The sequence below is a fragment of the Colius striatus genome, chromosome 4 (assembly GCF_028858725.1).
Source record: "Colius striatus isolate bColStr4 chromosome 4, bColStr4.1.hap1, whole genome shotgun sequence".
NCBI lineage: Eukaryota > Metazoa > Chordata > Aves > Coliiformes > Coliidae > Colius > Colius striatus.
In genome coordinates, this window is record NC_084762.1 from 69,297,841 (window position 1) to 69,441,627 (window position 143,787).

Here is a 143,787-nt window from a genome sequence, read left to right on the forward strand (position 1 = left end):
TTCCCAGGACTCCCCTTCCTTCCCCCGCAGTGGTGCAGGGGATGGGGGATGAGGGTTGTGGTCAGTTCATTATAGATGGACTTTGCCACTGTTTCTTCTCAGGGGAAGGCATCCTCACACTTCCCACTGCTACACTGTGGGGTGACTCGCCACGGGAGATAGTCCTCCATTAACTTCTCTATGAAGGTACTTCACATGGGCTACAGTTCTTCACAAACTGCTCCAGCATGGGGCCTCTCACAGGAGTAGCTCTTCACACCCTGCCCCAACGTGGGTCATCCACCAGGAGAACAGTCCTTCAGGTACCGACTGCTCCAGCCCGAGTCCCTCACAGGATCACAAGTCCTGACAGCAAACCTGCTCTAGTGTGGGCTCCTCTCTCCCCATAAACTCCCAGGTCCTGTCAGGAACTTCCTCCAATGTGGACTTCTCATGGAGTCACAGCCTCTTTCAAGCATCCACCCGCTCTGGTGTGGGGTACTCCATGGGCTGTGAGTGAATCTCCGCTCCCTGGTGGCCTCCATGGACTGCAGGGGCACAGCTGCCTCACCATGGGCTGCACCACAGGTCACAGGGGAGTCTTTCTTTCAAGGCCTAAGCACTCTCCTCCTCGTCCTGCTTGACTAACCTTGGTGTCTGTAGAGATGTTTTCACATTCTCACTCTCTATTGCTGCTGCAGTTTAGCAACTGCACAGCAACTTCTTCACTTTCACAAATATGTTCTTCACAGAGGTATTACCTCAGCCACTAATTGGCCAGGCCTGGGTCATTGACAGGTCCATCTTAGAGCTGACTGGCATTAGCCCTATCAGCTACAGGGGAAGCTTTTGGCAGATCTTCCTTTAAAGAAGCCACTGCTGTAGCACCCCTACATTACCAGAAACTTGGCCCAAGCAAAACAACTGCAACTGTTTGTAGAATTTTTTTAAAAAAGCCACAACAAACTAACAAACAAACAAAAATCCTATTAGGATATGTTGGATATGTTGGATATGTTAGCAGGGGAAACTTGACATACACTCAGCATAATAAATTCCAGAAAGAAAAGGGATGGAAAATACTAGATGCTTATCTCAAATAGGTGGTAAAATTTATGAAATTATTTTAATAGGAAAGCTATTTCTGTCATCTTTGCTACGACATAAATTATATAAAAAAGAATACAAATAACCAGCCAGTACTGCATAGCTGTTACATTAGCAGAGCAGCTGGATGCAACATTAAAGTCCTCATAAATGAGAAGGATTATTGTTGTTATGCTACACTATGAGACTTGAATAAGAGTTTAAAAGTAGCATTCATTTTCTTGATTAAAGACTAACAAGGTTAAGTATTTAATTGGTATTTTAATTGGATAGCAAGGAGAGAAATTCTGCAGTTGGGAACTGAATGAATTTTGTGGAACATGAGAACACAGTTCTTCATCTAACTTAAAATTAAATAGCTAACTCAAATTGCATTTGTTTAGGAATAGATTGCTCTAGATTTAGCAAAATGAAGGAATCTGATAAAAGTGTGCTTTGATTCTTGTGCTTTGTTTCTGTGCCAATTTTTTTCTGCTTCATAGACAGTAAATCTTGTGTCATTAATCTTAGAAGTTTAATGACCTTTCACAGCTGGCTCAAAAACATAATGATGCCAATATGGCATTACTTCATCAATTGAATGGTATCCTCTTAAGAACCTTAAAATATCTCTTCATCTGCCAACACAAGACCATCTCTCAATGTAGTAATATGTTTTTGGACTTACATTCTTCATATAATTTCAAGAATTTCCTTCTTGTCTCTATGATACAGGTTTTATTCCTTTCTGCAGAAGTCTGCTGCTTCATCTGTATTTTTTTAACTGTTTTTTCTTGTCTTAGTTTCCTTTTAATTACTCTGTTTCATCTTGCCATTATATCATTAAAAGAAAAACAAACAAACAAACAAAACAAAAAAAAAGAAAAAAGAAAAAAAAGAAAAGCAAACAAAAACCCCAAGCTAGCAAAACCTTGTCCATCTCTGAGCTGGATGCCTCTCTTCATCTGGCTTCATTGTTCCATCTCTGCTGCTAAATTTGCCCAGTCCTGTATTTCAGCTTTATCCAGAGAGTAGCTAACAGACTTGTCCGCTGTCCTAAGCTGATTTTGGCACCACCTTTGTTCCTTATATTAGAAAGAGACATGAAATAATTTCTGGCTACATGTATGTAAGAGAAAGTTATTCTCAAGAAGCACTTTTTATAACAGCAAGAGAAGTATTCCCCTAATTTCAATAATAACTCATACTTGTATGAATTTATGCATTGTATGAGTTATTTCAGATAATTGTCCAGATTGACATTCCTGTTGTCCAAGTAAGATTAGATGAACACAGTTGTGTTTTTCTGATTCACTGTTTTGTGATTATTTAAATCTGTGAAACATGCTAATACTTAGTATTTGTCAAGAGAGTGTTTCATGAAATATCTACTGGTTGATAGTATCACTATATTTAGAGAAGTTGTATTAATGTCAAATTTTACTGCATAGTAAGACTGACTTGAAAGATGAAGCAATGCAATACATGTCAGCATATAGGGACTGGTTAAAATTCAGCTGTTGGATTAAAGACAAGCCAAACAAAATTCATAAGCAACAGTAAGAACCTTTTGCTTTTGGCATTAGCATCTACAACAGCAGATGTTGATCAAATACCATCTTAATAACTTGAACATGAAATGTTGGATACAGACCGTATAGCTTTCACAAATCTATTTAAGGTCAATCTTGCATGGTGAGCTCAGAGCTCACTTTCAATAAGTGAAACAAAGAGGGTACTTTCCTTGGTAGAGGTGAATCTAGATTACATTCCAACACTATTTTTGTATATTCAGAGATACCTAGCAGAATTCAGACTTTTTCCAGACAATTCAGGAAAAGAGAATCAAGAGACTTTTGGTGTTGAATCTATGTATCTCCTTCTGAAGGCCATTTCGAAGTAGTGCCATCAGCTCTCCTTTAAACTAAATAAAACTACAAGAAGCCAAAAGGAGTACAATTGTTTGACTTGATTTTTGACATTGCAGTAGTGTTTGTATCAACAAGCCTTAAAAAAATCATCTTTAGCAATAGAGAGTGATGATATAAAGAGCAGTGAGAGTTGTGGTGGCATGCAAACTAAATCTAAAATCACTGTGGCTCACCTGAGTTTTGAACTGGTGCACCAGAGAAACAGAGATGTCCTTCTACAAAGGTTAACCTATTACTCCACTTTATGTGTATGAGGCACTTCTCACATGTGCATAATTGTCACACCTATGCAGACGATATGCAGGGAGACCAACAGATACAATCTGTAATAGTTAACTTTTGTTCAACTTCAATAAAATTGACTGACAACAACTATGACCATAAAGAGTAAGTAACCAGTGGCTTCAAGTGAAAAGCTCTTCCAGCTACAAGAAGCTATAGGCACCATACAAACTTCTTCACACACAATGACTCAGTTAATATTATGTGTTACAAAGTAATTTTTTTATAGCTTACTGAGAAACAGCGTGCAGTTGTAATTAATAAACATAAGCACAATATATAAAAATCACGACACTTAGCAAAGATTCTAAAATCATGACAGTCTGAATTTTGTTTCTGTAAAATGTGTTCTGTAGAGATCCAGGAAAAAACCCACAAGTTGCCCTAATTATTAAGGGAAATTTAAAAAAAAAAGATCAGAAGAGAACAAGAGCACTGATTTGTACCTGCCTTAATATACTTCTCTTGAAATCTCAGTTATTTTGTGTTGTTGACAGTGTTTGCAGAATCTTCATGTAATACAAGAAAAATTTCTGGTTTGTTGTTTCAAATGGAAAAGGACTGCTGCTAAAAACAACCAAAAAAAAAGTTATCCTCTTTAAAAACGTCATAAACTTCACCCAGAACCTCCTGCTAGTATTTTAATTTTCCCTTTCTAATATACTAAGACATACCTTTGTCTTTTGTATTAAAACTTAGTTGACTGTTTACACTTGGTGTTGGATATGCACTCATATCTAGCTACAAATGCAAAGTTCAACATAGTCAAAATTGTGACAATGGTTGTGATATTAGGGCCTAATCTTTTCTGTCACTTTGATATATTCAAAATCAAGAAATTGTCTCCAGGTAATTTTAGGAAAAAAAAAAATCTGCCCTTTCCAAAAGACTTAAAACTGACAAATATTATTTTATAGGAATATACTTTTCAGTGGAATTTTTTTTCATGCAAGAGAGAACTCTATCAAACTGATTGACTAATTCATTCTCCACAATCCTCCAAAATACACTGACAAAAGGCCAGCTGCAAAAGCAACTACACTAAAGTGCTTCTTCTCCAACAATACAATAGACAAACCAGATATTTATTATTTAGATTTGATTGTTCACAGCTGGTGCTTTCATCAGCCAAGCATAAATATTGAGTATTGGATCCATGCCACAAAATTCATCTTCAAATTGTAAGGCCCCAAAACAAAACTTTGTGAGGTTCAGATTTTTTTTTCTTAATATAACAAAAAAGGAATATTTGTAAATCAGATTCTGGGGTCAAACTCTAGCCTCTTGCAGATCTGTAAGTAACTGGTTTAGTGACTTAATTTTAGCACTTACAGACTAACGATGCAAGAAAGGTTAACCTCATAGGCTTAGAACCACAGAATAGTTTGGGTTGGAAGTTACTTGAAGCACATAGTTTTTAAACATAAATCTGGAAATACTGAGTGAAATGTTTACATAGTCACCTGTGTTTGTCTCTGAAGGAAGCAATTCTAAATCTAATCTCCAGCCTGAACGTTTGAATGTACAGCACAAAAAACAGAGGCAGACACAAGGATTTTAAGAAGAAATTAGTATTTCACTTGGAAACCTATAAAAATCTGGTTCTTCATTTAAGTCACACTACATCGAGGTTAATTATCTCTATTTCTGTTTTTTTATGTATGTGAAAGTGCATTGATGTAAAAGACAATATAGGTTAGAACTCGTTTAATCAGCACTTTGGCAAAAGAAAAGGCCATTCCATATTGCAATGTAGCACTGGCTGTTTGCCTTATGTTGTCAATCTTTTCAAGCATGGGGATTCAAGCTAGAGCAATAAAATATGAACTTACAATCTTTTTATTTTTTTCCAAAAGAATACTGAAAAGGCCACATTAGTCAAAAGAAACATTGAATAAACTAAATAGTAGGATGAATATGAGTTTTTACATGTGTATCCACACAGAAATTTTAAGTATTCTACTTCCTTTTTTAAATTCAGGTGATAAAAAGATTCAAATTAAAGTATCTGATCTCATATCAATTTTGATAATCTCCAGACGTGTATTCTATCACGTACAAGCTTGAGTCAGTTTAGCTGTACCCTTGAGCTGGTCAAATCAAAAAGTAGTGTTCATATAGGTCAGCAAATATATTGCTTACAGCATAGCACTTTCATCATGAAAGATACTCAGCTGCTTTTACAAACTCCATGTTTGCTCATGTTTAGTCATATTATTTTCTAGTGAAATATATCCTCTTGTTTGATGGATGTGATGGGTTTGTCTGGCCTGTGCTTAGTAACAGGGAGGAGGCAGCAGTGTTGACCCCGTAAACAGTTCTCAAAACACCCCTCAGTTCTGAGTTTTGGATCCACCTCCAGCCCAACTGGGCCAATCTGAAGCCTCTGCCATCACTACAAAAGAATGGAAATTTGTAGTGTGTAGGAGGAGGTGGAGGAGTGGTATAAGATGGAGGCGACCACATATTCTCCACAGTCAAAGAAGGAAGGAAGGAGGAGTGCTGGCCCACAGACCTCCCTGCAGCCCACAACAAACAAGTAGGCTGTTCCCCTGCAACACATGGAGGGCAATGGCAAGACTAATGATTGCCAACAGCTCCGAGAGGACCCCGTGCCAGAGGCAGTGAGTTTTGGAGACCCTGTACCAGAGAGGGCAAGTGCTCTGGACTCTGACCCAGAAGAAGTGGAAAACCCTTGGAAGCCCTTGGGATGAACAGAGATGTCTGTGCAGGACTGCCTGGCGTATGAGGGACCCTATACTGGAGCTGGGGAGGATTGGTGAGGAGTCCTTTGTTTTCCAAGTGAGATGAGCAGCAGGAGCAATCCGGAAAGGACCGACTGAAACCCCCGTTCCCTTCCCCACTGTGCCATTCAAGGGGAAAGGAGGTAAAAATACTGGGATCAGGTGCCTGAGTCCAAGAAGAGGGGAGTGGGGGGAAGGTGGGATGGTTGTACTTTTAATCATTCACCTTACTTTGTATTGTTTTCATTTGGAAATTTCTGTTTGTTACATTTTGGTTGGTGGCAGAACTTTCTTCCCAAGTTGAGTAGCCTTGTCTGTTTTTCCATAAGTGGCAATTGAGCCTTCTCTGTCCTTAGGGGGCTCCAAAGGCCCTTGGTACTTATGGCTCATCGTGGTCCTTTGTTCCTGGATGGGCCTAAACCACAAAAATGGATCATAGCATCAATTTATGAGCACAGTGGCAACACAGCAGTAGTCTGGGAACAGAAGTATTCTGTATTTACATGAAATGATAGAAAGATTGAAGTAGATTTGCTACATATCCAGAAAGTAGACATGAGGCAAAAAAACAGATTTCTCAAACACCCAAACAAAATTACTCTGATTAAAGAAGCTGACATGTTGAGACAATTTCATTCAAATTTTAATACTTAATCATGTTTCTAATGACAGTACTTTATGGATGGTTTTGGAACTCAGCATTGATCTGGATGACGTGAAGCTTTGTGTAAAGTCTCTAAAATACTAAAGGTAACCTACACCATTGTGCAAACCAAGGACTAGTTTTTGTATCTGAGACAATTATTGTTTCTCTTGGAGATCCGAGTCAGACAAGAACAAGCTGGCAGCTTTCTAGACATAGCAAACTGGGATCTATAACACACCAGCAAGTATCTTCACAAAACATATGGGATTTTTTTTCACTGCAGCATAAGACTTGAAATAAAGACTGAAGATAGGATTTTGTCTGAGATATGTCAGGAGCTTCCTCCAGAGGATCTGAGTGATGTTCACCTGTGCTATATGTTTCACATGAATTTCATGCTGACACCTGCCCCATACTTTGATCAAATCACTGATTTTCAGAATGGAATATGTGTAATTGCTATGTAAACTTTTTCTTCAGATGTATCTACAACTATAGCTTTAAAATATGTACGTTAGTTTTAAACTGATATTACCATCAGATATTTTGAATGAGTTATCTAGAAAAAAGAAGTTAGATATGTGATGAAAAACTGAATTTAGTTGTCATGAATAATGAAGTGTAAATCTATGTTGGGTTTTTGAATTATGACCATAGTTTTACCATCTTTCAACTTTAATGTGGGAGAGATTTAGCCCTTACTTGAACAGGCATAGACTTCAAAGATATCTATATATAGATAAGCAAATCCTAGGAAAAACTTCCTTGACTTAAAAACAAGAAATATCTGAAGTCCAGGATTCAGCACCTGAATCACAAGTTAAATAAGAATCTGACTAAACTCATGAACAGAAAATCAAATAATCTGCTGGTGCTGTCATATTTGCATTTTCACATGAATTAAAACCCAAGCCCATGATCTTTTTCAATGTTTATGTTTGCCGAATCCAGCCTTTTGCTCTGCACAATGACATTCCACAAGTCCATAAAAAATTCCATAAATCCACAAAGAGCACTGCAATTATAATTATTCTTGCAAAGAAGATTAGAACCACTTAGGTATGAAATAGACAATTACAGAGCAGAAATTCTTTACAATTCCAAATAGAAGTAGATGGAGTAGGTGTCTGCCAAGGAACTTCAAAAGCCTAAAGAGTGCAGGGTCTCTGCTGCCTGCATAACCTTTCCTACTGCCCAGTCTGTGGTAGGATCTAGTTTGAGAGAGGATGAAAGGTCTCAGGGTCTGAGGCTTTCATAGAACACCATTCAGTATTCTGTACTTAACATAGAAATTCTATGAATAAAAAAGACTTGCCACTGAATGATGTGCTGTGAAACCTCTTCAGAAGCAACTTCAAATAGGGCCATATTGGCCATCTTTTCCTCGTGTTTAAACTTACTCTGAATTTAAATTATTCCTGCTTCAATTGCAGTGTCACAAGTGAATGATTCTGAAAACTTAATTGATCCCTATTGCCCCTGTGAGGGCCTGAGTCCCTCACAGGATTACAAGTCCTGACAGCAAACCTGCTCTGGTATGGGCTCCTCTCTCCCCATAAACTCCCAGGTCCTGTCAGGAACTTCCTCCAATATGGGCTTGTCATGGAATCACACCCTCCTTCAGGCATCTACCTGCTCCAACGTGGGGTTCCTCCATGGGCTGCAAGTGGATCTCTGCTCCCTGGTGGCCTCTTTGGACTGCAGGGGCACAGCTGCCTCACCATGGGCTGCATCACAGGTCACAGGAGAGTCTTTCTTTCAAGGTCTAAGCACTCTCCTTCCCCTCCTTCTCCACTGACCTTGCTGTCTGTGATGTTGTTCTCACATTCTCACTCCCTGTTGCTGCTGCAGTTTAGCATCTGTACAGCGACTTCTTCCCCTTCTCAAATACTTTATCCACAGAGACGTTACCTCCATCACTAATTGGATCAGCCTTGGATCTATCTTAGAGCTGACTGGCAACAGCCCTATCACAGCTACCGGGGAAGCTTCTACCAGCTCTTTCTTTAAAGAAGCCATTCCTGCTGCCTCCCACTACCTGGCCTAGACTAAAACACCAGAGCATGGCATACTGAGCATCTTTGTGCTTACTTTGAAATCAAGTATGAACCTATTACTCCTCAGATCCTTCAACAAATACCTAGATTTGGAAACTTTCTCTTCTTTCACTTGTTTCCTGAAGTAGACATCTTAGACTGAAGTAAGGTATGAATTTCCATCACAAAACCTGACTATGACTTTTCCATCTGTATAGTACAGAAATATGTTTTCTCCTTAGGAAGTCAGCAGTTCGTAGGAAATGCACAGGACTCCAAATATATTAATTCTACATCCTACTAATTTATCTCTGAAAACATTCAAAGCAGTTTTCTCTTGTGCCTAGTAATAGAAATTCATTGCCTCGCTGAGAATTCTGCCTTTCTTCAGATACTCCTATCAAGAGGCAACAGGTTCACAGTTTTATGAAAGAAATTGCTTTTGGTTGTTCTGTCTTCTTATTAAGGTCAGAGATTATATAGGAGATTACCTATTTGTCCCTAAAGACAAAGTGATTTATAGTCTTTGCCAGAGATGTGTAAAAAGCTGGAATACATTTTCTTTCTTCTTTCTAATCCAAAGTATAAGAGGAGAGTTTTAAAAAGTGATCTTGACTGTGTGGACGTAAACAATGTTTAAGCACTAACAGCAATAAAATGTGATTATACTGCAGAACTTCTGTATGACAGCTGAAATGCAAAGCTTAATAGTGTCTTTTTGTTCTTCCTTGGGTTTTGTCTTTTTGTTTTTAAATGGTAGTTATAAGAGCTTCAGACTGGATTTCAAAACCAAGAAGTCTATTCTTGAAATACTTATAGATATGCTGTTATTTATTTATTTATTTAAATTCTTGCACTGTTCTGAAGCCTGTATTGCATGGTAACAGCATTGAATAATTACAGGTGCAGGCATATTTGGTGGAGTGGGCATGATCTAGAAACGGACTGTTTGCTGATAAGTGAGTGAAAGCTGTTGAAAGATAACTGACCCATCCATACAAATAACCTTTGAAGACCTAAGAGATGGCTATAGCTACAGTCTGTCAGAGGAGGGACATAAGCACAAGTGGACCCGCCTGACTTTCTGTGAACAGATAGCTCTGCACAGCAGGACTGTCAGCCATGACTTGATGCTCCATGCCAGAACCAGGGCCACAGCAGGCTGGATTTCACCCCATGGCCCAGGCAGCCTGGGGTCTGGAAAGGCTCAGCCATGATGCTCAGTACAAGTTGTTCTAGGCACATTAACTTCTGCATTTAGATGGGTCCAAGTAGCCCAAAAAGACAACCTCGTGGTAGTTGTCTTCAACTTACCATTTGAAATTGGCTTTGTTTCTTTTATGTAGCAGTTTCCACTGAAAAGCAAGGAGAAAACTCTCTCACTGTTATATTGATAGTACAAAAGAAAGAATTCATAGTATTGAAGAGGGCCATAGCTGATGTAAAAATTGTACTGATCTTAAGAACAACACTGTCATTTTCAGTATCAAAAACACAGTGGCTCCAAAATATATTTTCCAGCCCCAGAAAAAGCTGTCACTGGCTATTTCGAAGCCTTGTCTCTAAGTTAATAGAGGTTATAAGATAAAAGTCTATACATGGTAGGGGAAGTTTTTGCTAATTGGTAACTACAGTACTCATAGTAAAAAAGGATAGAGAGCTTTCTGGTTTTTTCATTTTATTTCTCTACAGGAGAGGTTTCAGGGGCAGTAAGATTTGACAGTGAAGTGAATCTCTTTTCTGAATTGCCTGTTTCTCACTTAGCATATCCCCACTGGACTTTATAATAAAGTCAGCTCATGTCTTTCAGTTCACACCACTGGACTCATGAAGTGGACTGGTGTTTATAAGATAGAAGTTGAGTTTTTTTCGTGGACAATTTAGAAATCTATGTATCGTGATCTTTTTGGTTTCATTTAAATTCAGGAGGGAAAAAATGTAAATGATTTTCATAAGAACACAAAACATACATATCAAATAGCTTTACTGGATCATCAAATGATATTCTAGTTCCTAGTATCCAAACTCCAACAGTGACCAGTGGCAAATGTTAAATACAGAAAGCAGATCAAGCATGTTGTCAATATTTTTCAAGGGTATTTGCTCAGCCTCTACCAATCTATGGCACTAGAACTTCACTAAGGTAGAGATATGACTTCTTACTATCCATAATGGATCTTCCTCTGTTGATATGTCTGGTGGGGTGTTTTTGAATCATGGTAAAATTCCAGCATTCACAACAGCCGGTGGTACAAAATTTCACAGATTAACAAATCACTGCATGAAAAACATCTTCATTTTTGTATTTGCTGCCAACTGTTACTATAATTTATTATCTACTAGTCACTGTCTTGAAAAATACAGAAAAATAAAATCCCTATCCATTTTGTCTGTTCCATTCACAATTTTACAAGCCTCTGCTTGCATTTTCACTCATCTTATTTCCAGATTGGTGAATTCTAAACTAAATCTATGACTAAGGAGTCAGTCTTTGTTTACCTTTGCAGCCCTTGTATCTTTTCTACTTTTAGTATGTCCTTCTGAAATAGGACTGAAAATGCACATACTGGTTTTAACTTACAAAAGAGCATGGTGCTGTGCTCTGTTTTATTCTGTACTCCTTTTCTGATCATTCCTCTGTCATGGTGTTCACTTCATTCTGTTATTGCTACTGGGCTCAGAGATGATATATTTATCAAAAGGACCCCCAAGGTCACTTTCTGAAGCCTGCACATATTGCTCAGTTTCCCAACATTTTAAATAAGGATCTTTCTTTTTCTTTTTCCACTGTGCACCATTTTATTATTCTAATTGTACATGAGGCAAACTGCATACTGGATTCCTTTATGGAGACCATGGCCAGGAGCCAAGGAAAGTTGCCTCCTCATCAATGGGGTCTCGTTTGGGGCTCTCCAGTTTAAGACTTCTGAGAAAGGGGTAAGGCAATGGAGGTCTACCAAGGGGCTGAGAGCACCATGAAAGGGGACTGCAGGAGCTGGGCAAAGAGGAGACACTGCAAGAGAAATCAGCAGTTACTTCAAGGATAGTTGCAAAGGTAACAAAGCCAACAGCTCGTTCATAATGGCAAATCATGTAACAAGGGGCCACACATGGCAGCAAGGGAGATTGAGGTTGGACATTAAGAAAAACTCTTTCACTGCAAATGTAATGCAGGTTTCTTAAAAAGCTGTGAAATCTCCATCCTTGGAAGCTTTCATGATTTGTGGTAGATATCAGCACAGCTCACTTGGTCTGGCGTTGGTAATTGTCTCACTTTGAGCAGCAGATAGACTTGATGATTGCCAGAAGTTTCCCCAACCAAATTTGCTGTGGGTCTGTGTCTGAATGTCTTTAGAGTTTTTACACTGGGTACAAAATTTGCTGATCTGTTTCTTAATGTTGTAACAAAACTATCTGAATTCAGGTCAATTAGATTTGTCTGTAAAAGGGCAAATCCCTGAGCTTACAGGATGGTAGAAGCAGCAGTAAAAAGTCCCAGTGAAATACGATATTATTTCACAGACCTCACATAGTTGCAGCAAAAAAAATATTTAATTGACAATGATTCATCCCTAAGATTTTACATCTTTTAAAATTATTCTGTCGTGGTTTGGCCCAGCTAGCACAACAGCACCACGACAGTTTCTCGCTCGATGCCCCCATTCACCCCCACCCTCGTTAAGATGGCGGAGGACCCAGTGAAATGGGAGTAAAAAGATAAGCAAGATTGTTGTGGATTGAGACAAGGGCAGGGAGGGCTCACTGCCAATTATGGTTCTGGGCAAAACAGACTCCAGTACTCGACTTAGAGAGGAAAGTAGGAAAGTTTATTCTACAAGAAACAGAATAGAATAAAAGCAAAAAGGGAGTAGGATGATGAGAAAATTACAACCAGCACTTTAAGATCTCCCTCCCCCATCCCTCCTTTCTTCCCGGGCCCAGCTCACTGCTCCCGATATCTCTACCTCCTCCCTCCTCCAACGGCTCAGGGGGGCAGGGAGTGGGGGATGTGGTCAGTCTCTGACAGATGGGCTCTGCCGCTTCTGTCTTCTCAGATGAGGATGACTCCTGGCATTCTTCCCCTGCTCCAACACGGGGTTCCTCCCCCGGAACACAGTCCTTAACAAACTTCTCTGGTGTGAGTTGTTCCCAACAGCTGTGGCTTCTGCCGATACAGGTTCCCTCACACGGGACACAGTCCTTGGTGAATATCTCTGACGTGGATTCTTCACTGCGGTTGCAGTTTCTGCAGTTGCAAGGTCCCTCTCTCGGGACAAGGCCTCTTCTGGGCATAAGTTTAATGAGCTGCTTTGTCGTGGGTTCCTCCCCACAGTTGCAGCTGTGGATATTGGGTCCCTTCCTCGGGACAGGGCCTGCTCCGGCCATAGTGATAAAGGGCCCCTCCTTCGGGACAAGGCCTCCTCCGGCCAAAATCACTGTCCCTGGCTCGGGGCCTTTACTGAAGTGAATCGCTGCCCCTGGTCCGGGGTCAGCTTTAGCAAAATGAGTCTCTGCCCCTGACGCGGGCTCATTATCAAAATGAGTCTCTCCCGCTGATGTGGGGTCTTTAAAGAAATGAAAATAAATCTCAGCTTCACCAGTTCTCTCCATAGAATGCAGGGGAGTCTCTGCTACAGTACACCTCCTCCCTTTCATCACTGACCTTGGAGTCCGCATGGTTGTTCCTCTCACCGTTCCTACTCCTTGCACCACCACCAGCCAGAAGAAGAGAAGAAGAGGCAGAAACAAGAAAGAAGATGGAGGAAAAACACCTCCCCTTCCGGCTTCTTCTTAAAAAATGATCGTGGAGGCGTCTAATTGGCTCAGCCCCAGAAGTGAGCCTTTTCTGAGCTGGGGAGAGTTGTGAGCAACTTCTTGCAGGAGCCATCTTTGCAGCCCCTTCCCCCATACCAGAAAAGGCTGTCATGTCAAACCATGACATTATTCATATAAGAGCATTTTTGCATTTGCATCTTCAAAAAGAAGAGCAGTTAAAAGAAATTATGTCTTTAACACTTAATGACTGGGATTGACCAACATAGCTCATACAGAGTGATTTAGGCAACCAGTCAGGCAGATTAAGGGATCTTAATCCCTTTTGTTGGTGCTAGCGCATCACAAGCATGGGAGATGCTGCAGAAAGATTTTGAAACTTTCAGAGAGCAATGAACTGGGAGTAAGTGAGTCTCAAATGTTTTAAATAATAGAATATTTTTTCCAACAGCTCTTTCCCAAGAGTTTATGTTGCATTTAATAAGGTTCATGAACTCATGATTTTTAAATAGCTGTTTTCTCTCAGTACTAAAGAAAAGAGAAAGTACTTTATCAGTTTTATTTCCAGTAATAAGACTTCACAATCAGTTTTGTCTTATTAACAATACAAAATTTACTTTTCTGTTTTCTCCTTGTTGCTTTAATTCCCATTGCAATGAAGAAGTGACTATGAAAGCATTTCTAGCATAAATTCATGCATGAATGCAAAAAAAACCTTATTCTCATTTACATTTGGGAAAAACAACTTTTCTAAACATTGTTATGAAGAAAGGAAATTTTACAGAAAATACTGCAAAGGGTATGTTTGAGGATGACTTCACTTAAGCTTGTAAGACACCTTTATTATAAATATGCAATCAAAACTGTTTTATTAATAATACAACTTTTTATATTATATTAAGAAAAAAAATAAAGATTATTGTACTGAACAGGACAGGTAAATTTTTTTCAAGAAAGTCAACTACAATATAGAAATATAGAGTTTATCTTTTTTTTTTAAGAAAGAAAACCTTGTGTTCACATTTGGGCCCTCACTACAAAGAAGATACTAAGGTGCTATAAATGGGCAACAAAGCTGGTGAAGGGTCTGGAGAACAAGTCTTATGAGGAGCAGCTGAGGGAACTGGAATTGTTCAGCCTGGAGAAAAAGAGTCTAAGGGGAGATCACACTCTCTGCAACTGCCTGAGGTTGTCCTTAGGTGGGTATCAGACTTCTCCCAAGTAACAAGTGACAAGACAAGAGGAAATGGCCTCAAGTTGCACCAGGAGAGGTTCAGGAAGAACTTCTTCCACAGAAGGATTGTCAAGCATTGGAACAGGATGGCCAGGGAAGTGTTTGAGTTATCATCCCTGCAGGTATTTAAGAGACATGTAGATGTGGTGCTTAGGCATGTGGTTTAGTGGTGGAGAAGCAGTGCTAAGTTAACGGTTGGACTGGATGATCTTAAAAGGTCTTTTCCAACCTAAATTATTCTATGGTCCTATGATTCTAGGAATAGTATTTCACTCTTAGGAACATAATTTGTTGAAAATAATTCAGTAAATAAGTTTTGCGCTCTTACTATCTGATTATTTTCTTCTCCTTCCTTGGTTTCCTTTCCAAACTAATTTCCAAAGCTTTTACAAACCTTACTCTTTAACTTGCTCCTTAGGAAAAGCAATAAGTTTATCATACTAATGTTTTAATTGAGCACAGTATATTTTATCACCTGACTTCATTATGATAATCTTTAAAATTAGGTTCATGGTGTAAACAGTAGCAGATAATTAAAAATCCACTTATCAAATTTATTAACACTGTAATATTTGTTTAAAATTAGCCCTTTACCAGAAAGTTTGCTTGCTAGATATACATTGGAAAAGCAAAAGAGGTGCAGATAGAAACAAGACTAAAAAATGTTACAATGAAAATGAAAACATATGGTGCTATTCTATTGTGAACTTGGGCTCATGGACTTCTTTCAGATAAAGGAAAATACTTCTACAAGTACATGGCACTGGAAAGAAAAACTTCACTGACATATTATGTTTTCATACTTCTGCAATATGGAGGAAATTTATTGCAAAATGGTGCATCTAAATGATAAATTTTACCATTTCTCAGGTCATTGAGGCTGAAACAGCCCTCAACACAATTTTCACTAGTTTAAACTTTATTCTATGTTATCTCATATAACAGTGAGATGATGTGAAAGCCCATGCTGGCATACGTTGGCAGACAATGATTCAATTAAGGAGGTGGAAACACATCTCTGTCTTTACACACACTGAAAGAAAAAAGAGTGACTCCCTGCTTTATCTCTTGTCAAATAGATGTGACAGAAATGTGGAGATGTGACAGAAATGTGGAGAGGCCAGTCAGCTCATCCATAGTCCTTGAAGGGATCCTGAACCCTTAAAAAACCCTTTTTTGTAATAGGCATCAGATGCCAGGTACACAGATGAAACCTGTCCACTTTTATGAGACAGCATCACATCTTCAGGGGTGACACTGGTTATGGAGATGGGAACAAACACTAGGAAAGCCTTAGCAAATGTGCTACAAGTGTTTCTGGAACAGAAATCACAGAATAGAAAAGCAGACACAGGCTGGAGGCCAAGACACCATAAACTCAGAGCTCCAGCATCAGGCATTGCAAGGGAAACAGCCTTAGGACTGACCCAGGACCATGTACAGAGCCATCAGAGCCACAGTGAAGCTTTCTGGTCCATTCTCTCCTTCAAAATACCCTGTATGAAGAGACTGGGAGCGGATGATGCCAAACCAGTGAACTCAGTTTTTTAATCAGAGCTTTCCTATATGCCAGTAGAAGTGGCAGCTCCCTTAGCAGCAGATTTGCCACTGACTGCGGGAACTGGGGCTGTCTAGTCTGGAGAAGGGGAGATTGAAGGGAGATCTTATTAACATTTATAAATATCTAAAAGGTGGGTGTTAGGAGGTTGGGACATCCCTTTTTTTTTTTTTCTATAGTAGATAGTAACAGGACAAGGGGTAATGGGATGAAGCTGGAATATAAAAAGTTCCACTTGAACATAAGAACCATTTCACCATGAGGGTGATGGAGCAGTGGCACAGGCTGCCCAGAGGGATTGTGAAGTCTCCTTCCCTGGATGTGTTCAAGACCCGCCTGGACATGTTCCTGTGCGACCTGATCTAGGTGAACCTGCTTCTGCAGAGGGTTGGACTAGATGATCTCTAAAGGTCCCTTCCAACCCCTACCATCCTATGATTCTATGATTCTGTGACTTCCAGCAATGAAGTGGTGCAATATGCCTGCAATCGGTGCTTCAGGGACTAAAGGGAAACAAAATTCTGAAAGGACAGTTCAGTTAAGGCTGCTGCTCTAACTCAGGCTGTTGAGACAATAAGAGGGGCCATGGGGGGAAAAAAAGGCTCATACCTTCCTTTTAGCTGTGTCAATCAATGTGTTTGTGTCACATGCTTTCAGTTTGTCCTTCTGAGAATCCCACTTAGTCATGCAGTGCTCTTATTTTGGAAACACATGAGAATGGCTGAAAATACCCATTATTCATTGAGAAAAGCACTCATTACAGCAGCTACTGATTGCATGAGGATGTGCAAGAACGGTGGAGTACTAAATACTGAAGCAATTACTGTGGGTTCATAGTGAGAAATGGAATGGGAAAGAAGAGATGTTACATGCAAGTACAGTAAGAGGAAAAAAACTGAAAAGTCTCAAAAAAATAGACTAAGGAAAATTTTCAAGATAAATTCTAGTGTCAAAAGAGACCATTGCAATAGATTAATTTTAAACAATGTCATTTGTATTGCTACAATATAAATAGACAAATTCTCCTTTTTAATACATGAAAATGTTCTAAGAGATGCATTTTAGTAAATGTAATGAAAAGGTTTTAGAAACAAGAAAGACACCCTCAGTGGCTCTTCAGGAATGTAGGCAGGGAGCTCTTTAAATGCATTAACATTTATGTGGAATGAAAGTTCAAACAAGACCCTTCCATCCTATATATGATTCAAGACAAGAATGAAATAAAACCCTGCTGTGTTAGCAGGAGCCTATCCACTGGTTTCACAGGGATTTCACTCCAGATAGCCTCCTACTTTAATTTAAAGTTGGATTCGCAAACTCAAATCAGTACTTTTTATTTGAGTCAGTTTCCTTAAGCTATACTGAAATGCAGCAGAAAAAGATAAATGCTGCTTTCCTGCTCATCTCCCAGTTTCTCATTTTTTACACACTTCAGATCAGCTCACAGCCAGCTGCCCACTGATCAGCATCACTCTTCGGTTATCTGCAGGTTTATTTCTGTCTGTTCCTCTGCCAGATCACCATTCTCTGTTTTGTACTGTTAGTTTACACAAAATTCACCTTATCCTAGCTTGGGTCTGAGGCAGAAAAGCCTTCTGACTCCAAAGAAATTACCCTTTCATTTGTTAACCTGTTTGACAACCTCAGCTGGTATTAGATCACAACCAGGGAAATGATGCTTCTTTCAATAAATGTTCAGAGAATGGGGTCAGACACTGCAGCTGTGGTGGCTGCTAGTTCCTGACACCTCCACCTGTCAATGCAGACATAGGCTGCCTGGCCTTCACACCAAGTCCGAGAAAAGGAAGATGCAAGTACCCACACAACCTTCAAATGAAATGGTGGAAAAGGTATGAAGAGGCTGGAGAAGTAATAAATTTGTCCTTTACACCTATATAAAATAAATTCAGTTGCAAAGGCAATATACATGGGTTTTTTAGATTACTATCTAGACTACTTGGAGATCAAGTCTGATTTAGAATAGTTAAGAACCACAGGTTGCCAAGCATTTCAGGAAATGAGGATTTGTGAGACTAAAAGATCAATTAGAAAGTTGATCTTCAGGTTCTTCTTTTTTTTTTTCTTTCTTAAGGAAAAGACTTGTCTCTATGAGTTAATGTTGATATTGATTATATATAAAATCTCATTGATTAATTATGCTTATAGGGACGGTGTCATAAATATCGATTCTTCCAATTGTGCAGTTTTTAAAAGGCTGTAAGGCTAAAGTTAGTATTAAGCAGGGAATGTGTCAGCAGATTTCAGCTCCAGAAAATATTTAGTGTTTCCTCCAACTGAAAAAATAGGCATTATCTTGATTAAAAAGAAGGTTAAAAATCTCCATATGAAATATCTGGATGACAATAAAAGAACTAAGAAGAGGCAGAGTTTTTGTCTGAAATATACAGTCACATTATTGCAAGCATGTACTTCTCTATTGCACTGGGAAAGTTTTTATGGACTATGTGTAGGATCACCTCAGTTAAATGTACTAAGGACAACACAATAAGGTTATAACTTTTTAAGGTATTTGTCTTGGTCTTACTTTATAATTAAATTCCAAAAATGTAAATTAGACAGAACCACCACTACTAAATGGATTAAAAGACAGTAAGTCTTAATCAACCAGCAAATGTAAGATAGCAGACATTTCTGGTGGCAATTTTTAAACTTCTTATGCTGGAGACAAATCTGAAGACCAGAATTCAGTGTCCTGCATGTTTTCACGTTTGGGTGACTTTTTGAGTATTTCACATGCAGTTGCTGCAGCAGTTCTGCCAAACTAGTCCAACCTCGGTCTGCAATGAGGTTAAACTGCAGATGAGAAAGGCATCTTTTACAAAGGCTGAAATACACATGATCGACCCGAACTGACATGTTTTGGCAGATGTCATGTTTATTCTCAGCAGCTTTTGAAAGTCAATTCAAAATAATGCCATAACCTCTTAGAATGAGCTCAAGACCACAAAGTGAAACACAATTTTTGAAAAAAAAAAGAGCTGTCAAAATGTGCTATATAAGTGAAACTTTTAAACAATGCTAGGAATAGCTTTGACAGAAATTTCTGCTGGAAAGTATGTCAAAGGCTGCAATTTACTTGTTGAAAAATGGGATTAAGAAGAAATGGGAGAAATAAAAGTTATTCTCATGCTTCCTTAAGATATTATTTTGATTTTTAATGAGATCCGAATGACCGTATTGACCTTAGCAAAACAATGTATATATGTACTTCCGATTTAGTCTGAATTGCTTCAACTTTCAGATCCATCACCTTGCAGTATCTTTGTCTGCTAAATTAAAAATTTAGCAGATAGTGATTAGCAATATTTTGCTGTACATCAAAGTAAAAAAGAAAAATCCATTTGGCTAAGCTAAAATATCCAGGTTCCAGCTATCATTCATGGTTGGGTTTGGGTAATTAACTGTCTGTCTTTGGAAAGGATTCAGGGAGAAATTGTGGACAGAGAACTGGAGCCAGTTATTCAGAGGAGGTCTAAGCATCACTAACAACACAACACAGGGAAGAAGGATCTCACTTCTCAGTTGACCTTTCATGAGGACTGTAGAGCAATTCTCATAACTACTGTCACAATATGCTGCCATCAGAAAGGAGACAGTGGTTTTGGCTATTAAACATATGATCATAATTTTTGCAGAGTACATTGTTTCATTGTTGTGATCATACAATCCTGATTTTTATTTTTTTTTTGTCTATGATATGCTTTGTCATCTTGTTTTTTTCACTATTTACCATTTTAGTCATGTATAAACATTTTCAGCATGTTTTCAGACTGCTGACAGCCATGTCGAAGGGGGTAGATTCAAGGTCTGATCTCTGTGGGGCTGCTTTGGAGACTCCTTTCCAGCAGTTAAACTGAGATCTCATTTTCCAGTTTCTAAAGTATTTAATGTTTGTCATTAATTTTTTCATCTTCCAGATAGTTCATAAGACTTTTCTCATCTAGTTTCAAGTAAAAAAGCTTGAGCATTATTATCCTTTAATAAACTAAAATTACAGACAATATAATGTGAAGCTGGTTTGATAGGATTATTTTCCTTAAACACAAATGAATTTGCATTAATTATGTGACAATTCTTTATTAATTCAGTTTTGTATTAGCTGTTCCATTATTTTTCCAGGGATGTATGTCACATTGACAAGCCTATAATTGCTTGGGTCATCTCTCTTATTCTTTTAAAATATTGGCAGGTTCACTTTCTTTTGTTCTCCCGAAACTTCTGTGTTGCAAGAGTTACGGAAAATCCACATTAAGAGTCAAGCTCCTCCACAGTGTCTTGAAACCTGTCAGATACAGGTTATCCCAACCTGGTAATTTAAAAATATTTAATTTCCTGTTCCAAAGTAGAATGGAAACAGCTTCAAGGTTCTTGAAGCACATACAGCTCTTACCCCTTCGAATCAATTCAGTAAGAACTGGGAACGCATAGGATCCCCCATCACTTGGAATGTCATAGAGGGCAATGACAAGAATAATTTCTGACTGCTATCTAGAAGGGAAGGTAACAAGTAACTACCCTTTCACATTTAAAGTTGTTAAAACACAATCGTTTCTGCTTTTTATTGGAATCAAAGTTAATAGTAACTATGAAAAGGGAAGTAAATCAATTGATTGATGATTTTTTTTCCATTTCGTCTGTAAAATTGTTAGGTTTTGCTTTTGTAAAGCAGCACACGTGAAGTTAGCATGACATAATTAGAAATATTTGTAATGTAAGACTGAATAACATTTGGCTTTTTACATTGTCTTTTTTAGGAGACAATGGAAAAAAAGAAAACTAATGCAGACATACATATAAAAATCATGTTAGGAGCCTACAAAAACAGCCTGAGTCATTACATGCCAAACTGGGCCAATACAATATTGAAAAACAAACATCCACATTTCAAGTTTATTTGATGTAAGGTTGAACTTCTGAAACATGCAAGTATGCATGAGCTTTAAAAAAGGAAGTCGAACGTGAAAAAATAAATTAAAAAATTAAATAAATGTCTGATATAGTCTAGTACTAAAACAGTCACACTTATATATAGCATTTTCTGAGATATGTTAAAGGAGGAAAGCAGCTGAGACCAACTAGTTTCACTGAAAATAAGCTATAATGTTAAAATATTCAATTGCTCTTGGCCAGAGTAGCTAATAAGAGTTATAAATTTGAATTCTGTTCCTTTATGTTTGGTGCTTGGAAATATGGTGTGATCGAGCTACAATAAGAAATCTATATAAATTGAATACCTTATTTGCTCCTCTGTGATTTAGCATTCTAAAAGACTCAGGCAGAAGAAAGGCTGCATTAAGAAAACATCAAGTGACTCATATTCAGGAGATAGACAATACCATATATGAGATTGCTTTTATGTTGTTAATTCAGCTCAGCTGTGTGCATCCTGTTCCAAACAGCCAGTCATTTAATGAGAACATTCTTTTTCAGAAGACCTCAGTCTCACTCAGATATGGGAATAAGTCCACAATTTATGTTGAAAAAGACACTGAATGTGAGGTAGCCAATCCCTTATTTGCTGTGGGAATGGAATTCAATGTAATGAATGAAGTGGCACTTGCAAGAAAGTTTGCTGGATGAAGGAATTCTAATATTGTCTTGAAGAATTCAAAATTCTTTTCCCCAGTAACATTTCAAGATCACACTGGAATATTTTAAACTAAGATTTTTTTTAAAATTATCTTTAATCTGTTTTCCTCATTTTCTATACCTCATCTTAAGCCCTCACGGTTTGATTTGATGGAACTGTAAACTCTCATGGTTGTAATTTAACATTCCATAGACTGTATATCTTAAAGGAATTGCAGCTACCCACAGTTAGTCAGAAGTCAAGCTATACAATGCCTGCTATTCATCTAAACCAAAGACTGAGATAATTTTTTCTTCTTTCCTTTTTTACTATTCCTGGAACTTAATTCCAGGAGCCTATAGGAACTCTGAACTTATTCATTACTGAAAAATCAGGTCCAAGATACATCAGCTTAGGCTTCCAAACTTTTGTCTATACTTCCTTTGTTTTAATATAAAAGATGAGGAAGAACTGAAATCTGTATGTAGTGGCTGAATATCCATACAAGGTGTACGTTCAACAATTCCCCAGCTCTTTACCTTGCTTCCTAAGAAAAAGAATCATCCATAGTTGAACCTGAATCTCCATCAGTGTCTCTCCATTGAGCTGAAGGATCTCAACGGAACAGCATCAAATGCATTTATTTTGTAATCTGTTACCTACCACATCTCAAAGATGATGTCACTGATCCAGCTCATGAGAGTAAAGACAAATTAGTACTCAGATACAGTCATGAGGAATCCTATAGAAAAATCTGTAAGAAATTAATATCTATCAAGAACAGCATTTGAGCAGATAGTGATAAAGTCCAAGGTCCCACACTGAAATGGGAAGAAAAAATAGTGAATTATCTGAGCACCACCCCCTCTACACAGTAAATGAGATAACAGTATATTGAAAGAATAGTCTATGATCTAATAATCCAAAGCCATTGAAAGATGCCTTCAAAGAGACAGATTAAGTTTTTAAGGGCAGTTTTAATTCTAATATGTGCTACCTGTTCTGGACTTTGCTGATCCTTTGACAATAACCACTGAAAGTGTGAGGTATATGTCTGTTTATATAGTAAGTTTATATAATATTAATAAATGTTTATTTAGCTTATTGATAATAAGCTAAACATGAGTCAGCAACGTGCTCTCATGGCTAAGAAGGCCAATGGCATCCTGGGATGCATCAAGAAGAGCGTGGCCAGCAGGTCAAGGGAGGTTCTTCTCCCCCTCTACTCTGCCCTGGTGAGGCCTCATTTGGAGTCCTGTGTCAAGTTCTGGGCTCCTCAGCTCAAGAGGGACAGAGAATTTCTGGAGAGAGTCCAGCGCAGGGTCACCAAGATGATCAGGGCTATGGAACATCTTTCTTATGAGGAAAGGCTGCAGGAACTGGGGCTGTTTAGGCTGGAGAAGAGGAAACTGAGGGGAGATCTTATTAACATTTATAAATATCTAAAGGGTGGGTGTCAGGAGGTTGGAACATCACTTTTTTCTACAGTAGCTAGCAACAGGACAAGGGGTAATGGGATGAAGCTGGAACACAAAAAGTTCCACTTCAATATAAGAAAAAACTATTTCACTGTGAGGGTGAGGGGGCAGTGGCACAGGCTGCCCAGAGGGGTTGTGGAGTCTCTTTGCTTGGAGGTCTTCAAGACCCGCCTGGACATGTTCCTATGCGACCTGATCTAGGTGAACCTGCTTCTGCAGAGGGCTGGACTAGATGATCTCTAAAGGTCCCTTCCAACCCCTACCATTCTATGATTCTATGATTCTATGCTTTGGGTAGCTATGTATAAAGTCTTTATCTGTAATTCTAACCATTGAATTTTTAATACATCAGAGAATCGAATCATCTAGTAAGAATTTTTTTCATTCTACTGTGTTATAATAAAAATCTCTGTCAAACTTTATTTCACCAAATCTCTTTGTTCAAGCGAGATATCAGTCTGGAGCCTTCTACTGGTTGCACGGCTGTGCTTTAATAGATTCGAAAAATCACCTGACACCCATTACAATATATGTTCATAAGTCAGTCACATAAGTCTGGTATGTTCCTTGTGTACCGGTTCTTTGTTTTTAAGGTTAAATACCCAGAGAACATAATATGGCACAATTATCAAAATAAAATATAATTTCTTTGTCTTGCCTTTGTAAACAAAATTAAAATGGAGGGAAGGGGACCCAAAAAACCTCCTATTTTTCAATAACACCAAAAAGAAACCAGAAAATGAGGTAACATTAATGCTATATTAAGGTAATACTAATGCTAAGATGATAAAGTTATATTAATGCTAATTTAGCAAAACAATCAACATATCTTTAGCTTTACTGCTGTGACCAAATACCTCTTATTTCTTTATTTGATGCTTTGTAAGATTTCATCCTGAATTTGAATGTGTTAAGCTAAAATAGCTAAGGTGCACAATGCGCCGTTTTCATGGGATCAAAAAATGTCTCAGCCAATTTTATTACATTCTTTGAAGGTTTTTATTAAAAAATAAATTCAGACCAAAAAAAAGTAACAGACAAACAGAAATATAAAGCTTTAAAGCGAGAAGTTCTAATAAATAAGCCACTATGAGGTAAGAATAATCCAGACAATTTAGTTTGGAGACTAAAAGTATATTTATGTACTGTTGCTGTTAAGTATGCATTTACTCATTTATTATATGAAAATATAGGTAATTATTTATGCTGTAGTTTAGTTTTATTTCTATTGTTACAAGAATATATGCAACTTGAACTGTATCTTTAAGAGCAAGAGAAGGCGTTTTACAGATTTTACCACTTTAAGAGATATCCTTAGCACTTATTAAGTTTCTATATATATGTGTACTCACTGACACAGAAAAATATATAAACTCACTACATCTATACATATGCATTCATACCTGCATGTATATCTATATACAAGTGTATATACGTATATACATGTATATATGTATGCAATATGTGTATGTTCAGCTATGTATGGATCTGCATATACACACATGCACGCACAACTATACATCACACCTAACATCTATCTTGTACTGTCTACAATCTCAGTTAAGCAAAATCCTGTTGGCTGTTAGTTGTACTGGGATTAAATATTTGCTGTTATTCACATTTGCCCTCAGCATCACATTTGCCCTCAGCATCACATTTGCCATCAGCAGGACAGACTTCCAACAGAAGCTGTAAGTGGCAAGTAATTTTATCAAGAAATGCAAAACGCAATTTAAAATGTATGAAAGGCAGATAAACAATAAGACTTCCCAGCATAAACAGGAAAGAATAAACATATTGGAGGTTTGGAGACCAGACTATGGGAGCTAAAACTAAGAAGAAACACATTGCCACCATCACAAACGGAACTGGTAGGAACACCTGCAAGAGAAAGACAAAAATAGATTTAGGAAATAAACTGAACATCTATGAATTTATGCCTTATTCATAAGAGTAATAATGTGTTCTTTTCTGGATTAGAGTATCATTTTTCACACTGCTGCAATCTCATCCAGGACAAGATTCATCTAACCTCAAACTGTCTACAAGATAGGTATCTTTTCTAAAATTCTTGTTCAGGCTCCTTCTGTCGTCAACAGGGATAGCTAACCAATGTCTGAAAAGTAGTTGACCACATATGGGCACCTAAAAGAAACTCATGGTTGGGTGCCAAGAAGAAGCCTTTTACAATAAGCATACACTTCTAACCCAGCACTCTTGACAGCTAAATTGGGAAGAAATTAAACCTATCCTTAATGTCCGTGGTTGTCTCAGGAAATATGAGTGAAGATCAATGTTTAATTAACCATGAATGGCCAGCCTGGATCCCACGCTGCCGTGGTTACTGCTCCACGCTAGTATGGTTTCAAGTTGTTTGCACGTCTCCCCCATTCTATATATATCCATCTCTTATTTTCAAGTGCAAGCTCTCTGAGGCATAGACTGTTTCTCTTCCTTCTACAGTGAAACAAAGTTTTTGAATAAGGCTCTAAATATTGTGATTATTTGCCTTTTTATAGTGGCTATCTGCTTTTGACTTGCACTTGTTCCATAACTTTTGCATGCTACCCAGGACTCAATACAATCTGTAAAAAAATATTGTGAATTATTTCCATTTACTTTATATGGTCGATGCAGATGGGGTTCCCGGTATCGAAGTACAATCAGGCTTGCACAAGTCAATCCAATCATAAGCCAGGCAGAAAATCCAAAGTAATTTGTTAACGTAATAAGGTCAGAGGGGATGACAAAAATGGATGCGATGGTGGTTGAAAAAATCATGGCTGGTGCTGGAGTGCAGGAGTGGACGTTAAGCATAGATATTAAAATGGGTAAATGTCCTGACTGACTTCCAGAGTAGCTCAATCGACCTAGTGTGAACATGCTGCTGTTGAGGGCACCAAATATTGAGACAGCAACAGAGAGAGGAATGATCCAGGCAACCGAGGGGATCACTCGATCAGCCCAAGTGACTGCCACAGCAACTGCAAGAGAGCAAAGCATAGGTACCATGTTCTGAATTTCTGACAGACTCAACAGAAACAAAACTTAAAATATGAGAAATACCTATTATTTACCAGCAATGCCTGGGGTTTTGTTTCAGTAGTCAAATGTGACTAATCTAATCCTCAGGGTTTTTAATTCAAAAGCTAAAAATGTCTGGGGAGGACAAGAGATGACAGTAAAAAGGAGTGCAGCCTGCCAGTGGAAGTTGGGTAAGCCTGTGGAGTCCTATATCACAGTAAGGGACTACCCAGGGGGAGCAAGCAGCACCTCACCACCATGAATCACAATCCTACATGCATGGGCACAGCCATGCACGGAAAGAAAATGAACATATTAGGCCCCAGAGCAACCACAGTGGTGACATGATCTACTGTTCTGAGGAGACCACCAACGTGAGCGCATGTACATGCAGAGATGGGTCAGTGAACATGTTATTAATGAGGTTTTGCTTTAAGTGGAACCAGAAAATGTGAAAGCTTATTACTAAACAAGAGCTATTTAATATTCCTTGGAAATTCGCTATAGTCCACACTGTGTGAGGACTGATATTTATTGGGTCTATAGCCAACTGCCATGAGAATATAGGTCTTGCAGACCCGCACAGCATAGGAAATTACCAGAGATGGGAAAAGCAACCCCCTCAAAAAATGTGGTGAATTAACAAAAACTGCAGCAATGCATAGCAATGTTTTAAATAAGAGCTATCATTTTAAGGACATGTCCTCATCTGACACAGATAAGCACAGTTCCCCTGGTATGTTTAGAGCTGGTCATGCCAGCTGAGCAGCTGCTATTCACAGATACTCCGGTATTCACTGCCTCTTTCATTGCAAGATGGATCTGAAAATGTATGCATCTCTCACAGCTGACAGTCTGACAATGGCTGAGTGATAATATGAGGTTGTTGAGTGACAGCTACACCACTCCCATTTATGTTATTGAGCTGCTTTCACAGGAAAAAAAATAATTGATCCATCCAAATGAGGTATATTTTTTGCCACTCCTGGACGAAAGGCCTGACAGCTCAGTCTCGTCAGAGTGGTAATTAAAAGATGGTGTTTTGAAAATCAAGTACAGCTCCTCTTGGACTTTTTCATGGACAATTTATTGCTACAGTATCTAAAAGAGGATTTACATACATTTCGTATAGGCTTTTCCAAGCAATCATAATATTTATCATTAATAATCCACATTCACACACCCAGAAAGGCTAAAGTTTTGCGTCCAGAGTCTTTTCTGTATAACTTATTACAGTAGACTTGTCCACCTCCTACACAGTAATGATTTCAGCTTCAGACACCATGAGGTAGGGAAGGAAGGAGAGAGGATTAAAACTACAGGAAAGCAAAGACTTTCTCTATACTCAACAAAGAACTGATCTTAACTTGATTTTCCAGGTTTTAGCACACTGCTGATGTTTTTTTAGACAGTGCAGGTATAAACTAATATTTTCAACACAGTCCAACTTGTGTCATGAAGTAAAATTAAACAAAAATTCTCTGTTATATCTTCGAATGATACCCAAACTTCTTGACCATGAAGTTAGCTGAGCAGAAGTAACCCTGTTAACTGACATCAGATGCCATGCTAATGTACCGCACCTTTTTAATTAAAAAAATCAAATCCATACCTGAAGAGACAATTTCCTTAGGTGTGAGGACAGTCAGATATGAGATGTTCACCAGTAAATAAAAAACAATTACTGCAGGAACAGCAGTCATCACAGTTAAGGGGATATTTCTGCTAGGGTTTTTCATCTCTTCTGAAAAATACAATTTAAAAAGACTAGTAAAGCAAGCAGCATCGCTTCTGTAAGTGTGTTTCAGTAGTGAATTTGCACAGAGCTTGACAAGACTGATGCCAAAGACTTAGACCCTGATCATGGTTGCTAAGCTACGTTGCTTGTGAGGTTCTACAATAATTTTCAAATAGTTTATTGTCAAAGAAGCCTAAATAACTTTTTTTCTTATTTGTTTATTTTTTCAACTATCTTGGAAGGAGTGATGGTTCGAGGTCTGTGGACTGATAAAAATGACAAATGGATTGATAACTTTGATTTGATTTGGTTTGAGTTGACTTACATTATAAAACTATCTATTGATAACTAGTTCAAAAACTACCTATTTGACTTACATTAGAAAACTGATTTGTTAAGAAATTCCCAAGCAGCCTTACTTTTAAATCACTAGCTTAAATGTGAGACTCTAAAGTCAGTTTATTGATTCTTACATCACCTCATGAGTCCTGATCTGAAACTTTCTGAGTGACCACGTGATACTCCCAGAAAAAGACGGAGCTGGTTTCCAGTATTGTAATAATTCATCCTCATCTTGGGCAAAAAGCATTGCCTTTGTCTCTTTCACTCTGTCATCCCTTCTCTCTTGGTCCCCAGCTTTCCTCAGCATTTACAGAAAACTCCCTCAGTATTCCCAACCAGTAACTCACAAGGTCAGAGAAAAGTCAAATGTGCATCCTACTTAAACTGTTCCTAGGAGACCAAAATTCCTTTCCCAAATAAAATTTATATTTCCTACCCAGAAAAACAGCTTAGAGGCTGCCCCAGCTCCAGCTGTAGTGCAGAGCCAGAGGGACCGAGTGAGCACAACAGCAGAATTCAGAGACAGACTAACAGAGAATTTGGGATTTATTTCAAATGTAAGAAATATACTTGGTGATTTTGAGCCCAGAAGAGGACAATCACCAAAACTGCCAATTTACATTTATCTTTCCATTTGTTTTGTTGCTTGTTACAACCCCATCATCCAGCTGGCACCTGATGCTTTAGCTGAAGCTCACAGGAATGCTGTTGAAGAATGGGAAATTCAGTTCAGAAGGGGGACTACTGCATAGGCTGCATCTGTCCAAACAGCTGCACTACCTAATGTCTGATATTATTACTGAAAACTGATCAGAAAAGAAATTAATATTAATTTTACTGATAATTCAGTATTTTCTCTGCCTTACCAAGCTAAGTGATTGCCCTTACGGAAATCTCAAGATTTCAAAATTATACTCCGCTGATGTATATCACCTTTTTTGTTGCAGCACATTGTTAATGCTGGAATAGATGGATTGTAATAATAACAGTCATGTTTTTAAACTCTTAAACTTTAACACTGTTTCACTGTTTTCACATTGTTCTCACCACTGAACTTTGGGTTATGCATTTCACACATTCAGTTTAACGTTTTACATGTGATGGAGGTCGACGGACAAATAGGGTTCAAGACATAATAACAACACCCACTTGCTTACAACTCAATTTTATAAATCTGATAATATTGTAGAAGGCTATTAATTTAACTTATGATGTGTATAACTAATGTTAGGAATGTTATCTCTGCAGTTTTCATGAAAAACTATTTGTTACTGCCAAGCGTGTCATCAGATACAGAACAGTATAAGTAAATGGATATTCAAAAAGGTTTTGAATGCTTAAAATTGAGCAAAAGTTAGATGAAAAGATTTATACCACTTTCCTCAAACTCTTGTTCATCTTCTGTACAAAACTATTTTCCCAAGCAAGTGACTACTTACCAATCTATATACTCCATAAAATTACTGTATTTTAACACAATTCAAAAGGAATTTGTTCATGTACAAACCAGCTGCATAACCTCAGATAAGGTACTGATATTTAAATACAAATTAATCAATTATCTTTTTTTATTTTGTCCTTACTGTGCACATAGTTTGGCATAAATATCTTAATACTTTTCTAAAAATCCACTGACACTGAGAAAGACAACATTTTAAGGTATGAAAAAAAATCTCTTTATGTATAACATTTTAAAGGAACTATTTTGATTTCTCTTGTACCCTTCTGGAAGTGCCGGTCTGATTCTGGAGACTGCACAAGAAAGTAAGAAACTTCCCTAGAGACGAAGAACGTCTCTTCTGCCAGCCCCAACAAACACAAGACTTGCGTACAGTGTGAGAGGCCCTATGGCCTTGAAAGAGAGACAAGTTCTACCGAGACGAGCTGAGGAATGTAAGAATGGCAATTGCAGAACAAAATCTAAACAAGAGGAGTGAGATACCTGCCATATAATTGAGGGACCACCAGCCACCATATGCGTACAGTCCTTGGAAGAATGCTTCAGCAACCTGTGACGCGTTGGGGATTTCTGAGTTGAACATATCCTCAAACCTGGCCAAATTCTCCTTTCTCCCGCCAACGAGGAGAACTATGCCACCGACAGCAATTACAGACAAGGCCAACATCTTCAGCAGAGTGAAAACTGTCTGCACCCATGCAGCCATCTTGACACTGCGGCCATTCAGAATCCCCAGGGACCAGAGAACAGCCAAGGCCAAGCATTTCTTCATGACTTCTGGTGCAGGGCAAATGCCATAGAAGGGCTGGGTGGCATATTCAGCAAACAGCAAGGCTCGAGCAGCGTTTGATGCTGGCTTGGTAAACGTTGATGTCCAGATGAACATGAAGGCAGGTAAGGATCCAAGGCCTCTTTTAATATGGCTGTATTCTCCTCCAGAGAAGGGTAGAGCAGTTCCCAGCTCCGCATAGCAGAGGGAACCCATCAGAGAAACCAGCCCAGATGCAATCCAGATCATTAATGCAATGCCAATATTGAGTAAGGAATGCTTTAACACTCCCGTGGGAGACACAAAGATCCCTGCCCCGATGATCGTTCCTATGATAAAACTTACTCCGTCAAAATAACCTATATTTCTTTTCAGTTGCGTCTTGGCCTTTTCTTTTCTTTTCACATCTTTATAGTCATTGCTTTTTCCTTTTCCCATTTTTTTCTCTTTTTTCACAGTAGATTAGATGACTTCAGAGGCAGGATTACATGTGTTTCCCTTTCACTTTGTTGTTAGCAGACTGTCAAGCCTTACTTGCTAGTGAAATGTTACAGGAAACCTGGCTTAATCATTCAGAAAAGAGAGCATACTTTGGGTTTTGATGTCTTCTCTGTGAAGATCATTAACCAAATACCTCAAGAAAAACTGGCAAACCATGTACATGTTGGTTTAATATGTACTTCAGATATTATTGTCTGGAGTTATTTTTAAAGAAAACAGCATAACAAAGAATGCACAGTAAGTGCTTGTTTCTTAGCTAATCTTCATCAACAGATTTCATTTTTAATTTCCATATGCCTTCTGAGATAACTGTGAGAGGTGAATAAATATGACTTCTGCATCATAAAATTCATAGATTTTTTTTTTGGTTGGAAGAGACCTTTAAGATCATTGAGTCAAACTGCTAACCACTAGGACCTATGGATCTGCAGGATGGGGCAGGGTATGGCAGCATGAAAAAGGAAAGCCGCTCTCCTTGTGTTATTGACAGTGACATGGGCATTACTTGAACAGCCTGGTACTATTTTTCCATTGCATGCATTTTAAGTTGCATTTATACACTGCATAAATTGCCATACGTATTTAAACTGAAGTATGCATTGACCATGTATTATGAGTAATTGCTAATAATTCAAATGTTTATTCACCGGTAGCCCTCAAATGGAAGTTAAATGTGACAAACATTTTAAATGGTTAAAAATACATAATTTGCTGTTTTTTCCTGTTTCTGACTCCCCTTCTCTGTGAATGCATGTATATTTTTTGACACCCAGCAATCTACCAACTCATTTTGGGTATTCAGCCATGTACAGCTGGATTTGGATCACTGTTTTAAAATAAAGGACTATCACACTAAATGGCAGCTTAAAGTACAGATGCAATTGATTTTATTTCACTGTTCATCTTGAAGCATGTTACTTTCTAGTATAATAAAGGCTTTTCCAAAATTTCCCAAGTAGCAGATTAATAAGCATTTTTTGCTTCTAACAAAGCTGAGTGATTTCAGAAAATCCCACTGAGATTATTACTTTCTTGTGTGTGCTTTCTGCCTACCTCAGATAAATGTTTCTAGACTTTCAGTTTAATGCTTTAGAGATTTATGCAAAGCATATTTTCCATTTTGGTGTGTTGTTGCCAGAGTAGGAGAAGGTAAGAGCAGATAATGACAACATTCCTACAAATCCAACAAAAACTGACATTCTGGAAACAGTACATTAACACAAGCATTACCAGGGCTGAACTCAGTAAAACACAGCTGGTTACACAACAACAGGTAGTTTTCAGCCAAAGTGCTCTCTTTTCAATATGTAATGGCATATTATATGAGTCTTCTGAAGCACATTATAAATATTCACTTCTCAGGTTTTCTGTAAGATATCCAACTTCTCCCTCTGGTTACATGCTTATCTCAAGGTCTCATATGTCCATGGCTTCTGCCTCACATGCAACTCTGTATTCAATGCCTAGTCATATGCACTTTGATGACATTATCCAGACACTCAGACACTGAATACAGGGCACAGATAAATGATTAAAATAACCTAGATGCCTTTGTAAGTCAAGCCCAAGATTCCCCTGATAATGTGGAGTAGAATGAAAGGTTACATCATCATCAAAATAAAATGCCATAGTATTGCTATTTTTATAGTCAACAGGGAACATAATTTATTTTGACTGCCAGCTAGTAAAATAAGGTCAATAGAGTGCTAGAGAACAGCTATGATTGAAGCTAAAACTTCATCTGACCATTTCTAGTTCTCCTGGCATTTAGGATTTTCCCTTTAATTCTTCTTTCAAAATTCTTTTAACACTCAATGTCAAGCTTTTCACTATCCATTACCTAATGGTTATCATGCTTGATACCTTCAGTCACTGTAGTTTCTCTAGATTTAAGAGAGAAACCAATAAAGAAGTGTTGCGTAACATGGATATATATTATCTCCTAATTGTAATTAACCGAATTTCAAAGTACTTGGATAAGCAGTCTCAATTTCAATCTTGTCACAAATTTTACATGTGTATTCACTAGCTTTTTCCTATGATCCATTCACTAATTAGAAGGACTAGAAACACACCCATGTGTTTGAACAATGTCAGATTTTAAAACATGTATTTAATTCCTTTTCAATTAACCACATGGTGTTCCAAGCATGGTACTGACTTATCTCTGCATTATCCCAAATCCTATAAGAGGATAAAATGTAGCAAAAATTAGAACTGAATTTGTCTTGCAAAGTTTCAATAACTACCCTTGTGTGTTGTCTCTGAAGAAACCTCCTGCTGCTGACATTCATCAAGGATAAAGCAGTAGAGGAGCAAAGGAAAAACCTGAGGAGAAGTTCAAGTAAAAAACAGTTACAGTTACTCTTCCTTGGCATATGTCAAGAAACACACTGTACTTAATATGACCAAAAAAAATTATTTATAATCCTCCTCTTCTTTAGCTCATCTTTTTTTGGGAATATGACATCTCAAAATAGTTTTGTCGTGCCTTATGAAAGTAGCTCAACAGCTATTCAGGGATTTCCAGGCCCACTAGATAGTAGCTGGTTTACTGTTTGCCACACCAGATCCCATTATGTGTTCACAAACTTTTATTTACAAAATGAGCCAGCACATAAAAGCACGTTCACAAACTTTTATTTACAAAATGAGGCAGCACATAAAAGCACGTGACTATCTATTGCTTTGGCAATATTTTTTTTTTCCTGGTACTTTGACAAACTTATTATACACCACCTTTTACTAAAAGTCTTAAGGATCTATTTGTTTCCCTGGCAGAAATATCACTCTACCTTTACTACTTATGAAGAAACAGACCCCCACATAATACTCAGTTAATGACAAACCAAAATAGAGGGGGAAAGTTGCTGTTTTGTGACATGCTACAACGTTTGCACTTCTGTCCTATGCAGCTGTTCATACCAGCCATTGAGTTCATTTCTCTGCAGTATTTTTCTTTGCTAAAATAGCAATGTGTGTTTGCGTGAATTGCATTCTTTGTAAAGTGTGATGGATTTTTTGCAGTAACAGGTATTAGCAGCACGTGGTTGGCAAGCACACCCAACAATAACACTCTCCCATACCAATTTAGACATTTAAAAACCAAGTGTCTAGACTCTGTTAGGCTTCCTCTGTTAAGATACCCAGTCTCAGCAATGGTTGTATGAACTGCCCAATCAAAACAAATCCCCTGCTATTTTTTGAGAGTCAGATGACTCTACTCTTCCTCATACTGGGATGGGCTTGCATTTTCTACATCAAATACCCAATGTTGCACTGTAAACTTACAGTGATGCTGCAGTGACCTGAAAAATAGAGCCATTCATGAAGAAATGGCAATATTGTAACAAGATACTGCTGATAGTACATGTACAATGCCCAGTCTAAGAAGGAAGTCGATTAGGACCAATCCTAATATTATTGAAATTAAAACCAAGATTCACCTTTAGCTACGATTTCTCTTCAAATTCCTAGTTGTACTGTAACAGCTAGTGCCTTGTCACTAACTGCAGTCACCCGGAGGCTTGTGGCCAGCAGGAACCTCCAGGAGCTCCACACAACCCTGTGATTTTCCTGCTCTTCAGGATCGGGGCGGGCGGTGTGTCCCACCACGCGCAGATGCCGGGGTGGGAGCCCGGCGGTTCAGCACGCAGACCCTGAGCAGGCGGAGCCACGGGCGAGTACTAAACTAACGATCGAAGTGCTGCCAGCGCTTCGGTGCTTTAGAAAACGCTCCTTCGACAGAGTGGCTCCTCCCCGAAGAGGGCCTCGGGGCCAGATCTGCCTGAGGCCGTGGCAAGCTCGGTGCCACCGACAGAGTCACCTCTTCGTAATATATCAGCCCTAAAAAACCTCAACGCTCCCAAACATGTCCCTGAGGAGCCCAGTTCGCAAACCCGGCCGCCTGGCTGTGCGCTCCCCGACCGCGGGGAGGGTCCGGCCACACTGGCAGCCCAGAGCAGCACCAGCTCCCGGCAGCGGCCGGGTGCCGCCGCTCCTCCCGCCCCGCGCAGGGCAGCAGCCTCGGCCGCGCCTGCGCCTGCCGGCGGCGGGGCGAGCGCCGGGGCTGCCGAGAGGGCGTTGCGTCGCAGCCGTAAAGCGCGGCACGGCGCGGCGCGGCGCCGTTGCGAGGCGAGGGAAGTTTGAAGCGGAGCGGTGCTGAGCGTCGGTGGCTCAGCAGTATGGCGGGGGACAGACGCGTCCCCGGGCAGCTCAGCCTCATGGGCAAGGGCATCGAGAGGTGAGCAGCTTGCCAGAAGGATGGACGGGTGCCCCGTGGCAGCCGGCGCGGGCAAGGGGAGGCCGCGGTCGTGGCGGGGCACCGGGGCGGCGAGGGGGTGAGTGTGTGGCGCCGGCCCAGGAATGAATGGAGCCGCCCGGCTGACGGCAGGTGCCTTTCTTCGGCAGCTTGCTGGACGTCTCCCTGAGCTCGGACCTGCGCACACTCAACGGACACTGTAACCGCATCGCCAGAATCGAAGGGCTCAGCCACCTCCGGAATCTGCAGCATTTGGATCTGTCATCAAACCAAATCCGCCGGATGGAGGGGCTGAGTTCTCTGGCTAATCTGCGCACTCTAAGCTTGTCCTGTAACCTGATAACGAAAGTGGAGGGTCTGCAACATTTAGTTCTGTCCACTTAGCAACTCTGAAAGTTGTGTTAAAGCTTGCTTTGGGAAAGTATGAGTATGGTGATCAGGGGACTGGAACATCTTTGTAAGAAAAGCAGGCTTTGGGACCTTGGGCTGTTTAGCCTAGAAAAGAGAAGATTAAGGGAGGACCTCGTTAAATAAGTACCTAAAGGGTGTACGTCAGGGGGATGGGGCGACACTTTTTTCTGTAGTGTCCAGTGAAAGGACGAGGAGTAATAGGTACAAGCTGGAACACAAGAAGTTACACTTAAATACAAGGAAAAACTTCTTTCCTGTTGAGGGTGAGGAGGCGCTGGCACAGGCTTCCTAGGGAGGTTGTCGAGTCTTCTTTTCTGGAGGCTTTCAAAACCCACCTGGATGTGTTCCTGTGTGACCTGCTTGAGGTGAACCTGCTTTAGCAGGAGGGTTGGACTGGATGATGTCTTGAGGTCCCTTTGAACTGCTACCATTCTTTGGTATAATTAAGGTTACATGAAGTTAGTATGAGCTACTAACTATGTTGTTATGTAGTTTTTAAACAAAGCATACAGTCTCTATAAACACTGTTATAGCAAAATGTCATTTAGAAGGAAATTATTATTATTATATACTTTATTGTAATAATTTATAGTTATGATTTTTAAAGGCTTACTTTACAAATCAAAACAATTTGATAAAAGCAGAACATATTTCTGAAAAATCTTACTGCTGTTTTTTCCTCATTTTGTTTAGGGCTGGAAAAACTTTTTAATTTAACTACACTGAACTTGTCATACAATCATATACATGATCTCTCTGGTAAGTGATTTTGTTATGTGCAGTGCATTTAAAAGCATTTGCCTAACTTTAATTTTGCAAAAATTGACCAAGTGCTTTTTTAGAAGTTTTAATAGTTCAGCCAGTTGCCCGAGTAATGCTACTAAAGGTGGCAATTGCTTCTACTCTCAGGTCTCAAGTTACAGACATCAAGAGTTGTTTTGAAGGTTTGTTCTCCTGTATTTGATGAGGCCAAGCGTATTCATAAAGTAGTACAGTAAACCTTTCCAACTTATTTCCAAAGTGAAAAATGCAATAGTCTTAGAAAATATTTCTGAAAGATTTATATCTGCACTTTTTATAGGACAAAAATTCAACTTTGGATACAATGTGTGTGGTCAATTGTTGCTTCTAAGTAAAACTTTAAGCTAAAGAATCAACAGAGTTTTTAATAGGAAGTTTAAAAGAACATAGGTAATAAGTTTGTTAATGTACTGAGTTATGAAAAGGAGCTTCAAGCAAAATGTTTATTTTTTCATGCTGCTTAACAATTAGAAACCAGTCTATTTCTTTGAAGCTCTCCCAACTAGCTTAAAATGTTGTACTGTGTGGTAGTGTACTATAGCTAATTAATGTATGTAGACAAGAATATGAAGCAAAAGTGGTTTCTCACTTCCAGTTATAATGTACTGTGTACTGAATATTTTCCAACAAGGTGCCATTTATTCTAAACCCTTAGTCTGAGATCATAGCAGAAATCATTATTTTGTGGGTTTTTTTCTCCAATTTTCAGGACTTCAGTGCCTTCATGGAAGCAGTCATAAGATTAGCCATATTGACCTTCACAGCAACTGCATAAACAGTATGAATCACTTACTTCAGTGCACAAAAGGACTGTACTCTTTGACAATTCTGACGCTGGAAAAAAATGGAAAAGCCAATCCAGTTTGTCACACAGCAGGTATGGATCTCATGTTAGGCAGCTGCTTTGTGCTCATTAGGTCAGTGATTTCCTTTAACCTGTCAGCCAGGTTCTGAAGCTTGCAAGTTCTTTCATAAACTGACCAGCCTGCAAAAATATAAATTCTGTCAAAATTAGTTTGTGTTCCATTAAAAATAAATATTTTCCCCGATATTCAATGCTGGATGCTTTCATAAGGCTCAGCATTTCACATATTATTTTAGGTCAAGGTGAGAGATTGACAAAGAGCAATGGGAAGATAAAGTATTGCAGAAATAGGAGGAAGAGGGTATTCATATTATAAGGTGGGTGGGTGGCAAATTTGAAGAATATACTTAGAGATATTTTAACCATAGAGAAATAGGATAGGCGTGGGAAATAGATGGTCTTCTGCTGATAAAGACCACAAGAGGAAGATCGATAATAAGCACTTTTAGCCTTGCCTCCTTTTCCTACAGCTTCACTAAGCAATGGCATACTCTAAGATGCTCTGCAATAATTAGCATTTTCATAAAAATAGGAGGCAGGGGTTTCACTAGGCAACATGGAGATGAGTTGGAGGAATGCATGTGGATACATCACTTCCAATTGCATTGCCTAGATCTTCTGGTTTGAGGGTAGATTTTTCACCCTGGTTGAATGTTACACCCTGTAGAAGTGGAGGATGAATACTTTTAGGACAGCTCAAAGATAATTTCATTACAAAAAGTAGAACAGTAGGAGTCGCAATAATACAAAAATAACAACCATATACTGAGCATGTAACTGATACAGATGTAATATGTGTATAGTTCCTAGAAAGTACCCTCAGAGGTAATTGGGAGGTCAAATAAGGTGTTAGGTAGTGTTTTCCATAAACAAGGTTTACAAATGTATTCAGGCACCACAGAAGCAGTAACAGGACTATTAAAGTTACCTGGATAACTTAGAAAATTCCACTGCTTTTCTTCTGGAAGTGTTTACATGCCTCTTTTGTGGCACTTCTGAAACTGCAGTGTTCAGAAGCCCAAATTCTATTAAAGAAATTTAACTTCAGTGCCTTAGATTTTCATAATGCCTTCTTCCATTCATTGAAAAAATATGATCTCAGCCCTTTCAGAACTTGCCTTTCCGTTACGTTTGTCTATCCTTGTACTGGATGCAACTCTGTTGGTGCAATAGGTCAATAATAAAGGGCTCTCTGTGCAACTGCAGATGGTGGTGGGGAAATCCCTGTGTGGACCAGGACTAGGCAGGCACCTTCCCAGCTAATTTGGTTTGTAATGGCTGTTGAAAGCCTTATGGGTGGGGAAAGGTGAGGTACTTGGTAGACAACTCACTACTGGGGTATTTTTTCCTTCTACTAAAAATGCAATTAATCATGTAAGATGACATGGTACATAAAATACACTAGACATCTCCTTTAGAGATAATTTCAATTTAAAAGTGGCCTTTTCCTCAAGGTTACAGAGAAACTGTTCTTCAGACATTGCCACAATTAACAGCTCTAGATGGAAGAAATACTTCTGGTGAACCAGTGGATCCGGCAGGAGAAAACTCATCAGATATGCAGTGTTTAGAAGACATTTGGGGCTGTTTGGTTCCATCTGAGTGCCCTTCATCCAAAAATCAGGTGCTATAGTTTATGTGTACTGATTTTAGAGTAATACTTCTTTTAAAACTTATTTATTGCATGCAACTCATTGGTGTTTCAAGAATTGTCTTTCCTTTTGATAGAACTATGTTACCTTACCGGTGGCGACACCACATATCGACCAGGCGTTAGCTTATTTTCGTCAGCGTACAAGAATACCGGTACAAAGTGCCATCAGCTCCTCTACAGAGCCTGTCTCTTCTTCAGAACCAGAGAAAGCTGAATTTGATAAAATATTCAACGAGATGAGGATTAAAAAAATAGAAGATCAGATTTCACAGATACTGCAAAAGGTGCGTTGTTTTTCCCCGTTTTCACAAAAAACTGTATTTGTAAAATGAGATGTACCTTTTGATAAGGCAAACATTTGCTGGGACAGACTGGAGCATTTCTGCTGGTATGTGTGTGCTGGCTGTGTGCTAATGTCTTAATAAATTTGAGAAACCAGGAATAAAATAAAAACAAGTCTTTAAAACTCAAGATTGCACTTTGAATCACAAAAACTTTCATGCTGAATAAAAAATACAGATATGGGACTGGGAGAACTATCTGATCATATTATGTAAGTAAATTGTTTTCTGGCATTATTTGTCCTGAAGCTGTCAATATAGTAACTGAGCCAGAGTAAAATATGAAATCCAAAAAACTATCTGGACTATGGAGTTAGTGAAAATTAAATTTGCTGATATGGCCAAGTTGGTATGATGTGTTTGTCAGGGATGTTTCTGTAACAGTTTGTTACATACCCTGCATGTTTGTCGGGTTTTTTTGCATTTCAGTGCTGTGTTTGTTTTACATTTTGCATCAAACTTCTTTGCCTAAAGATTTTACCACATTTCAGGTATTTCAGGAAGATATAACTCAATGTTTTCAAGCGTGCTGTTCTGTTGAGTTTATTTTATCTTTAAAACCATCAAACGTTTTAGCAAGGACAGTAGAGGCTGTATGGAAGCAATTATTTCATTTTCTATAAAACTTACTTTGTGTAAACTTTTTAAAGATAGAAACTGTAAAATCTATAGGTAAAACTTCAATCTGTTCTTAGGTATCTGATACCTCAAGAAGGGAAACTCCTGCAAATGTTCTCAAAGCTAAGAGAGACACAGATCCAACTTCTGAGAGTGAAAATGAGAGTGAGAAAGAGAACAGAAAGGTGGTGAAAAGAAGCAAGATCCCTACTTATCGTAGAACTACTTTATCTACTAAGTGTCCTGCAAGTCATCTTAAGAACAAAATAACTGACAGGTATACCAATGTTTGCTGTGTAAGGCTGAGAGGAATTAAGCTGAATGTTGTCAGATTGAACATAGTTTGACTTGAAACACTTTAATGAAAGTGGTAGGTTGGGTAAATTAGCTCTGTTAGTAACGCTCTTAATTATCTGTTGAGGCTTTCACTCAGTTGTTTTCTTATATGAGCATTTTCTGTCTTTAGGTGAAAAGGAAATGAAAACAAACACTTTCAGAATTTCAACGGCTTATATTTTCATCTTTATTTTAAATTGTGGTGACAGAAGAATTCTTCGCAGACAGAATTGAGTCATTTAAATTAAGAAAGGATTCATGGTGTCAGAATGATGGCCAAGAATATAATTGTCCGTATTTTAGAATAAAACAAAGGATGCCCTAGTAATTATTTTGATTTCTATACTAAATATCAGAAGTGATAAATAGAAGATATAAGTCAGAATCTATTAGTTTAGTCTGCCACTGTAGCTCTACAACTACTCTGCTTCTCTGAAATTGAGATCTATGTGATTGTGTTCTTCAGATAGCATCTACTAGTAGCACAGATGTTTTTTTTGTCAGCTAAAGATCAGAATTTAGCTGTTTCATTTATGATCTGCTTGCAAACTATTTTCTACATGGTTTTGAACTCTCTGCAATTCAGTTTTGTGACAGAACTGTAAAAATTTCTTCTATGTAAGTGTCCAAGTCCCCTGATGCTGTTTAAACTCTGTGTATTCTTAAATATGCATTGATGTCCTGTCCTTACAGGGAGAATAAGCATTCTCTAAAACGTCCATGCTCCAGTCATCTCAATACATCTTTGGATACTCAAGACCTGAAAGTAGTGGGAAGAAAAGCTGAAGTATTAACCAGAAGACAGAGCGATGTAGAAAAAGTAGAAGAAATTAATTCAAATGCCACAGAGGAATCAACATACCGAGTATGTTTTGTATCATTTCAAGTTAAATATGTCTTCACCTGTGTCATGGTTTGACATGACAGCCTTTTCTGGTATGAGGGAAGGGGCTGCAAAGATGGCTCCTGTAAGAAGTTGCTCACAACTCTCCCCAGCTCAGAAAAGGCTCACTTCTGGGGCTGAGCCAATTAGACGCCTCCACGATCACTTTTTAAGAAGAAGCCGGAAGGGGAGGTGTCTTCCTCCATCTTCTTTCTTTCTTCTGCCCCTTCTTCTCTTCTTCTGGCTGGTGGTGGTGTAAGGAGTAGGAACAGTGAGAGAAACAACCATGCGGACTCCAAGGTCAGTGATGAAAGGGAGGAGGTGTACTGTAGCAGAGACTCCCCTGCATTCTATGGAGAGAACTGGTGAAGCTGAGATTTATTTTCATTTCTTTAAAGACCCCGCATCAGCGGTACAGACTCATTCTGATAATGAGCCCGCATCAGGGGCAGAAACTCATTTTGCTAAAGCTGACCCCGGACCAGGGGCAGCGATTCACTTCATTAAAGGCCCCGAGCCAGGGACAGTGATTTTGGCCGGAGGAGGCCTTGTCCCGAAGGAGGGGCCCTTTATCACTATGGCCGGAGCAGGCCCTGTCCCGAGGAAGGGACCCAATATCCACAGCTGCAACTGTGGGGAGGAACCCACGACAAAGCAGCTCATTAAACTTATGCCCAGAAGAGGCCTTGTCCCAAGAGAGGGACCTTGCAACTGCAGAAACTGCAACCGCGGTGAAGAATCCACGCCAGAGATATTCACCAAGGACTGTGTCCCGTGTGAGGGAACCTGTATCGGCAGAAGCCACAGCTGCTGGGAACAACCCACACCAGAGAAGTTTGTTAAGGACTGTGTTCCGGGGGAGGAACCCCGTGTTGGAGCAGGGGAAGAATGCCAGGAGTCATCCTCATCTGAGAAGACAGAAGCGGCAAAGCCCATCTGTGAGAGACTGACCACATCCCCCATTCCCTGCCCCCCTGAGCTGTTGCGGGGGGAGGAGGTAGAGATATCGGGAGCAGTGAGCTGGGCCCGGGAAGAAAGGAGGGATGGGGGAGGGAGATCTTAAAGTGCTGGTTGTAATTTTCTCATCATCCTACTCCCTTTTTGCTTTTATTCTGTTCTGTTTCTTGTAGAATAAACTTTCCTACTTTCCTCTCTAAGTCGAGTACTGGAGTCTGTTTTGCCCAGAACCATAATTGGCAGCGAGCCCTCCCTGCCCTTGTCTCAATCCACAACAATCTTGCTTATCTTTTTACTCCCATTTCGCTGGGTCCTCCGCCATCTTAACGAGGGTGGGGGTGAATGGGGGCATCGAGCAAGAAACTGTCGTGGTGCTGTTGTGCTAGCTGGGCCAAACCACGACATTATTGGCGCCCAACGTGGGGCCCCGAGTCTGTGGGACTTGGAGCATTACAGATTAAATTTGAGACAAGGATACTAATTGGGAGTGGTAACGGGCAAAACATGAACTGTACTGCTGACTATTGAGGTTTTAAGTGGTTCTACCTTTGGTGAAGGGACGAGGGGTGGATTTTTAACACCTCCTTAAAAAGCAATTCGTGAAGGCGAGGGGTGGAATGTCATGGTTTGACATGACAGCCTTTTCTGGTATGAGGGAAGGGGCTGCAAAGATGGCTCCTGTAAGAAGTTGCTCACAACTCTCCCCAGCTCAGAAAAGGCTCACTTCTGGGGCTGAGCCAATTAGACGCCTCCACGATCACTTTTTAAGAAGAAGCCGGAAGGGGAGGTGTCTTCCTCCATCTTCTTTCTTTCTTCTGCCCCTTCTTCTCTTCTTCTGGCTGGTGGTGGTGTAAGGAGTAGGAACAGTGAGAGAAACAACCATGCGGACTCCAAGGTCAGTGATGAAAGGGAGGAGGTGTACTGTAGCAGAGACTCCCCTGCATTCTATGGAGAGAACTGGTGAAGCTGAGATTTATTTTCATTTCTTTAAAGACCCCGCATCAGCGGTACAGACTCATTCTGATAATGAGCCCGCATCAGGGGCAGAAACTCATTTTGCTAAAGCTGACCCCGGACCAGGGGCAGCGATTCACTTCATTAAAGGCCCCGAGCCAGGGACAGTGATTTTGGCCGGAGGAGGCCTTGTCCCGAAGGAGGGGCCCTTTATCACTATGGCCGGAGCAGGCCCTGTCCCGAGGAAGGGACCCAATATCCACAGCTGCAACTGTGGGGAGGAACCCACGACAAAGCAGCTCATTAAACTTATGCCCAGAAGAGGCCTTGTCCCAAGAGAGGGACCTTGCAACTGCAGAAACTGCAACCGCGGTGAAGAATCCACGCCAGAGATATTCACCAAGGACTGTGTCCCGTGTGAGGGAACCTGTATCGGCAGAAGCCACAGCTGCTGGGAACAACCCACACCAGAGAAGTTTGTTAAGGACTGTGTTCCGGGGGAGGAACCCCGTGTTGGAGCAGGGGAAGAATGCCAGGAGTCATCCTCATCTGAGAAGACAGAAGCGGCAAAGCCCATCTGTGAGAGACTGACCACATCCCCCATTCCCTGCCCCCCTGAGCTGTTGCGGGGGGAGGAGGTAGAGATATCGGGAGCAGTGAGCTGGGCCCGGGAAGAAAGGAGGGATGGGGGAGGGAGATCTTAAAGTGCTGGTTGTAATTTTCTCATCATCCTACTCCCTTTTTGCTTTTATTCTGTTCTGTTTCTTGTAGAATAAACTTTCCTACTTTCCTCTCTAAGTCGAGTACTGGAGTCTGTTTTGCCCAGAACCATAATTGGCAGCGAGCCCTCCCTGCCCTTGTCTCAATCCACAACAATCTTGCTTATCTTTTTACTCCCATTTCGCTGGGTCCTCCGCCATCTTAACGAGGGTGGGGGTGAATGGGGGCATCGAGCAAGAAACTGTCGTGGTGCTGTTGTGCTAGCTGGGCCAAACCACGACAACCTGAAGTCAAGCATATGTCTCCCAGTAAAACTTTAAAATTGGACATGACAGAAATAATTGTGTACAGTATCAAAAGATAGTAGAGTTCTTGTAATGTCAGGTGGAAGAGAATTTATTGTGAGGGAGGGTTGGCCTGGTTGCTTTTGCTTTCCTCTGTCATCAGTGAATTCTAGAAAGACCAAAAAAAAATTACCTTGATCTACAATTTTGAATATTGTTTGTCATTTTTGGCTACATTTGAACATTTCCTAGTAAGTTGATGCTTACCACATTCTTGCTAAGGCGCTGATTCAAGAATTGGATCAGGAGAAAGAAAGGAGGTGGAAAGCAGAGCAAGCAGAGAAGAAATTAATAGAGCATGTCAGAGAGTTACAGAAACGTGCAAAAGAAGAAAAGAATATTCAGAGTTTGGCTGTGTACGCTACAGACAGGTAGGGCAATGGTGCTGTAGCATAAAAGTTTGCTTTGCGTTTTTTTATTCAAGACAATTAATTTTATAGGCTTAAGAAATGAAAACAACTTCAAATGTACTTGGAAATACATTAAGTTAGGACTAAAATTTCTCTTGGTACTGACTAATGAAATTCTTTTCTACAGCTTTCTTCCTGTTCTTGTCTCTGAGCAGTGTCAGTCTGTCACTTCCATTTCTAGCCATTCCTGTCCAAGCAATCTGTATCATAACTGTACTTCCTCTTTCAGGTCAAGCTGTCTCATCAGTTTCAATTCCTAGGCTCCCTTTCCACTTTATATATACAGAGTTTTGATTTTTTTGTCCTGCACAGTGCACTTGAACAAAGATGTTTCTGACTGGCCAGAGTTGGCCCATTAGCAGTGTGCTGTCTGGATCTAGCCCAGCACATCCTCTTGTGATCATCATAGTTGTAGGTTCTGTGCCTATTTTACTATTATTTTTCCTCAAAAGTTCTCCTTTCTAGCAGAACATCATTTGTTGTCAGCTGTGATTGGAGATGCCAGTTCTGTTTGTCCTTTTTGTGGAGGTGGAGGTGGCAGTGCTGGGTTAACAGCTGGACTCAATGCTCTTAAAAGTGTTTCCCAACCTAAACAATTCTATGATCCTATGAAAGACGTTATTTTCGTTCTTGTAAGGAAGAAACAAGCCAAGTGCTTCCTGACTGACTGATTTTTTTTTTTTTCCCTCCCCTTTTTTCTTTTTGTTTTAGGTTCACTTCTTACCTTTTCTTTGTTACCACCTTGGATAAGAAGCTTATTATGTTCATTTTCTTTTGAGACAGATGTTTTTATATCAGTATTAAAATATTTAAGGATATTTCAAAATTTTCTGACAAAAATTATTAAATTACAAATTGATGCTGTGTGTTTGACTTCAACATAAAGCAGAAGGATACCGAAATGTCATTTCCTTTAAGACCTCTCCATGAGGTTGTCTCCAGTTTAGTTTCTTTTAAAATAGAGGACCATATAGTAACACCACACGTGACTTCAGTAATATTTTACATATTTTAAATGATTGTAGTTGACAGTGCTGTAAATAGTAAAGCTAAAAAAACAGAACAAGATGAGATGTTATGACATTTGCTAATGTCTTTTTCTCAATGTGTTTGACATCAAATTAACTACTAAATTGTTTATAATGCAACTTTATTGCATTTATTCTCAGGTTAAAGGAATTGATATTGAAAGAGAGAGAAGCTAAAGCAAGACTGCAAGCCAATGTCCAACAGTTGAAGGGTGAAACTGAAAGACTTACTGATGAGTTAAATAAGACAAGAAGTAAAGAAGCAGAACATCAGAAGGCCATGCAAGCTTTAGAAGAAACAGTGTCCAAGATAGAGACACAGAGATTGCAGCAACGAACCATAGAGGTAAATATTTTTAATGTGTAAATAATGCAATGGCAACAGGAGAGCTACTGTAGTCTTAAACATTAAGAAACTTGGTTGACAGGCATCTGAAAATGAGCCAGCAGTGTGCCCATGTAGTCAGGAAGGCAAATGGTATCCTGGCCTGTATCAAGAACAGTGTTGTCAGGCAGGAGGAGGGAGGTGATCATTCCCCTGTATTTGGCTTTGGTAAAGCCGCACCTTGAATACCATGTCCAGTTTGAGGCCCCTCTCTGCAAGAACACTGAGATGCTGGAGAGGATCCAGAGGTGGGCTACCAAGCTAGTGAAGGATTTTGAGCACGTCTTGTATAGGGAACGGCTGAGGGATCTGAGGCTGTTCAGCCAGGAGAAAAGAAAGCTCAAGGGAGACCTTACCACTCTCTACAACTACCTGAAAGAAAGCTGTAGCGAGGTGGGGGTCGTTCTGTTCTCCCTAGTGACAAGCAATAGAACAAGAGGAAATGGCCTCAAGTTGCACCAGGGCAGGTTCAGGCTGGTTATGAGGATTTCTTCCTTACTGAAAGGGTTGTCAGACATTGGAATGGGCTGCCCAGGGAGGTGGTGGAGTCACCGTCCCTGGAGGTGTTTAAGAGGCGGTTGGTTGTTGGGCTTAGGGAAATGATCTAGTAGTTGATAGGGTTGGGACAAAGGCTGAATTTGGTGATCTTAAAGGTCCTTTGTAGCTGAAACAATTCTATGATTCTGTGAAACACTAGATTTTACAAGCCTGAAGTCTGAGTTTTCAACAATGAAAGCTGGGGCTTTTTTTTCTGCATATTAGTAGTTAAAAACAAGTATCAATTTTAATTTTCAATTAATATAAGGCCACTTCTAAAAATACACAGTTAGAGGGACAAGTTTTTTTAAATGTTGCTGAAATAATTGAAGATCTTACTAGCAGGATGGAAATCTGGTGATTCTGTTTGTTTTGTTCATATGACAAATTTGATGCTTTGAATTGTGACCAGAACAAAATAGTAATTGTTGAGAACTTATTTTAAAGATTCTGGTTGTTTGGGGTGTGGGTTTTTTTGTTTGTTTGCTTGTGCGTTTTGTTTTGTTTTTACTGCTGGGAAAGATAATGATGGTTTTTGCTGTTAGAGGCACTTTGTTCAGTATACAAATACATTAGATCAAGATGCTGGATCAGATACTGCCACTATTTCTGACTGAATAATTAATTGGTTAATTTTCAGTGGCCAATATCTATTTCTATTGGTTGATTATATTGTTGAATGATCTGAATCTGTTGAATGAATGCATCTGCTTGCAGAATCTGAATCCTAATGTATCCATCCTGAAACATCTCTGAACTGCTTGTATGGTGCTCTAGGATGTGGTATTGCTCAGATACTCTGAAAGGGAACAGAATCGGGGAGTGTGCTGACAGCCAAGCTGCAAGTGTCATTGAAGTTAAGGATTAGCCATCCTCTACTTTATGTTCCTGTTCAGGCACTTGATTACCTCTTCCATTTTCTTCCTTACCTGTAAATACCCTGGAACTATTATAGATGTAGAAGTGACCTTCAATTTAGATCAGCTATCTTGCTTGTCACTTTGAAAAGTACAAAATGTAGTGATTTAGAGGAGAGTGTCTGCCTTTTTGTGGTGTGGGTTTTTTTTTTTCTTTTAAAAGGAGAAATAGCATATGAGGGTTTCTTTAGTCCTTTAAGTTTCTAGAAATAAGTGATCTCTTTTGATAGTAGTAGCATCATTTTTATGAACTGAAACACATTATTAAGGGAAGATCTTTGTTCCTGTCTTCAAGATGATCCTTGTAGCAAATACTGTCTAATAATTAGCTTTCAAAGAATAATCATGATGCTTTAGAATCACAGAATCTTAAGAGTTGGAAGGGACCTCAAAAGATCATCTAGTACAATCCCCAACCTGTACTGGTACACGGAGTTATTCTTTCCCAGATGCAAGACTCTACACTTGAGCTTGTTGAATTTCATTAGATTTCTCCCCACCCAACACTCCAGCCTGTCCAGGTCTCATTGAATGGCAGCACAGCCTTCTGGTGTGTCAGCTACCCCCCCACCCCAGTTTAGTATCATCAGCAAGCTTGCTGACAGTGCCCTCTGTTCCCTCATCAAAGTCATTAATGAATATACTGAACAGTACCAGTCTCAGCACCGACCCCTGAGGGACTCCATTAGATACAGACCTCCACAAACAGGCCCTGTCCCATTGATCACAACTCTCTGCCTTCTTCAACCAGTTGAAGTCCACCTCACTACCTGAGGAGAGATGGGAGATGGTGTCAAATGCTTGACTAAAATCAAGATAAAAGTAAATTATCTTTTTGAATGTTGAAATTGAATATACCTTTGGCCTATTTTATCAACTCCAAGATTAACATATTTTATAGAATAAACAATATATAATACAGAATATTTAATGAACTTTTTTATAGTAAACATTGGCAGTTAGCTTCAGTCATCAATTACAGCTACTCTAGGTAGTCACTGTTTAAGGATTTAAGCCAGCATTACTAGATTACTTCTTTAAGTGATTCAAGATAAATGAGTTGCTGTGCATCTAAAGTCTACTTGACTTTATGGCAGTCCTTAAATTTGCATGTTTTCTCACTTTTTAACTGCTTCATTTCATCCACAAAACAACAGGAATACAGTGGAGGTCATCTAAATGTTCCTCATGAAGAGGCTTAACGTGTTGAACATAAGAACTTGCTTCATCCTCAAGCCTCACAATAGTTTTCATACAACTCAAGTTATTGGATGAACTTTAGGGACATTTCAGGAGATGATAAACATTGGAAATAATGTTTTATTTGTCAGTGCAGGAGATGCCATAGAGCTGTTCCTTAATTTTTTATTTGTTTGATTGTTCAAGTTGAGAGAACGGTTGTGATGGAATTCAGACTTAGGATTCTCAGACTTTTTTGCTTTCAGGGAGTTGGGGGTTGTTTTGTTTTCTTGTGAGACTGAAAAGTAAAGTGGGATGTCTCTCTGTTGTATTCTAGCTCTGACATTTGATAATTGACACATAATCTTGAGTAGTCTGTTAACCATTCACAGATTGGGTTCTCTGAAAAAAGCAAAGAGGTTAGAATTGTTTAAGTACAGAATGTGGAGACCCTTGTTTTGCTTAGGAGGACAAGTTAATAAGATAGTTAGTACTACTGACTGCCTGAGCACAAAAGTATTGAGATGAATGCTACAGGTACTGATTAAGAGTAAGAATATCTTCATTAATATCACCTCTGTCATTTCTGTTGCATGTTCTAACTCACAGCCTTCTGAAGTGTCTCGATTCTAAATTACCATCTCATGAGCAATTAAAACCTTTTCAGACCTTTCTTCATATCTTTTTTTAATCTCTACTTTTTGAGTCAGAAAATACAGTTTTGTTTTGTTTGTAAAAGGCTTAAGTTTATATTAAAAGCTTCCATCAAATGGAAAAAGTGGAGTGTGCCACCTGGTGTTTACACTAATATCTCCTTTTTTTTGTAAAATCGTTAGAAAGCAGCTCTGTTTGGCAACTTTAAAACTCTGAAAGAGACAGATGTTTATAACTGAAGTGTTTAAAAAAATACATTGAATACATCTAAAAATGTTTTGTTTGAAGCTAATAAAAGTATTACAAGAGTTTGTAACTGAGGAAGTCATTCTGCCAATTACACTTGTTCCATTTCTGAGGACATAAATGTTCTTTGTAAATTAAGTAAATGTCCTTGGTTCTAAGTGAAAGTTGCCTTTTTTTGTGTTGTGGTAAGTTAAGGTAAGACTTGCAAAACACTAAGAAAATTTTTTAAAAAGTAAGTGTAACAAAATATATTAAGGGGAAAAAAAAAGCACAACAAATTCTCCTTTGTCTTAGGCCAGGTAACATAATACAATTCTGTAACATTTTGTGAAAAATCTTGACAGTTGTGTAGCATGCTGTAAACATCGTGACCCAGGTAGACATGTGTCTTTATTAAAGCACCTGTTCCTTTGTATTCTAGTGTAAGATATTAAGAACCGATTACAGTTTTAACAAAATCTTGTTCCTATTTTTATGAATTCTACACAGATGAAACAGGTGCAAGAAGCAGAGCTTAAAGCATCAGCAAATGAAAGAGAAGTACAGTTACTTCGAATATCCTTTCGACAACAGAAGGAGAAGGTAAAACAACTGCACGAACTTCTTATATTAAGAGAGCAAGAGCAAAGGTATGAGGTCTTCTGTTTTCTTTCCATGAGTTGAGACATGCTAGTGTTTCAAACATGCTTGGTTTAATGTATTCTGGAAAGTGTGTGTGTGGTTTTATTTGGTTTGATTTATTTGGTGGTGTTTTTTGTTGTTTGGTTTTTTATGAGAGGGATGGTCTTTGTGAAAAATCAAATGTTTTCCCACCCATTTTCTTGATTACTTAAGAATATCTTCATGTCTTGTAGCTTCCTGACACATAAGTCCGTGTAGGCAACTATGTTCTTGCAGCCTTTCATTTGATAGGTTCTTCTTATATGACTGAACTTCCTATTTTAAATACTTGATCTGTAATTGTGGAAATAATCAGATAAAAATATTTGAATTACTGTGTCAAGATATGCAAATAGTACAATAACATAATTTAAAAAAACCCTTCAGCTTCTACAGTCTTGCTTTCAGGGTGAGTGGATGGCTGGCCTGGCTGTTTTTTTCTTTCCTCCAAAGTTTTTTTTTTTTGAGAATTCATAAACATAAATTCTATACTATTTAATGAGTACAGTCAAATAAGTGTACAAAATAAAGCAGCAAGTGGTGTGGGGTATACTAGTATGTAAGGGAAACTATAAAACTAGGTTAATATTAATAAAATAAGTTGTTTACGCTTGCTAAATTTTACAAGTATAAATGTATTCAGATACCAAGATAACTGCAGGCTTAGATGGGAAGAATCTGGTAGCCATGCTTTCAGAACTTAAATATCCAGAAGATGCAGTATGAAGGACAATGGATATGTTTTGTGTTTTTTGCTTTAAAGCAGATGAACAGAGTAGCCTTAAAGTGCAGGATACTTTGGCTTCAACATTCTCTTATAGGGATGCTTCCAGACAGGATGGAGGTTTATCCTGGAAGTCCTGGAGGTCCCTGTTGCTACTGCTTTTCAGGTTGTGGATCTGAGTGAGAAGCAACAGCTATTGGGCGAGGGTGAGGAAGATGACTGATGAAGAGTATATCTGGCGATACAGTGCTTTTTCCCTATTCCAGTGTCTCTTCCAGATCTTTCTTAATAGAAAAGAAAACAAATGCTAACAAACAGCAAAAGAGCACTTGAGTAATTTAATCAATAGTTTGAAATGAAAAGTAACGTTATTCTGTTGGGTGTTTTAAGAATAGCCAACATACTTTTCATCATCTCAGGGTCATTATTAAAAAAAAAGAAATCTGGCTGTGAAACTAAGGAATTTATGCCATTGATTGCATAATTTATTATCCTTTTTAAGAAATACTAAGGAAAAATAACTGAAACATCAGTTTCAAATATATGTTTGGTAACTTCAGGAAAGAACTTGAAACCCGAGTTGCTTTAAATGGACCTGAATTTCGAGATGCTTTGTCAAGAGAAGTGGCTAAAGAAGAGCAGAGGCATGGACACCATGTAAAAGAACTTCAGGAGAAAATTAATATGGTAAACCAGAAGTACAAAGAGTTAGAAGATGAATTTCGTTTAGCTTTAACTATTGAAGCAAAAAGGTTTAAAGAGGTAAGACTAAGAGACCATTTCACCTCAAACTAGCTGGAGTTGTGGCTCCCTTAAAGGTGTTGGGTTGGGGGAATGTGTTTTGAGGGGTTGTTTGGTTTGGGTTTTTTTTGATCCTAAGGATTCATCTAGAAATTCTGGTAGTAAGCTTTGAAGTATCAGTGATTAGAACATAGATATCAAAGGCCAAGTCTGCACGCAAAAAAAACAGCATTTTTTCATAAGTGGAAGTAAATCAAAAGAAATTAGTAAAACATCTATCTGGTGGTATTAATTTATTTTAAAAGATGTTGACCGTCTATTAAATTATTGTAAAAACTCTTATGGTGTTTTGATGAGGTTATGGTTATAAATATGCTACTAGTTTTGATAATAAAATTCCCCATTGTTTAACTCTTCAAAATAATATTTTGGATATGCATTTAGAAATTCAAATGCCAAATTTACTAAGTTCCTTAAATAACATATAAAATTATGTCAACATCAGCCATAGAAGTTAAGTGAAATATAATTTTAAATGCTTCACCTTCATTTAAAGTTGTTTTTCTTCATTTTAAATCAGTTGGATACATGGGAGAAGGGAAAGAAAAGACTGGGGTTTTTTCCCCTTCAAATCTTTCTCTTGCAATGAGAAAAAACAGAGTTTCAAGACTTCTTTCCAGATTCTAATGTTAATTTTAACAATGAGATTAAATCAAGGCATTGTTTTTGTTTCCCAGGCTATTTTTTTTCTCTGCTTCCCATCCAGCCACGATCCTTTTTTTTTGCAGGTTGTTTTAACAACTTTGTAACTGAGCAGTTTTTTGAGTTGAAATGTCACCAACAAACTGGTAGAAAACCAGTTTGACATGTTTGTTAATTTCCCTTACTGTTTATGCACTTATATTTTTTTTCTCTTTCATGTGAAATTCAAATGTCACTTGTGTGTATATAGATATGGTTTGTCCAAATGTTAGCATTTGAAAATTCTTTTCTTATAAAAAATTTAGGTAAAAGAGGAGTTTGAAAATGCTGCTGCTGATCTAGTTGAACATAAACAAGCTCTCTTTGAACTTGAACAAAGGGAAAAAGAGATGGCAAGTCTGATCCAAGACATGACAAGTGTAGTGAAAGAACAGAAGGAAAAGATTGCAGAATTAACAAAATCAAATGAGGAAGCTACAGCAAACCTGAAGGTACTTGCTTCAAAATATTTCAACTACATATAGGGGATTTTTTCTGTAATACTTTATCTATAAAAGTAAAAATTCTACACAGTGCAGGTTGACTGAAAGATACATGTTTCCTGGTGCACTAAAACCTACTACTGCACATCAGCATTTATTCTTGCATCTTGCGCTTCTCTTTCTTGTAAACACTGCTTCCCATGTAGCAAAATAGTCTAGACTCATTCATGTCTTCAAAAGTGCACTCCTTGCCTTGCAAGTGCCAGCAGTTTTTATATATATATATATATATATATATATATATATATATATATAAAATCAACTGGTCACTCTCAGCCGAGATTTAAAAACCTACATTAATAGCCCTAACACTTCGTAAATTTCTGTGGTGGTCACTGTATGTGAAGTAAAACCAAAATTGAACAAATAATCGAGTGTAGTTATTAGTAGCTTAACGTATCTGGGAGTTGCATAAAATAAGCTGCATTAGTCATCTTCTAGTAATTGTCTAATATTAAATACTGTGGGCACAGTTGCTTCATCTTGCACTACTGATCACTGTATGGTAACATATGATAGTACTCTATTGTCCATAAGTAATTCTTAAAATAACTTCTAAACTGTTGTGTGTTGCAGGCCATGTATATATCCAATTTTTATTTTACAATCAATCTTTATTTTAAAACGGTGGAGTACAACTCCTGCATGGCTGTTTTTTATCTCCTCCCTACTCGTTGCTGTGGGGGTGTCTCAACATTATGTTGCTTTACAGAATAGGATTCTGCCAGTAAGAGATGCTGCAAAAAACAAAATTTTAAAATAACTATATGAATTGGCTATAATCTGTAAAACAAAAAAGTAGCCTGCATAATTTAAGATAAATCTCTATCACTGGAAGTGGAACTTTATCTCAGTTCTGTCTGGTTTTTAATAACTTGACTTTTCATTGCTCTTTTTGACGTCTGCATTTATAACTTTAAACAGGTTTTCATAATGGCATTGATAATTTAAGGTCACTATTTGGAAATCAGCTTTACAGTTTTCAGTGGTTGAAGTGTGTCTGAAGCAAACGTTTGTCTTTCATTATCATGATGCAGATACAACTCTGTATACAAACAGAACGTTGCTCAGTTGACTTGATTCGCTATATATAAATAGTACTTTCCTAGACATTTAGTATTGATTTGAAATTTTGGATACTTGTTTTAAAAGTTCTTATTGTCTTTTTCTAATGTTCATTCATACAGCATCAAACTGGAAAACTTGAAACATTGATTGAGGAGGACAAACAGAAGGCTGTTCAAGTTGAACTTCTCAAAAAAGAAAATGCAAAACTTATTTCTCAGCTGACAGCCCAGGAATCAGTGATTGATGGGTTAAAAATGGAAAGAAAAATATGGGGACAAGAGCTGGCAGAACAAGGTAAAGCTTCCTCATCTTAAAAAAGGTGGTGTTCAATGTCATTCCTTTCAAATAAACACTCCAATATAGTTATCATGAGGCAGAGTCTCTGGGTGCCTTGTTAATCTTATCGAGTTGGAAAGATGGTAAGCAAAAATGGATCTTCTGTAGTATGCAGGCCGTTGTAGGAGCTATGACAGTAGCTGTGCCAGTTAGATGCAAACACAGTTTATATATTTCCTCAAAATACCTTAATGTAATGCAGAGAACTTACACAAACAAAACTAGGACAACAAAGATTTCTAAATGGTGTTATGTAATGTTACTTGTTTATAAGATAAATCTAATGTAAAAATTTCAGCATATATCTTTAAAGAGGAAGTGTCAAATATTGGGTGGAAAAAAACTTGGTGGGTTTATTTTTCCCTGATTCAAGTGACTTGGCACCACCTTGTGACATTGGATGGGTCTGTAAGAATTACTGTTACCTTTTATCAGAGAAGTTTCCAAAGAATAAAAGACAGACTTTCCATTCTACGTTTCTTCTTAAGTGTTACTTACCTATAGATTAAAACCTACAGTGTTTCTAGTGGGCAAAATGGGCATGTTTTGTTCTTAAGATGGTTCTTCTCCTCCCCCTCTCCCCAACATTGTACACCTTCAAGTCACCTGTAAAATGCGTGCTGTAGTGTGAATATCCTGTTTCACTTAGGAGCTCATCTTGCTCAAGATCGAGGAAAACTGGAGGCAAAGATTGAATTTTTAACAAATGAGATCGAGACGTTAAAAAAGCAAAAGGAACAGGACAGTGATACTCTAAGAATTAAAAACAAAATAGTGGATGATCAGACAGAAACAATTAGGAGATTAAAAGAAGTAAGTATCTTATCTGTCAATTTGTATGCTTACCTCAAATTAAGATTTGCAGTCAAGGTTATTGTAAAGGAGTAATGAAAGCTGGCTCTGCCTGCCTAGTTCACCAACTCAATAGCACAATTAGGTTGTCAGTGCAGTTGATTTCTCTGAGGGCAGAAGAGGGCCTTGGAATTAATTTGATGTACAGAGGTGCTATTTTGAATCTCTTATTGAACCACATTTATGTCTTTTCTGCATTGCTTCAAGTTATTCTTGATAATGTTTTTGAGAGAGGAAAAACTAGGATAGCATAATTCTTCCTGTGTCCTTAAATGCAAAGGAAACACAAATTTTAACGTTTGCTTCAAGTTTAATTTGCAATGTATTTTTTTTTCCTTTACTTGTTCTTGTAAATCAGTATTTTAACACCAGAGCTACTATGTTTTGTTCTATTAATTCCAATGATCTCATTTAGAGACTTAAGATTTTAGTTATTAATCAGCACAGTTTTATCACCTGTTACATCAAGTCATTGAACTAATAGCCACATAAGAGAATGTGAGCTTGGTGATTTATGTAGGAAGAATAAGTTGTTGTGTTAGAGTTCTAAATAACTTTTCTTCTTCAATTGCTTTCAATTTCGGGAGTGTTTTAAGGAATTTTTTTTAATTGACTTCTTTCAAATGAGGATTATTTAACTGGTACTCACTGCGCTAAATATTTTTCATAAAATAGGTTTAGAGGAGTAAACTTTCATGTGTCACTCCCTGCTTTATTCCAGCGTAGACTAAACAGGCACTCCTAAAATGATGGGAGTTTGTGTTCTAAAATGCTTATCTTCTAAAGGGCTTACAAGAAAAAGATAAACAAATCAGAAAACAGCAAGAAGAAAACAGAGAAGCTCGGAAATTTTTTCAAGTACAGTTGGATGAAAAAACTGCTGAATTTGAAGAACTAATGGAAAAAATAGAAAGGCAAAATGAAAGAAAACAAGAATTAAAGCAACTACTAGAAGAAAAAGAAGTAGAACTTGATGACATTAAGAATGCACACAGGTAATACACAGGAGTGGCAAGAACTCTTTGGGGTCATAATAGTATGCAACACAGGTCTGAAGTTACTCTAACTTTAGAGAGTACATCCTTTCTATTAAAACCCACAGAAACTGGGAAGCATGGAAAATGTTTTTTTCAATCTTCCTAAGAAGTGGTATCCACATTCATTGTATATATGCACGGTTTATTTTCAGTGCACTGAAAAAGAAATGGCAAGGTAAAGGAGAGCTATTAAGCCAACTAGAGACGAAGGTTAAACAAATGAAGGTGAGCTTCGATATCAAAGAGAAAAAGCTGATTGAAGAGAGAAATAAAAGTCTCCAAACTCAGAGGTGAACACTTTAATAGCTTCTTTAGTGACTGTGCTGTTAGGATAGAGTTGCATTGTTAACAAGTATACAGAAGTGGTTGACTATGTGGTGAAAGAATGTGTAATACTTCAAGTACTTTGCAGCAGTTGGGCTCACATAGAAGTAATTCTTGCTATACAGGAGACTTACTTGGTGGAACTAGCATTCAGTTACTGCATTCGTCCTCTACACTCCTTAGCTATGTTCCCATTTGCTTTGAAAACTCTTTCCTCCCTAGAATGCTCATTCCCCAGTGCTTTTGGTTTACTTCTGTGAGGAAACTCCATGTCATGCTTGCAAGAGTCAGGACCTTGTTCTGCAGCCATTGCACGTGCTGATGGGGGTCATGCAATGCAGACACCTGTGCATGAGAGGTACAGTCTCAGTCTTCAGTAGGGCTTCTCTAAGCGTGAGCCTGTCAACCTTCCAGATGATGACCAAGATGCACTGGACAAATTGGCTGCAAGACACAGCTCAAGCCTAGCAACTATGGCTGGCATTTGGGCTTAAAAGAGACGCCACAGTGCTTCACTAATACCTGTGCAGGAGGATGAAAAAATACCTTATGTGCTGCATAGGAAATTGAGGACAAATCCTCAATACTTATTAGAGCATTCCTAATAAGTATTTCAGTCTGTGATAGACTGTTTAGAAGTTGCTCATCATTCTCTTCCCATGCAACAGGTTTTTAATTTATTTTATTATTCCTCTTGTACTGTCAATTTTTTGAGCAGTTAATAGTAAATATGAGATGATACAAATACTCATAACACAGAAAATAGTCATGCTCAAGTTACTTTATATGCTTCTGGCATAACGGAGAAGCATGGTAGACTGCTGCCTGTGATAAGCTTAGGTTGTTTGTGTGATTTTTTTTTTATTTTTTTTTTTTACACCTTATTCTTTGGCCCTTTATTCTTTTTTTTTCTCTTCCTCACACCTATTCTTAAGTTAAGCTAGTTAACAAAACTGCCTACCTATCTAGCACTAATAGCCACACTGTTGCTGAGGGAATAAGCTCGTTTATGACCTATGTCTTTTGCTTTACATTTCTAAATTAAACACACTGATTAATTACACTTTCAATATTATCTTAAGGAAGGTCATCTGATTAATAAATGAAAGAAAATACTTTGATAAATTTTGATTTTTGTTAACCAAAAAAACCCAAACCACAGAACAAAAAAAAAATAACCAGCCATCTCAAATAGTCACTAGTTCTAGGGTTTTTTGTCCCAAAAAAATGTTGTCCCAAATCATTACAGTTTATTTCAAAAATTTTGCTGGAAATTAATTGTAGAGTGGAGTAACTTGCCTTGCTTTCTGTTGCTACATATTTTAGAATTATCCCCTAAAAGCAGAACTTGCTTTGTTACTGTGAAGCAGACATTTTTTTTTGTTCATGTGAGACAAGGGCTTACAGGCCTTTTACAGGGTTGCATAGTTCAATCCTTGGCTTCTCGGGAAGCAAAAGCCTGAGAAGTCGACGTTTGAAAACTGGTGGAGTTCTTATCCATGTTGACGGTAGCAAGCCCGAATCTTTGCTAGTGATTAAATGCTTCTGCAAAGAGAAATGCCAGAAACCCTAAACGTGGTGCATAAAACTAGAACACGTACTTGAGAACACAGGACATCTGCTGCTAGATAGTGACATAATTGTCTTTGAAGTTTTAATAACATAGCCACATCGAAGGCAGAAGTGGGCAAAGCAAAATACTTCAGGTGTTTGCAGGAAAGTGATTTTTTTTTTTCATTGTTTTTTAATCATTTCTTTAGGATTGCTCTGGAAAAGCTTCACGAAATGGATGATGCTTTTAGAAAACAAGTTGAGTCAATGTTGGCAGCTCATCAGGAGGAACTATTGCAGCTGGCAAATGAAAAGGAAAAACAAATTGATGCAGCAAATGAAAAAGTAATTTTAATACTAAATTTATGTGATTCTTGTATTTGCATTTGTATTCTCTACAGCTGCTATAACAGTGGTGCTTGGAAGTCATCTGTTTGTATCTATCTGTCCAATCTCTGAATGGAAACAGCCTTGCTTTGGTACTCAATCTCTGCCAGAAAATCTCTAGAGCTGTGCCATCCTGAGATTCTGTATTAAAGTTGCATGCTATGCAGCTATTACAATTCCTTATCTATAGAGGCAAAAATAGGGATTACGACAGATTTAACTCACCTATGCTAGTGTTAACAGTTGCTGTTTCTATCACACAGCATTCTTTTGTAGTGTGACAACTGATGCTTTTTCTGTGTATTAGGTACTTTGGTTTTGATACATTACTCGCCATCTTCTAACAAGTAATATTTTTGAAAAAGCAAAATTCTGCTACTGCATCCAAAATCAAAAGTAGTGCATTGTTTAAATGAAAGCACATACCCCTTGCATTCCTTAGCAGTTTTAAAAATTGCCAAGATGGTCTTAGGTATACAAAGTGTGAATTCTACTTCATTTCTTTGTGCTCTTTCAGGTTTACTTTGTTGAAGAAGAAATGCGGCAGCTTCTGCAGGAAACAGCAAACAATAAAAAAGCCATGGAAAATAAAATAAGGCGACTTACACATGCACTTAATGATATTCAGCAAGATCTTTGAAGATTGTTAATGTACACTAAAAACATATTATACAACCTTAAGCAGATTCATACACTATAATGCACTTTTCCTTGTTTTCGAAGGAATAAATTCTTTGTGATATATGTTGATGGTTCTGGAATCAGACATAAATCTCCTTATGTTATTTTCATAATAAATAGTTGTTTCTAACCTTTAGTTATTTTTAACTGTTATGTTTATGTTATGTTTAACTGTCAACTTCAGTCAAAAGGCATATAGAGATGAAAAGTATCAAATGAAAATTAATTAAATTAAATTTAAGATTAAATTAAGAATTAGCAAGATTTAAGGGAAAGTTTGGGTCTTTGCTTCTCAAACAAGAGCTTAAAGATTTGCTTCACTGGGGTAAAGATTCTTGTAACAAGTAGTCCCAGAATTTATCTGAAATATGTCTAATCTGCTGGAGTTGATGAAGAGCGCATCATTCCTGGAACTAGAGTGGCTTTTCTGGTAGTATAGTTTGGTTCTCTTCAGCAATGTCCTTTCTACCAGGTTTTTCAAAAATAGAAGGTAACAAACTAACACCTTCTTCTGCAAGTTAATCATAAGGCTTATGTTAATATGATTGCTATTATATGATTTCATGATGGAGACTTTACCATCTCCAGTGTACTCAGCCATTTATTTCATTCGCTTATTCTGAGAAGATCCTAAACAGTTATTGTACTCTGCTATTCCATTATGTTCTGTTTCATGCTGCAGTAGCACATAGGATAGTAAGAGCAGTTACTCTTACTGCAGGAGCTATTTCTTTCTCTGCCTTGGACCTTGCAGTAGCTAAAGCTACTTTTGCTCCACTGAGGAGAGAAGCTGTCCAGACAGCTTCGCCATCACGTTGTTCAGAACCCAGGCATAACCACACTGCCACAATATAACTATACATTTTTGTGCCCAGGAGCCCAGCACCAGCACAAGTGCCCCAGCCCTGGCCTTTGGCTGACTGGCAAGGCAGGTCGGGCTTGTTATCAACTCGTTTTGGCAACTTGCTGTGGGAGCCAGAGCTTGATACCAGCTGCATTTTGTTATGAGGTGTATGGGATGTAACAAAGGCCTTGAAAATATGGGCACAAACTGAAAGCAGAGGCAACAACAAAAACAACTTGCTGGTGGTCAGTGACTCTGACAAAGCACAAGCTTGAAAGCTAGGGACTGCCTGCTTTTGCTCTAGGAAAGGAAGCAGCAGCAACGTGGTTCTTTTTAAAAAAAATCCACCAAACAACTGAATAAGGCATTTGCAGGGGGGTGGGGAAACAACACCCTGGGAAAACAACAACCCTGCTTCACACAGCAACGTTGTCTGAAGGTGGAGGTGGTGGGCTGGGTATTATCTAGAGATTGCACAGCCTTAGAAAATGACAAGATTCCAAATTTCTGGGAGGAGGCAGAAAACAGCCATCTGCTTCAGCTCTGGCTCCCTGGTCCTGGCCCTGCAACCAGCACTAAGTGAGGAGGCAGCTGCTCCATCATACCCTAAACACCAGCTAAGGTGAGATATAGCTGTTAACACTGCTAACAGTTGATACTATATAAAAATGAATACATAGTGGTAATGGTTAGCAAGGTTTAAGAGCCACCTCTTAGCACATTAAAGAATGTCAGTCTAGTAAATTTGGCTGTGAAGTTTAAAATTAGCCTAATTTACTGTCCTCCCAGCAATCTCTCGATTCCCTGATACAATTATATCAATGTTAGCTAAATGCAGGGGAAAATGACTTTTCAGTTTTACCTTGTGCTCTGCACCCTCTTACTCCTGCAGAAGCTGCCTAATATGGGGAAATACCTGGCAAGCTGTTCTGTAGCATTTGAATGGTTATCACTGGTGCACACAGGTTGCACCACTTCAGAGTGCTTTTGTCATCAAGTGTTTGCTTGGGCACTTCTTTTTTCTTTACTATTTGGCAAAGCTACACTTTCAGTGAAGTAACTGAATACCTGGAATGCACCAGGAAGGTAAGAGAACTTACTCTTACCCTGCCTCTATTTATTAATATTGGCTCAGTTTCTCCCCTAAAAATTTGATTCTGCAATTATTTTCTGATTTGACCATAGGTAGCTGTTACTGGTTTTAACACAAAACCTATTCCTTGCTCTTGGCTCAGAAATGTCGTACTCCAGTGCCTGTGTGCATGCACAAGTTCTCAGTGTTGGATTTTTTGCTATTTTTCTTGTGGCTAATTCTACCTTTGGCATCATTTCCTCCTTTATGCATGCATGGTTCCCTTAGAGCTTCTTAATAGATACTGAAATGATTTTTGCCTTCATAATGTTAATAAAAACATGGCAAGGCTCAAAGCTGTGACATTTAGCTATTCATAAAAAAATAAATAAAAATAAAAAATATGCTAAATTTCAGAATGGCATTACTTAAAGGTATTAAATAAATAAAGAACATACAAGAAATGTGAACTCTGACCTCATCAGATGCAAAGCACGTTCTCGTGCATTGATCATGACAATTTAAAACAGATTCCATTATTAGATTTTATGTTGTTTTCATTTCTAGAGAAGAAAGTGGCTCTACTTAATACTACAAGTGTCCTCAGCCAGGAAATTCCTGTGTTACCTGGGCCCAGGAGGGATGCGATTCAAGATCCAGAGAGTTGCTCCTATACATCTGTGTATTGCCCTAAACGTGGTATCACCTCTTAAGGCACAGCACCTATGTGGCATGGCACATTCAGAGGAACGTCCGTTCCTAATGCACTCCACTGCCTCGTGCAATGGGCTGAGGGGTCTCTTCCCAACAGCTTTTCTTGCTTGATGTGCATCTCTTAGGTTCTTATGCTACATGGACCTTTAGCTTCTCCACTTTTATCTGACAGTTACTGAAGGAACGAGGCATACCTGAACGAAGGTTAAGGCCGACTCTATGTGGACACCCGGGTGAGGGACTGGACAAACATCTGAAATTCTGAGTCACCAGACCACCAGCGTGCCTGCGTCAGACCTCGGGAGACATGAGACCGTGGTTTATACTTCATCTGTGTGGTTTTATATCAAATACAATCTGCGAAATGCGCGATAAGGAGTTCTCGTATAGGGGAAAGACGGGCTTGCAGGCGCCCATCGGGCACTCGGGTGGGCCGCCGATCCGCTGTCCCGGCCCTCCCCTCGCCTCCTAAGGCGAATGCCCGGCCGGCGGCGCCTGCCCTGGGGAAGCGCTAGCCGATAGGCCGGCGCGCGCCAGCCGAGCACGAGTCCCCTCCCACACGCCGCGGGGCCGCCCGCCCTGCCTCCGCTACCCCCGCGGCAGCCCACCGGGACCAGCAGCGCCGGTTTCCCGTGGAGACGGAGGGGCCAGTCCTGGGCCGCCCCCTTCCCTGCCCCGCGGGGCGGGCGCGGCCCTATCCCCGCGGCAGCCCCTCGCCCCCCGCGGCTGCAACATGCCGGTGTCCAGGCAACGGCGGCGGCGTCACTTCCTGCGGCGCCGCCCCTCCCGCCGCAGCCTTCGGGCCGGGGCTCCGTTCCGGGCTCGGGCCGTTGCGGCGGTCGCGACACGTGGCGCGGCGGGCCGGCCCCGCTGGCGGCATGGCCGCGGCGGCCGAGGCGGCGGGTGGCGGCGGCAGCAGCCGCCACGAAAAGAGCCTGGGGCTGCTGACCACCAAGTTCGTGTCGCTGCTGCAGGAGGCCAAGGACGGCGTGCTGGACCTCAAAGCGGTGCGAGGGCGGGGCGCGGCGCGGCGCCATGGCGGCGGCCGCCCGCGGCGGGGGGCGGCTCCGCCGGGCGCGGACGGCGCGGCGCGGAGCGGCGGGACGCGGCAAACAGCGGGGGCCGATGGGCCGGGCCACCCGCTCATTGCCTCCGGGCCGTGTCTGACAGCCTTCTCGGACGGCTGAAGTGGGCGTTCCGACCCAAGTTTAGGAGGGCAAAATGGTTCCCGTTCATGAAGTGTGGCACGGTGGGGTTGTTTCAGTTTATTTTTTACTCTGCATTGCTCTCTACACCGACTCAGTATACGGGCCGTTATTTAAACCTGTTTCTCACCAGTTCGCCTCCATGTCCTTTACATAAGGGAAGGCGCTTTTTTAGTGCTTTGTTTTAATAGACATAGAAACTTGGTTGGCGGCGTGGGTGGCAGGTGATTGTCGCCCAGTTGTGCAGCCGGCCGCCTCTGAGCCACCAAGGCGTCGAACGCAACAGCGGCGGGCGGGGCTTCTCCGGTGAAGCCCCGGGACGAGCCCCCCTTGGGCAGGCCCTCGTGCCGCGAGGCCGCTCTGCCTCCGGAGCGACCCTCGGCACGGTGTCCCGCTCGCCCGCCGGCGACTAGGGACCGCCCCTCGGCTCCGGCTCTCCGGGCTACCGAGGCGCACGGTGCATTAAAGCGAATGTGTATTTTGCCTGGCTGGATAAGGTCCTCGGCGAACTCTGAGGAGTTAATGAAAGTGCAGTGAGAGGCAGGCTTGGCGCTGTGGGTACTTCAAGTCCTTTCTGGAAAAATGAACTTATTTGTCAGTTGTTCTTAATGAGCTGCAGGAGGTGAATGGTGTTCATGGGGCACTTCAGTGACGTTACTGTGACTAGTGCAACTTCAGGGTGAACTAGAAAGGATACTGATAGGTTTTATAGGCTTCCTTTAGTTATGCTATGGTCTGGACGAGTTGATTAACTTCTTAGTATTTAAGTGCCTCTTTAGTAAAACAGGACTAAGCTGTCCACATCTCGGGGATCGGTGTGCAGCCTGTTTTATTATCTGTCACATGCTGTAACATCTTCCAGGTCAGTCTGAGAACCAAAACATACTCTGTAAGACAGCGGGCCAAAAAGCTTAGCTTAAATAGCCAGAGGATGGATGTGAACAATAAAGCTGGTCTGTGTAGAGGGGATGGGATGACCTTCCTCATTCCCTTTTGTGAGGAAGGTATCCACCCAGAGGGAACGGCGGGGTTGATAGCCAACAAAAAGTAAATGGGCATTGCAACAAATTATGGATATTTCTGCTCAAGGCTTTTATTGGAGACTGGTTTCTGAATTACAGGATACCGTTTGTTGGAAGTAAATACTAACCAAAGTGCATAAATTGTTGGCGCTTTCATAAACAGTCAGAATGTGCATTTCTGTAACTGGTACTTCTCATAAATAAACCACATATCGAGGGAAAAATGAAAACCAGCACACACATCATGTTGTGCTGGGGTACTGAAGAACAGGAGAATCTTGAAACAGAACAGAGCTTCAGAGAAGGTATTAGTGCAGTAAACATCTTCAGCTGTCTCCCTGCTGACAAATATTGACCATCTGATGCCACGCTGTGGGTAAGTATTTCTGTAGCAAAACCAGAAGAGCGCTGTGAAGAAAATACGATTTGGAAACATTAAATCTTCTTCCAGCTTTGTGATTTAGTGTCTGGGAATGAAAAGCTGTTCTATAAGACCTTTCCTGGTGATCTTTGGATACATCTATGATTACAGTAGTTAAGCAGTCTGTAAGAGGATGCTTTGGGATGTGTATGCTGACCCATTGTGAAGCAGAAGTGATGTCTCATCCCGTGCTGTTTCTCGTTTTAGGTGCAGGCAGCCCTGTGAGTTCTCTGTGCTGAACCTTTTCTTCTTTTTAAGCATTTTAGTGCTCCACACTAATGTGGTAGTGGAAGTGAAGGTTTTCGTTATATGAAGCTTGAATTCTACAATTCTTACTTTAAAATCAAGCATCTGTTTTCAAGTAGTGGCATAGCTGTCCCTGAATAACCTGTAAAAACAAATTATTTATGGTAATAAGCTTAAAACAGAAAGAGATGAGACAGAAGGGAAAGAAATCAAAGTTCCTATATGCAGCAACCCATGAATTGTAGGGAAGAGAGGAAAAAGAGCAAGATGAGTGAATAAAGGGATAAGCCATCTGAAATGACACCCAAAACGTGTATTCTTTCTCTTCAGTGGCATACAATTGCTTCTGCCTTGATTTCTTAAGTGGACTTGGCTTCCAGCAGAATGCTGTCCCTGCTATACTGATGGTTAAGTAGTGTTTCTAATTATCAGTGCAAAATATCAGGTACTCTAAAATCCACCTGTTTGCTACTACCTTTAGGAATGTATTGTTCAGTAGTGAATAACAACTGCTTTACACTTGTATTCCAGAGAAGCAGCAGCCTGTCTAATAAATTTTACATTCCTTGGTGTGTACGGTGATTTGTCAGTACTTTTAAGTACAGGTTGCCAAGCACGCTGTTTGGTTTAAAACCACCACCAAACTGGTGACTGACAGTCCTTTTTGGGAGCAGATGGTATCATCTGATACTGGCACAGTCCAAAAGATTCAGGGCCTGTTTCCTTTGACACATGAAGAGCAAGCAGGTGTTGCTGGACCTTCTGCTTTGTCAAACTTCTCAGTAATGACTCTACATCAGTGCTCTAGCAAATTCCTCTGCTCTTAAGTGCTAAAGTAGCAAACGTGCAGCTGATGATTCCTGCTGCCTTTTATCAGCTCCAAGGGAGCAATGCAGTTGCGTGAGAATACACTAACTCTTGATTATCCTTTTTTTTGGTTATCTATTGGTTTGTTTTTTTTTTTTTTTATTTCTGGGCAGGTTTGTTTGTGTGTGTCTGCATGCCTACAGCTGAAGCTGTGCTGAACAGTACATGTTCTATATTCCAGAAGTTGCATGACCTGAATGCACACAGAACTGAAGCTCTGCACTTAGGTGTTTTCCTTCCAGTTGCAAACCTGTCAGAGAGACACTTGCTTGTCTTAGATACATACTTAATCAAAGTATGATTAGTCACTAGGAGTGTCTAGGAGTCAGCAGTTTTATGTTATAAAGACTTTATGGAGAAACTCCAAATCGAATGCTGCTGAGGAAGGAGCATAGGAGCTACATCCAGCTATGTTAGCAGGGTCATTGTGGTCAATGTCGCTTTCTTGTGCTGCTGGATCTTCATCTGTTTGACATAGTCTGAGAAATTATGAGTTTTAAAAGTATTTTTAACAACAGGAGATTTGTCTCAGGAGGCTCTTTTAATTATTGAAGTCTTTTATGCATGGTTTGTGTGGAGGAACCAAATGCCTGAACATAAGTTCTGAGCCATGTACCTGCCAGAAGGTGTCACATTGGTAGCGTGTCAAGAAGGAACCTTTACAGCTGTTTTTAAAAATATCTGGGAAACACCCCATAAAATTTTGTGAAGGTGATTAGGCTGCAAGACTAGTACCAGAAAGCTAATGAATGTCTTGGATTAAACTTCCCAGACTGGCCTCAGTTTGGCTTCTTTACTGGAACTCTTCTTGTAGTTAGTTGGACTTTGTAGCTGTGATTGGCTTGACTAGCCCAGTCTACAGTACAAATACATATATAACAATGTCATTCATTTTCTTAGTCTCTTACCCAGGGTTCCAGAGTCTGGTTTGCAGCAAAGGTGAATCTCCACTGCTGGTGTTAATGGGACCTGTGTTGCAAGTATATGAAATGCAGTAGCGTTTAAAGTACTGAGATTGCTCCAGCTTTTAAACATCTAAAGCTGGGCATTTCAAATTAAGCTCTTAAACTTTGATATTATATCTAGTTAGACGTCTTCAAGACCTGCTTGGATGCATTCCTGTGTGACCTGATCTAGGTGGACCTGCTTCGGCAGGGGTTGGACTAGATGATCTCTAAAGGTCTCTTCCAACTGCTACCATTCTGTGAAATTTATGTACATTGGAAGCTTTTTGTGCCAGCACAGTTTGAAAATACATTAAGATTAGTAAAACATTTGTGTATTGTACAGACAGACCTTTAGAAGATCTCATGAGGTAATCAAATCTGTCTCCAGAGCAGTTATTCCATTGTTCAAACCATGAGCAGTAGACTTAAGTCCTAGGTCTATATGTAGAGCAATGGGGAAAAAACCAGGAAGTTGAATAACAGCTGATTGAGCATGTGCTGTCCATTCCTTGCACCCAATACTGTAGAGAACTTGGAGAAATTGTGCCTCTGAAGACTGAGTTACATGAGGTGTTGACTAAACGTTGTGCAGGTGACATCACTTTTGTCACTTCCTCTATTTTGAAGGCTTCTCTCGCAATTATTATAAGCAGAGTTAAGATGGCAGGTGCCTACCCGCCTATGCAAGTGATTAAAGACTTGTTTCCTTGGAGAGAAATAAAGTGTATGCTTTGTATGCATTTTGTTTTGTTAGATATTTTAACAGACTGCTACAGAAGACTGTATAAAAGAGAAATGTTGATAACAGTATCAGTAGAAACACTGTTTAGTGGGTGCATCACTGTCAAGGAGAAAGAGCAGTATTTGTACTTCATGGCTATTTTTTTTAATCTCCATTCTTCTTACATTTTTTCCTTTAATTTTACTTCCCTAGCAAAACATTCACCGGTATATTAATTGCACTACAAAGTCCCAGTAATTAACTTTTGTAATAGGAAAGTGTCATTTTTTTTTTTGGAAGATTAGTGAGTTTGTTTACAGTTCAGAAAATACTGTAAAAGGAATTATATAGACTTTGCTATAAAATGAATTTGGTTGTGGTTGACTCAGTTGTACTTTTTATATAGGCTGCTGTACTAAAAGCATTAATTTAATAAATTGTTGAACAAACTGAAACAAATTGTTATGGATCTGTAGTGGAAATTGATTTGCTTTACAGATTAGTCCAAATTTGTGATGCAGAAATCTTTGTCAGCTATCTTTCTTGTTATTTTTCTTCTTTTTTTCCTTTTAATCTGTTTAATACAAATAATTCCTTCAAATCATTGTATCTGAGTGTCCTGAGTAGTTACAGAGTCAGACCCTTCTTTGCTTTTTAGCTAGCATTCTTTGTGGGCACTTCACGGGGTCAAAATGCTAAGGGTTTTGAAGGCACAACTAGCTCATGTTTGCTTAAGGTAAAATAAGTCTTTGCATCAGGTACATAAAAGTTACCAGAGAGAGAATTACAGGATGAAGCAAACCATTTCCTCTGGCTGATGCTCTGCTGTCATTGTCGAGCTGTGACAGCAGAGAGACATACGACCTAACTAGCTGTGACACAAAAGTGACAGCAGTGTGTGTCCCTGTGGGCTGTACACAGGGTCCTGGTGGCTGCCCAACAGCTCGTGCCACTCATGAGAGGGCGAGTGAGCGCAGGTGCGCTGTGAGGTGTACCCATGCAATGAAATGTTTGAGAATGGTGCTGGCTTGAAGTATTGCTGCTGTCTTTCAGCCACTTTGTGAAATTACAGACATGTCATTCTGTGGCCAGCAAAGTTTAATCCAAACAAAGACTGCAATAGCTTGAACGTCAATGGAAGAGGTGATAAACTTCATACATTGTTGGCTTCAGAGGCATGTTCCACTGCAGGGCATTGCTGCTGCTTTCCCCACTTTTCCTGTCTTCCAGAAAGAGCATTGGAAGCTCCTCCATACAGCTGAATAGCACATACTCCAAATACTGAACACAATCTTTGCAACACGTGTGAGCTCTCTGGCAAGTGGAGGCCTGCTAGCCTTCAGAGAGGTGATGCCTCTCAGCAGGCTTTGTAGCAATACATGTAGGTGCAGAACTTTAGAAGTCATGATTGAGTGTGTGGCTCTTGATCCCTTCAGAATGTTAGTTGGCATTTTTCTAAGGGAATGGCTTAACTGTCTTTTGCCCTCAGCCTGCAAGTTGCTGATAGTTGTTCTTCTTTTGACAGGCTGCTGATACCCTTGCTGTGAGGCAGAAGAGAAGGATCTATGATATCACCAACGTTTTGGAGGGGATTGATCTCATTGAGAAGAAGTCAAAAAACAGCATTCAGTGGAAGTAAGCCGTCAATTCTGCAAATGTTCTAGTCCTCAACGAGCAACAAAAATTTCCTCTACTATCTCTCCTGACTACATATGACACCGTGAAATTAATGTTGTGCTCATCAATGAGCAATATGACATTTTAGAATTACAGTTAAGTTGCAATTTAACTTGCATCTTTGATACATAAAATCAAAAAAGCATATGGGAGAGAAAGTTTTGGAGAGATTGTACTGCTACTGCTAGCATTTGTAGTTGAAACATTTACTCTAGATAAATCTGGGAAGAGTATTGAGATACACTGTTTCCACCTAATTTGGCTAGAGGGGAATTCTAGATTTGATCTAAAATTGAGAATTTTTGTTTTTCTGTTAAAACACTGCTGGGAGAGTAAATGCTCATTTCCTTCATATTGAATATTAATAATCTTCAGAATGTTGAAAGTAGTCTTAAGTGATCTTTGAGTGTTTATGTTAGATTTTCACTTGTTTTTTTGAACTCTTGTACCTTTTTAAGAGGAGTAGGTGCTGGCTGTAATACAAAAGAAGTGATAGACAGGCTGAGGTATCTAGAAGCTGAAATTGAAGATCTAGAACTAAAAGAAAAAGAACTGGATCAGCAGAAACTGTGGCTTCAGCAAAGTATCAAGAATGTCATGGATGACTCTACAAACCACCAATATCCTTTAAAATTAATTTTGTGCATCTTGGAACTAGAACTAAAGCAACAGTGTCAGTGTTGGTAATGGATAAAGCATAAAGTAGTCCATTTTATCCAGAAGCAAGGAAAGGCAATTTTTTTTTTCTGGTTTTGATTCAAAAAAGAACAAAATTTAAAACCTTACTTAAATGATTTTTTTAATCTCCATGGCCATATGATTGGTAACCTGAAAATGGTTACCATTTAGCATGTGTATTATGTATAGCAATAATTTTTAAGTCCTTTTTAAGTATAATTTTGGTGTCTTATTCTAGATAAATTCTATTGCTTTCTAGCACTTGGATTTGTACTTTCTTACTAGTGCTTTACACGGGGTTTTTTTGTGCTGCATCCTTCTTTCAAAGATTAAGCCATCACCCAAAGATGAGCTGACAAAGTTCTGAAGCTTGTTGGGTGTGAAATTGCAAAACAATCTTGCATTTAAATACCCCATGAGCAGAGAGTTGTCGCTATATTGCTTGTAACCATGTGTTCAGCTGTTTCACAAAATTTTAAGCAAAAGAAACATATGAGATTTGGATCAGGAAAGTGTCGTCTTTATCTGTAGCACCAGTGGTAAGTACTTAGAAATAACTAGAGTTGCTCTACAAGAAACAGTTCCTGTAAAATGGATTTTGTAGTAAAGGAGACCAAAGTTAAATGTTGAGAGAAAATCTCCTTTGGGAGAGCTGGCAATGGAATTTGCCTCCCAGGGATGTGGTGGAATACTCACCACTGGAAGTATTCCAAAAGAGGGGAGGCAAACTTCTGTGTAGAATGTCTTAACAATTGATCCTGCCTTGAGGTGGGAAAGTGGGACATGAGATGAACTCTCAAGTTCCCTATGGCACTATTTTTCTGGGAAGTCCTGATGTGTCCTGAAGTTCTGTAGTGTCAAGTTCATGAGGTATTCTTCAAGATTTTATGTGTTCTTTGTTTTAGACGAATCTCTTATTCAAGCTATATAACTTCTTCCTTATTGTGTTTTCTTCATGGAAACTGACAGTTTTTTCTTCTTTAAAGGACAGTGCTGTTTTTTGCTGTTCTGAACAACAAAATTCATGCCTTGATTACACCTCTGAGTTACAGCAATAATTTTATACTTAGGCTCAGTTTGGACAAACTTCTTTTTTAAAGGGCAGCAAATACCAGTTTTGTGTTGCTTTAAGAAAAATATTCCTTGACATGAATTACATTTTCATATGTCACTCATGAAGACATCTGTAACTGCTTCAATGGTAAGTTGCTGCTAGGCTTTATCTCTTAAAGCGAGTGATTTTCCAGTCTTATTAAAAACTAACTTGAAAACTAACCTGCCTTTTCCCTGCAGCTGTTCAGAATTTAGAGTATTGAGTAGTGATCACTAGTAAGAAGATGTTTCATAATGTTCATGACCACCAAGTTCAGGCATTTTCTAGCTGTGGTCACTGATTGTACTCATCTGATTTTGGAGTACTCTTTTCAGATGTCTTTTCCTGTATTTCATACTTAGGAACAGTTTGCCTCAGGCTGTTAACAGAGCCAGGGACAGGACATGTTAGTCCAACCCACCAGAAAGACCAGACAGGTCCAAATTTCATAACATTTTCTGGTGGCATATGTGGCCAGAGGCTGTTCCTGGTGATGCTGCTATATATATATATATGGAGCCAGATGAAGTTCAAGAATGAGGCATTGCTACCAAATCAATAAGATTTCTTTTGTACAGGAGATTTGGAGAAATTGCTGAAAATTCCAGGCCGAAGTTACTTCCCTTGCGATGCTCTCCTGATCCTGCAGCACCCAAGGGAAGATTGTTGTTGAGTCTCCAGCTAGGCTCAGAACCATCTCTTCCTTGCCACGAGGAAGGCTGGGTTTGGTTTTGAATAAAAATGCAAAATTACACAGCTACTGCAGAGTTTAACAAAACCCATCTGTTACTAAAAAGAGTTAGTGGACACAGTGTAGAGGCACCTAGTGTGCCAGTCAGGTACTACTTCATCTCATTGTGTCTTAGGAGGCATAGAAAGAAAAGCATTATTCCAAGTTAAGGGGAAATGATGTGCAGGTAGGTAAGTGACCTGCAGTTTAAGGCAAGTTGTGCCAGTGCTGTTGATGCAATTGTCATCTCCTAACTTTAATTAACCAATAAATTTTAGTGCACATAGTAAGCCACAGGTGATCTTAATAGTCAGTTGTTACTTTCCACTTGTATGTGCTGCAGCAGCTGTGAGCTTAGATCATGAGAAGTGCTGGCACTGAAGATAATCATTAAGACCTTTTCTTTCTTCTCCTGTTAAATCTTTCTGTACTACCACCATTCTTCAAAGTAATAAAGTGAGCTGGACCAGAGAGACATTTTAGCTGAAAAAAAATAGTTAATTATTTTTACCTCACATTACATGACCAACTAGGAGATCTGGCGACAGTAACAAACAGGTAAAGAAACTGTTAAATCTTGTACTGCTGTGAGGAAAGGTTAATTGCAACTATGGTCTAAGTGTTGAAATTCTGTGATTTATATTGTGTGATATACTTGGACGTTATAGGGACTGTGCAGGTCCCACAAGTTTATTTATGCTAGAATTATGCAGTATTTAAGTGGCCTTTTATCTCATTTGAGTGGATACCATGCAAGACTTAAAAAAAATATGCACACTTAACATTTTCTTACAAATTGCTATTTAACCAGGAGACACACTTCTAGCAATTCAAGCACCTTGTGGTACACAGTTAGAAGTACCTATACCTGAAATGGTATGTACTTGTTTCTTGTTTACCTAAATGTTCTAAAGGGACAGTGGAAAAAAATTGCCATGTTAGCACTGAGAATTGAACCTCTAACTACATGTGAGAGGGGAGGAGAAAAAAAAATCAAGATGGTCTCAGTTGAGAATGGAGGGACTGGGTGGAAAAAAGAGGTTTTTTTACCCTTCAGGGCTAATGGTAACTCTGACTTCTATTAAAAACAAGGTGTGATGATTTTCTTTCCTTCCCCTTCTTCTGACTTGCTCTTAAATGTTGCAACTTTGTAAGTTAAGCATAATTGTTGTGAATTGCCTTCAGAACCTACTAGCAGCAACTTGTATCTGTCAGTTTTCTCTCTATGGTACTGCTAAGTCAGATCTCTTATGAAGAAGTCTTCTAGATGTAGTCATAGGATTAATTCAGGTGTAGTTTATATTTAGTCATGTGATACTAGACTGGATAGAGAAATAGGTTGCAGTCTTGCTTTAGCCAAAAGGCTTAAATGGACAAGATTAAAGTAGGAGGCCAAATTACCTCTGTCCTTCTTCAGGGTTGTTTTTTTTATTGCAGTGCTCTATTTTAAATAGGGTTTACATAGTTGGGAGAGCATTGGATAAAGTATGACAGCCACTCTGCTTGTAGAAGGGTGAAATTCACCTGAGAAGTTTCACAAGCTGTTTTTAGTGAGGCTAAGCATGGTCTAATACCATAAGAGCATTGAAGGCTAGAACCATGAAGCTGATCTCTGCTGAAATGAGTTCAGGCAATGGTAAGGTTCACTGTGGGTCTAAAGTCAGTAGCTTTGATGCTGGGGGTGAGGTGGGAGGTGGCTTTTTATCAAGGACTAAAACAGCTAATGTTTGTCTTCATCACCAGCTTGGATGTTTTGGTTTGGTTCCCCTTCCCTGAGACTCCTTTCCCACTTTTCTCACCCTTGTTTTTTCTAGAACATACTTGCTGAAAACTTATTTGCTGAATTAGCCACTGCAGAGTCAGAGGTCCCATTGAGACTGTGCTATAGGAAGGTGGTCGTAGCTGTATTGCATAAACTTACCAAAAGAAGGCCTGACAAATCAGATAAGAAATTGTTTCTCTTGACTAATAGTTCTGTGTTCTGACAGCCTGGGTGAGATATCCAGCAGTTTTAGGGTGGTTTGTCTCAACCAGGATCTTGCTGAAGCTCCATTTAAAGGGAAGAAATTTAAGTATACAGAAATCAGTATCATTGCTGTTACTGATAAGATGTACCCCTGCTATGTCTCCTGTAACTTGAATGCAACATTTAGTTAAGCATTTTGAACAATTGTATATTTGTGTCTCCTGCAGCTGTGTTCTGTTGAAGTATAAATATATATAAATACCTAACTATTTATTTATGTAAATATCTAAATGATGGGTGTCAGGAGGTTGGGACATCCCTTTTTTCTATAGTAGCTAGTAACAGGACAAGGGGTAATGGGATGAAGCTGGAACACAAAAAGTTCCACTTAAACATTAGAAAAAATTATTTCACTGTGAGGGTGAGGGAGCAGTGGAACAGGCTGCCCAGAGGCATTGTGGAGTCTCCTTCCTTGGAGGTCTTCAAGACCCGCCTGGACATGTTCCTATGCAACCTGATCTAGGTGAACCTGCTTCTGCAGGGGGGTTGGACTAGATGATCTCTAAAGGTCCCTTCCAATCCTACCATTCTATGATTCTATAAATACATTAGAGGTTTGTAATAGGGGGCAAGGGGATGGTGTGTGCTGGGATTTTGTCATTAGATCACATATGTTAGTTTTAAATGTTTTGGTTTTCCCAGCTATGATTTGCTAAGTTTGTGCCAGTTCTAGTGGTCTAACTAGAAGAGCACTGTGTGTGTATCTTCTGGGAGGTAAGAAGTGCATCAGTTTGAGCATTCTGTTCAAACATCTTCATCAGTTTCTGTGGGAAATAACTATGCAGTTACTGTTATATTTTGTAAAGTTCCGTGTTCTTAGGGAACGGTTACTTTCATAATACACCACATCTATAGGGACAGAATGGACAGAAGAAATACCAGATCAATCTTAAAAGTAGTTCAGGACCTATCCACGTGCTGCTTATAAATAAAGAATCAAGCTCCTCCAAGCCCATGGTGTTTCCAGTTCCTCCACCTGATGACCTTGCACAGCCCTCATCTCAACCTGCAGCTACAGCAACTCCCCTTAAACCTGCTACAGCTCCTCAAAATCCACCAGAACAACATGATCTGAACCAAGGACAAGAGTTACCCCAGACATCAGCTGCAGACACAACATCAGGTGGGTCCAGGGTCCTTCCCACCTCAGATTCATGAGTGAGGAAGGGAACTGGAAGGAAGAAACTGTTAAAGTGGTAGATAAAAATCAAGAACTTGCACAGGGTAGCTGTCTGTTAAGAAAGTACTCCAAGGGCTTACTAACAGCTGTCAGGAGGTTACAGGAAAGCCTCTTCCTCTTCTGTCTGGTGAAACAGATTCTTCTCTCCTAGCTTATCATCTTAGGTGGTACAAGTTTTGAATGTGGTGCTGTGAATTATTCTAAGGTGCTTCTCTAGAATGCAGTATGGAATGAAATTGCCAGCTTCTGTCAGAGGATATGATTTGAACATGTATCTTTTAGTGAGATAGATAATACAGGCACCAGTTCCAGCTTTTGTGCCACAAGGTCACCTAAACCTTCTTCCACATAGCCACAGTGAGACTGTGTGAATATCAGGTTATTTTTTTCATAATACTAGTAGGGTAATAGGAAAAGATTTAAGAATGTGCTGTCAGTGCATTTCTGAGGGGTACTTGTGACTCTGGGAGAGTGAGGCTTCTCTCATGTCATCCTGGAGGTTGGCCATGTTCTTCTGAGAAGAAAAAGCCAGTTGCAGGCGTTTTGTGTTCCCTTTTACCATAATGGACTTTATAAGGAGTCTTTCTGTCTTTGTAGATGGCATTGTGCAGCAGAACAATACAACCCCAGCAGCAACTTACTCCAGCCTTCCTGAGCCGGCGTTGTACCCCAGCCTTTCAGGAGATGGCGCCCAAGCTACAGCTAGCTCCAGTGACTACCAGGGCTTGCTGCCCCTGGACGTCAACTGCATTCTCAAGCCAAACTCTTTCGACATAGCAAAGATCGAGGAGCCTGCAGGTAGGAAGCAGTAGTTTCTGTTAAAATGTTTTTAATAGTTTCCTGAGCACTTCTTTGTGACCAAGTTACCGATGAGTTTCATGGGAAATGACAAGCTTGTTTATTGTCTAATGAAGCCACTGAGACAGTTTTAAGTTCCAAAGTAATTTTGAGCAAAATACCTTTCTCTGCAGCCAAATCAGTTTCACTGTTATACGTGGTTTTAGGATTGTAAGGGATCAGTGTGACAAAGGTATCAGGAAAAAATGAGGGTTTCATGGTTTAGGCCCATCAGAGAACAAAAGACCATGATTAGCCTCAAGTACCAAAGACCTGAGGAGTGCCAAAGGGCAGGGAGAGCTTAATTGCCGCTTAAGGTCCAGGACAAAACAGACCAGGCTACTGGGTTTGGGGAAGAAAACAATGTAATGCAATACCAACTAAAACAGAACCATAAAACCCCAAAACCTAACCAAAATAAAATAACACAGAGTGATACAACAATGAAGAGTGCAGTCAGCCCTTTAAGACCACCTTCTCCTCACTCCTCCCCTCTTCCTGGGATCAGAGCCCTGATCCTGGTGTTTTTACCTCCTCCCCCCATGAACAGCCCAGGGGGCAGGGAATGAGGGTTTCAGTCAGTCTATTCCTGATAGTTTCTGCCGTTTGTCCCTCCTCAGGGCAGGTGGGCTCCACACCAGTCCTCCCTGCAAGTCCGTGGGGTACCTCACACACATGGCAGCCCTGCACGGGCTGCTCCAACCTGCATTTATCCCAAAGGCTGCAGCTTCTTTCTGCCTCTTGTGTGGGGCTGCTCTGCGGTGCACAGGCTCTCCAACACGGCCTGCGCCATGGCTGCCTCCCCACAGAGTCCCTCACCCATCTGGGTGCACTCACCTGGAGCTGCTGGTGGCTCTCAGTCCTGCCATGGCGCTGCATGGGCTGCAGGGGTACAGCTGCATTCTCACCACGGCTTGCAGAGGGGTCTCTGGTCTGGTGCTCCTCCTTCCTTCCTCCTTCTCTGACTGTAGGGTCCATGTGGTCGCCTCCATCTTGTATCACCCATACACCTCCCGCCAGCACTTCAAATTTCCATCCCTAAATAGTGATGGCAGAGGCGCCAGATTGGCCCAGTCGGGCCGGAGGTGGGTCTGAACCCAGGAGCCGGGGCAGGGGGTGGGGGGGGAGTCCACAAACTCTTTACCAGGTCTTCACTGCAACCCCCTCCCCCTGTTACCAAGCAGAAGCTGCTCCTTGCTAAACCGTGACAGAGGGGTACAAAGATGAATATATTTTATGTATACATGGCATTCTGCCTCTACTGCTCCTATGCTGTTGCACGAGCTATACTGTAGTTTGCAGTCAGCATATAATGAGTGTGTCTTCTCTTCCATAAACACAAGCTCCTGTCTTTCACAGGAAATATCAGTGGGGATATTATTGATGAACTCATGTCATCTGATGGTAAGTATTTAGGAGCTTTACTTTTCTGATAACCACAAGTAGCAGCATGGTTTTTGAGTGAATGGCACTCTTGGTCGGTGTCTGCTGCCAAGAGTCAGTATGAAACTACTTCTTTTCCTCTTCTGTCTTTGTCATTCTTGTCTTTGCTCCCCTTTCCATTCCCTGCAAGTTTTATTTAACAACCAAAATATGAACGCCTTAATCCAGAAAGCACCTATATGCATGAGTAACCCACCAGTCAGGAACAAGAAAACAACAGGTTGATTACTAGAGTGCTGCCTTAAAAACAAAACAAACAAACAAAAGCCCAAAAATCTGGTCCAATTCTGTTCTGCCTCAGGCCTCCTGCAGGAGCTCTGAGTTAATGTTTCAGAACACACACACCTGCATGCAGACTGACATGTGGTACCCTGACAGAACAGACAAATGTCACCCATTTCTGCTTTTCCACCTCAGTGTTAAGTTCCTGTGCTCCCTGCTTCTCTGCTCTATCTCACTGAGGTGCCAGGCAAAGAGGTGAACTCGGCTGGCATTGTTCCTCTCACCCTGTAAATATGCTCCTGTGAGTACCCTTTGCCAATGTCTGCCCTTCAGGCAGACAGCCTCAGGCCTTATCCAGAAAGCACTGTGTAATTAGAAAATCTGAAGGGCAAGATGGGGTTATGTGAATGTGCCACTACATGGCTAAAATGGAAATAGTCTCCACTGTTAGAGCAGGTAGAGCATGCCCAGCTCATCTGCACTAGGTTAGTGTTCCTAAGCTACAGTATGAGGGCGAGGCTTTTCTTCTTGCATTCCCTCCCCAAAGAGTGCTTCAAGTCCCTGCTTGGAGATCCAGTGAACAAGGAAACTGCTGGCCTCTGTGTTTCATCTGTACAATAGGGACAACGGTAACTTCTTTACTTAAAACGAGAAACATTTGAAGGCTGATACATTCAACACAGCATGAGATAAGGAATATAAATCTAAATAATGGCTTTCTGATGAAAGTTTTGAAAGATGCTTGGGAGCTCCTTTGCTGCAGAAATTAATCCATATTCCACATTTATCATGCCATTCCAGCAAATTAACTTGAAATACTAAGGAGAAGCTGTAGACATGTCACTTATGCCTTAGTTTGAAGGCAATACAGGTATTTGCTGTATCCTAGCATGCTTGTCAGATTTAATTATTAAGACTAACCCTGATACTAGTGATGACAAACATACTGAATTATGAGATAGGGCTTATATTCCAGAAGTGTTTTAATTTAAACTAAACTGTTCCTGCTTTACAGTTTTCCCTCTCTTACGACTCTCTCCTACTCCCGGAGATGACTACAACTTTAACCTGGATGATAATGAAGGAGTCTGTGATCTCTTTGATGTGCAGATACTAAATTATTAGATATTGTGTCAACCAGACTACTATCTACCTCTAACTATAACATTCTAGACTTCTTCATAAACTAAGTATTTGAATAATGAATGTATAACTTCTTAGTTCACTGACTCTGGGAGTATATTTCCTTTTGCTTCCTTTAACTACTTCACAAAACAAATTCAACCACCAGAAAAAAGGGCTTTCATCAAAAATTTTGGCACCTTTTTTTTCACCTCAGCGTCCTCTCTGTAATTTAATTATTCGGAGTTTCCTTCAGTAAGAAAAGTGAAAATGTTTTATAGCCTTTTGATCATTTAAAAAAAATTTATTAGGCTTCTTGCTCACAGTTAACAGCATTTTCTTTGAAGCTTTACTGCCAAGAAGCTTCCTATTTTTTTTCCCTTTTCAATCAATTTTGAAGCTTTCACTGCCACGCTGAAAAGTGAAGGATATCAACTTGAGTTATGCTAAATTGTTTCAGTGAACCAATTTTGTGAAGTGCCTTCTGTTTTAGCACTTTAAGTTTCTCACACTGACTTCTGACATTCCACTTTCCTAGATGATAGGAAAGGTCTGTTTGTAGTTTGTATTAAAGTGTGCCAATACTTGTATATTAACAAGATTTTTTTAATAAAATTGTACAAAGCCATCAGTATTTGTGATCTTCATTTGTTGCAGTCCCTGTATTGTCCATTATGCGTTACAACTGAGCTAATAGGGTTGTGGCAGCATCCATGTTTGCTGGTTCCTCTTCCCGATCTGTGGAAACCTGGAAAAAAAAAATAGAGTTTGAAGTAGAAATCAATTTATTTTTACTCTGCTTGAGGAAAAAATCCACAACACAAGCCACTAATAAATACCTGTTGTCTAGAAGATTGGTCTTTATATATTTAATTTATGCTATTTTTCAATAATTTGGGGGATTACAAGATTCACTAAATTTGACAGAGAAGCAGCCAATACGTTATTCTGCGTGAAAAAGACAAGGCATCATGCCAGTACCGGCCAAATGGATATCAGCTCAGCTTTTAGTTCAGAAGTGCTCATCAAAACACTTTAGTGACTTTGGTGAAATTACAGTTACATCCTGAGTGATAAAATTTAACATTGTCACATACAACCCTACTAGCACAGAGTTAGTATTTTGGGGGATGGTGGTAGTGGCATAGTCTGAATTCCTGGAGGCCTACAGTAGCAAAGAGCAGGGTCCGGGCTACTGGCACCAGCCACCTCAAAACCTTTGCTCAGCTTCATTCTCTGCTGGCAGCACTGTCACCTACATTTTGTTTATCTCTCAGCCTCTCCTCAAGGTATTTGACACTTGTTTTATTGCTCCCAGGCATCTAGACACTTGATCACCCCAGGCACAGGAAGTAACACTCATGTCCACTTCTCCCAACTCCCTCCCTTTCCCCTAACAGCCAGCATGGGTTCATTTGCACCTCATCCTGGCCCACTGCTTTATCTTTCCTCCAAACCATGCCCACAGCATCAGAGTCAGCATAAAGAGCTAATGTGGAGAACTATGTCAGCAATTAAATATCTGTGAATTATTTGTTGTGCAAGACTGCACATCCTGTTTAAAAGACTAGACAAAGGAAGATAAGTAAAACACTGCCTTGAACGTGAAGTGTTACAGGCAAGAGCTCTAGTACAGAAATTGCTGTTTCAGGTGTTGGTACTCTGATGAGAAAGCATGAAGGCTTAGGAATTGGGAACAAAAGGAGGCAGTGCTGTTTAGTTCAAAGCACTCTCAGTTGCTTCAGGTAGGGAACAGCAAGGTTCATCCTCACTTTCCATGTCTATTCATGTTGAGACGTCTCAAATCAGGAGGCTGGAGACTTTAAAAAAATCAATTAAAAACAGCTAAAACATTATTTAAAAATGTTTTGAAAGCATTCTCCAGCTTGGCTGCCCACCCTCTTCTCACTTTACTTCAGTAGTTATATAGCACTTGAATATACTAACCAGATTTCAGTGTCACCACACAACTGAAATTAATAAAGCTGGGTTTATAGCTTTAAAGCAACTGTATGAATTGCCTGCAGTCTTAGAGCCGGAATATAACGCTTTGAACGTGCACATTCATTTCCCTCCTTAGAGTTTTTACAAAGGGAAATTACCTGAGGACTCTTCTGAGGTTCTGCTGCAGTGCCTTTTGATAGCTGTTGTAATTCTTTCTGAACTTCATCAAATGCTTTATTTATTGTATTAACTTTCTCAGCATTTTTAATGTTTATCTTGGAGGGAAAAAAAAAATACATTAGTATTTCTAACAGAAATCCCATTGGCATGTGAAATTGCACCACCTCTGTACAACTACTATACAGCCAGTTATATACATCTTCCAAAATAGCTTTTTAGTAGGTTTATCTGTTAATTATATCATCTAGTCATGTACTGCTATTGTTTAAATAATCCAGAAATTATGAAAGCTGTTAAGCTTGTTCTATGGGGACAAGAGCCCATTATGATCCAGAAACAGAACACAGACAAAACCTCAGCCAGGCTGTAGACAGGCCCTGCTACACCACCGTCTGCTCCTCTTAGCTGGACTAGGGTTCCAGGAAGCCTTCCTCCCTTCCTTCGTGTGGTGTACTGGCCATAGCTGGATGCCAGGTGCCCAAGCTGAACAGCAGAGAGAAAATATAACAAAATGCTCATGACTTAAGGACAAGGAGATCACTCATCATTTACCATCACAGGCAAAACAGACTCAACTTGGGGAAATTTATTGGCAATCAAATCAGAGTATGGTAATGAGAAATGAAACCAAATCTTAAAACACCTTCCTCCACCTCTCCCTTCTTCCCAGGCTCAACTTCATTCCTGATTTTCTCTACCTCCTCCCCCCAGGAAATGGGGGTTGCAGTCAGTTCATCATATGTTGTTTCTGCCACTCCTTCCTCCTCAGGGGGAGGACTCCTCACACTTCCCCTCCTCCAGCTTAGGGTCCCTTCCACAGGTGACAATCTTCCGTGAACTTCTCCAATGGGGGTCCTTCCCACAGGCTACAGTTCTTCACAAATTGGGTCCTTTCCACCGGGTGCAGTCCTTCGGGAACAAAATACTCCAGTGTGGGTCCCCCACAGTGCTGTAAGTCCTGCCAGAAAACCTGCTCCAGCATGGGCTCCTCTCTATCCATGGGTTCACAGGTCCTGCCAGGAACCTGCTTGCACCAGCACAGGCTTCCCATGGGATCATAGCCTGAAGGAGGTCCTTGTTAGGCTGCAGATGCATCTCTGCTCCCTCATGGTCTCCATTGCTGTAGGGTCAGGGCCTGCTTCACCATGGGCTGCACCCTGGGCTGCAGCGGAATCTGCTTCAGTACCTGCAGCACCTCCTGCCCTCCTCCGTCACTGACCTCGGTGCCTGCAGAGTCATTTCTCTCACATGTCCTCACTCCTCTCTTCTGGCTGCTGCTGGTGTTCTGCAGTTTGGGTTTTTCCCTCCCTTCTTAAATATATTATCACTGAGGTGTTACCACCATTGCTGATTGCCTCAGCCTTTGCCAGCAGCAGGTCCATCTTCGAGCCAGCTAGCATTGGCTCTGTCAGGCACAGGGGAAGCTTCTTGCAGCTTCTTACAGTAGCCTCCCTTGTGGCCCTCCCTAATACCAAAACCTTGCCACACGAACCCAATACATCTTGTAAATGATCTTACCATTTTGAATTTCTTCCAGCAGTTTGCCTTTCAATGTCACAGCTTGCATTCCTACTTGCTTATACTGTAGGTCTGGCCAACAATGTCTACCAGATTCTCCTATAGTATTTACAGAAACTTCTGTGGCTGTAGCAGACCAGAATGTGTACCTGGTCCATGGACACCTCAGCCTCACTTATTAGCCTAAGTCTGCTTTCACTTCAGCAAAGATGCTTACTTTTTAATGGGGAAGAGCTAAGGCATGGACATGAGCTGTATTCTGGGGACAATAATCACCAGGGTGGTACAAGGTGGCATAAACTTTTTCACCACTGCAGCAAAATAAGATCCAGCTGATCTCAGCTGCTACCTGTTGTCTCTGAGGCACCAAATGTGGACCAAGTAATGGCCTATTACATTGCAAATGTTCACACGCTCGTACCACTTTCAGGCAACCCCAAATTTCAAGAGACCTGTTGCTGTTCCAAAGGCTACTCTGCATGTAGTTCACCTCAGCAATTTACACAGGCAGAAGCAAACCGTGAATGGTTGCACATACTCATTTTGCTTTCAAAGCTCCCATAATTTCAGAGCATGTCTACATTAACAATAATTCAATTTCTTCTGGGTGACCAAGGGAACCAGGAGTAAGGAAGCAGTGACAAGAAGCTGATAAAACAAGCCTACTCAGATTAGCTCTTTCATTCATAATAAACTGGACGTTGACTCGAGAAACATGGAGTTGGCTCCTCGCTCAGATCACAGCGGCTGGGACTGTAAGCAATGCAATTCACAAAGATCTCAGGCTTCCTCCCCATCAGAGCCTGTTACCATTCTCCAGCTTTACAGAGGTGCCAAAAGGATCCAGTCACCTTGTATCTTCAGCTACTCTGGCAGGACTTCTCCACAGAAACAGGCTCTATAGCTACCATGTGTATCTATATCAAAAGTTGTTTCAGTAGTTATAATGGACTTTCATCTATTAAAGAACAAACTTATTTCAACAAATTCTTCTCAGCATCTTCCTTTACTGCTTAATGATAAGTAAATCCCCAAAGGCTTAATGAATTAAAGAATACAGCTTCAAACACAAAGAATAAAATTTTACTCCTAATAAGCTACTGGCTTTTCATGAATATGTTTTTTGAACCTGTTTTTCCCTTTATTAAACAGAACCTTCTAGACTATGTGGAGATGTGACACCAGCAAAGTGAAGTTGTTTATTTCCAAAGTTTGTTGCTTTCCTGTCTGTCTACCGGATTAACTTGTCAGGTGGCTTTAGCTTGCAGGAGAAAATTTGAAAGGGCCTTTTTTTGGAGCTATTTAACTCTTCCCAAAAGACTGCAACTAAATCCAATGGGAACAATAAGCCACTAACTTTCTGCTTTTGTTATCAGATGCCCTTCTAGAGGGACCAGCTGAACTCTCAGCAGACCACACAGCTCAGGCTGGAGGCAGGGTTTAAGAAGAACATGCCATTTAAAATTACTTGCTGCTACCAAGAAAACTCTTGCTTAGATCACTCTCATCCCTCTTTCCCCTGCACTTCTCTCAGACACACAACTCACTCCCTCCTCTGTGCTGTGGTGCTCTCCAAATGTGAAAACAGCAGAATATGATTTCTGCTTGTTTACTTTGCCATTTTTTCCCCGTGTTAAATCAGCTCACAGAAGGGTCTGCAGAGCATTGCAGCCTATCTAAGGGGCAAGAAGGGGCAAAAGAGGAATCAGGAGTGAAACATTTGATTAGATCTGTTCACTACATCTCACCAACATGGTTTTACTTGACAGGTGAGACAAAGAAACAGCTACTGGATCAGAAAAGGCTCTATCCTTTCTGGTTCCGTCTCCCCGCCCCAACCGTTTCTCTTTGCACTCATTCATAATTAAGTGTATTCAGCTCCCCAACCCAGCACTGAAAAAAAAAATGCAAAATGCATGTTTCCTTCCTTTGGCAGCTGATATAGCAAGTTGAATCACCAAGTATGCAACATGGTCCGGAGCCAGCATCAAGGCAAGCTGCGAGAAGAGAGCCCAGAGCCTGGTAAGGGAGGTTGGGGTCAGGAACCTGACAGAAAGGAGCAAACCTTCCCCTAGCAGTATCTGCGCATGCCACTGAAGCGAGCCACTCTGTTAAACCATACCCTGAATTACACCATCAGTGATGCTGCAATGTACTGTTGTGAACATAAACTCACTCAACTCCTGACATTGTCCTCAGCATGACATTCCCTTGGTGGTTTAGTCTGTGCCAGGTTTTGGTAGCGGGGGGAGCTACAAGGGTGGCTTCTTCAAACAAATATCTGCCAGAAGCTTCCCTGTAGCTGAGAGGGCCAATGCCAGTCCATTCTAAGATGGACCCCGCACCTGACCAAGGCCTGGCCCATTAGCGATGGAGAGAATACCTCTGTGATTAATGTACTGGAGAAGAAGCAGCAGAAGGGAGGGAGAATGTGAGAACATCTCCACAGAGACCAAGGTCAGAGGAAAAAGTAGACGGAGTAGGTGCCCAGGCACTGGAAGAGAGATTCTCCATGTGACCTGTGGTGCCGCCCATGGTGAGACCCTGCCTCTGCAGCCATGGAGGCCACGGTGGAGCAGAGATCTACCTACAGACCAGAGAAGACCCCACACCAGAGCAGGTGGATGCCCATAGAAGACTGTGACCCTGTGGGAAGCCTATGCTGGAGCAAGTTTCTGTCAAGACCTGTGAACCTGTGGAAAGAGGAGCCCACAATAGACCAGGTTTGCTGTCAAGACTCGCGACCTCATGGGGAAACCACACTGGAGCAGTTTGTTCCTGAAGGACTGTTCTCCCCTGGATGAGTCCCACACTGGGGCAGTTTGTGAAGAACTGCATCCTCTGGGAAGGACCCATGCTAGAGAAGTTAATGGAGAACTATCTCCCGTGGGAGAGATACCACACTGTAGCAGCAGGAAGCGTGAGGAGACCTCCCTGGAGAAGAAGCAGCAGCAACGTCCATCTGTGATAAACTGTGCCAGTGAGGGTGGGGTGAGATGTTTTAAGATTCCATTTTTATTTCTCATGTCCCTGCTCTGTTTTGATTGCTCATTAATAAATCAAACTATTTCTCCCCACGTTGAGTCTGTTTTGCCCATGATAGTAATTGTTGAGTGATCTCCCTGTCCTTACCTTCACTTGCAATCCCATTGTAGTAGGCAGGAGACTGATAGAACAACTTGGTGGGCATTAGGCACCCAGCCATGGCTAAACCACCACACTAGGACATACCAAGATGATGTCAGATACTTCCGAAACTGAACTCCCTCAAAGAGAACACTTTGCAGTCTCACGCGGCAGACGCTTGCCGGAAATCCGTCAAATGCACTAAGCATACAAACCAATTCCTCAGGTGAAAACTTGCAATTTTGGTACTCAGCAGTGTCGTACCCAGAATAATGCTGTCCACAGACCAGCTCTGTTGAGTCTGTCACACGAGGCCCAAGGGGAGGACAGGCCACTCCGGCTCAGCCCAGAGCCACCGCCGCGCGAGCGGCTCGGCCCGCCGCGCCGACGCCTACGGGCGAGGCGGCAGCGCCAAGGCCCTACGCTAGGAAGCCGCCGCCCCACTCCCCCTCCGCTCGGCCCGCCGCGCCGCTCACCCGTTTCAGCGCGGAGGTGACGGGCCGCGCCTTGCCCTTGCCCTTGGCCCTGACGGCTCCGCTGCGGGCGATGCGGAACACGCTCACCGCCTTCGCCGCCTGCGCCCGGCTCTTCCCCATGGCGGCGCAAACGTGACGCCACACTCGCGCGCCGAGGAAGCCGCCCGTCCCGTCCGTCCCACCGGCGCCGACACTGAGGCGCGGTGCCGACAGAGGGCGCTGCGCTTCCTCCTGTCTCTGCTCCGACGGCGCGGCGGGGACGATGACAGCGGTGTCCCACTCCCGGAGCGCGCTCCCCGCTTGCTGCTGCCGCTCTCGCAGCACGCTGCCAGCACGACAGAGCCAGCTGTTCTGCGTTCTGCCGCCGAGTTTTAAATGCCGCGGCGCCAAAGCACGCTCCTGACGGTGCCCGAAACACGCACGCACGCATGCACAAATTCCGAGTGGGTTGTAGAAAACACATGTGCTTTAGGGGCCCCGCCTGTAAACCCCGAACCCTTCTACGGCCAGTTCCAAAGGGCAGTGGCTTCCCTCCCCTCGGAGTAGAGCGGGAGGGGAGCTGAGGGGCCGGGCAGCGATGCCTGCTCTACGTTGCTTTCGGGGGATGGCCCAAGGAACAGACATTCGCTCCTCCGCCTTCCCTCGCCGCACAGCCAGCCTGTGCCCCTGGCCGGACGGCGGCTGGCGGACGGGTAACACCTTTACTCTGTTAGAGCCGTCTTTTGCGGGGTGGCACCGCAGCTGCCAGCCGGCCGCTGCCCGCGGGCCGCCCCGACGGCGCTGGGCGACGGAGAGCTGGGGGCAAGAGGCGGCACGGAGGGGCCGGGGCTGGGGTGCGCGGGCGCGTAGCGCCGCAGGCGTCTTATCGCCTCCCGAGCATCGGGGCGTCGCCGTCCGTCGCCTTCAAAGCGAGCAGCGGTGACGGCGCGGCCACCTTTCCCGTCTCGTCCCGTCCCAGGCCGTTCCGTTCCGTCACGTCCCTTCCCGGTAGGAGACCAGAGCCATGCTGCACTGGGGATACGACGAGCACAACGGTAGGGCGGGAGGAGAAGTGCGGCCGCGGCGCGTCCCGCAGGGCTGGGGGGTGGCCGGTCCTGCCGCGGGCAGCGCGAGTATCTCCGAGGGCGCTTTCCGCTGCTGGTGTGCTCGGCAGCTCCTGAGCCCGCGAGAGAGGCGGATGATCGGAAATGCTGTCGAGGTTTTGCAACGTGAGACTGAGCAGGTTTTTGTGTCGGAACAGTGCGAGGAAGGCTGCTGGGAGTCGGGTCGGGGGGTTATCTTTTGAGTTGACTCTGTCTGACTCCTTGTTGGGATTTCGTTTGATTTTCTAGTTGATGACTTGCATATACATATCGAGTGTTTCTTAGATGGTCACACCGCTGAAAGCGGCTGTTATGTAGTGCCTTTCTGATTCTGTGTTCTGCTTATGTTGTACGGTGGGAAATACCAGGTGCTAGAAGCGGTCATTTGAATGTATAACTACGCACCTAAGAGGACATGTTTTGGAATTTAGTCGTTTCATGGTTTCCTTAATCTTGTCAGTCTTTGAAGTCTCAAGATGTGCTGCTCATCAGCAGGCTTAAAGACTTTCCTCTATTTTGCATTGTAAGTCATGCAAACACTGCTTCTGTGTACAGACAGGCTCACAAGTCATGCAAGGAGAAATTAAAGTGCTTTTGTGAATTGGAGACTCAGCTCTGATAAATAAATGGAATAACTTTGATTGTCTATTATAATGTACAGAGAAATAAACCACAATGATAGTAAAAGGAAAAAGCTACATATTTGCCTATATGAATACTTGTAGGAGTATGCTTCATATATATTATTACTCAAAGTTTAAAATACTGTTTGTGCAAGTACTACCTTTCCTTCCTGGTCCTTTTGTTCCATCTTTCCTGGATGGGTATACTTTTCTTGAAAAACTGGGTGGTGGTGGGTCGCAGTGATATTGCAATGATAAAACATGTTATCTACTGTTGTGCAGTCTGCTCTACCCCTCCCTTGAAGACGTAAATAGGTCTTGTTTTTCAATTTTGTTTCTCCATATGTTTTCCGAGAGTGTTGTGGACTTCACCTGCACCATCCAGATAAGAAGCTCACTTTCCTTCTCTTATCCTGTCCCTCCTCCTTTGCTATTTTCAGCTTCTAGGAAGGGGAGGGCACCAGAATTTCTATCGAGGTGGCTCTGGACTTTGCTTGAGGCCCTGTTTCTCTTATAAAATTCTGTTTACTAGCTGATAACATATTTGGGGTGGAGTCTGGCTTTTTTTCTCCCCTTTCTTGGAGCCCCCAGCAACAATGGGTTGGGTAGTTCCTCATCAGTCCATCCCCTTCCCCCTGCCTATTACAGGAGACTAAAGGAGAGTGGCACAGATATCCAACACTGTTCTTCCCTATCATCAGTTTTATTTCTCAGCTTTTTCTTATGTATTCATTTGTTTTGATTTTGCTTGTTTCTTGTTTGTCTAAATAGTAGACACAGGAGTTTGCTCCAATTCTTGAAAAACATTGTTACCCCGTGTGGCCCTGAAAATATTTTTCCCTGAAACTAAGATTAAATTCTGCAACTAATGAGAAACAAAGAAACAAAGGGAAATCAATTAAATCTGGTGCAATCATATATTTAAGTTGACATCTTGAAGAGCTGGAAGGACACCTGTATTCAGAATTCTGCATTTGTTACTTGCAGGGATAAAAGCACTGTTTGTTTTTTTTTTTTTAAAACCTGATGAAAACTCATTTGCCCCATGGCAATAATAACTGCAACATAAATCATTATGTGCGCAGACTGTCAAATATTTCACATACATGTCTGTATGTATGGAATATCTATGTGTAAAGACACAAGCTATTATACATGGGATTAAATTTCTCCCCTTCCTTTAATGCATGTACATCTGAAATGAAAAGAGGCATTTTTGTATTTCTGTGCAAAACTCAGCCTTTGCTTTCTTGCCACTGTTCTTACCCCACAGTTTTGATGGTGCATAATACTGAGATCTTGAAAACTGACTTCATGTAGCATCATGTGTGTGTTTCTTTGTTGCTCAAGGTTCCTGTGGAGAGGGTAAGGTTCTTGCCCCTCCATCAAAATGGTCCTTTTAGTTAATTAGGCAATTTCCTTAGTTAAAAGACAAACCAAGAATGAATTACCTTCAGTTTAATATTTGTTTAATAAATGTATGGAAATTACTTACATGTATTGTGTTTTACTGCAAAACTGTCTCTTGATCTAGTTACTGCTATAACACAGAGGCATTTTATAAATAAAAAAGGAGTACAAAGTCATAAAATCATTTAGGTTGGCAAAGACCCTTCAGATCATCGAGTCAGACAATAATTATCACAGAATCACAGAATCTTAAGGGTTAGAAGGGATCTCAAAAGATCATCTAGTCCAACCCCACTGCCAGAGCAGGACCTTACACTATTTCTTCTATCTGAGAATAATGACATAATTTTGAAGTCTGTTTTTGAAAACAGCACTTAATTTTACCCGTTACCAATTTCAAATTGTTTTTATTTGAGTTATGTAATCTAATATGCAACTAAATTACTTGCAAACTTAACTTTATAAATTTACACATTTTGTATACGATAAACTGGGCAATAGATTATCTTTAGGAATAAATGAAGAGATGATCCTGTAAAGATCAGGCCATACCAAACTAATTAACTTTCTGCATATGAGAACATTCTACTAAAAAAAAAAAAATCCACTTTTTCACCTATAAGTGAAATGTATGCAGGTATAGAGGCTCACTGCAGCAAAAACATTCCCTGTGATGTCTCCACTGTGCTTGTTTCAAGTTAGTCTATCCTTTTGATGAAACACTTCAACTACAGCTGGATGAGAAAGCACCACTATTAGGTACTGTAGTGCTATAGAAAATTCTTCCTTTCTGACAGATTTGTAACTGTCTTCATTATGAGATCTAGTTCATGAATGTGTACAGTACTGGTAGTAGTCATAATCTGATCTCAGAGTGACACAAGTGTGCTTGATATTTGGTAATTCTGTGTCCAAAATAAAGGCATGGAATCTTCAGAGCAGATAGATCAGTTTTTTTTGTCATAAATCTTCGTCACAATGACTTTGGTTGTTGAGAGCTACTGAGGAATCTCCTTTAGTAACAGAACACTTTCCCATTGCCAGGAGGGGATTTCATAAGTTCCAAAATTGGTATATTTAGTCATGTTCTTTCAGTAAATCAAAAAACAGGTGAATGGATAAGTTAACCTATACTGGGCTTATCTTTAAGTACATAACTAGAAGGTTAAAGTGTACATTATGTTGAGATGGAGACACATAATTCATGTCCAAATTCAGAGTACATTTACTCCCTGGAGATCTCATTGGCTTAAATCTGATTGTAGGACATGCATTTCAGCATCTCCTCCAATATTTTCCAACAGTCCTACAGAAAGTTTGTTTTGGGATGGGATCTGTAGTAATGAATTGAACCACAATTTTCCTGGAGTGGCAAGGGTGTGATAATTGTATTAGATTGCTGGTAGATAATCTAGTGAGGAATACCACTTGATATAACCTAGTGGTACAAAATGAGCTGAAGTTTCTTGATATTTTCCTATATATTTCAAAAGGCCAGATTTCTGGCAGTCTAATATTTACTGACTGATTGTTTAGTCACCATAGCAAAACATGATTTTGATCATCCATGTAAAGGGCAAGTACAAAAACAAATACAGTGTCTTTTTACAACTGAAGTTTATTGTTGAGTAATTAGCTAATGACAGAACCACAGCCTTGGGTCTTCTTTTTGGCACTTTCAAATTACTTCTGAATGCAAATAATTTGTATTATTTAATGTACAAAAACTGTAGTTATTTTTGAGATGGAGCAATAGAACCAAGTAGTTAAGCATAGAAATACATTTTGCCTTTCCTCAGTTAAGGAATATCAGAAACATTAAGTAGCAATAAGCTTTTTCTAAGCCTCCCAACTCAGTCATTAGGTATAATGATGGTATAAATGACAGAGTGGTGCTTCTTATGATTAAAATTGTGCCTTGTGTGTCTAGGGTACTAGGATCCAAACACAGTTAAAATTATATCATATGCTATACCGCATGTAATTAAAGTATTAAATAGCTTTGATGACCATTTGTGGAGTAAGAGTAATTGAGTTGGAGCAGTTTTACGTTTCAAAATGGTAGGATATTTATCTTTTGCCTTAGAAGTGGTTTCCTTAATGGGTTTAGTTAATGAAGTCATTAGCACAAGGACTTTTTAACAAACTCAAGACTGAAGGCCCTTGTGCTTGTACTACCTGGCGTGTAGGTAATAGGCTGGCCTTTACAAGCTACTCCTCCCCTCTTCCATTTTTCAGTGCTGCTGAGAGGAAAACGAGCCTCTGCCCAGGTGCCTGTGCAGGCTGCGTCCCGCCGGCGCCGTGGGCCATGACCCTCCCTGATTTACTGCTGGGGTCATTTTAGCACCTGTGAGTTTCGAAGCTATGTTTGCTTCTGTTGAAGTCAAGGAGAGAAAACTACCTGTCAACTTTTGATGTTAGGTTATTAATCATAGCATAATATATTTTAATCCTTATTTTGTCATCATGTTAATTTAAGTGGTAAACCATCCAAAAAGACACAAACCAACAGGCCAGTTTATAGACTGACATCAGTTATGTGCATATTCAGTATGGACAGTTATGAGACTTTCCAGTGATGCAGATCTTACAAGATCGGTTTCTGAGTCCCATACTTCAGTTTTTTCTATATCGAATCTCTATTACTTGATTTATTATTCATGGATAAGCTTCTTATCCATGATAAGCCTGAAGAAAAAAAAAAAGTGCAGTGCTCTGTAATACTGAGAGATCATTAGCCCTGCAGACTGTTCCCTTTTCTGTTTTATATTTGCCCTTTTATCTTTTCCCTCTCCCTCCTCTCTTTTCCCTTACTTTATCCTCTTGTTCATTTTAAACCTTGTTCGCTATAGAACATATTCTCTAATCAACTTATTGTTCATATTTTCTTCTGTGGCTTCTTTCCACTTTATTTATTATTCAAATATGGTTGAAAAATAGCATGTATATTTTTGCAAGGACTCTCTGGTATTTAACACATAAGAACAGACACCTGTCACATGTCATCGATGAATCTTTCATTATTGTTTTGGAACAAAATTAGCCATTTTTCTCATAGCCTCATTTTTTATTTACAGAGACTGATTTTCAGATGACTTTTGACTTAGCTTGTGTGGAGAGAGGAAGTTTGATTGGAGATTACTAGTACACATTGACAGCTTCTTTAGTGTTTTAATTTCTAGCTAACTCTGGTGGATGATGATGCAAGTGTGTGTCTGGAAGATCTCTCATTCATCGTCAGGAAGCGGCAGAAATCCAAATCTCATGCAGGCACCACTGTCATGAGTGTTCCTGTTCTTCACTGATTTTGTCAGCATTGCACTACTGTGTGTCTCTGTGTATGCGTTGTGTGTGTATGTGTAGGCTTTATGGTTAGAGGGTGATTCTGTTGTGTCGTAACAGCTACTTTGCAGGGTTGATGCACTGGGAGGATATGACTGGTTGTGCCAGGATGCACCACTCAGCCCTTCTATCTTTTTTGACATCTCCCAATTTCATTCAGTGTAGTCAGTAAAGATGTGTTCTTAGTTTTTTTGCAGCCAATGATTAAAGTATAAGAAAACCCCTAATACACAGATTTTGGATAGATAAGAGGTAAATCTGAAAGATATGCCGAGACATGATATTAAGCAAAAATGGCATGTCAAAAATGTGTTGGTGCATGGTGCCTGTTGGATACAAGATGACTGGCTTAAATGTCTGTTGAGTATGTCTTGTGCATAGTGGCGTCTTAACTGTGAATAGTTAAAAATCTACTTACTTCATGTGGCCTTGTTCAAGGGCCAAATACAGTTAGATACACTATGCAAGGTAGATAAAGGTGTCCTGAGAGCTGCTGTTGCAATGTGGCACAGCAAAAGTAGCTGAATATTTTCATCTATGTTTTTCTGATGCACCCTTTTTTTACTTTAAAAGATGTGAACAGGAACAATTCAAGCATAGTCCTCTTTCACATAAAGCAGAGCCTTGCCATCAATTTAGACTTTTCTTCCAATGCATTGCAGGGCCTGCCCACTGGAAGGAAGTTTTTCCTGTCGCTAATGGAGACCGTCAGTCACCCATTGACATCAAAACTGAGGAAACCAAGTATGATCCTTCTCTCCGTCCTCTAAATCCAAATTACGATCCGGCTTCTGCTAAGATCATTCTTAACAACGGACACTCCACCAGTGTGGAGTTTGATGACACCGTCAACAAATCAGGTTTGTTCCTTTCCTGTTGCACTGTGTCTTTTTCCACTGTTTCCTGAATAGAATGTGTACAGCCTGGGCATGTCTCACTGCTGAGTATGAACCCCTCATAAACAATATGTCTTTGCTTCTCCAGATGACAGATTGCTTTTTTCCCTGTCTTTCAGCATGATACAATACAGGAACTCATGTTTGGACATGAGTTCAGGTTGCATTTCTCAGAAAGTGCTAGGATTCCCTCCTCACAGGGATGGTTTGATGCACCTCAGCCAGCTGGATAGTGCCAGCCTCCTTGTTTGAATAGCGTTGTGTAAAATTTTTCAAATGCTGCTTTCTCACTGCAGTTGAATCCTTTGTGTCTCATTACAGGTTCATTCCAACTGAATCGCTCGAGTCTCTTATCTGAGTTTAGCTGCAGGTTTGATTATGTGTTTTTTTTGCCTTTTGACAATCCATACCTGTACTTCTTGTATCAAGTAAGAGACGATACAGAACAAATCAAATCTATCCCGAGAGATTCCTTTTCTTCTTTGAAAACGATTATTATCACAGTCTTCTCTAGGAATGTGTAGCTTCCCTTTTTTGCAAGCAATACTTCTTCATCTTTAAAACCTTCTCTTGGATGACAGGCAAGCTAGCACAACTCCTCTTGAAACTCTAGGAATGCAGATTCTTCAAGCAATAAAATCATCTTGTGGTTGCTGAGGATTCAAGTCCATATGATGCTTTCACAAGGGTCAAAGTCAGAGGAGGACTAATTTGTGATCATCCTGTCCATTAGTCCTGAGCTTATAGTGGCAACAGGGAAAGACATAGATGGAGACATCATCATACTTTACTTTCCTGGACAGTCCTAGTTTAATTCCTAAATTTCCCATTGATACAAGCAACACTGGATGTTGCCTGAAACCTATCAACTGACCATCAGTGATCTGGTCTGACCTCGTGTGTGTTAAATGCCAAGGAACTTTCCAGAATTAGTCTGTGCTTCAAGCCCAGTAGACGTGGGTGAAGTAGAGCACCTCTCTTAGGAAAACGTACAATCTTGATTTCAAAATTTCCAGTGATGACGAACCTATCACAGCCTTTGGTAAGTTGTTCTAATTGTTAATTACCCTCACAATTTAAAAAATTGAAATTACACTTTGTTTCTGATGTGAGTTAGATCAACTTAGCCTTTAAACTAATTTTCTTTTTTTATAATAAATATGAATACACCAAGAACCTCTTCTGCTTTCTAACTCCATCCATGAAGTGACAGGGCCCCAACATAGTATTTCTAGAGTTACACCGCTACCAAAGCAATGGTAATGTGATCCTCCTCTTACTGCTTTCCTCAGGCCGTATCACCAAGGTTCATGTTGTGGCAAAGCACTGACAGATGTTGATCAGATACAATTAACAAATGTAATCCCTAGTTTTCTTCAGGCAGCTCTGTATCTTCTATGCATTGACTAGATTCTTCAGTCCACAAGCATGACTTTGCTTTTTGGCAGTTATCATGCCTTACCTATCAAAGAATTCAAATCCTTCTATATCCATAAACTAAGTCACTCACTTTTTATTTTCCCTAGTACTTGTCACTGACAAACTTTATCAGTAATGTTTTTGTTTTCTTTCAGGTCATTGATCAAAAAATACTGAATTTTCTAGGGCCAAAATTCAGCCTCTGGGGCACCCCTGTGAAGTAAGCACTCCTGCCATATGTTGGGTTTATGGAAAAAAAATCAAATCAATTGATAGTAAACACATTAGCATTTTTTTTAATGCATTATTAACTGACTTCTGTTGGAACTCTTTCTTCACTTTGGCCAGCTTTGAAACTGGTCTGTCAAGTCTACAACTGTTTGTGTAATTCAGTTTATCCTCTTTGGTATGATGTTAGCCACATACTCTGAAACTGGCCGCTTGATATTTCAAAGACATCCTTGTCCAGCAATTTTAAAACTTTTAAATATTTATATTTGCCTTAAATAGCTTCTAACTAACCTCTTCCTTAATTACTGTTGGAATGGAAGGGTTTTACCATCACTGTATAGTGTGGCACAAATACATCACAGAATCGCAGAGTCATAGAATGGTAGGCATTGGAAGGGGTTGGAAGGCCATTTTCCACATTTTTCAGGAGAAGTATTTCAGTGAATACTGATGCATGTCTTCATAATTGTTTTCCCTCAAACAGTTAAGACACAGATCTTTACACATTTCGAGGATCATTTGCCTCCTACTTTTCAGTCCTTGAAAGAAGGAATTTGTTTTAGGAGTGTCACTTCCCCATCCCCTTTGTTCACTAAGTTTACAGGCTGTGTAATATCATGGTTTTGAGTTGAAGTTTTAAGGAGGTCAATTATTTTCCCCACAGCTAAACATACCAGTTCCTTTTCATTAGCCAGGCTACTTGTGTTTGCAGATAGACAACGTAAGAAATTATTGTTTTGTCTTTATTTGGTGCATTTTGTTCATAACAAAGTGTAGGTTTTGAACTAAATGTAGAAAAAATAAAATAATAAAAAATATTGTGCTCCCCAGTGTTAATTTAAAAAATAACTAGTTAAAGCTCCCATTCTTTCCTCTTATAATGTCTATAATGAGCCATTAAACCCTCACAGACTAATTTCTAAAGCCTCAGAGGAGTTACAGAGACAGGAGAGTGGGGTGATTTCTTTTGCAGCGAATAAAGAATCTTTCACATTCATCTTTGTGAAGAGATGGTTTGGTTCAAACTCTGATTAGCCAAAGATAAGCACTTGCAAAAGCAAAAGATGTATGTCAAGAGGATGGGGTGGCACTTTTTTCTGTTGTCTCAAGTGACAGGACAAGTTACTTTTAAACATAAGGAAAACCTGCTTCACTGTAAAGGCAAGGGAGCCATGGCACAGGCTGCTCAGGGAGGGTGTGGAGTCTCCTTCTCTGGAAGCTTTCAAAACCTGCCTGAACACGTTGTCATGTGGCTTGATCTAGGCAGACCTGCTTTAGCAGGGGGGTTGGACTAGAGGATCTCTAGAGGTCTGTTCCAACCCTACCATTCTGTGATCCTATGAAAACAATGAAAAGCCCACCCAAATGCATGCTAAGTTAAATAGAATAGAACAGAGTAGACTCTTTCAGTTGGAAAGGACAACAATCATCTGTTCCAACTACCTGACCAAATCAGGGACGATGGAAAGTTAAAGCACGTTGTTAAGGGCATTATCCAAATACCTTCTGAACACTGACAGGCTTTAGGCATCAACCACTTCTCTAGGAAGCCTGTTTCAGTGTTTGACCACCTTCTCAGTGAAGAAATGCTTCCTAATGTCCAGTCTGAACCTCTCATGGCCTGACTTTGAACCGTTCCCACCACATACCAGAGATCAGCACATCTCCCTGCACTTCCGCTCCTTGGGAAGCTGTAGAGAGCAAGGAGATTGCCCCTTCACCTCTTTCTCCCCAAACTAGATCACCCCAAAGTCCGTAGGCACTCCTCATGGGACATTCTTTCCAGCCCTGGCTAATTAAATGTCAGTAATACTGAAGTTGTATAGTGCATCTGTAATGTTGTCTTCATTTTATTTATGTTAATATATGCTCCTTTTTCTCAGACTTCAATCTCTGTAACTGGATCTAATGAAGAAAATGAAAGAAAGAGCATTGAAAAATTTTTTAAGCTTCACCTGCTTTCCTCCAAATTCAAAGAAAAATATTTTTCTGATCCTCTCATTTATTCCTAAACCCTATGTTTTAAGCTTAATTTCTCAGAGATTAATTTAAATACATTCAAGAGAGGAAACCACTTCAAAAATAGAAATATTTTCCCATCTCCTGAGAAGCACTCAACTCATGGCAAGACAAACCTGGTGATAACAGCATACCTTTTAGTGGGCCATAACCCACTAATCTATAGAGAAATGGAATTTTGAAAGTCATATCCTGGACCAGTGAGAGTTTCTGTAGTAACTTCAAAGATATGAGAACCCATCCGAGACAGCTTTTGAGAAGGAGTCGGGGGCCTTCAATCCAAAGACTGAAGTCTGATGTGAGGTTAGAGGATGTAGGTAGCAGCCCCCATTCCTGCAGTGAAGCCTTTTCCTCTGCTTGAATTTCCAGTGCTGACTGGGGGGCCGCTCAGTGGGACCTACAGGCTGCGCCAGATTCACTTCCACTGGGGCTCCAATGACGAAGCTGGCTCTGAGCACGCGGTGGATGGGATGAAGTATGCGGCAGAGGTAAGACCTTGCATGGAGTCATCTGGACCTCTAAGCTTGTCTCTGGTTTTCCATTGTAAGAATAATGTTGCCCCTCCTCTTCCCACCTATTGTTCTCCCCCACTTTACCCAAAGACAAGTGATCTTCCTGAAATGTTGCATGATTTCTCCTTTCTCAAAAAGAGAGTGCATTTGAAAGCTTTGGATAGGATTAAAAAAGGAGTAAAGAAGACAAGTGCTTGATAAGAGCAAGATTTAATGTTCAAGAGTTATTTTAAATTTTGTCTTTCACTGTCACTTCCTTGGAGAATATTTTCAAAGTCATCTTCAGTTACAGAGAATTATTTGATTTGAGGCCTGTGCAGTGTTAAATGTTTGCAAGAGTTGGGAGTGTTGCAATTTGTGGTGCGTTTAGCATTGTGATGATTGTGACTTTGAGGACTCACCATAATATCTGCGAGGTGCCTGCTGTCAGTGGAGGTACTGTGTTTCAGTGGAGGCAGTGTACTACAGGGAGTAATGCACGTTCTGTTCTTACACGGAGAGCTCGCTCCTGCTTCGTCTCCTCTGGTGTGTTTGAGTAGTCTACAGTAAAAAGTATTCAGTATCCAATTCCTCTTTGCAAGTGGAAGTAACATGGAGCATTTTGATGAGAGAGTTGTTTAACAATGCATAATTCAGACAGTGGAGGAGTTTTATGGGGTTAAAAAAAAGTAAAAGATATAAAAATAAATGATAATGGCCAAATAAGGGATAAAGTAAAGAAGAAAAAAATGAAATGTATGCACAGTTTTTACTGGAAATGCTGTAAGAGATAGTGGTCAGGAAAAAGTCAGTTTTCTGTTACTAATGGGGAAAAGTGACATTTGCAGTGTTTAAAGGCTTATGTTTTCCACAGGAACCAGGTGAGATGGAATATAAAGAATTAATAGAGGTGCTTTAAAACCATTAAGTGCCAAAACCAAATTTCTAGCAGAGAAAATATAAATATCTTTCCGATCTAAGAAACCAAATGGAAGGAGAAAATATCTCTGAATTTCTAGCCAGTATAAAACCTTTCTGTTACCTGCTGGTTGGGTAACCTTCCACAAGAAACTCTCTAGATGTCACTTTGGCTTTGGGATAAGAAACCCAAAATTAAGATCAAAGCTTCTGAGCACTGTCCGCACAAAAGAAGATACCTCAGAAGGAGTCATGAAAATGGTTTCAGTGCTCACCTTCATAAGGAAGATGCATAAGATGTCAAGAAAAAGCACCAACAGAATTGAAGAAGGAATTAGTGTACAGGTAAAGAAGACTGCAAGGTTCAACCCCCTAAACCCACCGGGAAGCTGAAGGCATCCATGGCTCCATTCTTTGTGACAGCGTATGGTCTGATCAAGGTCTCTTCACAAGCTGCAGTGACAGAGCGGTGGTAAGACGGCATATATTCCTTAAAGAGAAGTCACAAGCCATTGAGAATGGGGCTGTACCCAAAAGTGTTTCACAGCTCAGTTTGTTTGGGGGTTTTGGTTTTGTGGGGGGATTGGTTTGGCCAGGGTTTGGCAAAGCCCTGAGGACTGGGAGTGGGCTTTACTTAGCTGCGGAAATTTTCCTTTTTCCTTTTTGTTCTTTGTTCTTTTTTTTTTCTTTTTTAAAAACCCACAATAAAAGTCAATTCTGACTGAGAGTATCTGTTTCCTTTTTGTGTATGTAAAGATGTAATTGTTTGAAAGTTGTTGAATGTAGCTTCTGTGAACTTAGCAATAGTAAGTGCTGCAGGCACTCTGAGCTCCAGAATACTAATGCACCTGAGAATGGTTTAGTGCACTACCTTCTCTTCCTGGTTTAATTTATAATATTCTTAGTAACTTTCCTTCAAGGATCTCTGAAGCTGTGAGCCAGTATGTGTTACCTCGTGAGCATGCATGTGTTATTATTGATTTCAGTGGCATTCCTGACTTGCTGGAGGTAATCTTTCAGCACTTTGAAGTCAAAGTGCTTTGACAAACATTAATTATTCTTTATAACGCCATGTAAGAGCTCCATTTTACAGATACAGAAAATTGAAACTCATAGAGTTTAGGCAAGGACTGAGATTTAGAGTTAAAAGCTTCACACTCCTAGATCCCTCCTTCAACCATTCAGCTATGTTGCTTCTCATTCCAGCTTTCCTAAATTGCTCTTGCATTAGAGGCCTTGAAATGCTGTATTCCAAAAGGAAGGCTTTTGATTTTTGCAGAGCTTGATCCCAGTTTAAGTCATTCAGTGCAGTTGCTTTTTAGCAGTCCTGAGAGTAAAGTTCAAAATCTGAGAAGATGGTCACCAATTTTAGACAAGCCAATCCCATGCCCCGATTCTGAACCTTCTTTATCTAAAGGAAATAAGATTTACTAATCCACTCAGGATTTTTGAGAGTAATTAATGTTTGCTAAGTACTTAGCCTTAAGCGCTGTGTGAGTGTTTGTGCTCCCTCCAGTTTGGCAGTGGGACCATTACTCAAAGCTAGGATGTCCTGGTGCTTCCGAGGAGCCAGGAGCTCCCAATGCAGTGTGGCCAGGATTTAGGTAGGAAACCTGACTTAGCAGGAGGGACTGAGGTGGTATGGGAGTAGACATCATGGGCTTTTCCTTTCCCCACCTGGCTAGGTGGTGTTTTTAAGCTGTTGAAGCAACTACTACATGACAGTTCCAGAATAATGCATGTTGGAAATGCCAATGCTCAAAGCTGAGGTAATCAAGCTGCTTGTAAGTGGGTAACTACTAGTAAAAGCAGATGGCAGTTGGAAAGTATAAAAAATGCAATTTTGATGTTCAGCTTAAACTAAGCAAGGGAAAATGGGTCAGTACAAGTTTAATATGTGTTCCTCTGCCTATTTTTTAGCTAGCTATGTGGCTGATTAACGTTACTGAAAGCTTGATTAAGCAAAAACAGGAGCAACTAATAAAATTCTCATGTTTTCCAATCACTTTTTAAAATCACATGGTTTTAAAAGCTTTAGTTATATAACCATGAGATATCTTAGCTTCTCTGGTCAAAATCTGGGGACCCAATAGCAGTTTGCTAGGCACTGTAGTGTGTTGATTGATGCTAAATTTTTTATAATCTCAGACACCGGAAGTGTGTTTTGACATTTGTGTGAACTGTATATTTACCAATTTAAAAAAAGAATTGCATTTAGAAAACCAAATGGTTCTGAATAGGAAAGAGCAAAATCGAGTACCAAAGCCAGCGAAGGTGTAGTCTTAATATGTGACTAGTTGAGTTCAGTGGGAGTTGATACTGTCTGTGTCTCTTGCTTTTAAGCTCCATGTGGTCCACTGGAACTCAGAAAAGTATTCCAGTTTTGTTGAGGCAGCTCGTCAGTCAGATGGGTTAGCGGTCATGGCTGTATTTCTGAAGGTAAGAAAAAAATGCCTTAGCCCTTGTAATAAATCTGCATTATGAGCCCCAAAGGATAATGGTGATGATTGCTATAATTATTGCTAAAGAGATACCTGTTTGTTATGGGCTTTAAATTACACTGTTTCCCTCGTACTGATCAGTTTCCCCCGAGGATTAAAGATATACAATTAATAGATTTCCAAGACAGTGGAGCTCTTTGGTTTGCTTATTCTGCACTTGTCTACAACATAAGATGTGGAACTTAATTCCACTGCCTCTATGTTGATTCCAGTACCTTGTACTTGACTAACTGGTTTCTTTCAGAGGGCAACCTGATTTGATTCAAATGGTGCTTTAAAAATTTTTTTCTGACTTGATACTTTCTTCTGAAAAAGAATAATTAAAAAATCTTCAAACCAGAAACACAATTTCCATATAATTGTATACTTCTTTGGCTTCTCTACCTGCTGAAGATGAAATTAAACTCCTGAAACAGATTCATTGACTTCTTTGTGAAGAAATAGATGGAGAATTCACGCAATCCATGACAAAAGATAGGATTTTGCTCAAATCTGTGGTTTCTGCCTGGCTTCTACAGCTTCCTGAGAACAGCTACTACTGTTTCTGTCACTGTCATGGTCAAAGTGCCGTTACATGCAGCAGTTGCAAAGAACCACTTTAGTAATTCCTTCTTTTCAGTTCATGTTATAATGATTCAAGGAAAGTTTCATTGGATTTCTTAGCACACAAAGTCTGCTTGGGATACATCAGAACAATGTTTTCACTGTTTCAAGGAATTCAAATTTCAGATGCGAGCCTGCAATTGTCAATATCCTGCATACAAAACATGAAACAGAAATTGATTTTATTCCACAGACAGCTACAATTTGTGGGGGTTTTGTATCTGAAATAATTACTGTGAATAGGCCAAATAAATTACAGTCAGCAAGTGAGTGGATCTTCTTTACAACCTGTACTATTTCTAAGGACCAACAACTCACAAAACCTGTCAGATCTCACAGCCACTTAAGTTATGTCAAATAGTTTCATTTTGCATTTGCTTTTAGATTAATGTTTTTTATTGTTATTCTCTGGAGTTCAAGTATTTCTTTTTTTCTCTGGTGTTTAATAGATTGGTGAATGCAACCCTCAGCTGAAGAAGATTACTGACCGCTTGGACACCATCAGAATCAAGGTGATCAAATGCTTCTAAAAGAATATTAATGTTGGTGATTGCTTCTGTGGCTTTGGTTTTTTTTTGGTAGCCTGACTGCTTCTCCCTTCACCTTCACATTCCCTAGCCCCTAGTTTTGTAGCTATTGATATTTAACTCTGATTTGGGGCAGTTTAGGAGCATTCTTGTTAGGTAAAGTCCAAAACTAAGCAGATCAAGGATAGTTTTTACACAGTAAAAAATTGGAGGAAAAGGCTAATTCCTCACAGAACCTAGTCTCTGACATCCATTGCTAAGAGAATCATAACAGGGGAAGGGCATACTTCATGGAAAGCTGTGAAAAAAATGAGGGAAAGGTTTCCTCCCTTGCTTTGCTGAGGTACAGGGTGAGAAATAAGCTATTGTTTGTGCAAGAGAAATCCATCAAACTCAGGACATCTGGTAGCCAGAGCAGTGAGAAGTAGTAACCCCTCGGCCAGGGAGGAGTGAATGAGGAGGGGAGCAAGTAGCAAGAACCTGCAAAGTTCTGACAGCCCCGTAGAAATCACATTGAAAAGCCTAGCATATTCTCACCTCTCCCTCCAACATCTCATGGTCATTTGGAACTATAGGAAGCCCATGCTAACATGGCACCTTTCCTGGTGTCCTGTGAACATAAAGGATAGCAGCAGCAAAGCTGTTGGGAGGTAACACCTCATCAGAAGGGCACTGGCTTACTAGTTCTAGAAGATGTTCTACTGCCTTTGGCATGATTTACCTTGGTTTCCTGCTTTTAAGAGGCCCTGTTTTTTTTTTTTTTTGTTTGTTTGTTTGGTGTTTTAAAACTTTGTGTAAGAAATACATTTCTAAAATAGTTCATCTAAAACCACCATGAGGTTTTTTTTTCTTCTTTCCAGGGTAAAAAAGCGCTATTCACAAACTTTGATCCCAGCTGTCTACTTCCCAAGTCCCTTGACTACTGGACTTACTTTGGCTCTCTCACTGTTCCACCTCTTCTTGAGAGTGTCATCTGGATTGTTCTGAGAGAGCCCATAAGTGTTTGTTCTGAACAGGTATTCTGTTTTTTCACTGCAGTGGAAATATTGCTTTAGTAAAGTTTGAAATTGTAAATACTACCCAAAGATTTTTTTTTTTTCCCCATATCTCTTTTTTCTATAGTAGCCAGCAACAGGACAAGGGATAATGGGATGAAGCTGGAACACAAAAAGTTCCACTTAAACATAAGAAAAAACTATTTCACTGTGAGGGTGAGGGAGCAGTGGCACAGGCTGCCCAGAGGGGTTGTGGAGTCTCCTTCCTTGGGGGTCTTCAAGACCCGCCTGGACATGTTCCTATGCAACCTGATCTAGGTGAACCTGCTTCTGCAGGGGATTTGGACTAGATGATCCCTAAAGGTCCCTTCCAACCCCTGCCATTCTATGGTTGTATGTTGACACTGCCTCCTTCAGCAGACTTTTAAACACAAAATATCAAATTTACCTTGACTTCTTGTTCCTTTTCTTTATATAATAACTATTTATTATCAATTTTAAAAGAAGGATCTGCATACTTTAAAAATTAACAACCAAAAATACCTCACCAGGAAACTTAGGGTAAAAAGGGTTCTGGTGACAGAAATCCTGGAATTCCAGACAGTTTGGTTATTTGTATGCCCTGCTCAAAACTCTTCTCTGGCATTTTTCTTTGGAAAATCAATGGTAAATTTGTTCTTGCATTCCAGATATGTAAAACTTGGTGAATTTCCTAGAATAATAAAAGGGAATAGAATTGTAGTAAGCTGGGGTTTATGTTATACTGTTTTAGGAAAAGTGTGATGCCACCTAACAGTCTGCTTACACTTCTCATTAAATTAAGCTTCATGCTGTATATTAATGTTGCAACAGTGACACCCAGCGGGCTGATCATCTTAGGCATAAAGAGGTGTTTTTTTCCCACTGGAGATACTGGTGTCAGATTAGAGCTTCTAAAATTGGAAGCTAATAAGTGCATCACCTGCAATAGGTTATCAATACATTGGGCACACCATAACCCTTAAGATTTTTGTACCACAGTGTTTGTCTCATTCATGGCCAAGATTACAAACACCTCAGAAAATTCAATATTCTAGGCTGCATACTCAGCAGAAACCGCAACTTTAGTCTGTGCAAAATGTTTATAGAGAGTTCACTTAATGATATTCTTGCTTGTCAGGAGACCTCAAATTCTCTGTGTAACTAGTTTGAGGTCATGTATCTGCTCTGCGCATCCATTTTTCTCATTTGTCTCTTCTCCACACCCCTCAGTCTGGCTTTGTAAGGCTCACTGCAATGTGTTTGATCTAAGATTGAAAATTTGTGTTATCAACCTCTGAAAGACAAGCTGTTGCTCAGGTTAAAAGATTCTTATTTGGGCTAATCTCTAATTAGTATGTTTTAAAATGGGAAACATTGTATGCAAACACCCATGGGTAACAGGTGCAGTGGACATGATGTTGCAAACAGCATCAAACACTGATTGATCAAACACTGATCAAACAGCATCAAACTACTCACTCTTCACAGACTGCAGCTATATCTTGCATATTATAATATAAATATGCTGTATTCTTATAAACATGCATGTAGCTAAAAGTTTTTGTTTTCAGTAATGTTCACTGTTGTGGCACCATTTTGCCGTTCAATTTTATTCCTCAGGTCTGTATTTATTTGAGGTTTCAGTTTACTGCTTTACTACTTTTGGTGCATTTTTCAGGTTGAAAGAAATTAAAAATATTTTTTTAAGTATTTAGAAACTCACAGGGAGCCTAAATTATAAATGTTAGCTTTAGAATGGGGTGAAGTAAGATAGTACTGACTTATTTTACTTTCAATGCAATGAAGATTTGACGTGCTGTACAAGTAAATGCTCTGTTATAATGGAATGGTTTTTGTGCTGTCTGTCTTGGGTAACCTAGAAGGGAAGTAAGGTAGTATATAGAAACATAGTAAATACTGGAAATATTAGAAGTTAGATAAAATACTAAACTTCAAGTCAGAAAGCAGACTTATATTTCCCAAGGTCTGGACACGGAGCTTTCATGTGGGTTTCTGCTGAGATCAACTTAAGCAGGGAAAGTTATGCTGAGGTATGAATAACTGCTTGTTGTGTGTTTTCACAAGTGAAAAATTTGGAATCACTCCTGATCTGAGTACATGTTTAATATATGAAAGATGGTAATTGCAGAAGCTTTCAAAAGCACCACAGCTATTATTTCGGGTTGTGAATCTACCAAAAGCACCACAGCTATTATTTCAGGTTGTGAATCTACAATCTACTCTTTGAACACAGAGATATATGCAGGTACATGTAAGAAAACTAATTTTTGGCACAAAACGTTCCAGAATCTCCAAACTATAAACTCAAACTAAAAAAAAAAAAAAATCCTAGTTTAGATCACATTACAGAAGAAAAATGATTCTTATGCAGTTTCATTCTGACACATACGTTGTGATACTTTCTCAGCAGTTGCTGTTTTTAATTTGCAAGGACGCAAGTGGTGAAATTGCCATTCCCTACATGCCATAGAAAAATAAATTCAATCCCTCCTGTTTGAAAAAGGATGACAAGCATCTTTAATATCTACTACATGCTTTTTCTTTAGTATGAGCATGGGAGTTTTCTGCTAAGCCTTATGTTTCTTTTGATTGCAGCTAGCCAAGTTCCGCAGCCTGCTGAGCACTGCTGAAGATGAGGTCGCCTGCTGCTTGCTGAGAAACTACCGGCCTCCCCAGCCCTTAAAGGGACGAGAAGTCAGAAGGAATTAAAGGAGTGAAGTCAGTCTCCCTCTGAAACCAAAGGCTGAATTATTTTAATAGTTAACATACTTTGTGATTTTATTTTTGTTGTTGCTGAGTTGTTTTAACAAATAGGTGTTGATTTATTATTGGTTACCATGCAGTCGTTTCTCACAGACAAGTATGTCCTGAGTTGTTGCAGGTTCATCAATGTTAATGGGTCTGACTGTGTTTGAGTGTGTTGGTTTGGGAGCAGTGAGGTGTTAGCATTGCATGTGCAGAGGGCTGTGCTAATCCTAAGGGTCAGATGTGGCAAGGGAGTTGTCCAGAATTTGCTACCAAATTACTAAACAGGATCCCTGATATTAAAGGCAGTAAAAAATATCCTGGAATTATTCTTTAATATAACATTCAGCTTCTACATAAGACTTCACACTGTAATTCTCAAGAAAAAGATATTTCAAGGCTGATATAATTTCATTGCCAACTTCCATAATACTATGCTTACCCTCCTACAAAAAGCAATAATGACTAACAGCATTTAAGTAAAGCAGATATTTATGTGATCCTGTTCTGACTGCTTCATAGCAGTAATGATGTACTGATTGATTAAAAACAAACAAACAAACAAAAATAACAAATAGTAAGGATTTTGCATATTGCAGAATTATGTCAAGTAGATTAGGTATTACTTAATTCCATCACATATAGTGATGAAATTGCCCTGAAACCTGAAAACTGCAAGGTGAAACGGCGTAGAGGGAACTGTTCATTCCTAAATCCAGTCTGTTGCATTTACTGAACAATAAGGGACTGTAACGCTGTATCCATGTTGCATCAGACTCTTACCACTTAAAATCAGGAGGCAAGAGTAGCTGTTGCTCCAGACTGTTTCATACTAGGCACATTGCACATGTAAAACACATACTATATGCCGCATATCTTGCGGTGGAGCATAGGACTCCTCAGCTGTGTAATGTCTCCTAGGTACTGGCTGGTGTTTTGTTGCCACAGCTTAACTTGGGTCATTGTGCTTCTATTCTAAGGCCAAAGATAGCACTTAGAGCAAACCAAAGAAATCAGAATCAAGTCAATATTAAATAAAAGATCAGCCCTCAATAGCCATGTGTTAAAAAGTATGTCTATGAATCGACTTAAGCCTGTGTTCTCTCAGGAGCTTTTCTTATTTGAATATAATTATGCCAAATTTATTTTTAGCATTTTTAATGAAGTTGTCATAGGATGTAGCTTAGTATAGGATTAGATTTACCCTCAGACTGTGAATATACATAGTGAAAGCCAGCAATATCTGAAAGAGGCAACTAGAGGTTTCATGGGCAGCAACTACCTCCAGTCTCTGTAGTACTTCTAACAAACTCATCTTCCAGAATTGCACTCCATGGGTTTTTTAATAGGTTTCATAGGCTGTGCCTTTTACCTCAACAGGTCTTTTGATCTTAGATGGACAAACATGAGGGAAATCAAAATCAAGATTTTTCTTATAATTGAATAAATTAGACATAGAGACATAGATATTTTAGATTAGTTTGAGATAGTTGACTTTTTTGGTTTCTCCTCCTTAGAACATAGCTACTATTACTGCAAGGCCTCTCTATGCCTTCTGAATGTTTTTTGAAGAAAAGAACACAAATAGGACACCAGGAGAGGAATTAAAGGTGTTTGGCAGTGGCAGCAGGTACAAGCATTATCCAAAAAATCTGCAGGCACTTTTTGCTTGCTGGCATAAGGAGATTAATGCAGCTGAAAAGACCTACCTCAAGTTGATTCCTTCTGAATGGAGACATCTGGAAAATGTGCATGGAGAGAGTGGAAGCATATTGCGTGTTTTCACACAATTTTTTAGATTTATTGTTGGATCTGATATGTTTCCCTGTCATGTGAGTAGCTGCAGAACATGAACAAAATGTTTACAAATCTCATTAAGGTTATAAAGTTTGTTTGCCTCAGAAAAGAAAGTAATAATGCTGATGCTTCATATCAAAACCAAAATTTTTACCTGTTTTTTTTACATGTTGAAAACAGTGGAGTTCATCCAATGCTTTGATATTTATAAGGATTTTATCAAAATAAAAAAAAATATTTAATGAATGTGTCTTGTACTTTCTATTGAAGAAGTTCAAGTTTACAAAGAAGGCTGAAGTTTTGTAACTAGCACCTGGAGCTCTCGTTTTGGAAAAAATTGGCACCCCTCATTTGAAGTCTATTGTCTTTAAGCAGTGTAGTATTAGGTGTCTTTTTTATGTTCCAAGTAAAATGTCTTTGGCAGCAGTAAGACATACAATCAATCATACATTAACTTTCTGATAGCACTTTTTAAAAAGCTATTGACTATTTTTATAGAGTTATGCAAGTAATTTTTAGAAGAAGACATCATTCACAGTAATTTTCTTAATGTGGAGATGCTATGTTCTTGTTAGATTGACCTAGCATGCTACTGCATCTGGGATGAAAGCTAGCAGTGGCATCTGAAAAAGACTAGAAATGCTTGGTTGCCTGAAATCCTTTGGGAAGAGCTTGAAGAGCTTGCCAGGTTATCCGTCTGCTGCAACTGTAAGGTAAGAGCGTGGACCTAGTCTCAACACTGAGCATTGGTTACAGAACCACAGAATCTTAAGAGCTGGAAGAGACCTTGGAAGATGACCTAGTCCAACCTCCCTGCCAGAGCAGGACCACCAGGAGTAGGTCACACAGGAACGTGTCCAGATGGGTTTTGAATGTCCCCAGAGAAGGAGATTCAACAACCCATCTGGGCAGCCTGTTCCAGTGCTCCCTCACACTCACATGGAAGAAATTCTTCCTTGTGTTTCTTTGGCACCTCTTATGTTCCAGATTATACCCATTGCCCCTTGTCCTGTCGTTGGACATCACTGAGAACAGCCTGGCTCCATCCTCCTGACACCTACCCTTTACATATTTGTAAACATTACACATCTCCAGTCACTAACTCCCTCAATGCCCAAACTGCGCTAAAACCCAGACAGATGACATGACATGCTCCTGCAGAGTTAAATCTCAAGTGTAGGCTCTGTGCTGTACTAAAATAACGCTAAAGCAAGCAAGGCTAAAATATGCCATCACCATTCTGCGGCTGCAGGCCTCTTTGATCAACTCTTTACCCTCTGACACACTTGGAAACTTTATACTACGAAGAATGAAATGTTCAGTGACCAAAAAAACATGGGATATTTGCAGCAAAAAGTAGCTGTCAAGAACTGTATACGTCTGGATGGTTGGTCACACATAAATAAACTGCAGTAGAGCTCTGTGGTCAGCTCAACTGGTTTTGGCACAGGAAGGAAGCAGTTTGCTCTGTTGTGTTTATAGTCTTTGCCAGTTGTGCTCATGATGTCTTTGGTGTTGCAAAGACTGTTTAATATCAGCTGGGAATTTTTGTTATGTCAGAAAAAACATGGTAATTAGCTGTCTTTCCTTCTGGAGAACAGTGAGCTGAAGATCAGGGAGATATCTGTTTGCTGCTGTACACACACTTGCTAGGTACCTGTGTTTTCGCTGCCTCTTCAGGGATTTGTTTCTCTGTTGCTTCAGCAACTAGGACTTCAATAGCCTTCCAGATATGAACTAAGACCTAAAAGAATTTGAGGAGTCAATTCCAAGAAAAAAACCCCAAATCTCCCAAACAATCAATTTCAAAATAATTTTACTGAAAAAAAAAGGAATATGGCATATTGATAAAGTGACATAAGAGAAGGAAATCTGTGATACATTTTCAATTAATGGAGTGGAATTTTGGGATTTAGATTCTTGTAGCTTTAGGTAGGCATGGAGCAGATTGCTAGAGATAAATCTTGCCTAGCCTTCAGATATTAAAAATTGCAAATAATTAGAGCACCTTCAAGCTGCAGCCTCAGCATGAAGGCACAAATGCCAGAGGAATGCTACTCTAGGGATTATTATTGTTATTACCTATTAAGTAGTATAAAAAGGCATTGTAACAATGTCATTTATAATTCTGCTGCTAAGTAGACTACACCTAACTTTTGACCTAACTTATATTCTGTGCAGTAGAGTTTGTTCAGTTTCTGTTTTTAGTTACCATTGATTGCCTGTGCTCATCTTTCATGAATCTTCCTCCCTGGCATCTCCTTAAGGATTTAGGATAAAAACCTCAACTTATAAAGCATCCTACAAAAATACAGTAGTGCTATAGTTCCACTGATGTTCAGTACATATAGATAGTCTGCTTGTTTTACATGTTAAGTCTTGCTATTGTACAGATCTAGCCTAATAGATATTTGGTCTGTGACTTAAGCCTCTTGGATACTGTTATTTCCATACCTTTTATTTTCTGTGGTATCTAGCAACAGGACAAGGGGTAATGGGATGAAGCTGGAACACAAAAAGTTCCATTTAAATATAAGAAAAACTATTTCACTGTGAGGGTGAGGGAGCCCTGGCACAGGCTGCCCAGAGGGGTTGTGGAGTCTCCTTCCTTGGAGGTCTTCAAGACCCACCTGGACATGTTCCTATGCGACCTGATCTAGGTGAACCTGCTTCTGCAGAGGGTTGGACTAGATGATCTCTAAAGGTCCCTTCCAATCCTACCATTCTATGATTCTATGATTCTAGTAAGTACTTACTGTATGGGCAGATGGTCTTTTCTGAGTGTCTACTGACTTAGTGAGACAGAGGATAAAGCTGAAGTGAGTGCTTAAACAAAAATGTTTCTAAGTTAATGTTTTGTTTCCTATTTATATCAATCTCTCTGTCATTCATGCCAAGTACAAGTTTTCACTCTGGTGAAACATTTGTCTATGTGATCTGTGCTGACTTCTCTTATGCAGCAGAATTTGAGGACAGCGAATGTCTCTGACAGGACAGTACTGGATTGTCATGTGAAAACAAGGATTCTCAGACTCAACAGAACTGATGTGTAGCACATTCAATTCCTGTGTCACTTCAGTTTTATCAAATTTCACCCACATACTTGGGTGCATAAATTTGAATAGTCTGTAGATGCTCCCAACAGATTTGTTTTTCAAGTGTAAATCATACAAGTTGCATGCAACAGATAGATGAAATTTATTTTTATGAAGATCTAACTCTTTTCTGTCTGATTTGAAAACATTTTGAATAAAGCATCAGCTGTTTAAATGTCAACATTTTACTTCCAGATCTTATCTTTTCTACAGTTATATGAACACCAGACAGAAATGTGCTATCAAGAAAATACTTTTAAAAAACAAACAAACAAACAAACAGCACTTTGGTGGTTTTGAGGAAAAAAAGGAACCGGGTCATTCTTGGTGTTTTTTTCAGAGTTTTTTCTTCACTTCTATTTTCCTTTTGCCCTGTTTAAACTCCATCTTCTTACATAGTTTGGGATTTCATACCTAAATTTCCCTAGAAATCACTATGAATCTCAGCATCCAAACTTATATTCCAGAATTGTTTTAAAATTCTCATGGTTATATAGAAAGCATAGGTACCTATGAATGAATAGCTGAAAGAATGCTGTGTCCTCAGGTCTGCAGGTGGCAGTGGAAATCCAACAATTGCTTAAGATAGTGTTTATAGTGTTTATTACCTATTTCTTTGCAAATATAGTAATAACTGAGAGCAATATCTTACTGTTGTATCAAACGAAATCATACAAGATACATGATACCATGCTATTCAAACATATATTGATTTTGAAATCTATTAAAAATATCTGCAGAAACTAGCCAAAGAACTTCCAGCCTGTTGGTCCAATACCCAAAAGAAACTTTAAGTCTCTTAAAATAGTTTAGCTCATGTTTACAACGAGTTCAGAGGACCTTTGTAAGAAGAGCAATGCCAGAAGCAAAGCACAGAACAAACCCCTTCACAACTGTTTGCTGCTGCAGCAAACCTGTTTGACTGAATTGGTTTACCAGTGACTATATATGTCCACACAAAAGTAAAGTACTATTTATTAATTAACATTATTTGAGTAGCTGTAACGTGGTGTGTAGCATGTTCAGCAGGTATCCTGAGCAAATCCTTGAAACAGTCTCTTCTGTACTTTGATGGTGTTAATGTAATTACTGTTTCTACATATTGTTCCGTAAAATGTTTAGCAACTATACTGAACTGTATATATATATTTTGTTACTGTATATATGTTTATCAGTAGATGCACAATATACTGTATACATGTTATGTATACATACACACATACACAGCAGGATGTACAGGAAGAGCTGGAAGGTGAGCTGGAGCTCTAGGCCACAGCAAATTCTGTGGGGTACTACGGAATTGAGCTGATACTGGACTCCACCAGGCTTCTGAAGTCTGCAGACAAAGTCTTGTGCCAGAGAGGCTTCAGTTTTAGTGTGTGGATGGTGTCAGTGATAGTTGATTCCTTAGGTAGATATGTGGGAATGCTGAACAATGCTACTTCAACAGAAGCTATGTCTGCTTGGATGTTGCAGATATCCAGCACTCTTACATGCACCAGCAAAATCTTCTCTTTTGGTATATACTCTAGAGAGAGGTATTAAGTTTTGAAAGATCCTAACAGAGTAAATTCTATCCCATAAGTTAAAATGTTGAACTGGCTGTGAACAAACAAGTGGTAAGATGTGAAGATGATGAAGAAAAATGTCAAAGGTAAGACAACGAACACTGAAAAAACTTTTAATAGAAACAGAAGCTGTTTCCAGAGTGCTGTGTCCAGTAGATGTCACTGACAGTAAGGCAGTGGTCTGGGTGTCCCAATGACACAGGCACAGCAGTGGGCAGCACTCACCCAGTCCTAAAGAAGAGAAGGCAACATAACTCACATATTGAGGATGTGCTGTTGATTGTTACTGACTCTCTTGAAGGTGAAACAAGGATTATGAAAAAAGGGTTACTTTCAATCACCTAACAAAAGACATTCAGACACGAAAGATTATATATAGGTGAATTTGTACACTTAAACATTCCCATTTTCCATCAAATAGTTCCACACATGCCTAAAATGACAGAAAAACATTATAGGAACAAGGTAAGTTTTTCTGTTTTCGTCTAGCTGGAATTTTCCACTGCCAAGCCCAGTTTTTCAGTTTACAAAATTTGGACAGGGAAGTGCAGTACCAAAATGTTATTTTCTGGCTTATTGCTTTTTTTGTTTCTGTTAATTTATTAACTAACTCTAATTTTTACTGATCTGAATTTCACCCTCAGTGCCCAAATACAGAGAGTATATACAACCTACATTGCTCCCACCTCTCTGTTATGGCAATCAGGAAGTAATCTAGTAATCTAGCCCTTCAGCATGGACAGCTGATAGCAAAGAGGGAACACCCAGGATATCGGAGCTGAACAGCACTTGGGTATACACACTGCTTAGGTGTGATATTGTCTAAATAATAACAGAAGTCTCACGATTGCACTTCACTTTTTCCGAGTGACTGGCACGGGTGTGTTATATTGTGACAGTGTGTTCAGGGGTGTTTGTAGAGTCACTTGCATTAAGTTTCTAATAAAACAGGTCGATATTTTTTTAAAAAATAGATTAGAGAGTTTTCTCTTACACCTTGCATCCAGTAATTCATGCAAGAAGAAAACGTGACTGACTGAACTGCTTTGTACTGAAATAGAAAAAGCTCCATTTCTTTTTCTGAAAAGTGTGTATTGCTGTTTTGTTGTGTTTTATACACCATCACCCATATGTCTGCACTGGACACTTTAAGTCTATATTCAGCCTCTACAAAGTCAGTAGTCATCCCAATCTGGGCACTGAGTCAAATATTCAGCATGTAAGTCTCTGAGTGCCAAGATGTTCTTCACTTCTAGTACTTAGCACTCTTGCATCGGTAGGCACTGTACAAACATTAGCTAATGCTTCCAACAGGCACTAAGAACTATCTTTTTTGTTTGGCAAGGAAAAAGCTACCCAGCCAAGGTATAAAACCACTAACCAAATGAATGGCTAGATAGTTAAAAAGAAGGAATTTAATTGCATGTTCTTAATCACTTTATTTTCTGAGTTTAACAGAAGCAGAACATCACACTCACAATGGAACTACTACCCACTCACAGCAGTGGAGAGCTTGTGTTAAAACCCAGCATAGCTGGTTCAAAGCTGGTCATCAGGGCACTAGCAGAGGCAACAGAGGGCCCTCAGGCTGAGCAAGGAAAAACTGCCTACTCTACTGAATCAGTGTTGTCTACCACATCTCCTGCTCTTCTAGAGGGAAATGAGGCATATTTGCAATGAAATTAGTAGCTCTGCCTACCATGGTAAAAAAAACATCTAGGGTCCACTTTCTGGTCCTGAAACAAGGGCCATAACATGTCCCAAGTCTGTACAACTCAGCTTCCCAGCATACTTTCCTCCACATGGTCTGTTGGGAACCATCATTTCACCTGGTCTAGGCCCTCTCTCAGAGAGCTCTAGCTGACATTTGCCAAAACCATGCTGGGGACCTGGTTCCGTCTGACTATAACCAAATCCTGTGCCTCTCCAGCTGCTAGTATGGGCACGGCTAGCACTTCTGGTGTGTGTTAGGAGCACTATGTGCAGCAGTGTGACCCAGGGCTTCACCAGCACCTCCCTCCTTTCAGAATCCCTCTAGGGTGGCTATGAGACACCTTGTCTCCACTCAGTCTGGACACTTAAGTCTCTATAAGCTGATTGCTGTGTGGGCATCACTGCATGTGGCATTCCTGCACAGCAGTGGTATTTAGATGTCTTGTAAATGAGACAGTCAACACATAAATGAATGCTGATTCAACTATGAAGCAAACACCATCTTGGTTAGGTATGTGGTCAGACTAAAAACAACTGGTCCTGTGGTCAAACCCAGGAGCATGCGTGTGAGGAGCAATTAGAAATTGAGCCTCCTCTTGTTGCTCTATGAGGAAAGAGGAGCCTTCTGGTTTGCAGCCTGGAAAACTGGATATGTAGAAAGAGTTGACTTTAGTTCAGGGGTGGGTCACGTACCTGTCTCAGGGAGAGCAGTAGAAGGTGTCCTCAGAAAGCTGTATTTTAGTGGTAGGTCTGAACAATCTCTAGCATGGGAGCTCTGTGCAGAAAGTCCCTTCTGTTCCTAAATTTGCACCACTTTTCTTTGTGGCTTTGCAGTAGTCACATTATATCAGCATTTTCAACCTGGCACTTGTCTCTTTATTTAACCATTTAAAAGGAAGCTTTTATTTTCCTGAAAGTACTGAATACTGATGAGATCTTCCAGTTAATGGAAGCTACAAGCCTGTGATAGGATGAATCACCTCTGTTGTGATATTTAGAGATTTCAAAGCATAACCTTTGGGAACAAGGGCTCAGGAATAGCTAATGATTCTTATCATTAGTCTAACCATCCCATTGGAATAACTACAGCCTGTATGCTTTCAGATCTACAGAAGGACATGAGTACGAACTCTCCACATGTCACAGCCTTAAATATGAGTAGGTTTTAATATATACTTCTTTATACTTAAAATATTGTTCTCTTGAATCATTTATTTGAACTCAATCTAGGCTTCTTTCATAACTCTCTGAACGTGATATAGTATCACAGAAACGAGATTTCAGAAATGTGTCTAGAGGTTGATCTCCTGTATGTGTGTCTGGTCTTGCAACTGCTTGAGCCAAATACCTCCATCTCATCAACCAGATATGCTCAAATGGGTTAAAATGTCACTTGAAGGAAGAAACATCCATAAACCAAATGCTTGGAAGGAGGGCTAAATGATCATGGGATAAGTCAGCAATGTTCATACCAGGGAAACCTAGGAGGCCAGAAGCAGGGTACAATGAGTGAAATAGGAAACTATTCTGTAGATCTTGGCAGAGCTTTCCTTTGCAATAATTATCTAAAGCTATTTGGATATTTTCCCTGGAGCCTTTCTATCCTTTGACCCAATAGCGAAAGAATCTACGTTATCAACTGTGCTGCGGGACATGTAGTGGAAATGCAAAACTCAACATCGTTAGCTAGTAGCCTTGTAAAATCCTGTTAATCCTACAGGACTTGTTCAAGGGCTGAAAGCACTCTGAATAGTTGGAGTAAGACTGTTTTAGGCATTCCTCTTACATGTGTGCGTTTTCACAGACAGAAGACACAGTGACTCCATTGGACCATGCCTCCAAAGTATGTTGCAACTGCAGAAGCAGCCTGTATGGCTCCATGAAGATAATTAAGAAAGAAGATTCTGTGAAAGGATATTAGATCACACTTCGCAACAGTGCAAGCCAGTGGAAGAGGGCACAGTTTGGTGAGGGAAGTAGGGCCACATGTAGCTTTGGCCTTCCCCAGGGCACTGCAGGGGAAGCACACTTCTCTTGCACTGAGGTTCCTGTGGTTGTCTGCCTCCTTGCTCTTCCTTATGGGAAACCTCCCATGAAGACAGGTGTGGTCCTATTGCATCAGTTGCTGACAGCTTTTTGTGACACTACTACCAAATCTGTCCTAACACATTTTTTAAGGGTAAATCTAAACTTTTCCTAACAGCATGTTGTTGGTGTGCCAAGGGTTGGTGTCTCCTTATCATGAGGAAGGAGTTTGTTTTCAAGGGGCCACCCAGATGGCCAGATTGCCCCAGCCCTCGGTTCTCTCCTGATTAACATCCTTCCAGCTGAAGAAGCAAGTTAACAGCAGGGCTGTAAACTGTAAATCCCTCTCATATCTTCAGAGGCACCATTTATAAAAGTATTGTCAGTGCATGACTTACTCTTTTACATTGATTCATGCTCTGGTAAACGAATGTCCCAGATAGAGATGAGATTTTGTTGCATTAGATTTTGTCATGACAGACACTATATTTTTCCAATCTTTCGGTCTTATTCACTGCTTTATCCTGTTCAACTTCAGCCAACGGGCAGTTTGCTTAAGATTTCAGTGTGAATAAGAGCAGGCTAAACCATCACCACAAAATAAAAATTTGTAGGGTCTTAAAAAAGCACGTCCCCATGCCACCAAGATTCCTGTGCAGCTGCTGCTTTTGTGATCAAACTGTCAAAAACACTGATAAAGTAACTGTTTAATTCACAAAGTCGACACTTGTTTATGCAAGGCTGAGCTCGTCAGCCAGCAGGCTCAGCTGGGGCTCACTTCTGGCATGTGGCTGCAGCTGGGTCCTGGCCTGGTTGTGCCCAGCTGAACCGCAGGGCAACCCACCACCATCCTCTGTGGCAGCACTTTGGTGGCCACACACTGGCCCCCTGCCCCACCACATCGGCTGCTGTGGCTGCTCCCTGCTCACTCCTTGAGCAACATGTGCCAAGAGCCACCTACCATATGACACTCTTGGTCACCCCTGGGTCACCCTGGGGTTCCTCTTGCTTGGGCTCACAGCTGAACTGAGGAGGGGAAAGTGATGTTCAAAGGGTGAGGAATGAAGGCAATTCCTTGCCCTAGCTGGGAATAGAGAGGGAAGCTTGAGGCTTTCCCCAGTTTGCTCTCAAATTTCCACCCTGGAGTGTATATGTGTAAAATTATGAGAAAATTAAGCAGAGCCTATGCATTGCCCAGTACAGTGAATATCAAGGGTAAGATATTCCAGTCTCTCAGTTTCACAGATTTCTTCAAATGTGAGCAGTAGCTCTCCAAAGACAAAATAGGAAGTGAACGTAACAGATATCTAAAAGGGGATCATCAGGTGGCAATAGTTTGGTGGTGAGGGAAGTGCCCAATTCAGGCTACAGGAATAGAGAGTGCTGCTGTTGTCACTGCTCCCAAAATGGCACAGTTTGGTCCTGCATCTGCTCAGGCTCTGCAGACCCCAGCAGGCCAGTGCCCTGTGACAGCACTAGCTCCTGCTTGGCTGCTGAAAGATGCCAGGATACCCTAGGGATGAAGGGCACTCGGTCCCTTGAGGGAGCAGGGGCCTTGTTGTCACCTTGAATCTCTTTAACTCTCTTCTGAGAGGAACCTTGCACCTTTGACTGACTTTGTGCTGCAAGATAGCCCTTAAAGAAACTAGTCACAGTATACTACACTGGTGTGAACATAATCCATAGGTATGTTTTTCCTACACCTGTACTTTTTAAGCTGACTTGGCTTTAGCTACACTATGGTGAGCTTTGTGGCACAATTTAGTTTTTTGATTTTAAAGTTTTTATGGTGTGACCACTGTTACCTCATAGCATTGCAAAAGACTTAGTGGTTTAAGTGGTCAAAAAAAACCCCTCTTTTTTGAGCTCTATGCTAATACAGAAAAACTTGAATAAGTCATGCAAAGCAGCTATCATGCATTACCTTAATATAGGCATCAATGTGTCATTAATCCTGGTAGCATTTTTCCAGTAATATTCTTTCCTTTCCTTTCCTTTCCTTTCCTTTCCTTTCCTTGCCTTGCCTTGCCTTGCCTTGCCTTGCCTTGCCTTGCCTTGCCTTGCCTTGCCTTGCCTTTCTTTGCCTTGCCTTGCCTTGCCTTGCCTTTCTTCTGTTCTTTTCTCTTTTCTCAAGAAATTCAGAATAGGTAGTATATGTATTGATTTTAACAAATAGTTTTGCTTGAAAAATAATATAATAATAGTACACTTTTATAATAGTTATAATAATACACTTTTCCCCTAACATGGAAGAAAAGTTGAGTTAGGAAGGATTTTCTGAAGAAAAAAAAAAATATCGTGGAACACCAACCAACTCAATTTTGTATTATAACCTCAATGAAAGAGTCTGGTTAATGTGTCTAAGAGGGATTGAGATGGAATAGATTGCTGTAGCTTGACCTGAAGTCCGTTCTGCTGATTAAATACTAGATGCTAATTGTTAACTACTTTTTCACAGCCATGAGACTACACAAGGGAACTTTATTTTTCTCAGAGTTACTGTATTATGAAAGTCTTTGCAACATGAGGAAAAGCTTAGCAGAAGGTCTCTAGATGAGTTTTGTTTGTGGTAGTTTGCATTTGTCTCTCTGTTTGGGACTACAGGTGATTTAATGTGGAGTTTAACTATTGATGTGTGGCACACAGCTATCAATATTTTTATGTAAGATAAAACGTGAAGCAACAAATGAGAAAACTATTAATTCTGGTAAAAGCCAGAAATGGTATTCTTAAAACAAGACAGCAAATATTTATGTTTTTCTGTGTAATATTCTCAAGTCTTCCTCATTCAAACTATTGTCTGGGTAATTTTCCTTTCCATCTCTTTTATATTGCCAGAAAGTACCATTAGATGTCAATGGAGTGATAGCTTTATGTCCCTGTTTGTATTTTATTCCCTTTCTTTGTTATAAAAATAAGAGATCTCTCATTCACTGGTAGTCAAAGTCTAGAGATACTATGAAGAGATCTTGCCATTCCTTGATCAAGTCAAGGACATTTCCTTTGCCTTACCACTTCCTAGATGATGAATTGATTATTCACTTTCTTGGTTGCCATAATCAGGCTCATTTGATTTTCACAGTTGTTACCACTGGATATTTTCACATGATTTTATTAAAGTAATCTTCTGAAGGATTTACACAAAAAGAAGGATGAAGTCATTTTTGCTGGAGACAAACTTGAGACAAATGAGAAGATCCAGCTGCCCATTTTCGGTCACCCTTGTGGACACATGCAAAGGTCTCCAACTGATCAAACCCACAACTCTGCAACTCAGGCCCATTTCAAATTTCAGAAATGACAAGATACAGCTCAAGACATTCGTTAGAGTGTTTTTTAATGAAATCTCTCTCTATAGGAAGCTGTCGTTCTGGCTAATAGATTTGCTCCCATTTCTTAAATGTGTGCCTGCTGGGATCTCTTTGTGAAGTATAATTTTTTGCCGACACAAGGAAGATGCCTCCTCTGAAACCAGTCAAACTGATACAGCCATGTCTCTGTCATTTTCCCCTCAAGCATCATCAGTTTTTTTTTCTGGAGAACTGAGAATAGTGAATCTGATTATCTTACTGTTTATGGCAGTTAAAAGGATGATGCACAAAGGCAGAGACACATGGTGTGATTTCAGGATTGTTCATTAAGAAAATATCCATTACCTGAGGAAATTATTGCCATCTTTGTAATTCCTTTCATAAGGTTATGAACAGAAAGGCATTTTACTAGCTTTGCTCAATAAGGTAATAGGAATAGGTACTGCTGATGAGGATGGCAGGAATATCTAACTGAATGTTGATTTGTCTGCTTTTTAATTAGCATAGAAGTGGAGACTGCTTTTGAATATTGAGCTCCTCATTGCCATGCTCATGAGTGAGCTTCCATTTTATTAATGGTTCTGGACCAGGGACTGCTATTATTAGGAAAAGAAGCTTTTCGGACAAAAGGGAGATTCTCATTCATAAAGGTGGAGGTCTAAGACTAAGCTAAAGTGTTACATTTAAGCTGCCATGTGCTGATTTGCAGTTTATGTTCACTCTTCTCTACTTTTAATTCACAATTTTTCTTTTAGTTCCAATCTAGAAGAATAAGACTAAATGCCCTCTCCTTTTTTTTTTTCAGGTGCAAATAGCTTTTGATATCTCAAAATCTATTTCATAGGTTTTGTTATCAATAAATGTGGCATCTCTTCTGCAACAGAATAAAGAAAGGTCTTGGTATAATTTTACTGTGCTTCTTACACAATCTTTTCTTATGTCATCATGCTTAACAGGCTAATGTTACAAGGGAGCAAAGATACACAAGCCAAGCAGGTAAAGATAATTTGATTGGGGCAAGTAATTGGTCATTCATTTCACATGTTCTGGCATGATAATTGTTACTGCTGCATTATGGTGGCAAATCACAGGCCAAGGCCTTGTTGATACAGTTGCTGGACACATAGACTGGTCATAGCTGAAAAGGTGGACCTAGGACTGTGTAGCACAATGCAGCTGGCTGCAGCAGAGGTGGTATTTTGCATTTTGAGCAATTCAACTTTTTAATATGTTTGGAACAAGAATTTTAAACTTTTATGTACTTTATACAGGAAGTTTGAGGAACTGTAAATGTTTACAGCTCTGCTTTTAATGTGTAGTCAGACACGCAGATGTTAGAAAAGAAACTATTTCTGTAGCAGCATGTGCTGCAAAAACCCAACAAATAATAGTCACTTATGTAATTTAAGGATGGTCAAAGAACATTATTTCAGTCAAATAACATTTAAGTTACATAATGGAGTCAACTAGAAACCTGATTTCTGCTGTAATGCTTTATGTTGTTCCTTGTGGTCTGACTTCATCTTTTTCAGACCTTTGACACTACTGAGTATTAAATAATTCAGTTGTCACTACTGGAGCTATTTACAAACATGAGCATTGCTCTGCTTAAGAAATAGCAAAACTGGCACTGTAAGAGTGTCTTAGATGTCCGGCCAGACCAAGGTGCTTTATTTTTCCATGGACATACATCCTACAACTCTTTATTAGAACTGCAGGTGAAATAAAACAGAAATTATCACACAACTGCTTTTAATTAGCACTGTTACTATACTGTTTTATTTCAAAGCACTTTATTAATGTAATTTTAGTAATTTGTATATCAGCTAAACTAGAAATCATTTTTATTAGCCAAATCAACAATAACCCATTAGTAATTGCCATTAACAGTAGCAATTTCATTGCAAAAAAACCAACAGGCATCTCATACAGCTGCATAAGCTCTCCTTGTGGTAGTCTGCATACTGATTAATTTCACTTTGAAATCTTACTTCTTAATATCACAGTTTATTTAGTATATCAGATGGAACATGAAGATTGATTAAAAATTTTAAAGTACTGTTAAAAGTCATTCGATAAAACAGATTAGTTGCCTGCCACAAAGAATATAGATTAATTCCAGTAAAAGCAGTATACGAAGGCCACAGTGAATGACAACAGCTTCTGACAGGACAGGAACATTGCAGCAAAAAACACACATAAATTCTCATTTCTCTGGTAGATTTCTCCACACTCTTTGCTTGGACATGTTGCTCTTGATGAGCAGGCTGTACTCCAGGTTTGCTTTGCTTGTCTGGAATCATCTTCTCACTACTCTGCCTTTCAGTGGCTGGGGTTTCCAATTGCACATTACAGGGCAAGGTGCTTCCCCTTCAGCAGAAGACAGTATTGTGCAGAAGTGAGCCAGCTAAATGGAGCATGGATGGAAGGGATATATTTAGCTTTTCACTTTTATTTTGCATGTCTGTAAGAAATTGTTGTATTTCCCAAATAAATTTATTTCTTTAAAAAAAAAATGCTTCATAATATTGAATTAGTTCAGTGGTGAGTCAGGATTTATGCTGCCACAGAAGTACCAGAACAAACAACTATCTTTGAATACGCTATTCACCCTATATCCAACTGTCACAGAAACTTTCAGACACTACTGAATGCAAGGCCTTCAAGACACTCTTCAGGTTTTTATTGCATAAGCCAAGCTGTAGATAAAAAAACTTTAAAGTCCTAAACACAGATCAATAGTTTTATTCTAACAGATTCAAGGAGAATATGCTTTATAAATGTTGATTAGTTTAGCTTTGCAAATCCATGATGAATGAGACAAAATTTAGAAGTTTTGAGGAAATAACAGGAGGTTTTTCCTCTGCTTTGCAAAGCAATTTAAACAGTACTGCAAAAATCATCGGTGGTTCAGAGTATATGATTGTTTTGATCATATATGCTCAACCTTAAAAGTTGCTTTGGAAGCATTCAGAGAGGTCATTTTGCTGGTATCTTTTCTGTAATGTGAACTATGAATAATTCTGTTTTATCAGTATATAATTGTACATAGTATTATTTTATGATATTTCCTTACTTTAACAAACTCCTTAACAATAAGGAATTATTTTTCCTGCTTCAGTTGGCTTTTAAAGGATAGATGTGTCATGTGCATGGATTGAAGATTTCTTGCAATTCTGATTTAGAAGTTTCTTTTCTATTTGATGGGCAGTAATAGTACACATGACTCCAAATGTCTTTCTGTGAAAGTTAACGTTGCTGTAAATGGAGAGGAAAGCAAACACAAAAGGTATGAGCACTGCCTGTTACAAAGGCAGATGAAACACCACAAATTCACAAGCACTGATGCTTTACACATAGCCTTTCTTGAAGTGTCTGTGGATGAAATGGCGAATTAACACATCTGTGCAGAAGAGTGGTCAAAGTTGGTAACATGGGCTAAGGATAAGAGGCAACCATCTCCACCGATTTAACACAAAGATGTGTTTTTCCTAGTCCTTATCATAGAACCATAGAATCATAGAATGATAGGGTTGGAAGGGACCTTTAGAGATCATCTAGTCCAACCCCCCTGCAAGAAGCAGGTCTACTTAGATCAGGTACATGTCGAGGTGGGTCTTGAAGACATCCAAGGAAGGAGACTCCACACCTTCCCTGCGCAGCCTGTGCCACTGCTCCATCACCGTCTCAGTAAAATAGTTTTTTATTATATTTAAATGGAACTTTCTGTGTTCCAGCTTCATCCCATTACCCCTTGTCCTGTTGCTAGTTATAGGACACATCACTGACTGCAGTTTTGATAAGGAAGGAGAAGAGAGACACATGTGCTTTCATTATGTCAGTAACAGACCTTCAGGAAAACGGTGACAATTGCCATCTGGCTTGTCAAAAACCTCAGCTGCATTTGAATGCTTGTCTGCATTCCAGTGAACAAGATGGATCACAAGGATCATTTCTGCTGCTGCTATTATAAAGAAATATCACAATTAGAGTAAAATGGTTACTAGTCTGCACTTTTAGGGTCTGACTAACTAAGGAGGTGCCTGCAGATTTATGGTGTATGGTGTTCTGCTGAATTGCCCTGGCATTGTCAGGACTCATATCCTGGCTTAATTCTGACGCAGGCAGAACTGCACATATTCCTGGAAGCAATTTAGGGGTAAGTACACAAAGATGTGGAAAATTGCAACTTACAAGGGACCTACATTTTTCTAACTCAATCGCTAACAGTCTCCTGTGCATGACTTTATTTCCATGTCTTTAAAAATGTAATACATTAATTAGCATTTTGAGGAGTATAACTACTTTGTTACACATGGTACTATATTTATTCACAATAGTCTCATTTACTGCAAAAGACTGATGGTACAGCCATGAATATCATGGCTATGGATGGTTTATTTTCAAGTAAAATCTCTTAACAAATATTTGAGAGTCTTTGCTTTAATAGAGTTTTAAGGAACGTTTGTTCAGTCTACTGTGTTGCATATTTTACCTTGAGCAATTTTTTGTTAAATATAGATTTCCAAAACTTACAGAACTTAGAAATCATAAAGATTTCTCTGAATATGCTTAGTAATTGCTTTGCAACTATGTAACTATATGGCAATAATCTAGTCCTGGATTATTTGTGTATTGTTTCAGTAATTTGGTCAAAACAAATACCAAAACTTCTTAAAATATAAGGAGGAGGTGCTAAATTATAGAAACAGAACATGGAAATTGTCATATAATGCACAGAATCTTAAAATCCTGATTTAAATTTAAGAAAGAAATGGTATTTTTTAAAGCTGAATTGCAGTCCTTTCAGTTTAACATCTTTACTATTTTGACATTTTAAACTATTGATTCGAAGAAAACTAATAAACACTTAATCGTGCTCTGCTTAGCCACAGCTTAAGTGCACTATCTCTTTGCAGCAGAAGCAATTCTAAAGGGACACCCCTTTATTATCTTGGTTGTATCAAACATGATAGCTTTAGCACTCTCAACAGCGGAAAATTTCCAATTAGGAACACACTTCTGGCTCTGTGTTCCTAATGCCTGAATTAAAAATATTTAATCTGTCTCATTAGTTGGTTATGTTGTAATGTTTCTAAAATCTAAGGAGTTGCCAAAGATAACATTGCATGGATTGAACACGAATTGTTTGTTGGCACGTTGAAGACTATTAGCAGGACACTAAAGTACTGGAAAACAAATAAAATCTGGTACTTCAGAGGTGGTTTTGGAATTTTGCAAAACAGACCTTGCTTCATTATCTGAAGACATTTTAATGTACTTGACAGCTGCCAGAGCCTTTACTAGACAACTTTTTTACCTCATTCTTTTCATTAATTTCCTATGAGTTTCCTTATTTGTTGTTCTTGAAAAGACTTTTTAACATTTGGCAGATATTGCTTCGTTTTATACCACCATTTCTCAGCTTTCTTTCATTATTTAAGTATGGATTTAGAATATCTAAATTTAGAGTAATAAGAAATGACAACAAAACCCAATTTGCTCTTGCAAAGTCAACTTTGCACACATAGAGTTTGTACTGCTTTTGCAAAACAAAATAACTATCAAAGCTACCTACATATAGGGTTTTTGTTGGTTTTATTTTTTGTTTTCCATAGGGATGATATATGTGACCAGACTTTGAAAATTTAAATTTTACTTTTCTTTCCTTGACTCTGCCTCTGAGGCGTATTTCCTTCCATCCACTGTGTGCTCTGAGCCTTGCTCATTTGTTTGGCCCAGTGGAAATGAAACTACCTCAATCTTTATGTTCCTGTGAGACATCCACCAGTCAGCACTGCAAATGCAAAAAAACATTAATCAATAAAGACTTTCTGACAGGCATGTTACAGATTCAAAAGTTCTATAATGCGTGAACAGTTTTCTCTATGTTAATATGTTTTGATAATAGATTATTTTTAAACACTTGGAGAGAAAGAAAAAAAAACACATCAATTTGTTCCACTGCTCCGTCACCCTCCAAGGAAGGAGACTCCACACCCTCCCTGGGCAGCCTGTTCCACTGCTCTGTCATCCTCACAGTAAAATATTTTTTTCTTATATTCAGATGGAACTTTCTGTGTTCCAGCTTGATCCCATTACCCCTTGTCCTGTTGAAAGTTAAGAAAAAGTTATTGAAGGTTTTAATTCTAGGTATGTATATGAGTTATAGCAAATTTGCACATCTCCTCAATACAATTCCAAAATTCAGGTCAAATATACATGAATAAACTTTCTTCTCCAGAGAGAAATGAAAAGGGAAATACTGCAGAAAAATAAAAGTTTGCCAAGAAATAGTAATTTGACTTTAAAAACTACAGAACAGCATCACAGCTGATGTTTTCTGAATTGAGATAATGAGATGGCACAGGTGTACTTGGATGTTATTGACACTGTTTCTTGGTCATTATCATTAAATTGATTCATGCTGTGATGACAGTCATCTGTAATTAAGCATGATGCTTAAAAATATATGCCTGGAGTTTTTGCAGTACTTTCAGTTTTACACATTAGCACAAAGAAATGTCCTTCTTCACTCTCAGGATAATAAGACTCCCTGAGGAAAAAAGTCTTAGTCCAGAGTGATCCCATATGGAGTTATACTGTGAGTATCTTTTACATATGTATAGATTTCACACTGCATGTTGATTTTTTTTTTAAAAAGCACAACTGAGTAATTGTGTTTAGAAACTCTCCTCCTACTTTTCCTTCCCCAAATCAGTCATTATCCTGGATGTTTCTTATTGGGAAATTACCATTACTCTTGCCATTAACACAAGAACACTTGCCAACAAGTCCGAATTTTAAGGAACATAATTTGGATCTTCTGTGACATTTAAAGGCTGTTGTCAACTAGTATAAACAGAATTGGCAAGCGTACACTAATCTAAATAAATACTCCTGAAAGGTAAATAATCTTGTTTTCTAAATGAATTAGAGATAAGGAGACTGGAAAAAGAAAATATCTCACATCCCCTTCTCCAAGTCTCCATTTTACTAACCTGATTGATTGTCCTTATCCTCAAAATTCACAGGGAATGAATGTCCAATATTGATCGCTTTGCACATGAAAGGTTTCCAAGTGATCTAGAGAAGTCCCAGAGATGTATCTTTTGTTACTTCCTTGGATTTAATATTAATAGGAGATAGATGGTCTCTGTTGGCAATAGGGTATAACTTGTGCCAGTGGCCAGGTCGTAGGCAAAACACATATTTCAAGTTTTCTACTTCTAATTTTGTACCAATACTGAATTCATACTTTCCCTTGGAATCAATTGTATACAGAATACACATATTTGATATGTTAATAATCCATATTATTCTGAAGAATTTTAATAAGGAAAATTAAGACATAGTCAATAAATTATAAATAAACTTCATTTTCTAATAAGCCTAGCTTTTACTATTGGTGCCGTGATAACTCCAGTTCAAATTTGCCATTTTTTCCTCCTTGCAAAGTACTGTATTCTTTAAAAAGAAAATGCAAGTGCTGATGAAAGCTGTTAAAACAAGATCTCTACTTTGACTTGCCTCTGAATTTCTAACTTTTGCCTGGGCTTTTATATCCCTTCTTAAACAGTAAAAACTGCAGTGTTTTCTAACCCAGTTTTATTCATTTCATGTGATTTCAGAATGGCATGAGAAACTGTAATAAGAGAAAGGATTGTAATAAGGAAACAGTGGGGTTTGCAATCTGCTCACTTTTTGATTCAGTACATGTACTAAGACAGATATAAATTAGATGCCAAATTAAAATATACATGATTCTAAATGTCCAAATGTTGTCCAAAGACCCTTACACTGAATCATCACAGTCCAAAGGGTGATTATGGTATAAAAGTGCAGACTACACAGCACACAATGGATGCTCTGGCTTTTTTAAAATCCATGTCAATGATTTAAGACATCTATGGGTGGATTTTAGAACAGTAATTTTGACAATTACTAAAAAATCAGTTAATTTCAGTAGCTCTTAGTAGTGGAAAAAAACATCATCAGTGTGCAACAGAAGAGTCAGCTAATATCAAATATTAGCTGAGTGTGACTAGGATTGCTCTCATTAATAAAAGAGGAGGTCCAAATACCACAAAGTCCTACCTAAGTCAGGTGTTTTGAGAATGACCTCAAACCATTTTTGTACCTCTGGGAATCTTCAAGGCAGTCTTCTTGGGGACTGATACTTGATTAAGTGTATGATTAAAATCCAGCTTCCAAAGTTTTCTCCAGAAGCAGATCTTATCTTGTAGTTTAAGAATACTTACACATGTTCACCCATTTCTTCAGTCATCAGATACCATGTCCTTACTCTCTCTTTTAAAGATAAATTCTACTAACATGGTTTAAACCCTGTCTCATATTTGCTCAAATGCAGGATTGTATTTTTAGGACAAGTACTGCAGCATGGTTAAATAGTTTTGGTATCATCTATATTTGTAACCATTTGAACTGAGTGTATGGAGTGATTATTTCTATATAAAATCAAGTTTATGGTTCCCTACTATGTAAGCATTGCCTTGTCATCCTGCATTGCAAAAATGGAACCTGTTGACATGTTACTGTTCTTCTTACAGACTATTCTCAGTAATAGGAAAATACTGATATCTGCCTTTGCAGATGTCCGCAGCTGACGTCAGTTATTTCAGATACCATTGTGCAAGTAATGTCATAACCTGTAAAACTGGTGGTATCGATGCCTAGGAAAATGACAGCTTTTAGGTGTGTCACAGTTATAGGTGGATTGCCATTTTCTCTTAATCTTTTTTTGTTGTTCAGAAAACGTTCAAAGGAAAATTACCACCACAAGCTTTGCTGAAAGAGAGACAGTTTCAACTGCTTGGTCCCTGACCAATTTCCTAGGCAGATCACTATAATGATATCAATGTTTATTGCATCAGGAAATTTCTACTTGACATGAAAGCTGCACAATATATGGTCCTTGGGCAACATTGCCATCTAAACCACATGAGAAACAAAGACCAGTGAAACTGATTAGCTGGAAATACTATGTATTATTGACCTATCCAATTATTAACTTGTAGTTCTCCATAAGGGAGTTTGAAGACCTCAGTAACTGGGCTTGCATCAAGCCTTCAACACTGTATTAGGTGAGGGGAACTGGGACCTTGCTGCTGTCTTGGCTACTACAGTCTGGAATGGCTCTAATAAATTACTGCCATGTTTAGGGGTGAAACAGTCAGGCTGGCATTGGTGACTATGTTTTAAGGCTTCAGAAACCAGATCTGGAATCAGACACTAAGATGATTCAATTCACTGCTCTGGAGAACTGAGCTATTTAGCAGGTAGCCCAGAATTCCCAAAAAGACTACCTTTATCCCAGGCACTCAGAACCTGGAGACTCTTCCCTGTTGCAGGAAAAGATTTGGAGTTTGAGTCCAACTTACAAGATTATTAGTGAAATGTAAGCCCCACAGCTATATGCTGGTCCCCTAGGATGCTTAGAACTCCTGAAGGGACAGATAAGCCTCAAACATTGGGACAAAGGTGTTCATGGCTCTAGAGTTTCTCACTTTGAGATTCAGGACTATTTCGAATATATTTGTTGAGGGATTTAGCAGCCATCTGTAAAGTTCACAAATTCTTTTAAAAACAGCTTTGAAACAGCATGTGTCTCTTTCAGAACAGAAATCCTGACTTTGGACCAGATCTGAAATCAACTATTATTGTACCTTTGGAATAATGGAGGGTAAGTTCCTTCACTTATACGAGAACCATAGCACCAAATTGACTGCAGTTGTTAACACTCACAGCAGGGTGAAAGAGCAGAAAACCCTTCAGCTCCTGTCTGCTATCCATCATCAGATGATATTGGTCACTGTGAGTTAGTTACATAGGTAGTACCAAAGACCTTCTGTCAGTGGTCAACAGCTATCAGCTGGACCACTGAAAAAAACCAAGCGATTAATTTGCTAGGACAAACCCAGAGAGATCTGAAATTGTGTTCACGATTTGAGTGAAAAGATGATGTATTCCAGTAGCATATGAGGACAGTATAATTGTCATGGTTTAGCAAGGAACAGCTTTTGCTTGGAGGAGGGGGGAGGGGGGGTTGCAGTGAAGACCCGGTAAGGAGTTTTTGGAACCCTGGCTCCTGGGTTCACACCCACCTCCGGCCCGGCTGGGCCAATCTGGCGCCTCTGCGATCACTATTTAGGGACCGGAATTTGAAGTGCTGGCGGGAGGTGTAAGAGTGATACAAGATGGAGGTGATCACGTGGACCCCACAGTCAGAGAAGGAGGAAGGAAGGAGGAGCACCAGACTAGAGACCCCTCTGCAAGCCATGGTGAGAATGCAGACTGTGCCCCTGCAACCCATGCAGGGCCATGGCAGGACTGAGAGCCACCAGCAGCTCCGGATGAGTGCACCCAGACTGCCAAGAGACTGTGTGGGGAGGTAGCCATGGTGCAGGCCGTGCTGGAGAGCCTGTGCACCGCAGAGCAGATCTACATGAGAGGTAGAAAGGAGTTGCAACTTTTGGGATAAACGCACGGCAGAGCAGAGCAGCCCATGCAGGGTTGCCGTGTGAGGTACCCCATGGACTTGCAGGGAGGACTGGTGTGGAGCCCACCTGCCCTGAGGAGGGACAAACAGCAGAAGCTATCACGAATAGACTGACTGAAACTCCCACTCCCTGCCCCACCCCCCCCGGCAGAAGCAGGTTCACCTAGATCAGGTCACATAGGAACATGTCCAGGCGGGTCTTGAAGACCTCCAAGGAAGGAGACTCCACAACCCCTCTGGGCAGCCTGTTCCACTGCTCCCTCACCTGAACAGTGAAATAGTTTTTTCTTATGTTTAAGTGGAACTTTCTGTGTTCCAGCTTCATCCCATTACCACTTGTCCTGTTGCTAGCTACTATAGAAAAAAGGGATGTCCCAACCTCCTGACATCCACCCTTTGGATATTGATAAATGTTAATAAGATCACCCCTCAATCTCCTCTTCTCCAGACTTAACAGCCCCAGTTCCCACAGTCTTTCCTTGTATGAAAGATGTTCCAGTGCCCTGATCATCCGCTGGACTCTCTCCAGAAGTTCTCTGTCCCTCTTGAGCTGAGGAGCCCAGAACTGGACACAGGACTCCAGATGAGGCCTCACCAGGGCAGAGTAGAGAGGGAGAAGAACCTCCCTTGACCTGCTGGCCACACTCTTCTTGATGCATCCAATAACACAAAGAAATTCAGTGACAGAGAATACAGAAGAGTGGGGTAAGACAATTTTGAGTTTTCTAACAAAGAAAGGAATGAAGTTTTAGGAATAATAGTTAAAGGCAATATAAACCTTGTCTCATTAGACAGAAACAATATGAATATAATGTAGAACAATTGTCATAGTGGTTTTTGCTTGATCAGATAATCAAAGTCAATTTTCTGACTACAAAAAATATTTTCTGTGCCAGGTAAGCATGGCAGAGATTCAGTAAAATGATCTCTTGGAAGAGAAAACAAAGTTTCAGAATTGTGACCTTTTTACTGTCTCATCAGCCAGGCTCTAAAGTAATTCTAGACCTCTAACTTAAATGCAGCAGACTGTGTGTGACTGACATAACAGCTGGTTTGCTTCTTGAAACCCAACACAACTGGCTTATGATTCCTCCTATTACACCCTTTTATACATCCCTAAGTGCGCTTCAGCTTTTAAATATGATCCTACCACTGTTGCTAAAATATCAAATTACTAGTATTTCTTAATGAAAGTGTAACATGCGGGTTCTTATGACTTTCAATTAAAACCTGTCAAAACCAGCCATTTCAATGACTTCTTTCATCTCCCTTCTCTACCTGACAACAACCATTTCAAGGCTTTTACAGCAACTTCATGCTAGGAGGAAAGACCTCTGAACTTAAAGAGCACTGAACTTATTTCAAAAATAAAAGCTTTTTACAAGTTGCAATGAGAATTAAAGTGAATTACCTATAAATGTAAGTTTAATGTCATTTAAATAATTTTATAATTATTTTTATGTCTCTAATGCATTCCTCCAGAGCACTTGTAGTTAAGAGGTTGTCACATCATACTAATGCATCAGAACTATGAGACCAAATTGGTGAGACAATAACCACAAAAAATGTCCCAGCAGCACAGTGTACAATAAGACTGACGATGGTAATAAGTTTCTTAAAACACAAGCCTCTATTCCATCAACTGATGATTATTGCCTCCACATTTTAGGCTATCCACACTCTGCAGGGAAAGTGTTAGCACCTTTCCAGGAAACTGGGATTAGAGAAATGTGATATCCTTGGCAAAACCTTTACAATATAAATAGAAGTGGATCCCTGGCTTCCCAGATGAGTATGGACAAAGGTTTAATGTCTAAAGCTCTGAACCTGCAAACCACGATGGATGTGTCTGTGCATAGCAGGGCACCTACTGGCTTTACTTGCAAGAATGAAATTAAAAATGAACATAGTATGGGTAGGAATGTAAAATAGTCTAAAGATGCTGGCCAGAAAAAAAATCAGAAAACTTCTGAAAAACAACATATTACAAGGATGTTAAAAGGAATTTTTTTAATAAGGCTTGCCTTAAAAGTAAAGGAAAACATAAATATTTACCCCATGGGAGATACAGGACCTCAATGGTTGTGAAAGAACTATCTACTCATAATACCTTGTGCCTGCTTCCTGTACCAGGCTTTGCTATTGGGAGAGATACAGCTCAGTTTTTCTATACATGACTGGTTACTGTGGATAGGATCAAACCTGGCTCCTCTTTGTGAAGGGAAAAGTGACAGTTTAACTGGGGGTTTTATCTGCTATGGGCTACAGTTTCAGCCTTTAATACTAACTGAGCATTTATTTTAAGTGCTGAAAGATAATACATCTCTCTCATTTTATATGCAGACAGGCCTATAAAATATAAAACTGCTTGTCCTAGAACTCCCTGTCCCATTTGTAAGAACAGCCAAAGTCTGAAGAAAGAAAAAAAGTTGTATTCAAATAATGAATTAGCCATAATTTTTTCTTGTTGTTAGGTGTTCTGTGAGCTTATGGAGTTCACATTTTCTGACAATTAGCAACAACACTTTATCAATGTCGTTATGCACCTCATATTCAGAGAATATATTGAATTCCAATTAATACATTTGGATAATAGAACAGATTTGCAGGTGACCTTTATTATTTGCAGTCATACTGTATCAGAAATGATGGGACGGTTCTATGGTTATATTTTTTCTTTCAGTTCTGTACCTTAACATGAAAGAAGCAAACACAGCTGCAACAGACAATCTGGTTTATAGTTATAACATGTGAAAGACAGGCTGCTATGATGGTATGTTGTATCTGCTCCACATTAGCTGTTTTTATCCCTTTGATTTCCAGGTGTTTAAACATTTACCAGCAAAGATAGAGAAAATGATACTACTGAAAGCAGGCTTGCTCATCTCAATTGTCCTTCAGTTTGAAAAGAATCCACAGACCCCAGTGTTTGGGGGCAGAATTCAAAAGTCACATTTCTGTGCTGTGAAACTGCCAAAAATTGTTACCTGAGGAATACATTTTCAGGATTTGAACCCATAAGTTGCAGATGCTGGTGAGTTTGAATGTAGCTTTAAAAGATGTTATTGCTATTGCTTGTGAGAAAATTTCAGCTGTATGTGTGGAACAGACTTTTTTTCAAAGCAAGCAAACATATACAGTTTTTGCAGTTCTGTATGAAACAATATGTAAATAATTACTCCAGTGGTCTCTGATAACACCTGTATTCTGGAAGTTGCATTACACATAACTAAATCCCATTATTTTGCACAGAATTTACAGTTGGCTGAATAGTAAAAGAAAAATGCCTTTTTCTTTAGAGGTTTTACTGGCTGTGGAAACCTTACTTTGAAGGCGTTTTGAGCAGACTCACACAGGCTCCAGACGGGGAGGCTTTTGGTGGGGAGCTGTGCCCTCTGCTGCCTGCTTGACCACTGTGAAGAAACAGCAGTACCAAACGTAGCCTATATCTACCTTTGACTTGAAACATGGGTGAAATGGGACAATTCAAAGGCATCTTCTAACATAACTGTTTTACAGAGTAAGGGTGTTATCTGAAAGCAATTTCTAATGTTAGATTTTTTTTCTAAAAGTCCAGAAAATTTAGGTTTTGTTTGATTGTAAGCTGCATTGGGTGACTAAGAATATTTTTTGTTGTTTCCAGCTTTCTGAAAGACTAAGCACTGAAAAAAAAGGAGCAGCCGAACCTTTGAGAAGGGTGGTTTTTTCCTTTTGTCAGTGGCAAAGTAATAAAATTCATGCTTTGTTCAGAAAGGATGAGTAAAAGAACTATAACTCTTCTATCTAAATAGCAGTAGAAAACAAAAAAAGTATGTGATTACTGAAGAAGTTATTGTTGTTCTTATTATTTTTGAGCTTTTAAGCACCAAATGCTACTTAAAACTGGATTCAAAGCCTACTTGGCTATATTTCTGGCTGGCTATTCTGACTTAATTAAGCCTTACCTTTTAATTTGTTCTCCACATTGGTGATAGTCACAAAGAATAACTTCTGTGACCTAGTTAGGGATGCAGTATTTCTGTCACAGTTTATCAAAACCAGTTCTTAATAACAAAGGGACTCAGAAAAGAATTCAAAATTTCAGTGTCAGCTGTTTTGCAAAAGGGTTTCTCTTTTTGAGCTACTGAACTGCTAAAAAAGCAACTGCATAAGCAACACATGAAACTTTTGTTAGAAATGCAAAAATACAGAAATATACCTATGAAAAAAGCATATTTATGTACTATAGATGTAGTTTCACTGATTTCCATTCTAAAGATACTGCTGTGATAGTGATATTCTCTCTTTTTGTGCTCCATGTTAAACTTAACAAGCGTAGTACAAGTTGTGCAAGTATCCAGATATATCCAGCTGCTTGACGGCTTGTGGGCAGCCTGGCTAGTCCACAGTGTCATTTGTTACCACCTTTCCTTTTCCATTGGGGCATGTTTGAAACCTACTACAGCTAACAATTGGCAGTCTAAGAATCATATGTATTACAGAACAGGAATAGGCTAAGAAATATCACAGAATTCGCGAGTAGCCCAGAGCTGTTAGACCAGCTCTGCCACCTACAGACATAATTTCTGTATCTGCACTCAAAAAAACTATGCCTTAGCTCTGTATAGAGTTCTTAGAGAAATGAAGCTCTCAGGCATCCCAACTGGGACATCCCAGTGTGTGGACCAGAGGTACAGGTTTGTGATGAATGATTGAGATTTAAGGCAAACTGTAGAGAAATTGAGCAAGATTTTTGCAAAAAACCCACATATTTACTCCATAACCACCTTCACTACTGGACATTGCACTGGGATGCAACTGAACCCTATGATGATAAACAGACTAAGAGGAATTGGTTGGTTTTAACAGATATATTCTGAAATATTTTCTATTCTTAACAAACAACAGCTTTCTCAAATTTCTGATAAAAGCCCAATATTCCTGGAAACATCAAAAATAGGATTTGCTTGTCCTGTTTACCTCATTTCTGTTGCAGCTTAAGTTAACTTGCATGCTCCCTGCCACCAAAAAAATCACACTCTGTGCTACCTAGTTATCGTACTCCTCTCATACAGGCAACAAGAACCTCCAGATTTCTGGTGCACTGGTAAAGGATCAGAGAGAATTGTAACAGTCTTAGGTCAATGGAGCAGAATGGAAGTCTCAGTTTAAAAAAAGAAAAGTTTTCCAGCCCTTTTCTGTGCAGGAGTGGCATTGAAAACCTAAATCAATGTAAACAGTCTGAGATGGAGGAAAGGAGCAAGTTGGTCTCAGCTTGACAAGACAGAAAGTAAGAGTGTTAGTTACCGTAGGGAGATAAGTGCATGATGGCACACCCATGCATTCATGCACTTCTCCAGAGGTTGAGAAGAAATCCTGAAAAAATCTCCTCATCCCTTAATGTTTCCCTGGCCATTGCCCTTCCCACTGCCTGCTGACATAGCAGGGATGTGGGAGACCATGAATCTCCCAGCTATTTCACTTCAGCTCCAAAGAACATATTTACCTGGCACAATAAATGGTAAAAAAAAGAAAATTATTACTTTTGTTAAGAATTCACATTGTGTATTTTTCTCTGCATTTTTCTCCAGTTTCACACTTCCCAGTAACAGTGTCTTAAAAAATTCCTGTTCTTATTCAAAATGAATATGCTCTTGAGTTTCTTTAGTGGAAGACTAAAATCACTCAGATGATCTCACAAGGAGTACTTTTTGACAGCGCTCCAAAGTGACAAGAAAACAGTTCTAAATAAAGATATTTTGGGTTCTATGTTTTAGCTACTTGAACAAGAAACTGTGAAGAGTCTGGGGGGAGGCTGTAAGATGCCAACAGGAAACAAAGGACCTGCAGAAGTAACAGGGATGTAAAAAAAAAATCTGAGAGATGCCAAATAATATGAAGCCAGATGACAACTGAAGATGTGGGAAGATGCAATTAAATATATGTTTATTAGAACCTGGCAAGATAAGAGTTCTAGCCTATGGCTCCCTCACTTATGTACCTGGAGTACTTCTAATGCAGATTCATAGAACAAGGCTATTTTAGCACTGTTTGATGTTAGCAATACAATATTTCTATCTCTTATAATAAACATTCTGTTATTTGATGGAGATACTAGCATTAAGTGAAGGTTGGTCCTTCTTTTTCTCTTGTTTGTATTGCTCTCTGCCAAATACAGTAACCACAAAATTTCTGTTCTCTGTTTTTCTTACAGAAGTAGCACTCTGGATGTTTTCTTAATTGTCCTTGTGATGCCGTTGTTGCCTTTGTACTAAAACCTGCTGTCCACATAGGAAGGTTAACCTTATCTAATGTGAAAGATTAGACTGCAGATATTTTCCATTGTTGTTTCATTATTATCTTATTCAACATCAGCATATAGTGTGTACCTGAATGGTTCTTCTACATTAATCCTACACACCTCTTTTTACACAGCCTACTGTTCTGAAAGTGTATTTACTTCATCCAGAGACTACTCAGACCTACCTCGTTCCAAAATATGCATCAAGAAGTGAAAGGAAATTCTAGCAAACATTTTAAGAACAAATTTTGCAAGCAGGTCACTTGCTAAGTGAAACTAATAGATATTTTCATATATGTTCTGAAATATATGTGAGATATTTTGCAGTTGCTATTTGTGCAAGAGATTGGACTAGAAGACTGTCCAAAGGTCCCTTCCAACCTGAGTGGTTTTATGGCTCTGTAACTGAAGTTTTATCTGTTATAAAATATTTCACTGACAGAAATAGTGAAACACTAGATAATAATTATATTGAGTTTTAACAAAGATGGTTTATTTTGTGTTTATTTTCTATGAGCAGATATAGGAATCAAAGAATGTGTTTCATAGAGCATATGTCCAGAGTTAAAGATAAGAATAATGAGTCAGAAATGTGGGCATCACCTAGGGAATTTTTAACATTGTTGTACAATGATTTCTATAATTCATTACATTTTAGTTAAGACACACACAGCTATCAATTTGTTAAGATGAAGTAACAGAACTGACAGTTGAGAGATGCATATTCATAGATAAAAACCGGGTATACAGCAAGTGACTGTGTCGGGTATTGCAAGATGAGGATGATCTCAGCTATTACAAACAGGACACTAGTTCTAAATGAAGGGGATTATAGAAGCTATAATTAGCTAATGCTTTCTAAAAGCCTAATGAAACTGTTGGGTTTTTTCCATTCCAAACTGAAATACTGTAGTGAGATCAAGTATCATGTAGTAAGCACAGAGAGATAAACAAATCTTATAAACAAGATATCATCTGCTCTTATTTCAGGGCAATCTTGTAAACTCTCTGAAACAGATACTTTTCCTTTAATGATGCTGTGATTGCTGAAGGACCATTTACTTATTATATTGGACTATAATAAGCACATCACAATTAATTGTCACTAGTTTATGTTAATTTTATTTACATGTTCATGCTTCTTTAATCTCTAATCTGTGCAGTAAATTCTGAAGAAAGCAGATGGATTACTGAAGACAACAGAATTCCCTGTCTCTTAAAAGTAAGCTTACTTTTTTCTTTTCTTCATTGCTGTTTTATTTGCTGTTACTCTTTATGAGCATTCACAGTGCTAACATAATACCCTGAGGAAGGAAGACTATGTTCTGCATGAATCTTATTCTCTGTCCCCAAAGAGTTTTCAAAGCACACAAATATGCAACGGCTCAAACCCTGACACAGAATAAGTGAAAGGTCATTAGAGGCACTTCCTTTCACAGAGGACCAGCAAATGGGACTTGGCCTTTGCTGTCAACACAGGGGTAACAGGGAAGCATCAGAGAAGAAGCAGGACTGCTAACAATATGAAGGGTTTTCAGGAGTGTGGTTAATGCTATTTTACAAAGGACAGGCTGGTTTTACCATCTACTAGAGGTGCTGGAGAACACAAAGAAAGTGCTTTGCTGAGAGAAGCATAGCATCACATGCAGTCACTAAATAGAGAAGCAAAGGCTTGTTTCTCCCATGTGCATCCCAGCACACTCAGAGAACATTTGTTATGCTAATTCTATACCAAGAAAAGTTACATTAATTTTTTAAACAAATTCAAGACTTCTTCAAATTGCAAATGTTATGTGAGTTTAAAGCCAGATCACCGTTATTTAAAATAAAACTCCAGTATCTGTGACAAAAAATGTCACTCACCTGAACTGCAAAGTGTACAGGTATTTTTAAAGTGTGCCCACTCCAACAGAAACCAAAAGAGCTGGCTATAAACTTAAAAATCTGATTGTGCTTCAGTTCTCTGCTGGGTTGGGATTTTGTGCTAGATTGCTTAACTGGCCAACAGCAGTCCTCTAATTTGGAGGCAGAGAAACACCAAATACTATCTTGCAAGCATCTTGTCCTCCAGAGCACAAATGTTTTACTGTGACAGTGTATCAGTGGTCCATTGAACTCCTGTTTTTTTCCTCACTGTTTTAGTTATTAGGCCATGGAAGCAAATTACACCCTGAATACATAAGTGACTGTCTAGAAACAAGCAATCTTAGTCTTTCTGAGTCAAGGCTAGGAGTTATGATCAGTTTGGATGACACATGATAAATATATTTTATGTGATCTATAAGGAGGTTTTCACCATGGAAACATGACTTGCCTTCACTGAGACACCAGAGCTACAACCATGACCATTGAAGAGAGACCATTTCTATCTGAAAACCAGCAAAACTCTCATAATACAAAATGACTCTTGTTTAACATCACTCCTGCAATTGAGTTCTGTATGTAAGCATGAATGACTATTAAAATATGTCATAGAATCACAGAATCACTACAGTTGGAAAAAATCTTTAAGATCATCGAGTCCAATCACTCACCTCATACTGCCAGGTCCATCACTAAACTAAACCATATACCTTCAGCACCTCATCCATGCACCTTTTTAATATCTCCAGAGATGATGACTCCACCACTTCCCTGGGCAGCCTGTTCCAGTGCTTAATAACCCTCTCGGTGAAAAAGTTCTTCCTAATGTTCAACTTAAACTTCCCCTGGTACAATTTGAACCTATTTCCTAATTTCCTCTCATTCATTACTAGAGAGAAGATATCAACTCCCACCTCACTACAACTCCCCTTCAGGTAGCTGTAGAGAGTGATCATGTTTCCCCTCAGCCTCCTCTTCTCCAGGCTAAACATCCCAGCTCCCTCAGCCACTCCTCATAAGACTTGTTCTCTAGACCTTTCACCAGCTTTGTTGCCCATCTCTGGACACGCTCCAGCAACTCAATGTCCCTCTTGTAGTGTGGGGCCCAGAACTGAGCACAGTATTTGAGGTGCTGTCTCACCAGTGCTGAGTACAAGGGGACAATCACGTCCTTGGTCCTGCTGGTCATATTATTTCTGATACAAGCCAAGATGCCATTGGCCTTCTTGGCCACCTGGGTCTTTGGTGGAAAAACACTTTTCTTTGTAACCTTGGGCTTCCCGACCACAGCTTGAGGTGAGCATGTTAGTATGAGGACTGTCAACACCAACAGCCTGCCAAATGACTGCAATTAGAAAACCTCTCAGCAGTAGGATAAGGAGGCGATCAATGCTTCCTTAGCCATTTGTACTCATTCCACATATGAGGGATTTTAAGAAGTCATTCCTAAAAACAAACAAACCACCCAAGATGAAGCAGATCTTTTGTGGGTCAGGAGTTATTCTAGCACAGCCATGAGATGTGCTTCTGTTGCCTCGGGCTAGTAAATGCAAAACATCTCAAACCTGCTGCATGCATACTACACTAGCACTTTGCAGACACACAGCCAACTAACACTGCATCCAGTGCAACACACAGACCAAACACACGCAGAATGGCAGTACATTGTGCGGGTATCTAATTCCCGTGCACATCCAGGATATTTCTGGTGTTTGGGGATACTCAGTAGCCAGTGCTATGAGACCTTAGTCAATAGATTATCACCCTAAAAAGGAAAGCCATATATTACTACCAAAAAAAAAGGCCATTGTCAAAGCTGATAAATTCAACAGGGCTTAATGGGAGTGTAATCCTATGCATAGTGAAACAAGGAGACTTAAGATACCTTTTTTTCTAAAACAATTTTTGGCATTAGAGCATTGCCAGTCCATATGAGATGACTCAAGCCCTCATCTTTAGTGATTGTGTTGGGCAAAAGTTATTTGACGTTATTAACTATGCCGCTAGTTATTTAAAGTGAATTCTCTGTATTTGTTTCTGTGGTTTGGGTAGATTATCTATTTTACCATACTAAGTGCTTTTTAAAACTAGATTATAATTTATTGTTTTGTTATATTCAAAGATATAGCTAAACACAGACTTTTATTAAACTCAGTGGACATAAAAAGAACTGTGCACTAGACACTCAGATTATGGCATTACTTGAACTTTGTTGAGCACAGAACACTGTGGAGTGCTGCAGCAAACCAACTGAATAAAGTAGAATTTATTCATAAAACTGAAATACTGTCCTCCTCACTCCTTCCAACAGCAGGTAATCTTTTGGGTTTTGGGTTTACAGTATGCCCCATCACTCCAGTTACCAGCCCAAAGTCCAGTGTAACCACCTATTGAAGAAAAGACATGAGACTGGGGCTTTTTTAATTGAATACAGACAAGAACGATCTTATGCTTTTTTTGTGACAAGGTAACTTTTATCAGGTCTGGTTTATTGTCTTTTTGCCTTGGGGAACTTTTAGTGGAAATCAGAAAAAAACACATTAGCAGTAGAATATATCATAACTAGCTCTTTTATCACAGGCTTATTTGGCCATCAAATTTTCTATTGATAGTATAAAACCCTCTCATAGAATCATAGAACAGTAAGGGTTGGAAGGGACTTTTAGAGATCATCTAGTCCAACTCCCCTGCACAAGCAGGTCCATCTAGATTCAGGTCACATAGGAACATGTCCAGGTGGGTCTTGAAGACCTCCAAGGAAGGAGACTCTACGCCCACCCTGAACAGCCTGTTCCAGTGCTTCGTCATCCTCTCCTGTTACCCTTTTCTACCTTTGGTTCTCTGGTTCTTTGCAAACTGAGAAACTTGTTCAGAAAACAAACATTTTGAAAAGAAGGGTGGTGCTGCAGGATAAGGATTTTCTTTGCTCGTGAAACATATTTTTAAGAACCTGTTAGTAGCACTCCATAAAGGTATTGTGCAAGGATGAATTGTTCACAGTTGCACCAGCTTGCAGTGGTACTAGCTGTACTGGTGTCTTTCAGCTGATCTCAAGAGCTGATCAGAAATTCTTTTTGACTGATTTTCAAGAGAGAAAAATCCCTCTTAAAAAGCATTAACAAGCTGCTGAAGTAAGCACTGTTGAGTCGACAGAGGAAAACTCTTCTCTGCCTTTCCCTCTCAGATCATCACAGGTGAAGGCACATGAAAGCAAGTCACTGGAATTCACGTTTGAGAAAAGAAGTTACCTGTGGGAGTATAGGATGATTTGGGTAAAAATGGAAAGCCTAATAACAAATCTTGCCTTTGACAGCAGATATTTGCGTTTATAGACCCTCATTCCTTTGCTGCACTTGGAATAAGTAGATTTGGAATCCCACACAGTTCCCTAGGTCTTCTAATAATACAACTGAGAGCAGAACTGAGCAAATGTTTTAGGAAGGTAAGTTATGCAGCTTCCCATCAGGTGTTAAGATGAACCTGGTAATAGGGATTGTTGAAAGAGTGAGAGACATACTAGGGAATAAACATTTTGCTTTCACATGCTCAGTTTGTTAAGGAACACTGTATTTTCAAATGAAATTTATTTTTTAAAATTCAGAATAAACCAAATTATGAAAATTATGTCAGTGATAGAAGTGGATTTAAAAATTGTTGTAACTTAAAATACCTTTTTTATTACCTTGTTTTTGCTTTTAATTTTCTATTTAGCAACCAACATCTGACACCAATTCAGAAAGTTTGACTTATGATACTATTTCTGCTGCCACTACTGTTTATTTGAAATTTGACATTTTTTGTTACTCAGGATCTAGTATTAAGAAGCTCCATGGACATATTTGAAGACATATTTCAGTTACACAAGCATGAGTGTTCTCTTTGTATGAAAATTTGGTACCAGCCAATGAAGACATATCCACATTTAAAGACAGATTGTTTCTACCTTTACAGTTTCGTATATTCAAAGCATCACATACCTAAAAATGACAAAAAATGTTAAACAGGTAAAAGCTAGAGGCAGAAATGTCATTCAGTTCTAGCCTGATGAGGAATTCAAGATGTGTCTTGCACTTTACTCTTTCTTTGTCCAAACTAAAACTAGACACTGCAGGATATGGAGGGAAAAGATTTACACTGCATGTTCCTCTCACATAATCTCTACATTTCCATTTACATAGTAGTAAGAAGTAAGGCATCTGAAAGACAAACAATGAGTGCAGGACCATATGCTTACTTCTTGATCTGCCACCAGAAATTACTTATGTTATTACATTGTATTAGATTTTAGTCTCTGGAGTTCAAATGGAAAGTGATTAATTAGATTAAACTGTTTTGAGAAAGGGCTTAGTCATGGCACGTATTCTCCCAGTACCAATAGGTGACCATAACCTACAGCATCTCTGAATTTATAGCTAAACAAATGCTACTAGTCCTGGAATACACAGATGAAAATTGTTGACCTACTGCCCAACTGTGTATGTAAGATCTATAATTGAAACCCTAGGTTCATTGCCTCTGTCCAAAAAGATATAGTGATGCAAGGTTAGAAAAATATTTTCCATGTCTAGTGCCTCAAATACTTTGCTATAATTTCTGTAGAGAACCTTTGCAAAAAGCACGTAGCAAGACTTGGGAAAATGCCCAGCCTAAAGCACACGGAAGACTGAATAGTGAAACTAGCTTCATAAACACTGATGTTTAGGGATTCAAACTGAGATGTACTAACATAAATTTCATGTTACTGTGGGTATTCAATCTGCCATTCTTTCCACCCAGAAAGCTACTTGCAGGCAGTAACTACAAGAAAATCATGAAATAAATCGGTGTTGCTGTGCTGTACAGACAGAACAGATCAGATTTTCCCCCTTCAGTAAAGGTGTTCCTGTATCAAGTAGATAGGTAACACCTAGCATTTGTGTGGCTGTTTTTACAAATAAGAGCTTGCAGTAATCACTTTATTCATCTTTAACACAGTCTTGTTAGACAAGGAGTAAGATGCTGTACTCTCTGCATGGTTGCAGATGCGAACACTATCCGGAGAGTGACACTACATGTCCTCCAAACACATCAGTGTTGGAGACAGGACTAGATCAAAAGGCTTCCCATTTTTTGTCATATCCCTTAACTACACTTGTATTGTTCTGAAGAAATTTGCATTCTGAATAGCTGGGAAATCTTTGCTGTGTCTATGTGGGATGTTTGAGAAATTGGCAGATACTGCTTGGTCATATAAACCGCTCATATTGACTGACTTGAGACTTCTTATAGGTATTTCCCGATCTGTCATTCCTCTTTATCACATATTTAATCATCATATCTGTATTTCAGCCCAAAATATTTCAACTGGATAAGGAAATAGATCAGTTACCTTTTGTATCTGGGTTGTTTAGTGGTGAACTGGTGCATCATTCACATCCAAGAGAATGCACCTCATGTGCATCCTGAACACAAAGGTTTCATTGATCTTAACTCTGAGCAAACCAAAAGAGTTTACAAAGTTTAGAATGATTTCTTGATGATATTGAAAGAAAATTTCCTGAAATCACTAGAATTGAAAGACAACCCAGCATCAAGCAAATGTGAAGAATTAAAGAGAATTATTTGTGTTCTCAACTGCTTTCTGCAGTCAAAATTTTGTTCTCCTACAATGACTATGATTAAGATTTGTGCCTGTGACAATCTGGGAAGGATATATCAACACTGCTGTTGGGAAGGCAAATTCTGTAGTTCCAGATTGCACGTGTGGCTACCAGCGGACAACATTTGCATGCTCCAGGTTAGAAGTTCCAGGCTAGGATAACAAAAAGCATTTCAGTGTTCACTATTACTGAGGTCTTTATGTGTTGATTATAAACTGTGGCTATTATTGTAGTGGAAGAAGCAGCTAATACCAGAGGGCACCTCTCAGTGTCACTGCTGGCTATAATGCTGTTGTTGCTTCCAAAAAAAACCTGAAGTGCAGCACATGAGTAGTCACTGTCTTCACTGCAAGCATGAAACATAATTGCCTTACTTGTCTCTAGTTTATCAAACAAGGCCTTTACTAGCCTTCTTTGCAGACAAGTTAGCAAGATGTGGCAGAAAGGAACCTCACAAGGTTCAATAAGGACAAGTGCAGACTCCCACATCTGAGAAAGAACAATCCAGTGCACCAGTACAGGCTGGGGATTGACCTGCTGGAGAGC

General features: G+C 39.6%; 5 protein-coding genes and 1 long non-coding RNA gene across 14 annotated transcripts; 3 read left to right on the forward strand and 3 right to left on the reverse strand.

Annotated features, from left to right (window-relative positions):
- Nucleotides 1–24,948: 24,948 nt before the first annotated feature.
- SLC7A13 (solute carrier family 7 member 13) lies at nt 24,949–31,107 on the reverse strand. The gene is made up of 4 exons (XM_010196028.2): nt 30,384–31,107; nt 27,974–28,105; nt 25,957–26,321; nt 24,949–25,218 (listed from the first exon to the last, which is right to left on the reverse strand). The coding sequence occupies exons 1-4, from the start codon at nt 31,105–31,107 to the stop codon at nt 24,949–24,951; spliced, it is 1,491 nt and encodes a 496-aa protein (XP_010194330.1).
- A 4,179-nt stretch (nt 31,108–35,286) lies between these two features.
- LRRCC1 (leucine rich repeat and coiled-coil centrosomal protein 1) lies at nt 35,287–59,291 on the forward strand. Its single transcript, XM_061994475.1, has 19 exons — nt 35,287–35,413; nt 35,581–35,786; nt 36,536–36,601; nt 37,353–37,520; nt 38,963–39,132; nt 39,237–39,446; nt 40,199–40,398; nt 41,151–41,322; nt 44,538–44,686; nt 45,895–46,099; nt 50,161–50,300; nt 51,616–51,817; nt 52,804–52,989; nt 54,228–54,402; nt 55,094–55,257; nt 56,083–56,291; nt 56,486–56,623; nt 58,418–58,553; nt 59,113–59,291. Exons 1-19 carry the CDS (start codon nt 35,355–35,357, stop codon nt 59,233–59,235), a joined length of 3,078 nt encoding a protein of 1,025 aa, XP_061850459.1. The 5' UTR covers nt 35,287–35,354; the 3' UTR covers nt 59,236–59,291.
- LOC133625269 (uncharacterized) lies at nt 56,515–62,728 on the reverse strand. Its single transcript, XR_009818581.1, has 3 exons — nt 62,101–62,728; nt 59,022–59,145; nt 56,515–58,508 (listed from the first exon to the last, which is right to left on the reverse strand). It is a non-coding gene; the product is annotated as an uncharacterized LOC133625269 (long non-coding RNA).
- E2F5 (E2F transcription factor 5) lies at nt 62,489–85,054 on the forward strand. Of its 3 annotated transcripts, none has more exons than XM_061994465.1 (9): nt 62,489–62,913; nt 68,861–68,970; nt 69,471–69,632; nt 70,848–70,891; nt 72,325–72,389; nt 74,395–74,662; nt 75,317–75,517; nt 76,916–76,960; nt 78,237–78,971. In XM_061994465.1, the coding sequence occupies exons 1-9, from the start codon at nt 62,785–62,787 to the stop codon at nt 78,344–78,346; spliced, it is 1,134 nt and encodes a 377-aa protein (XP_061850449.1). In that variant the 5' UTR covers nt 62,489–62,784; the 3' UTR covers nt 78,347–78,971. The 3 variants fall into 3 exon arrangements, with proteins under 3 accessions (XP_061850449.1, XP_061850447.1, XP_061850448.1); XM_061994463.1 differs by having other exon boundaries at nt 62,724–62,913; nt 77,769–78,329; XM_061994464.1 differs by lacking the exon at nt 78,237–78,971 and adding an exon at nt 83,922–85,054 and having other exon boundaries at nt 62,725–62,913.
- On the reverse strand, nt 78,627–86,367 carry RBIS (ribosomal biogenesis factor). 3 transcript variants are annotated; one of them, XM_061994472.1, is made up of 4 exons: nt 85,588–86,367; nt 80,822–80,950; nt 80,446–80,562; nt 78,627–79,091 (listed from the first exon to the last, which is right to left on the reverse strand). In XM_061994472.1, the coding sequence occupies exons 1-4, from the start codon at nt 85,705–85,707 to the stop codon at nt 79,023–79,025; spliced, it is 435 nt and encodes a 144-aa protein (XP_061850456.1). In that variant the 5' UTR covers nt 85,708–86,367; the 3' UTR covers nt 78,627–79,022. The 3 variants fall into 3 exon arrangements, with proteins under 3 accessions (XP_061850456.1, XP_061850457.1, XP_061850458.1); XM_061994473.1 differs by lacking the exon at nt 85,588–86,367 and adding an exon at nt 85,118–85,329; XM_061994474.1 differs by lacking the exon at nt 80,822–80,950 and having other exon boundaries at nt 85,588–86,345.
- Nucleotides 86,368–86,487: 120 nt separating this feature from the next.
- LOC104564091 (carbonic anhydrase 13) lies at nt 86,488–107,470 on the forward strand. 5 transcript variants are annotated; one of them, XM_061994466.1, is made up of 7 exons: nt 86,489–86,621; nt 92,707–92,904; nt 96,979–97,097; nt 100,362–100,457; nt 101,572–101,634; nt 102,510–102,665; nt 105,282–107,470. In XM_061994466.1, exons 1-7 carry the CDS (start codon nt 86,591–86,593, stop codon nt 105,393–105,395), a joined length of 777 nt encoding a protein of 258 aa, XP_061850450.1. In that variant the 5' UTR covers nt 86,489–86,590; the 3' UTR covers nt 105,396–107,470. The 5 variants fall into 5 exon arrangements, with proteins under 5 accessions (XP_061850454.1, XP_061850453.1, XP_061850450.1 ...); XM_061994467.1 differs by lacking the exon at nt 86,489–86,621 and adding an exon at nt 86,632–86,795; XM_061994471.1 differs by lacking the exons at nt 86,489–86,621; nt 92,707–92,904 and adding exons at nt 93,460–93,982; nt 94,515–94,579.
- Nucleotides 107,471–143,787: the final 36,317 nt, after the last annotated feature.

Bases quoted from the DNA above. Each gene is read 5' to 3' on its own strand.
- SLC7A13 (XM_010196028.2), bottom strand. From the start codon at position 31,107: ATGGGAAAAGGAAAAAGCAATGACTATAAAGATGTGAAAAGAAAAGAA. The intron at 26,322-27,973 runs GTATGGATTTGA...GCTCTCTTGCAG, and splicing joins TAAGGAAATTGTCTCTTCAG to TTGCTGTGGCAGTCACTTGG. The intron at 25,219-25,956 runs GTAAATGGAAAT...TTTCTCTTGCAG, and splicing joins ATCTGCATCGACCATATAAA to GTGTTCCTACCAGTTCCGTT.
- LRRCC1 (XM_061994475.1), top strand. From the start codon at position 35,355: ATGGCGGGGGACAGACGCGTCCCCGGGCAGCTCAGCCTCATGGGCAAG. The intron at 46,100-50,160 runs GTAAATATTTTT...AATTCTACACAG, and splicing joins TGCAGCAACGAACCATAGAG to ATGAAACAGGTGCAAGAAGC. The intron at 55,258-56,082 runs GTAAGTATCTTA...TATCTTCTAAAG, and splicing joins CAATTAGGAGATTAAAAGAA to GGCTTACAAGAAAAAGATAA.
- E2F5 (XM_061994465.1), top strand. From the start codon at position 62,785: ATGGCCGCGGCGGCCGAGGCGGCGGGTGGCGGCGGCAGCAGCCGCCAC. The intron at 62,914-68,860 runs GTGCGAGGGCGG...TTCTTTTGACAG, and splicing joins GCGTGCTGGACCTCAAAGCG to GCTGCTGATACCCTTGCTGT. The intron at 75,518-76,915 runs GTAGGAAGCAGT...TGTCTTTCACAG, and splicing joins AAAGATCGAGGAGCCTGCAG to GAAATATCAGTGGGGATATT.
- RBIS (XM_061994472.1), bottom strand. From the start codon at position 85,707: ATGGGGAAGAGCCGGGCGCAGGCGGCGAAGGCGGTGAGCGTGTTCCGC. The intron at 80,951-85,587 runs GTGAGCGGCGCG...TCTGCTGTTCAG, and splicing joins TCACCTCCGCGCTGAAACGG to CTTGGGCACCTGGCATCCAG. The intron at 79,092-80,445 runs GTAATTTCCCTT...TTTTTTTTCCAG, and splicing joins AACCTCAGAAGAGTCCTCAG to GTTTCCACAGATCGGGAAGA.
- LOC104564091 (XM_061994466.1), top strand. From the start codon at position 86,591: ATGCTGCACTGGGGATACGACGAGCACAACG. The intron at 97,098-100,361 runs GTAAGACCTTGC...CTTGCTTTTAAG, and splicing joins GGATGAAGTATGCGGCAGAG to CTCCATGTGGTCCACTGGAA. The intron at 100,458-101,571 runs GTAAGAAAAAAA...GGTGTTTAATAG, and splicing joins TCATGGCTGTATTTCTGAAG to ATTGGTGAATGCAACCCTCA.